Genomic DNA, 124985 nt, shown 5'->3' on the forward strand with positions numbered 1-124985 from the left:
GCTGAGATAAGAGGGCCGCATTGGGAGCTTCTTGGCAAGCATTAAGTTTGGGGACCGGGAGGCTCATGGAGGGTGTCTGGGACCAATAACTAGTGCTACAATGGATTTGTGCCATCGCTTTCCCCTGCCCCACCCCCCCTACCTGCCCTCTGGGGCGCTTCCCTCTGTTGGCGACCATGTCCGTCCTCCACACTGTTCCACATTGCCATGGGCACTGCCTCTTGACACTTCCCATGTGATCGAGCTGCATAGCACCACCCACAATTATCCCACCTGCACTGCCTGAGAGGGCCACCGGATCTGTCCTATCTAGGGAGAGAGTAAACCCCTAGTGAGATAGAGAAGCAGCCTGATGCCACAGCGCATCTGGCTACAGGTAGCCCTCAGAGTCATTTTTTAAATTTATTGATTTATTCATTTTATTTTAATGAGTCATTTTATTGGAGGCTCTTAAAGCTCTTATAGCAATCCATCAAAAATCATTCTAAAAATAGAAAAGAATCATTCTTACTAGCCTCCCAGAGAGGTAACAGGTGGCTCCTGACTCCCAGGGAAATGGCATCGAGCCCCTCCAAAACAACACGCAGACTGCAACCTCTACACGCAAGGGAAACAAAATGTATCATTGGAGGAAGACCTGAACCTAAAGTCACTCATAAAAGAAGCAGATGTTGAACCGCCACAGAAATGTGGTTATGAGGGACTCAGTTCAGAAAAAGGATGAAGCAATGGAAAAGATGGAGCCCACGTAATGAAGGGAGAAACAGTAGAACCCCGGCCCTCGATGTAATCCGTTCTAGAAGGAGGAGCATCACGGTGTGATGCAGTCGAGTTCCCAATCAATTTTTCCCGTAAGAAACAACTGAAAATGGACTAATCCATTCCCAACCACCAAGTTTTTACCCTAACCATGCCTTTTTATACAAAACATTAGACAGAAATTCGAAGTAAATAAGTTCAGAGTTAAGTAATATAATTTAAATAAGAAACACAACATTAAAAAAGTTTTTAACTACAGTATGGCACTTGCCTTGAGATTGATGAGGATCTGGCTCTGTGGACACGGATGTGGAGAGGAGGGCTGGAGAGAGTTGTCTGGAAGGGGAATCCCCTTCCATAAAATCAACTGGTAGCTACTTTTCAGTTTTTCCCTTCTTCCTTTTTTCACTAGCACCTGGCTGGTTTTCTCCTTAAAAAAAAAAATCTGTCTAATGTGATCTGCTGTTGATATTTGCTTAACTGTTTTCTAAAAGGGTTAACTAAATTATCAGCAATAGCGATAACACCAGTTCCTTATCTTAATGATTCTTTTCAAAACACTCTTAGGACCAGTGATTTTTGTCTAAGAACAGTACAAAAGGTCACAAAAACTAAGAAAATTAATAGCAGAATGCTTGGAACACAGCAGCAAAAGGTTCAAACAATGTGTACTAACCACGCCAACTAATGCCAAGTGACCAAAACACAAATTGCTGTTGTTTACAAAAGTCATGTGCATCGGGTTGGATTACAACGTTTTGTTTGAGTTCCGATGCAAAATTGTCTCGATATTTCACATCAAAATCCGGTTATGTCAAGTACTGACAGGGTCAAGTACCAGGGTTCTACTGTACAAGAGTTAAGGGACCAGGTAACAGAATCATTTTTGTAAGAAATAGAGGCCTCTGCTTAAATCTTAACCTCATTACAAGAGCGATTTGTTTTAATATTGTGGCAAAGTGTAAGATTCACCTGCCCAACATGGTCACTGAAGACAAAGGGGTGCATAAGTAAATGGTGAAGAAAGCTGATAGTGCCCAGCTATTAGAAGATATGAAAGAACTCACAAAAAAATTAAAGCCTCGAATTGCAATATTGAAAGATTCTATGCGCAAAGATATAATTCAGGAAGCATCCAAAGAGGTGGTAAGAATACACAGTCACTCCACCAAATAAAGCTAGTGAATATTTCACCTTTTCAGGATGTAGAGATGAGCAGAACCAATAGTGCTAAAGTAGGAGCCCAAGCTGCACTGAAAGCATTAGTCAAGAACAAAGTTCCAAGAATTGATGGAATACCACTTGGAATATTTCAGCAAATTGATGAAGCACTGGAATCACTTACTTCACTATTTACTATGTTTAAAAATGTGGAAGACAAGCTATTTGGCCAACTGACTGGAAGAGATCCTTATTTATACCCATTCCAAAGAAAGGTTATCCAATAGAATGTGCAAATTACAGATTGATTAATATTACATGCAAATAAATTTTTGCTGAAGATATTCAAGAGCAGTTATAACATTACATTGAGAGGGAGCTGCCAGAAATTTAGGCTGGATTCAGAAGACATGAAACAAAAACTATCATTGTTGGTGTCTGATAGATCTTGACTAAACACAGAGAATACCAGAAAGATGTCTATTGTGTTTAATAAACTATTTAAAGGTATTAATTGTGTTCATGTGTAACCTAGATTTAGATCAAGAAGCAGTTGTTTTAACAGAAAAGGGAAATAATGCAGGATTTAAAATAAGTGGTGTTCATCAAAAGTTCTCGTGTTCATTAACAATAAGAGAAATACAAATTAAAACAAAATAACACCGCACAGAGACATTCTTATCCATTTTTAAAAAATACATGCTATAGAATATATGGAAATTTTGGAATGTGCATTCTTTACTGGTAGGTCTGTAGACCTGTATGATCACTGTGGAAATCACTGGCACCTTCTTTAAATAATGCAAATAGTTACCTTATCCTGCAGTCCTTTTCCTAGGTATATACTTTAAAGAAGCAATGCAAAATGAAGAGACATTGTACACCTGAGTTTATTACAGCAATTTCCAGAATAACAAGAGGAAAGACACAACTAAAAACTCTTAATTATAGAGGAATTGATGCACAGACTCTGATACATTCATACAATGGAATATTATGCATCAGTAGAAAGCAATGACAACTCTTAAAACACCAACAGACATGGACAAACTAGAGAACATTATGTTTTGCAAAGTTAGTCAATCTTATAATTATTTAATGACACCATTATTATAGGCAAAAAAGTGGCTATCACATCAAAGGGTAAAAGTTTGAAAACTGACACCAGGGATGGGCATGGAGGCAGAGAGGAATATATATATCAAATTTATAGGGTGGATGAGACAGAATAGAAAAGAAAAACCAGGACATAGGAGTAGTTAAATTTATATGTGGAGGTGCCCCCCAAAATCCAGAAAACTTCTGGGTAGAGCTTTTGCAGTACACATTTTTCCCCACTAGGCAAGCTAGTTAACATTTTTAGAGGGATTGTGCATCACATTTGTCAGCTATCCAACATTTTGTGTTTTTTATTAGTTACTTTGTTATATTTTCTGGTCACAACATAAGAGGTAGGAAGAAAACGCTGGCAAGTTTTGGGTAAAAAAGAATAATTTTAGTTTTATAAATACATTAAATAAAATAAATGTTTAAATGAAAGCAATTATATCTTGTTTTAATTATCCTATATATAGTCCTAGATCCTCACTTCAAAATATAAATTTAACAAAATTTGTAAATGTAATGTAGCCAGTGTAAATCTTGTCTGGCACCAAATGGCCCGAGTTTTAATTGAGATTGACACTCTACTTTGACATAGGTCGGACAAATTGACGTACCCCTGGGAGAGAGTTATGAAAGTGTTATGTTGCTCCTGCCAGCTGAAGGCAAACTGCTTCCAATGATCCTTAGAAACTGGAATTGAGAAAAAGGCATTGGCCAGATCAGTAGTTACATATCTAGAAGTATTAATTTGTCCAAGCAATGAAGCCCTATTTGGAACAGCAGCTGCAGTTGGACTCATCACCTTAAGTTTACAATAATCCACTGTCATTCTCTAAGATCCACCTGGCTGTTTGCACGGGCCAAATAGGTCAGTTAACTCCTCTCAGAAGAATCTATTTCAAAGGATGGCACGGAATCTGCAGTTCCGGAGAGGGACATATCTGAACAGAGCACACGAGAGGGGATGAAGGGGGAGGAGGAGAGAGTGGAGCACATCAGCCCACCAGGCCTTGAAGACGATGTTCCCGATTAGAGCAGCCAGTCCACAGAGAGGACCACATGGCCGGCCCCACTATGAGACATGACGTCCCTCACTAACCCATAGCCCTACAGGCGACAACACCAGAGACACAGTGTGGGAATTGTGTCTGATCTGATCCCACCATAGCAAGGCAAAACACGAAGGGGGTGCAACAGAACAGCAAAGGAATGGAGCGGCGAGGTCCCCAAGGAGTGCTGAAGGTGGACTTTGGGGCCAGGTCTTGGTGCCCCAACAGACTGGAAAAATTCCTAAAGGCCAACAGTCTTTGAATTGTAAGCTTTTCTTTTTGTGTTTTATTTTTTTGTCATTGGTTTGTTGTATATTGTTGCTTGGTTGTGCTCTGTCTTGTTTTTCTGCATGTTATTTCTGCAGGTCTGTCTAAATAAGATAAGCTGTATGAACAATTGGAGGAGAAAACAATGGGACCGACAGTTCTGGGGGGACATTGGGGAGGGGGAGGTTGGGGGAAAAGTAGTGGTATTAACAAACCCAGGGACAAGGGAACAACAGTGATCCAAATTGGTGGTGAGGTGGGTGTAGGAGGCCTGGTAGGGCGTGATCAAGGGTAATGTAACAAAGAGGAATTACTGAAACCCAAATGAAGACAGCATGAGAGTGGGGCAGGAGGAAAGTTAAAAGGAAATAGAGGAAAGAGCTAGGAGGCAAAGGGCATTTATAGAGGTCTAAATGCATATACATAATGCAAATATATATGAGGATAGGGAGATCTATGTGCATGTATTTATAGGTTTAGTATTAAGAAAGCAGAAGGACACTGGACCTCTACTCAAGTACTCTCTCAATGCAAGAATACTTTTCTTCTATTAAATTGGCATTCTATGGTGCTCACCTTCCTGACACAACCACTGAAGGCAAAGGTAAGTAAGCAAATGTGAAGAAAGCTGATGGTGCCCGGCTATCAAAAGATATAGCATCTGGGGTCTTAAAGGCTTGAAGGTAAACAAGCAGCCATCTAGCTCAGAAGCAGCAAAACCCACATGGAAGAAGCACACCAGCCCATGCGATCAAGAGATGTTGAAGGACCAGGTATCCGGCATCATCAGAACAAAAAATTATAGTGAATGGGGGAGGGGGGAGTGCAGAGTGGAGACCCAAAGCCCATTTGTAGGCCACTGGACATCCCCTTACAGAAGGTTCTCAGGGAGGAGATGAGCCAGTCGGTGCAATGTAGCAACAATGAAACATACAATTTCCTCTTACTCCTAAATGCTTCCTCCTACCCCACTATCATGATCCCAATTCTACCTTGCAAATATGGCTAGACCAGAGGATGTACACTGGTACAGATAGGAACTGGAAACGCAGGTAATCTAAGGCGAATGATCCCTTCAGGAGCAGTGGTGTGAGTAGCAATACTGGGAGAGTGGGTTGGGAAGGGGGAACCGATTATGAGGATCTACATGTGACTTCCTCCCTGGGGGACTGACAACAGAGAAGTGGGTGAAGGGAGCCTTTGGACAGAGAAAGATATGACAAAATAATTTGTAAATTATCAAGGTTTCATGAGGGAGTGGGGAGGGAGGGGAAAAAGCTGATGCCCGGGGCTTGTTTGGAGAGCAAATGTTTTGAGAATGATGAGGGCAATGAATGTACAAATGTGCTTTACACAATTGATCTATTATGGATTATGTGTGATAAGAGTTGTATGAGCCCCTAATAAAGCGATTTTTAAAAATCTGTGAGTTAAACAGGATGTGGTAGAAACTAATCCTGTATCTTTCTATTTCTTGATGGTGGCACTAATCTCTGTAATCCTCCCCAGGAATATGCTATGGCTTTGGGTTAACTACTTTCCTAGGCAAGAGTAATAATGGTGTCTACTTGGACTTTCCTACCACAACAGCCCTTATTCCACATTTCAGGGATCCAGTATGGGGGTTCTGCCAGCTACTGAGTATGTCCATCCCAGTTATGCCATCTAGAACTGAGGAAATGGCAGCAGAATGTGTTCAGGCACCCACTAGACCCACTGGGTGTGATGTACCTGACCTCTGTTAATAACTTGACTTCCATATCCCCCACTATATCTGGTGGGCCTTGAAAATATTTTGGGTCTCCTGGAATTAGTGTCAGTTCAGAGCCAATGTCCAGGAATTCCAGAAAAGTCTGATTATTTCCTTTAAAGGCTTTAGATCCCTTTGGGAGAAGGCTGGAAGAAAGACTAACAGTATAGACTTTTGCAACATCCGGAGGTCCTTTCTCTTTTTAAAATCATTTTATCAGGGACTCATACAACTCCTATTACAATCCATACATATATCAATTGTGTAAAGCACATTTGTCCATTTGTTGCCCTCATCTTCAAAACGTTTGCTCTCCACTCAAGCCCCTGGCATCAGGTCCTCATTTTTTCCTCTCCCTCCCCCCTTCCCCCTCCCTCATGAACCCTTAATAATTTATAAATTACTGTTTTGTCATATCTTGCTCTGTCCCACGTCTCCCCCCACTTTTCTGTTGTATGTCCCCAGGGAGAAGGTCACAAGTAGATCCTTGAAATAGGCTCCCCCTTTCCAACCCACCCTCCCTATACCCTTCCAATATCGCCACACTCACACCATTGGTCCTGAGGATCATCCGCCCTGGCTTACCTCTGTTTCCAGTTCCCATCTGTACCAGTGTACATCCTCTGGTCTTGTCAGACTTGCAAGGTAGGATTCAGATCATGATAGTGGGAGGGGGTGAGGGGAGGAAGCATTTAGGAACTAGAGGAAAGTTGTACTTTTCATTGTTGCTACATCACACCCTGACTGTCTCGTCTCCTCCCCAAAACCCTTCTGTAAAGGGATGTCCAGTGGCCTACAAATGGACTTTGGGTCTCCACTCCACACTCCCCTGCTCATTCACTATGGTAAGATTTTTTGTTCTGATGATACCTGATCCCTTGATACCTTGTGATCGCACAGGCTGGTGTGCTTCTTCCATGTGGGCTTTGCTGCATCTGAGCTAGATGGCCGCTTGTTTACCTTCAAGGCTTTAAGACCCCAGATGCTATATCTTTTGATAGCCGGGCACCATCAGCTTTCTTCACCACATTTGCTTATGCACCCATTTGGCTTCAGTGATCATATGGAGATGAACTTGCAATGTAATGATTTTTTTGTACTTTGGTGCCTAATAACTGATCCCTTCAGCACCTCGTGGTCACACAGGCTGGTGTGCTTCTTTCATGTGGACTTTATTGCTTCCGAGCCAGATGGCCGCTTGTTTACCAACCTTTAAGACCTCAGACGCTATCTCTTGATACCCGGGCACCATCAGCTTTCTTCACCACATTTGGTTGTTTACCCACTCTGTCTTCAGCAGTTGTGTCGGAAAGGTGAGCATCATAGAATGCCAGTGTAATAGAAAAAAGTGTTTTTGCATTGAGGGAGTACTTGAGTGGAGGCCCAGTGTCCCTCTGCTACCTTAATACTAACCTTGTACATATATGCACATAGATCTATTTCCCCATCCTCGTGTATAAATATATTTGCATATGTACATGTCTTTATCTAGACCTCTATAAATGCCCTCTGCCTCCCAACTCTTTCCTCTATTTCCCTTGACTTCCCTCCTGTCCCACTATCATGCTCAGTCCCCACCAGGGTTTCAGCAATTCCTCTTAGTTACATTACCCTTGAACATGCCCAACCAGGCCTCCCACACCCTCCTCCTCACCGATTTGGATCGTTTATTGTTCCATTGTCCCTGGATTTATTAACACCACTACCTTCCCCCCCACGTCCCCATCTCCCATGTCCCCACGGAACTCTCGGTCCCATTGTTTTCTCCTCCAATTGTTCATCCAGCCTATCTTATTTAGACATACCTGCAGAGATAATAACATGCACAAAAACAAGACCGGAAAAAACAAAACAAAAAAACAAGACCGAGCACAACCAAGCAACAATATACAACAAAACAATGACAAAAATGAAACAAACAAGAAAGAAAAGCTTGTAGTTAGTTCAAGGACTGTTTGTTGGCCTTTAGGACTGTTTTCCAGTCCAGTCTGTTGGGGCATCATGCCCTGGCCCCAAAGTCCACCTTCAGCATTCCCTGGGGACCTTGCCACTCCATTCCCTTGCTGTTCTGTTTTACCCCCATAACGTTTTGCCTCGGTGTGGCAGGATCCCATTGGGTGCAATTCCCTCGCTGTGTCTCTGGTGTTGTCGCCTGTAGGGCTATGGGTCAGTGAGGAATGTCATGTCTCATAGTGGGGCCGGCCATGTGGTTTTCTCTGTTGACTGGCTGTTCTAATGGGGAACATCGACCTCCCGGCTCCACCCTCTCCTCCCCCTTCATCTGCTCCCGTGTGCTCCAATCAGATATGTCCCTCTTACGGAGCTGTAGATTCAGTGCCCTCCTTTGAAATAAATTCTTCTGAGGAGAGGGGCAGATGTCTCCTTAGTAGTTGGGGTTGGGGCCGACCCCCCAGACCGGAGGTCCTTTCTCAAAGGGACCTTGTCTCTCCGTTATTCAAGGGGGTATGGGTCTGCAAACTGGCTCAAGTGTAAGAGTGATTGGGAGGTTGTGACTCTATTTCTGGAGATTTGACTTGGATTGCTGTTTACCGGATACAGAATTCTTCCACTTGTACAGATCAAGAATATTGTGTATGTTTCCCTTGTATTTTGCTCCTTGGGACACTGGCTAAGTGGCCAATGCCATAAGTCAGCACAAGACAGGTTACTCTTCTTACAATTTAGATATTGCTGTCTGTTACAATAATCACGTACACTTTGTCTCTGTTGATTAAGTTCTGACACTTCTCCCCTACCACCACAGGGTGCAGTCAGCTCTATTGCAAGCAAGTGTCTTAATTAAGGCAATTCACACTGTCAAACCTAGGATACACAAAATAGCCATCCTAGGAGTCTTCAGAGATTCTTGAGCCCCCTCATAAATTTGTTCCTTGTGGTTTTGGGAAAGGTATGTCCTCAAAAAAAAAAAGAAAGATAAATGAAAGGTATGTCATGGAGAAGAACTCCTTTTGTGGGTCTATAGGATTACTCTGGTAAATCCATTCTAACACACCAGTTTCCCTAAGCCTTTAGATACCTTTTCCTACAGTGTACCAAGGTAGGTGAGGTACTTCAAGTTGGCTTAAGGTAGGCCATCTGGCAGCCTCCACTTCAGGGAACCAACCCAATCAGAGCATCTCAGACTGAGGTATTGAGTGAAAGTACTACGGCTTGGGTCTGGTGTAACTGCTCCTCACCATTTTAAAGAGGTTGTCCTGTGCAGCAAAACACAAAATCTTAGACAACCTCAATCTTTTCATTTGCTAGGTTACCAATTGGTTCAACTGTGAGAATTTCAGTCTTACTTAAATTGAATTGTAATCCTAATGAAAGCTGAAATCTTGATCTTCATCCATGAGTGCTTCAAGTCTTCACTTTTAGGAAGAAGGATTGTTATCTTTAGATCACGGGTTGTTAATAAGCTTTCCTCTAATACTGATGCTGCATTCTTCATAAAATCCAGCTTCTCTGATGGTTTGCTCAGCACACAGATTGAATAAGTATGGTGAGAGGATACAACCCTCATACACACCTTTCCAGATTCTAAATCATTCAGTATTCCCTCTTCTGTTCACACAACTGCCTTTTGATACATGCACAGGTTCTGTGTGAACACAATGAAGTGTTCTGGAATTCCCATTCTTCTGATTCACACAGTCTAATGCCTTGACAGAAATAATAAAACTCAAAGAAACATCTTTCTGGTAGTCTCTGGATTGGGCCAAGATCCATCTGACAGCAGTAATATCCCAGGCTCCATGTCCTCTTCTGAATCCGCCTGAACCTGTCAGTGGACTTCTGCAATTGTTGGATGGCCTCCAACAAAATTTTGCTTGCATGTGCTATCAATGATATTTTTCTATAATTTAAGCATTGCTTGGTCCTCTTTCTTTAAAATGGGTACAAATATGAAATAGATGACTGAGTGTTTCCTGTGCTTTATCAGCTTGAGACATTTCAGTTGGTATGCTCAATTCCTGGAGCCTTGTTTTTGGCTAATGTTCTGCTCAGCTCTTGACTCTGTTTCTTCCATTTGCCTCAGCTACTCTATGATTAATAGCATGTTTCAGTCATCCACTTTGATCTTTTCTTTTTTTCCTGTTTTTTTGATGACCAATGCTTTCTTCACGAGTGACGGCTCCACTCCCACAGGCTTTACTCCATAAAAGTCAGCATAGTCACCTCCACGCTGAGAAAGCAGCTCCCCTTCAGTCACGTTTCCAGTGCCCTGGGACCCGAGGGGACCGTCCTCTGACACATTCTCAAACCATGTTCGGCTTCCATTCATTAGGCCTTAGGTGTCTGACAATGTTTCTCCAAGCTATGCATACGATTTTCAGCAGTTATATCTTCCACTGTGGGCAGCCGATTCTGTCTCCGTTGTCCATTCTTAGTCTGGAAGCTCCGCTGAAACCTGTTCGCACTATGGACCCTGCTGGCATTGAAAGAACCGGCGATAGAGCTTCCAGCATCACTGAAACACAGAGTTGTGGAGGCAGTCACACCCCAAGTCTGTGGCTCAGATGTCAGTTTGGAGATTTTGCTCAACTTGTGGAACAGAAAGGGCGAATGGTCCCATGATTTGCAGGTCTTCAGGCAAACTTCTAGCTGCAGAGCTGAATGAGTCCAAGGGAGGCAGACTGCTGATACTGTCCAGGGTTAGTAGGGCCATATGGCAGACCACAGACTCAAGTACAAAGAGCTGGAGGTCCGAGGAGTAACCAGATACAGGAGGCAAACGCAACAAAATGCAAGCACTGGAATCAGACACAACCCAGAGGAAAGTTACATTCAATTGATTGGATCAGGTCTGTACTCATAGTAAGGGTGTTTATCCCACCCTAATCTTGTATTTGATAGGCTACTCAGCAGATCCTGTTATGGAAGTGATTACATTGTATTAGGTGACATCATGGGCGGTTGACAGATCTTAACTGTCAAATCATAGAGAATCCACAAAACCTGAACAACCACATCAGACATAGACAGAAACAGTCACAGCCATGCAGTGAGTCTTATTTGTTAATAAATAAATAAAACACTAATGTTATAAAAATAATTCCTACACACGGGAGAGAATGGCCAAAATATAAACAGCATGTAGGGCATAATAAAAAAATCCTCCTTGTCTCCTTAGAAGTAATGACTGCCAACTATTTCTTGTGAGTCATTCTGGAAAACATTGGTGCTTAGACATTAAAAATAGTAATAATAAACCCAGGAATTGAATCATAGTGTATACTGTACACCTTTCTTTTTCTCCTTTAATGACATATTTTATTGCATTTTCCAAGTCAACAGGTTGAGTACAGTGCTCATTCATTTTAACAGCTGCATAGTAACATTTTACTGATTGGATGTAACCTCTCTACTGATGGATGCTTAGTCTGTTTGCAGTTCTTGGATACTACAAGCAGTGAAAGATACACTTATTCAGAGAACTTTGTGTACATATGTAAGTATGCATCTAGGATAAATAACTACATTCTTTGTTCGAGGGCACATACATTGATAGTATAGATAGGGCACAAATTAACGTCCAAAGATTTTGCTCCACTTTATATCTCCATGCACAGGGACAGTCTTTTTTATGTTCTTCCAGCCCTGGTTATTACTATATTATTTAGTCTTTGTCAATCTGATACACACAAAAAGGATGCCTAGACTTAGAGATAAAGGTTGGGTTTTCCCCAAGCATTTCTGGGGACATTTAATGCATTTCCTTTTGATCCACCTGTGGAACCCTTTTTTGTGGTATTAGTTGAGAACTTGTCCAACTACACAGATGCATTTGAAGTAACTTTCTGGTTTTCTTTGCCTTCCCTTTGATTCTTTCAAGTCTCGGGTTGATATGGTGACTGCTACGAAACAATATCAAAGTAAGAGTTCATTCCTTTAAGCTCTCGTACACATAAGTAAAATACTTAAGCGATAGTGATAACATTAGCTATAGGTTATATGTTTTTATAAATAAGTTTCTAATCCACTGCAGTGAGCATTTTCCCAATGTTTGGTCACAATATGAAATAACTTTGAACTGTTTTAAGCAGATGTAGTTATTACCTCCCTATTAGGATTATTCAGGAAAAGGTTTTCATAAGAATGACGATGTCTCTAAAGTGAACCAAAGACATATATAAACCATGGATATAGGAACAGATCCTATGATTGCACCTAATTCTAGCCCAAATCTAAGAACAATTAGTTTTTAATGGCATGACCTTGCATAAAGCTCACCTCGTGAGAGCTCACTGAAGGTATGAGTGCTATAGCAACATTGGGGTGAAGAAACTAGATAGTGCCTGGCTATCAAAATGAATAGGCTTATCTTCAAACAAGCAGCTATCTATGTGAGGAATCTACCAAGTCTATAAGAAAGGAGCACACCAGCCTGTGTGATCCAAGGATTCTAAATAGTAAATCCAAACCTGGAGGAGGGAATGGTAACAGAACTTCAATTTTGAACACCTGGTTTGCAGAAGGCTAAGGATGACAGTGAAGCCCACATTCCATGTGCAGGGTCCGTACACAGATTAAATAAATCTCCAGTGAATCCCCTGTAACCATGGTCAAGGGATGTAAATAGCATTGCTATCAGACAGAGTATTGTAGAGCCAAGTACAAGATACAATAGTAGATACGATTAGGTTAAAATGTAACATCATATTTGATCCCCAAATTTTGACCCATTAAAAAGTTGTATCAGTTTTGTTTTAAAGTAAAGAAGAAATACATGTGGATTAAGCCTCTCATGAATATCTTCTGAACACAGACTAGGGATGTGCATAGCCTTGCTATGATGCAGAGTGCACGGGAAAGGAGATTATGGCAGATGTAGCTAGGTTAAAATGTAACACTGTATCATTTGATCTCTATTTTGACCCATTTAAAAGTGGTTATAGTTTATAATATTGTGTTTCCTTTTTGATTGAGGATTTTCTATATTTTATTTTGTTTTTATTGTTAGCTATTTTTCCTTCTTTGTTTTGTATGTTTTTCAGTGTATGAAATCCAGGATGGGTTGTCTATAGAGACAATCACTAGATTAATGACTTCTTGAGGGTATAACAAGGGAGGTTAAGGGGAAATGGGTAGCTAATTACAAGATACACAAGAAAGAATCAAGTGTTCTAAAATTGGTTATGGTAATGCTTGTATAACTTTTTTTTTAGTAAATCATTTTATTGGGGCTCATACAACTCTTATCACAATCCATACATACATCAATTGAGTAAAGCACCCTTATACATTCGTTGCCCTCATTCTCAAAATTCGCCTTCCACTTGGGTTCCTGGAATCAGCTCATTTTCCTTTTTCCCTTCTCCTCCCTCCCCACTTCTCCCTTCCTCTAGAACCCTTAATAACTTATAAATTGTTACTCTATCCATCTGCATCTCCCCTCACCCACTTTCCTGTTGCCCATCCCCCAGAGAGGAGGTTACATGTAAATCCCCGAGATCTGGTCCCCCTTTCTACACCCCCTTCCCTCCCGGTGTCACCACTCTCACCACTGGTCCTGAGGGGTTCATCCGTCCTAGATTCCCTGTGTTTCCAGATCCCTATTGCACCGCTGTGCATCCTCCGGCCTAACCAGGTACACAAGGTAGAATTGGGATCGTGATAATTGGGGGGGGGGGGAAGAAATGTTCAAGAACTAGAGGAAGGTTTTGAGTTTCATTGTTGCTACACTGAACCCTGAGTGAATCATCTCTTCCCCACTACCCCTCTGCAAGGGATGTCCAGCTGTCTACAGATGGGCATTGGGTCCCCATCACGCACTCCCCTCATTCACGGTGATAGATTTTTTTCCCCCTGCATTTGTTGTTTGAAACCTGGTCCCCTCTGCCCTTCATGATCACACATGTTGGTGTGCTGCTTCTGTGTGGGCTTTGTTACTTCTGGGCTACATGGCTGCTTGTTTACTTTCAAGCCTTTTTTGACCCCAGACGCTATATCTCTCAATTGCCAGGCACCATCAGCCTTCTTCACCACACTTGCTTATGCACACATTCGTCTTCAGCGATTATGTGGGGCAGGTGATCACAAAATGATGGTTTTTGTTCTTTGGTGTCTGCTACCTGGTCCCTTCAACAACTCGTGTTCACTTAGGCTTGTGTACTTCTTCTCTGTGGGCTTTGTTGCTTCCAAACTAGATGGCCACTTGTTTGTCTTCAAGCCTTTAAGCTTGTACAACTCTCAATACAATTGAATAATTGTATGATATGTAGATTATCACCCAATAAGCTTTAAGAAAAAAGATTTTCACATACAAAAGATATTTTTTTATCATTGCCAAAGGTGAGAAGGGGAGGGAGGGAAGAAGAGTTGTGGGCTAGAGGACAGACAGGGGTTATGTTCGGTGAGGGGAATGCCGTAGTCAATAAGAGGGAGATTAGCAAAAGGTATGATAGAAAGAAGAGAAGATACTGGAAAGTTTGCAAAAGTTAAAGGCAACTTATTCATAGAAGAAATGATACCAATTCTACTCAAACTATTCCAGATTATAAAAAAATGGAAAATTCTCAATTTCATTTTATGAAGCAAACATAACCCTGATATCAAAATCAGACAGATATATTCTTTAAAAAGTAAATTGTAGACCAATATCCCTCATAAACATAGATGCAAAAATTCTTAACAAAATCCTACCCAATAGAATCTAAGCATATATAGAAACATTATGGCCATGTGGGATTTATACCTGCTATGTAAGGATGGTTCAGCTTTCAAAAATCAATCATTGTAATCCATCACTTAAATGAAACAAAGGAAAAGAAGCACAGGATCATATCAATTTCCTCATAAAATGCACTGGAAAAAATGCAACACCCATTCCCGGGTGGAAAAAAATCAACAAAATAGGAATAGTAGGGGAAATTTCAACATACTAAAAGGCATAAATACAAAATCAATAGCCAACATTTCTCTCAACAAAGAAAAAGAAATCATTCCAACTATAAATAGAAACCAAACAAGGGTGTCTTTTATCACCACTCTTATTCAATATTCTGTTGGCAGTCTTAGCCAGAGACATTAGAAAAAATAGGAAAATTAAAAGACTCTCAATTAGCAAATAAGTAAAACTCTCCATGTATAGAATCTGTGATTCCATACATAGAAAATCCCAAAGACTTGTCAAGAAAATTGTTGGAACTAATCGAAAGATTCAGCAAAGTGACAGAGTACAATATTAGCATACAAAAAAATCCACTGGATTATTTATGTTAACAGAGTTCTGAAAAGGGAAAACAATACCATTTAAACCATCATCCAAAACAGGAAATATATAGGAATAAATATACCAGGGAATCACAAGATGTTTATGAAGAAAACTGCAAAGTACTACTACAGAAACCAATAGAGATCTATACGAATGTGAAAATACTATGCTCATGGACAGGAAGACTTAACATTGTGAAGATGTCAATACTACCAAAAGCAGTCTACCGATATAATGCAATTCCTATCCTGATTCCAACATCATCTTTTAAAGATATGTTAAAATTAATTGCCAACTTTGTATGGAAAGATAGAGACTACTCGTGAATAACAAAGAAAGGAGGCCTCCTACTTTATAATCTCAAAATGTATACAAAACCCTAGTAGTCAAAGTAACCTGGTATCAATACAAGGAAAAAGGAACCCAATGAGCTATGTATTAAGCTGTTAACCCCAAAGACAGAGGTTCACATCCACAGTTGCTTCATAGGAGATAGATGAGGCTGTGTGCGCCAGTAAAGATGTAAAAGTCTTAGAAACCCAAAGGGACATTTCTGCTCTAATAGTGTCACTTTGACTCAGAAATGGACACCATGGCAGTGAATTTAGTTTTCCGTTAGACCAATGAAATAGAATTGAGAACCTAGAAGTAAACCCAGCCACCTACAGACAAAGGATCTTTGGTGAAGAGCCCAAGCATTTCGTGGGGAAGAGAGAATCTCCTTCACAAATGGTGCTGGCAAAATTGTGTATCCATTTGCAGAAGAATGAAACCGGATCCGTATGTCACATCATCCATTAAAAAGAATGCAAGATTGATCGAAAACTTAAATGTAAAACCTAGAACTATATCATCAATGAAAAAAATGGCAAAGTTAGTAACCTTAATACATGATATGAATACGCTATCAAAGATAATAAAAAGCACATTAACAGCAGAAGACAAACTAGGCGACTAGGAACTCCTAAAATTTAAGACACTTAAGTACTACAAAAGATTTCACCAAGAGGGCAAAAAGAGGACCCGTAGACTGGAGTAAATTTATTGGAGATGACATATTGGGCAAGTTACAAATTTTAAAAATTTATAGAAATCTTTTAACACCTCAACAAGAAAAAGACAAAATTCAATGAAAAAAATGAGGCTAGGACATGAGCAGACACTTCATCAGAGAAAACATTCAAGTGGCCATATTATCATTAGCCATTGAGATATATAAATCTAAACAATGAGGTATTACTTCACCTCAGCATTAATAGCAGAGTTAATATTTTAAAAGTTATAATAAATGGTGCCAAGGATACAAAAAGACTGGAACCTTCACACAGTACTATTGAGATTATTTTTAAAAAGGTGCATCCATAGTAAAACGTGATTTAACATTTCCTCAAAAGGCTTGAAACAAAGCAACCTTGTTGTTAGGTGCCATCGAGTTGGTTCCGACCCATAGTGACCTTCTGCACAACATAAGGAAACACTGCCTGGTCCTGTGTCAACCTCACAGTAGTTCCTATATTTTAGCCCTTTGTGGAAGCCACGGTGTCAGATATCTTGACTGCCTTTCTTTTTTTGGCTCCCCCTCTACTTTACCAAAACTGATGTCCTTCTCCAGGGAATGATCTTTCCTGACAACATGTCCAAAGTATATAAGACAAAGGTTCACCATCCTTGCCTCTAAGGAACACTCAGGCCGTACTCTTTAAAAAAAACATTTTATTAGGGGCTCATACAACTCTTATTACAATCCATACATATACATACATCAATTGTATAAAGCACATCTGTACATTCCTTGCCCTAATCATTTTTTTCAAAGCATTTGCTCTCCACTTAAGCCCTTTGCATCAGGTCCTCTTTTTTTCCCCCCTCCCCGCTCCTCCCTCATGAGCCCTTGATAATTTATAGATAGTTATTTTGTCATATCTTTCCCTATCCGGCGTCTCCATTCACCCCCTTCTCTGTTGTCCATCCCCCAGGGAGGAGGTCACATGCGGATCCTTATAATCAGTTCCCCCTTTCCAATCCACTCACCCTCTACTCTCCCAGTATCGCCCCTCACACCCCTGGTCCTGAAGGTATCATCCACCCTGGATTCCCTGTGCCTCCAGCTCCTATATGCACCAGTGTACAACCTCTGCTCTCGGGCCATACGCTTCCAAGACAGATTTGCTTGTCGTTTCAGTATTCTTCGCCAGCACCACAATTCAAATGCATCAATTCTTCTTTGGTGTTCCTTATTCAATATCCAAATTTCACATGCATGTGAGGCAATTGAAAACACATGTCAGGTGCACCTTAGTCCTCAAGGTAATATTCTTGCTTTTCAATACTCTAAAAAGCTCTTGTGCAGTAGATTTACCTAATGCAAGTTGTCTTTTGATCTCTTGACTGCTGCTTCCATGAGCATTGATTGTGGATCCAGGTAAGACGAAATCCTTTTGAAAAGATAACTTCAATCTTTTCTCTATTTATCCTGAACAAAACTATTGAAGATTAATCCAGTTCTGAAGATGTTGGTCTACGCTACGATGAGTTGTCATCCATATGGATGGCTGCAAGCTTCGATCTTCAACAGTAAGTGTTTAAGTCCTTCTTGCCTTCAGCAAGCAAAGTTATATCTTCTGCATATTTCAGGTTGTTAGTAAGCCTCCAATCCTGATGCCATATTCTTCTTCATATCATCTAGCTTCTCTGATGATTTGCTCAGCATATAGATTGAACAAGTATGGTGAGAAGCTACAGCCCTGTTGCACCCCTTTCCTGATTTTAAACAATGCAGTATTTCCCTTGTTCTGTTCACACAACTGCCTCTTGATCCATCTACAAGTTACCTGTAAGCACAATGAAGTGTTCTGGAATTCCCATTCTTCTCCTATAGTTTGTTATGATCCACACAGTTGAATACTTTGGCATAGTCATTGAAACACAAGTAAAAACCTTTCTGGGGAAACAAACAAAACAAAAAACCCTTTCCGGTATTCTCTGCTTTGGGTCAAGTTCCATCTGACATCAGCAATGATAGCCATGTCTTCTGAATGTAGCTGGATTCTCTGGCAGTACCCTGTCAGTGTACAGCAGCTAAAGTTATTGCATGATCTTCAGCAAAATTTTACTTGCATATGATACTAATGATATTTTTCTATAATTTGAGCATGCTGTTCAGTCACCTTTATTTGGAATAGGCACAAATATGGATCTCTTCCAATCAGTTGGCAACATTTTCTGGAATAAATTGAGGAAGTGCTTCGGTGCTTCATCAGCTTATTGAAACATTTCAGTTGGTATTCCATCAATTCCTGGAGCTTTGTTTTTGGCTAATACTTTCACTGCAGCTTGAACTTCTTCCTTCAGTACTATTGGGTTTTGCTCAAATGCTACCTACCGAAATGGTGGAATATCAATTAGTTCTTCTTGGTACAATAACTCTGTGTATTCTTTCCATTTTTTATGCTTCCTGTAGCCTTCAATTTTTGCTCATAGAATAAATACCATATGCTTTCTTCACCACATTTGCTGTTCACCCGCTTTGGCTTCAGCAGTTGTGTCAGGAGGGTGAAAGCTGATGGTGCCCAGCTATCAAAAGAGATAGTGTCTTGGGTCTTAAAGGCGTGAAGATAAACAAGCGGCCATCTAGCTCAGAAGCAACAAAGCCCACATGGAAGAACACACCAGCCTGTGTGATCACGTGGCCCCAAAGGGATCAGTTATCAGGCATCAAGGAACAAAAAATCCTATCATTGGGTGCACACCTCCATGATACGATCGCTGAGGACAAACGGGTGCATAAGGAAATGTGGCGAAGAAAGCTGATGGTGCCCGGCTATCAAAAGAGATAGTGTCTAGGGTCTTAAAGGCTTGAAGGTGAACAAGTGGCCATCTAGCTCAGAAGTAACAAAGCCCACATGGCAGAAGCACAGCAGCCTGTGCGATCACGAGGTGTCGAAGGGATCAGGTATAAAGCATCATCAGAAAAAAACATTTTAACCATAGTGAATGAAGGGGGAAGTGCAGAGTGGAGACCCAAAGCCCATTTGTCAGCCGCTGGAGATCCCCTCGCAGAGGGGTCTAGGGGAGGAGATGAGTCAGTCAGGGTGTGATGTAGCACTGATGAAGAATACAGCTTTCCTCCAGTTCCTAAATGCTTCCTCCCTCCCCACCCCCAACTACCATGATCCGAATTCTTCCTTGCAAGTCTGATAGAGCAGAGGTTGTACACTGGTGCAAATAGGAGCTGGAGGCACAGGGAATCCGGGGCGGATGATACCTTCAGGACCAGGGGTGTGAGGGACAATACTAGGAGGGTAGAGGGTGAGTGCATTGGAAAGAGGGAACCGATTACAAGGATCTACATGTGACCTCCTCCCTGGGGGATGGATAACAGAGAAGGGGGTGAAGGGAGACACCGGACAGGGCAAGATATGACAAAATAATAATTTATAAATTATCAAGGGCTCATAAGGGAGGGGGAAGCGGGAAGGAAAGGGAAAAAAGAGGACTTGATGCAAAGGGCTTAAGTGGAGAGCAAATGCTTTGAAAATGACGAGGGCAAAGAATGTACAGATGTGCTTTATACAATTGATGTATGTTCAGATTGTGATAAGAGTTGTATGAGTCCCTAATAAAATGTTTATAAATAAATAAATACCATATGGTAGACAATGCCAAAGAACCCCCAAATTTGTCCATTTGGAATTTATCACAGAGAAATAAGAGCCATGTGAGTAATAGATATATATATACTCATTTTCATACCAGTAATATTCACAATAGCAAAAAGAGGAAAACAACCTAAATGTCTATTAGTGAAAGAATGAATATATAAAAACCTGGTACATCACACAATGGAATATGATACAAGACTACAGAACAGCAGTGGACCAGTAACACCTCACAACATGGATGAAACTTGAGGATATTCCAAACCAAACCAAACTCACTGCTATCGAGATAATGCTGACTATAGTAACCCACTGTGGGTTTCTGAAACTCTTAACTGTTTATGGGAGTAGAAAAGCCAGTCTTTCTCCCATGGATGCTGGCAGTTTTGAACTGCAAACTATGTAGATCACACCCAGTGAGTACCACTACACCAACAGTTTTCCCTCTGGAAGATATTGGCCTAAGTGAAATTAGTCACAGTTATAATATCACAGTTATAAAATTTTGAGAACCATTATTATAAAAAGTTTTCCACATTAAAAAACATTCCTTTGATGGTTACCCTGGTGGGAAGTGTATGCAAGTATTAATTTGGGGTAAGGGGAAGACAGTAAACAAAAATGATAGGCACAGAGGAAGACACTAGGAAGTTTGCAAAAATTGTTATATGCACAATCCTACAATAGAGGTTATCTATAAGTAGGTGCTTGGATAGACATGCAGGCTGAATATGTGGAAATGACAGGATGGGAGTATACTTAAAAATAAATATACATATAGGTTTGACAAGATATTGGTATATTTACTTTTGTTACAAAAATATCCGTGAATATGGTAGCGCATATAATGGACAAATTTATAAAAACTTTTAAGATATAACCAAACACTTTGAGGTAATAAACTGACGGGCTTTGGAATGCGGGACTATAGTGTTGAGGGATACGTAAGTCAATTGCCACAACAGTTTACAAAAGCAGTGTTCTGCGCCCTAACTGATGTAGATCTTAACTGACATATAAAAGCTCATGAGCAGCCACATATGGTGATCTCTACCTATCCAGAAGAAAGAAGACTGACAAAAATAAAAACACATATGGAAACTAAGAATCCATGGACCAATCAGCCCTCATTCTCCACAGCCTTGAAACCAGAAGAAATAGACGGTGCCTGGCTACCAGTACCAACTGTTCTAGTAAGGATTGTCCTGTATAGAGTGGGAGGAAAAATGTGGACCAGAACTACTAAAAATACTACACAACAAATACTACACAAACAAGTCTTACTGGTCAGACAGTACATATGTTGCAATCATCATATTCTTTTTTAAATCGTTTTATTAGGGGCTCATACAACTCTTATCACAATCCATACATACATCAGTTGTGTAAAGCACATTTGTACATTCATTGCCCTCATCATTCTCAAAACATATGCTCTCCACTTAAGCCCTTGGCATCAGCTCCTCATTTCCCCCTCCTTCCCTGATCCCCCATCCCCCATGGACCCTTGATAATTTATAAATTATTATTATTTTGTCATATCTTGCCCTGTCCAATGTCTCCCTTCACCCATTTTCTTTTGTCCGTCCCGCAGGGAAGAGGTCACATGTAGATCCTTGTAATCGGTTCCCCCTTTCCAACCCACCCTCCCTCCACTCTCCTGGTATCGCCATTCTCGCCACTAGTCCTGAGGGGTTCATGTATCCTATATTCCCTGTATTTCCAGTTCCTATTTGTACCAGTGTACATCCTCTGATCTGGCCAGATTAGTAAGGTAGAATTGGGATTATGATAGTGGGAGGGGGGGACAGGAAGCATTCAGGAACTAGAGGAAAGTTGTATGTTTCATTGTTGCTACATTGCACCCTGACTGGCTTGTTTCCTCCCCAAAACCCTTCTCTAAGTGGATGTCCAGAGGCCTACAAATGAGCTTTGGGTCTCCACTCTGCACTGCCCCCCTTATTCACAATGATATGATATTTTATTCTGATGATGCCTGATACCTGATCACTTTGGCACCTGTTATCGCACAGGCTGGTGTGCTTCTTCCATGTGGGCTTTGTTGCTTCTGAGCTAGATGGCCACCTGTTTACCTTCAAGCCTTTAAGACCCCAGATGCTATATCTTTTGATAACCGGGCACCGTCAGTTTTTTTCACCACATTTGCTTATGCACCCACTTTGTCTTCAGCGATTGTGTCAGGAAAGTGAGCATCATACAATGTCAGTTTAATAGAACAAAGTATTCTTGCATTGAGAGAGTACTTGAGTGGAGGCCCAATGTCCATCTGCTACCTTAATACTAAACCTATAAATATAGGTGCATAGATATATTTCCCCATTCTCATATAAATATATTTACATATGTACATGCCTTTATTTAGACCTTTATAAATGCCCTTTGTCTCCTAGATCTTTCCTCTATTTCCTTTTACTTTCTTCTTGTCCCACTATCATGCTCAGTCTTCACTTGTGTTTGAGTAATTCCTCTTGGTTACATTACCCTTGACCATGCCCTACCAGACCTACTATACCCTCCTCACCACAGATTTGGATCACTTGTTGTTCCCTTGTCCCTGGGTTTGTTAACACCAGTACCTTTTCCCAACCTCCCCATCTCCTATGTCTCCCCGGAACTGTTGGTCCCATTGTTTTCTCCTCCAGATTTTTCATCCAGCCTATCTTATTTAGACAGACCTGCGGAGATAGTAACATGCACAAAAACAAGACAGCAAAACCAAGCAACAAAATAAAACAAAACAACAACAACAACAAGCCAATGACAAAAACAAAACACAACAACAAGAAAGAAGAGCTTGTAGTTAGTTCAGGTACTGTTCATTGGCTTTTAGGAGTGTTTTCTAGTCTCATCTGTTGGGGCGCCAAGCACTGGCCCTAAAGTCTATGTTCGGTATTCCCTGGGGACTTCTTGCTCTATTCCCTTGGTATTCTGTTGTATACTCTTAGTGTTTTGCCTAGGTGTGGTGGGATCAGATCAGGCAGAATTCCCACAATGTGTCTCCAGTGTTGTCCCTTGCAGGACTATGGGTCAGTGCGGGATGTTTGTGTCTCATAGTGGGGCCGTCCATGTGGTCTTCTCTGTGGATTGGCTTCTCTGAGTGGGAATATCATCCTCAAGGCTTGGTGGGCCAGGATGTGCTCCACTCTCTCTTCCTCCCCCTTCATTTGCTCCCGTGTGCTCCAATCAGACATGTCCCTCTATCTGCAACTTCTAAAGATATTTAATTCGCGTGTATCCATTTTGATCATGGGTGCTCACAAAAATAAACATTGAGGGGATTAGAGTGGAAGTGAATCTGAAAATAGGGCATCGCAAGGATGAGGAAGGCAGAACATGTAGTAAAACTGAAGAAGTTATTTTACTCTGGAAATATTTATCATGTCAAGGCATTGAGGCTATTTTGCTTTGGTGAGTGCATGCTTGTCGGTAAGGCAATTGGGCCCTAAAGGGATAACTCAACAGGTCTGAGCTCTTCAAACCCCGTGTATTCATAAAATCCTTATCGCTCTTGGGCTGGATCCTAGAGAGGGGCCCTCTGCTCCCTTTGGAGAATCATTCCAAAAAGGAGCATCTTTGTGTACATTAAAGTTTGACTCTACCAAATACAAGGATACCGTGGATGTTGAACGGCTCCAAAACCAAACTTTCCAGTTTTCCAACAGCAATGTTAGGAAACAAGCCACGTAGTGTTCACAACTTTGCTACACAGTGGAACTAAAATCCTATTGGGAAGAACTTGTACGGGCCAAGGGTGAATCACGCATCTCCCGTTCGCATCTCTACTAGGACACAGAGGTAAGGCTTCAGCCTCACCACAGCTCTTGCCCAGACAATATGTGGTGCTTGTGGTAGTGCAGTAAAAACATTTGTCCTTGGGATTTTTTTGCACTTTATTTACATAAAATACTGTATTCACGGCTCCAAAGAAAGTTAGTGATATCAGCAAAAAAGGTAAGGAGAAAACTGTGAGAATCACAAGAGTTAAAGAAAGAAATAAATCATTGAGAAATTTGGTGGCTGAATACATTGCTAAGTCGACATTATCAACATCTAAAAAAGTGATTAAAGCAGCTAATGTAGGCAAGGTGTGATATTAAACACTCCAACCACTGAGGAGGTTGAAGTTATTGTTAATTTTGATAAATCAGACACAACTCAGTGGTGATAGGGCATCGGAGACAGAGATCTGTGAGAAAGCTACAAGGCTCTGTGGTGCTTTAATGAAAACTGTTGTGGGAGTGAGTGCTGAGTAGTCTGAAGCTGCAAAGGCAGCCATGGCTGGTCTGAAACATTCACGAGAGAGCAGGCATGCACAGTGTAGGGGAAGCATGGGGAAGGGGAGAGTGCAAATAAAGGTGACATCTGTGGCTGAGTTGTGCTGAATATGTGGAGGCTCAAGGTTTCATTCCCTGGCACATGTAGACCTGTGATGAAACTGGACTTTTTTGAGGGGAAAAAAAAAAGCCTAATAAGACCTTCATTAGTAAAGAGGAAAAGGTATTGCCAGGCAACAAGCCAATGAAAGGGAGGCTCACTCTGTTGGTGTGTGAGAATGCTCATGGGGATTTTAAAGTGAAGCCCATGTTAGTGTACCATTGTGAAAACACATCTTTAAACAAAACATAATGAAAAATAGGTTAATTTTATTTACTGTATTGTATTTTAATATTTAATGTACTGTGTTTATTCTGCTTAGATGTGTTAGGGGATATTACTATAACCCAGGGCTGTTAACTTTGTGTTAAAAATCCTGGAAAAAATGATTTTTTTAAGTGTGATTTGAGCCTCAGAACCCATTATTTGGTTTTCCATTATTTCTTATGGGAAAAATATGTTCAGTTCTTGAACTTTTTAGTGTTCAAACATAAATTTAGAATGATTGTCTACAAATGAGGTATCAGATGTTGGCCAACACAGGGATGAGGGAAAAGCGAGTGGTTCAAAACCAGTGCCAGGGAGGGGATGGGAGGACTGGTAGGGAGTGACGAAGCGCAAGGTAACTGAGAGGAATTACCGAAACCAGAATGAAGGCTGAACATGGTAGTGGGACAGGAGGAAAGCGTAAGGAAATCAAGGAAAGGAGTAGGAGGCAAAGGGCATACATAGAGGCCTAAATACAATCATGTACATATGTAAATATATTTATGATTATGGGGGAAATAGACCTATGTGCATATATTTATAGGCTCTGTAGTAGGGTAGCAGGTGGACATTGGGCCTCCTCGTGCACACTCCCTCAATGCAATAGCACCTTGTTCAGCTAAATGGTCATTCCATGATACTCACCTTCCCGACATGATCACTGAAGACAGACGTGTGCATAAGCAAACGTGGTGAAGAAAGCTGATGGTGCCCGGCTATCAAAATGATATAGCGTCTGGGGTCTTAAAGGCTTGAAGGTAAACAAGCGGCCATCTAGCTCGGAAGCAAGAAGCAACAAAGCCCACAGAGAAGAAGCACACAGCCTAAGTGAATACAAGGTGTTGAACAGATCAGGTAGCAGACACCAAGGAACAAAAACCATCATTGTGTGATCACCTTCCTCACATAAACGCTGAAGACAAATGTGTGCATAAGTGTGGTGAAGAAGGCTGGACATCCCTTGAAGAGGGGTAGTGGGGAGGAGATGAGTCACTCAGGGTTCAGTGTAGCAACAATGAAACTCAAAACCTTCTCTAGTTCTTGAACACTCCCCCCCCCCCTGCCAATTATCATGATCCCAATTCTACCTTGCGGACCTGATTAGACCGGAGGTTGCACAGCGGTGCAGTAGGGATCTGGAAACACAGGGAATCTAGCACGGATGAACTCCCTCAGGACCAGCGGTGAGAGTGGCGACAGGGAGGGAAGGGGATGTAGAAAGGGAGAACCGATCTCAGGGATCTACATGTAACCTCATCTCTGGGGGATGGGCAATGGGAAGGTGGGTGAGGGGAGACGCCGGGCAGTGTAAGATACAATAAAATAATAATTTATAAACTATTAAGGGTTCAGGGGGGAGAGGAAGCAGGGAGGGAGGGAGAGGGAAAAAGGAAAATGAGCTGATTCCAGAAACCCAAGTGGAAGGCAAATTTTGGGAATGATAAGGGCAACGAATGTTTAAGGGTGCTTTACTCAATTGATGTATGTATGGATTGTGATAAGAGTTGTATGAACCCCAATAAAATGATTTATTAAAAAAAATTAGAGCCATGTTACCATAAATTCACATAACTGTGAATCTACAAGTCTCACTCTCTGCAGTCAAAATTTAAAAGTCTCTTGACAACCTTATGATCAAGTGGCAAAAATGATATATTGCAATTATTAATTAAGGCCAAAAATAACCATGCTGTTATATCAAAATAAATATTACATTAGAATTACTATATTGAAAAAAATGAGGTATCATCACAGTTTATATTACCAAGCTGATTGATGGTGAGCATCTGTTTTTGGAATCCCTGGAGTGTTGAGCCTCAGTTTAGCAGTGATGCCTGGAGACTGAGGAGCTAATTCAATCATATGGGTACTGTTATGTCTTTTCGCTTATCTCTAATAAAGGCCTAGACACCAAGGCACAGATGAGCTTCCCTGGTCATCCGTACTTAACACGTATTGTCACAAATCCTGCTGGGAGATTTTAAGCCTGTCTATGTGACATCATTTGCTGATGAAGATCAAGGATTACAACCTTCATCATGGATTACAACTCAATGTAAAGAACACAAAAATCCTCACAACTGGACCAATAGGTAACTTCATGATAAATTGAGAAAAGATGGAAGTTGTTATGGATTTCATCTTACTTCTGTCCACAATCATTGCTTATGGAAACACCAGTGAAGGGACCAAAAGCCGAGTTGCATTAGGTAAATCTGCTGCACAAGACTTTAAAGTATTAACAGCAAGGAGACGGCTTTGAGAACTAAGATGCTCCTGGCCCAAACCATGGTACTTTCAATCACCTCATATGCATGTGAAAGTTGGATATAGAATAAGGAAGACTGAAGAAGAATTAATTAATTTGAATTATGGTGCCGGTGTAGAGTATTACAAGTACCATGGATTTCCAATAGAAGAGACAGATGTGTCTTGGAAGAAACAATGTTCCTTAGAAGCAAAGAAGGCAAGACTTTGTCTCATATACTGTGGCCTTATCAGGTGAGATTGGTCCCTGGAGAAGGACATCGTGTTTGGTAAAGTGGTGGGGCAGTGTAAAGGAGGATGACCCTCGATAAGATGGAGTGACAAAGGGTCTGTAACAGTGGGCTGAAACGTGGAAACAGCTCTGAGACTGGCACACTGTTCGGTTGTTGTGCATAGGTTCACTGAGAGTCGGAAAAGCCCGGCAGCACTGAACAGCCAGACACGTGGGCTCACCATGAGTCAGAGCCGATGCAGTAGTGACTAATTACATAGTATGTCTATAAAAACAATTTCTTCCCTCGATCTGTTGAAAAGCTCAGAAAAGCTGGGGTGAGCACCTTCTACGTTCCTTGGGTGCCTAGGACTTAAAAAAATTGTAACATGTACAGACTTACTTGAGTGTGGGATCTTTGCTGAGTTTCTGAGCTTTCTCATCAAAGATTGATTGTCCAGGTTCCTGCTTTGCATGGACCTGTGCTACTTTTCTCATGAATGGCAAAGGAAGTCAGAGAGGCTTTTAAGAGACATAAGAAACTTGCCTCTGAAAATATCTGGGCATCTTATGCAGTGTTCAAAAATTATGAGACATTTCACCCACTCTGGCAGTATTTTTCCACTTTCATTAGGTCGGGCAAGCAATGCTCTTCCAGGACTTTAGGTTCCACCATGGCGATGTTCTGTAAAGACACCAGTCAAAACAGATTATTCAAAAAGCCAAATCTTTTAAGATAGAATATAGATCAGTATTTGCCAAGGAAAAATGATTGATTACAAATGGGCCTTTTGATGATGATGGAAATGTTCTAAAATTGGATTGTCGTGATGGTGGCACAATTCACTAGGAGGCATTGAACTCGTGCACTTACAGGTGGTGACTTTTTCAAACATGCAAATTTTATCTCGATAAGCTCTGCACACACCTGTACACATCAAAGATCCCAGGATGACACACTACCTGAGTAATTTGTTTTCCGTGCTAGGAATGAAAGTTTTGGCTCTCTTGAAGAAGATGTAGGTTTCCATCATGCCTATTTTGAGGTCTCCTTGAAAAATACTACCCTACTTTGGATTCACTTTTTATTTATGCCGTTCGGTGCCTTACAGTTGGCTCTCACTCATAATGACATCTTCTACAACAGAACAAATGTTACCCAGTCCTGCACCATCCTCACAATCCTTGTTTGAACTCGTTGTTGGAGCCAGGGTCAGTTCACATCATTGAGCCTCCTTTTATGCTCTCTACTTTGTTAAACTTGATGTCCTTATTTAGAGGTGGGCTCTTCCTGTTAACATGCCCAAAGTATGTAAGATCATGATCTTGCCATCCTTGCTTCCAAGCATTCTGGCTGCACTTCTTCCAAGACCAGTTTATTCATTCTTCTGACAGTCTCTGGGGTATATTTTGTGTAAAGGGGGGAACATGTATAAATGAGGCTTACATTAAAGATTGTTAATACCTGGAACAAATGCTACCTAACCTAAACACTGAAGATACTTACCTGCCTTTTGTCCATGGGTCTTGTTGACTAGAGTGATTTAACCAAATACTAAGATTTAATTGACAATAATACGAACTTGTATGTGCAATTGTTCTTGTTTCACTCAAGCTAATAAATCAATGAAACATTTAGCTTTGCCTGATTCTTATTTTAATTATGTAACAACAGCTTTTTTGATCAAATTATTGAACATTTCATGAACTATGTGAAATATTGGAAGTGAAAGGGGGAACCAATAACAGGGATCTACACAGCCCTGTAGCCTCCTCCTTGGGGGATGGACAACAGAAAAGTGGGTGAAGGGAGATGTTGGACAGTGTAAGATATGACAAAATAATAATTTGTAAATTATCAAGGGTTCATGAGGGAGGGGAGAGCGGGGAAGAAGTGGGAAAAAATGAGGCGCTGATGCCATGGGCTTACGTGGAGAGCAAATGTTTTGAGAATGATGAGGGTAATGAATGTACAAATGTGCTTTATACAATTAATGTATGTATGGATTGTGATTTGTATGAGCCCCCCAATAAAATGATTTGAAAAGAAAGAAATATTGAAAGTGTCAGACTGAAGTTGTCCCATTCTTTTTCCATTTGTTCACTATATTTATAAACACTTTTATTTCATATATCCTATTTACTTAATATTTAGTACATTAGAAATTAAATAATTACAAATTACAAGCACACTGTGTTACCAGAAAAAGACATAACATAAAGAGGAATATGCGATGACGTGGATATAAATGAGAATAAAGAGAAGGTGTTGGAAACAATTATTTTTCTAATTTGATTCCACCTCTACTTTCCTATTTTCACTCTACAGTGAATGAGGGCGGTTGCTCATTTGTAGAAGGTCAATGACTATTAACATTTTATATTTGGAGTTCTTATGATAAATTCACTGAAAATTGACAATTTACTGGGTAATATTTTTATAGTTCAAACAAAGCAATAAGACAAAGTTTATTGGAATATTAGTGGATTTATCCTTAAGCCTGAGTATCACTAAGAGAGAGACTCCATGAGAGCACCAAAAGGTTGGCTCTCTTGATTGACGTGACCATCTCACAGGCTTTTTTTTTTAAAACCATTTTATTGGGGACTTGTACAACTCCTACCACAACCCATCCAATCATCCATTGTGTCAAGTACATTTGTTGCCATCATCATTCTACTTGAGCCCTTGGTATTAGCTCATTTTTCCCCTCCCTCCCTGCTCACCACTCATGAACCCTTGATAATTTATTAATTATTTTGTCATGTCTTACACTGTCCAACATCTCCCTTCACCCACTTTTTCTGTTATCCATCCCCCAGGGAGGAGGTTATATGTAGATTCTTGTAATTGGTCCCCCTTTCTAACCCACCTTCCCTCCACCCTCCTGGTATTGCCACTCTTACCCCTGGTCCTGAAAGGGTTCATCTGTCCTGGATAACCTGTGTTTCTAGTTCCTATCTATACCAGTGTACATCCTCTGGTCTAGCCAGATTTGTAAGGTAGAATTGGGATCATGATCGTGGGGGGTGAGGGGGGGGAGAGGAAGCATTAAAGAAATAAAGTTGTAAGTTTCATTGTTGCTACACTGAACCTTGACTGGCTCGTCTCCTCCTGTGACCCTTCTATAAGGGGATATCCAGTTACTTCCAGATGGGTCTTGGGTCCCCAATCTGCACTCCCCCTCATTCACAATGATATGATTTTTTGTTCTTTGATGCCTGATACCTGATCCTTTCGACACCTCGTGATCACACAGGCTGCGTGCTTTGTTGCTTCTGAGCTAGATGGCTGCTTGTTTATCTTCAAGCCTTTAAGACTCCATATGCTATATCTTTTGATAGCTGGGCACCATCAGCTTTCTTCTCATTTGCTTATGCACACATTTGTCTTCAGTGACCGTGTGGAGAAGGTATGCATCATGGAATGCCAGTTTAATAGAACAAAGTGTTCTTGCATTGAGTAAGTACCTGAGTGGAGGTCCACTGTCCATCTGCTGCCTTAATATTAAACCTATAAATATATGCATGTAGATCTATTTCCCCACCATCCTATATAAATATATTTACATATGTACATGCATGTATGTAGATTTCTATAAATGCTCTTTGCCTCCTAGTTCTTTTCTCTATTTCCTTTTACTTTCCTTTTGTCCATTATGCTCAGCCTTCATTTGGGTTTCAGTAATTTTTCTTGGTTACATTGCCCTTAATGAATCCCTACCAGGCCTCTCACACCTTCCTTGCTACTAGTTTTGGATCACATGTTGCTCCCTTGTCCCTGGGTTGATCAACACTTCTTTTCCCCCACCTCCCTCTCTCCCATATCCTCCCCCAAATCATTGGTCCCGTTGTTTTCTCCTCCAAGTTGTTCATCCAGCCTATCTTATCTAGATAGACCTGCAGGGATAATATGCACAAAAACAAAGCAACACAAGAAAAGAAAACAAAAAACCAATGACCAAAAAAGCCTGGAAATACTTCAAGGTCTGTTTGTTGACCTTTAGGAGTGTTTTCCTGTCCAGTGTGATGGGATGCCATGCCCTGGCCCCAAAGTCTATTTTTGATATTTCCTCGGGACTTCCTTGCTCTGCAACCCTTGCTGTTCTGTTGCATGCCCTTAGTGTTTTGTCTCGGTGTGATGGGGTCAGATTGGGCGAAATTCCCACACTATCTCTCTAGTGTTGTCCCCCTGTAGGGTTATGGGTCAGTGCGGGACGTCGTGTCTCATAGTGGGCCAACCATATGGTCCTGTCTGTGCATTGGCTGCTCTGAGGAGGATATCGTTCTCAAGGCTTGGTGGGCCAGGATGTGCTCCACTCTCTTTTCCTCCCCCTTCATTTGCTCCCAAGTGCTCTGATCAAACATGTCCCTCCCCCTGAGCTATAGCTTCTGTGCCATTCTCTGAATTCTTCTGCGGCAGGCTTTATTTTTTATTAGTCAGTTTACCATGATGCATTCTATAGCTTTATTTTGCAAATATACTAGAAGTCATTGAACATCAGGAGGTAGAATTATACTAATTACATCATAAGACTTTATTTTTATGCAAAGATAGCAAGACTCCATGGAGAAATGGTCAGTTGGGGCAGGGAAACTGTAAGATGAGCCTTGGAATCACGTTAGGTGCAGGATCTGAGGAAAAGTAGGGTGGCATTGTCAATACTCTTCAATGTCTTCCTTGAGTGAACTGTTTCAAGGAAATGAAGTCATACTGTAACCTTCAAAGAATGGTTTTGAGGCAGGAGAATCAGATTTTATTACTTCTTTGAAGGAGGGTGCAATTTAAGCAGGGTCACACTGGAAACGTTGAAGAGGAAAGATGAGTGCTATCTGTCTCTGTTGGGGGTTCTTTGAGAATAATCCTACTGGATTATAAATTATATAATCCACAGGATTATAAAACTGAAGCACCAGCTCTCTCTCATGAGCCCTGATTAGCTGAGAAATTTAAGATGGTGACCTTAAATTTGCCCATTTCTTAAGTAACTTTTTCTTCTCATTTTCCAACTCTCAATTTTTTTCTCTTCAGGATCTCGGATTTAGTAAATCTTGTAAGTAAGGGACCATCAACTTCATACTCTCTCACCCTCTATCAGCAAGAATCGATGCCTATGAATTACAGTGCTGGTGACATACTAAAAGAACCATTGTGTGAGGCTGTGTTGACTAGAGAAACCAATCCAGTGACACGCATACATAAGAAAGAACTTTATATGAAATAATTATATATCAAGAAAATATCCCAGCCAAGTGTAACTCAAATCCATTTAGTCTCATACTAGTCCACAAATCCATTTTCAGACTCATGCAGTCACATGCAATGATGGAGAATATCATATGACGGTAGATGTAAAGTTGTGTGGAGCCATGTCTGTGGAAACCTGGCAGGGCTTCAGCACTCTCAGGGTGGCCAGAAAGCAGGAGGGTGAAGAGAGAGATAGGAAGAGAGAGCCAGAGGTTCCCCAGGCCCACCTTATGAGAAGGCCATGCCCACAAGGAGGCACCATTGGCTGTGACCTGGCTGACAGGTTGGATATCACCCTTACACTTTTATATATCTTCAAGTTGACATAAAATTATCTAACTACCACAACCACGGATTGCTAATAGAACAGACAAACCTGTCTTGGAAGAAGTACAGCCAGGATGCTCCCTAGAGGAAAAGGATGATGAGACTTTGTTCTCACGTGTGCTGTGCATGTTGACAGAAGGGACCGATCCCTGGAGAAGGAAATCATGTTTGGTAAAATGGTGGGATATCAAAAAAGAGGAAGGCCTTTGACTAGAAGGATTGATACAGTCGCTGCAATGATGGGTTCAAACATAAGAACAGGACCATGAAGTCTCTCATTGCCCTGTACATGGCATTGTTGAATTAGGATTGACTTGATGGTACTGCATAACATTGTCAAGAATACTGAGGCTGTACAGGACACTAGATTTGGGGGGGAAGTGTCTGAGTCTGTGATAGCTGTGTTTGTTTGTTTTTGCTCATCAGTTTAATGCAGATAGACTTGGTGTGGGTGAAAAGATACTAAGCAAATTAGTTTATAATCCAACAATTTATATAATGCAGATAGTTTTGGAGATTATGATGTCTGTTCTTTTGCTCTAATAACAAAATGAAAAGGTTGAGTCATTTCTAAAATGGATCACTGGAACTACTGCAGTCTATAACACAAACACCCCAAATAAAAAGCCCCCAAATCTAGCACCCTTGAGTCAATTCTGACTCATAGTAATTTGTATAGCGTTTCTGAGGCTTCATCTATTTTCACAGGAGCAGACAGCCTCATCCTCCTTCTGAGAAGCAACTTGTGAGTCTGAACTGCTGACCTTGCAGTTAGCAGTCCAATGCTTACATGACAGCACCACCATGGCTGTTTCAGTATTAGATTACTATGAAATAAAACACTCCATTTTCTGGAGAGGGTAAATACAGTTTTACGCAGGTGACATTCTCAAATGCTTTACCCTGGACCTTTTTTAAAAAGGCATCTTCTAGAGATATGTTATGATTCTATACAACGGTCCCCTTCAGCATCCTGGACGCAGAGCCTTATCCTGGACACAGAGCCTATGTGTCTTTGCACCTACCATTTTTCTGCTTGGAAGATCTTTCACTAGGTGGGCATGAGCTCTGCACTTAATTTAGGTACCTGCTCAAATGACACCTCTTCAAAGCAGCCTTCTCTGATTGGTCCATGTAAATACATCATTTTCACACTATGATACTCTCTATCTTCAAAGCACTTCAAAGCACATACTGTCTGACTTTATGTGTATAACATCCACTTTATGTTAGGTCCATGACAACATGGATTTCATCAGTACTGTAATCCTGGCATCTGGCACGAAATAAGTGTTCGGGATGTATTTATTGAATTAATTGAATGAACTGCAATTTCACTTTATATATTTGTCTTTCTGCCTCCCAACCAGACAGTAATTTATGGAAGATAGTCAGAAGTGTTGGTTACTTATCTCCTCTATAGAAATTAACTCAGATCTGCATAGAGAAGTTCAACCAAGATTTATTGAAGGAATACCTTAAAATACGTTACAGGGCAAATTGGCCAGTGTTACCTGTCCATGACCTTGTAGTCTTTCAGCCATGCTTTATATGTAGATTAACTCATTTACATATTTTGTTCATGCTTAGTAGTTCTTAAAGTTTGAAGAAATGATCAATCAGATATAACAAATGTAATTACTGGAATGCACTATTACTAATTTTGAATATCTTTTTTTCTCTTTGGTCCTAGATTTTCTGTATTTGTTTTTGAACATATGAAGAAATCTTTTAACAGACTGAATATATATATATCTGTATGTGAGCACAGACAGATCTTTTAAAGGATGTTTAATAAAGCTCACAATGGGTATTTCTGTTTAATTTCTATCTGTAAATAGAAGTAATAAATTTATTTACTTTTAATTCATTAGTATGAACAGTATAACAACACTACTATTCATTTTTCCTGGTTCATCGTATTTGTTCACTGTTAGGTTTACAACAAATCTTTGTCAAAGTTTTCCCAAATACGATGAACCAAAATTCTTAAGGGTTTTTGTGTGTTTCCCATATTTATGGCCCTGCGACTCTCTAAGCAAGAAAAAAAGGTAGAGCAACGATTCCTTCGATAGTTTATCATTTGCCAAAACAACCTTTCCAAGATAGCGAGCTCGCAAAGTAGAAGGCCCAAACCAGGCTTTGTTGACTTGTTCAGGACTTTGGACTAACCTTAAAGTACACACATAAATGTGCCCAAGTTTTTTCCATTATTATTTAAATATTTAAATTACCTTTCTCTTAGTCTATTACCACAGGGAGTCGAAAGATGCAAATAACACCTTGGGGAAAAATCTCTACTGATGCCAACAAATGATATTCTCATTTTAGTTTTAGGAAGCTTTGAATATATTTAAATTCTTAAACTACATTGCAGGTGCACCTTAAGGCAAGCAAAGCTTCATCTTACGCAGAGCAGCTAGTGTGTGTCTGCATTTCTCTGTGTACACCTGTCTCTCAGAGGAATGAAGATGAAGTATCCAGCCAGCCAGACGGGCCCAGGTTTCTTTAGTCTTGGGGGGCACAGAGGGTTCCAAAGCCTATGGCTCTCTGGCCTGGAATCTGCAGGGTCCCCTAGACGCACACCCAACATCCACATGGCCCTGGTGGTGGTGGATCGTGCCCAGCCTGTGTCCAGCCAGGCAGAATTGGAGGGCACATGCCCAGGTGAGGTGGCTGCATTTTCTCCGGGGTCTTAGTGTTTTTAAAAAACGAGGCTGGAGCCGAGATTTCAGGAGAGGTTGGGAGAGTCGAAGAGGTCCCCTGAGAACTCAAGGTGGGGGAAAGGCAATGGGCAGGGAGGCGCCTCTTACAACGTGTCCCTGGCGGGGCTGGCGGCCAACTCCGTTCAGTCTTGCCCTCCAGGGCCATGTGCTCGGCCGCACCGGGCCGCCCAGGTGTGCGCGCCTCAGGCCCGCCTCAGGGACTGCCCCTTCCCGACGCCGGGGCGGTTGGGCTGGGCGGTTGCGGTGCCGCCGTGCTGCTCCGGGTCCTCTGTGACGCAAGCGGCGGCCGGAGGCCGTAGAGGAAGGACGCAGCGCGGAGGGCAGCGCGCAGGAGGGCGGGGCGGGGCAGGGAGGGGCGGGGCGAGCGGGGCGGAGCAGACACAGGCCCCGCCCCGGGGCCGGAGGAGCGAAGGCGCTACGGAGCAGGCGCGTCTAGCCGCCGCCGTCGCCGCCGCCGCCGCCGCTGCCGCTCCTCGTCCTTCTCCGGAGCAGCTGCCGCCGCCGCCATTTGCAAGGGAGCCCTGGTGGCAGGATTTGGGCATAGGGGCGGAGGGAAGGGGGGAGGGCCCGTGGAGCCCCCTAGGGCGGGAGCGACGCCGCTGGCCCCCGCCAGGCCCCCTGCGCGACCGGCCCCGAGCAGTCCGAGTAGGAGCAGCAGCCGCGGCAGCAGGAGGCGGCGGCGGCGGCGGAGGAGAAGGAGCGGCAGCAGCCTCAGCGGCAGCGGCAGCAGCAGCCACAGCAGGAGCAGCAGCCGCCGCCGAGGCCAGGCGTGCGCCCGAAGCGGCAGCGGCGGCGGCCCTGCAGGCAGCCGGCCGGGGCGGGGACAGCAGCCGCCGCCGTTTGATGGATCCGAGGATCGCCTGGTTCCAGCCAGAGCAGCTCGGACCATCCAACAGTCTGTGGATGCAGATCTGGGAGACCACCCAAGGCCTGAGGAACCTCTACTTCAACCACCACTGTCACAGTAGCGGCGGGGGGAGCGGCGGCGGCGGCAGCACGGCCCTCGGCGGCAGCGGCGGCAGCAGCAGCAGCAGCAGCAGCAGCAGCAGCAGCAGCAGCGGCGGCGGCGGCGGCGGCAGCTCGGGCGGCGCAGCCCCGGGCCAGACCGGCATGTTCCGCTCCGGAGAGCGCCTGCTGGGCGGCCACACGCTGCCCGTGGAGCAGCGAGACTTTTTGCCCCTCGAGACGACCAACAACAACAACAATCACCACCAGCCGGCGGCCTGGGCTCGCCGGGCTGCCGCAGGCCCCTCGGCATCCTTGTCCCCCGCTGCATCTTCTTCCCCGCACTCCTCGGTCCCGGTTTCCACGGCGGAAGCTACCGACTCGGCCTCCGGCAGCAGCAACAAGCGCAAACGTGACAATAAGGCCAGCACCTACGGACTCAACTACAGCCTGCTGCAGCCCAGTGGAGGGCGGGCCGGTGGGGGCAGCCGGGCCGACAGCAGCGGCGGTGTGTACAGCGGTACCCCGTGGAAGCGGAGGAACTACAACCAGGGAGTCATGGGGTGAGTGGTGACTTGCGGCCTGGCGGCCTGGCCCATGCACACGCCCAGCCAGGCACATGCCCAACAGAAAGGGGAATTAGGAGGAGACCGGGGTAGGGGACTCCCTGGCCTTTCAGAGCTGCTCCACAGGGGTTGCTGGCCCTCCCTGTGCCCCCTTTCCCAGCCACCCATACCATGTCCTCACTCTCCATAACTACTCATATCTCCTCCATTCCCTCTTAGCCATCCAGGCTGTCCCTGGCGATACCCCCCGGTGGTCATCACACCCACCTCTCTTTCCCTAGTCATCCACACCTTCCCCTTTCCTTGGCTAACCAAGGTGGGTATCCACACCTTGTCTGGACCCTGCCTTCTCCATCCGAACTTGTCTCCCATGCTCTTAGTCATTTAACCATCCACGCCGTCCTCGCCCCCCAAGATAAGATCGCATAGTGCAGGCACAGCATTCCTTCCCGGAAGACATTTGCGTTTTAGTGTCTTTTGATGGTACAAGACCTGGAGGTGTTTCCTTCGCCAAGAACAGGAGCATCTAGAATGTTCTTTCCCCCACCTCCAAGTTCAAACAGGAGCTATAGCAGCACTGTAAGGCATTGCCTTTTGTTGACCCTTTGACCCGTCTTTTTTTTTTTTTAAACCCACCTCCTGGTGTTAGATGGCTTGTCTGTAGTGAGTGAAGAATACTAGCTAACTTTAGGCTGGTGGAGGTGGTGAACTGTCTTCTGAGGCCCGTGATAGAACTTTCCAGGAGTTCATGGTCTATTGCTCCAGTGTCCCCCAGTGAAGTTGTTCATCTTGGCAGGGACAGCCAATGCTTTTCATTCTAGGGGGTAACTTTATGCTAATGAGTGAATATTGCACCATTAATGACTTTCTGTTTAAAGTTCAGCTCTTACAAAATGGAATCTTACCTGACCCTCAGTGAATTATGTACAGAAGCAGGGAATGCTTCCAGCTAGATTTCCCTTCTGGAAGAGTCTCTATGCTCTGAATCTTTTTCTTTTGTAGAATAAACCTTTGGGACCATGTCCTTCCTGTCTCTCTCACTCTGTCAGTCTCTCTGTATCTCTCTCTCTCTCTCTCTCTCTCTCTCTCTCTCTCTCTCTCTCTCTCTCTCTCTGTTACTCACTTTCTGTATGTGTGTGTGTTGCTTGAGTATGTGAATAGGACTTTCATTTGGCTTTCCCCTCCCCAGAAACCCCCAAGGGTGTTTTGCCTTGAGGCTATAGTAAGCAAATGAAATCACAGAGAGTAGTTCCATGTGAAGCCTTTTCTTACTGTGACCCATTTATACCTGCCCTGCTTGGGGTTGAAGAGAGAGTTTTGTGGACATTTTAAAAGGTTTGTGTAAAATGAGTAGGAGGTCCATCTGCTTCAGTAAGCTGATGTCTCCTCTAAGCTACCACTACAACTTCCATGCTGTGGAGAAAATGCAGTTGATCATTTTAGGACTGGAACCGGGGTACACGTTTAACTTGCCCTCACTTTTCAGAGGGGAGCCTAGCCTATAGGTTTATTCTTCTGTTGCTAAATAAATTTCAAGGGCGCTCTCCATGGTCATCATGGCTTAATAAAAGACAAGTGGTTCCATCCTGTTAGCATTTTCAAAGTCAAGTTTGTTGATATTAAGGACTTCTGATAGTTTCATCTCACAGCATCTGTTCTTGTTAAGTTATCACTGTCAACTAAAACCTTGAAGTTCTCAAGTTGAACCCTACTGAAGCCCTCTTTGCATAAATGTCTGGAAAAGAGATTGGTATAGATCCAAAATGCTGCTGCCTCTTTGGTGAATAGGTTAGATATTGTCCTCTGCTAGTCTTTATTTAATGTAGAAGGTACTGTACAAATAAAAGGTTCACATTTGAGTGTATGAGGAAACAAAATGTGCTTGTTCCTGATTCCAACATTATATTACCCTTTAAAGGGATTGAGGAGGGGAATTTTCATTTCTCGGGGGTGCTGTGTAAAAACTGATTGTACACTTTTAAAACTGTCACTCCATGGGACTTTCTATTATTCTACCTCGTCCTTTCAATGATCTCGACAACTCAAAATCTGAAGAATTTTTCAATTTTGAAGACCTTCAACTTTGAAAACTATACTTTAAAATACCTTAAACTTGTGGTATGCTTTTGTAAAAATCTTTGTTTCCTTAAAATTATGTTTTGGTTTATGGATCCTAATTTAATATTTTAAAAATCTGAATTAAAAATTTACTCCGAATTCAAAATGGCTTTGCTATTCTGAAAAACACAGAAAACATGTTACCAGTATTCTGAGATTTTAGCATATGGCTGACCCTTAACTAGTAAGTTAGCAAATTAATATGGTCCCTGACTTCTTACCTGACCACCTAGATAGGTAGACAAGACAAAAGCACATGAAAAGCGATGAGGACGAAAGAACAATATTTATTCTTTCTTACCTTCCTTATCTCTTGGAGTTCTCTGCTTTGGCCACATGGGTTGCCAATTTATTTCTTGAACAGTCCTTCAAGATTCCGTGAAAAAGCCTGACTTTTCAGGATGCCTGAGTTCTCAGTGTTTTTGTGTTTCCTCTGAACTCTTGAAACACTTGCCTTAGTGTGCTTAGAATAGCTAGCTTATGCCTAATTTTCCTTGTATATCTGTGCTGCTTCTAATCTCATGGATGGAAATTTTGTTAATGTAGAGTAAGACCTTGGCCTTCCTTGAAGTCTTCAGAGACCTTTCCCAAAATTAAAATTTGGATTGGGCAAATAATAAGAAAAGTTTAGGCAGAAACATCTAAAGGGAAGGTAAAATTTGGGGGCAGTGATTTGTTCTTTACCATCAAGGACAGGTTCCTTCTTTTTGTCCTTTTACCTTGTGCATATTGTTCTTTAGAGCCAAGATGCTGATGTTTTTCTTCAGTCCTAATATTATGACTGATATCACCTTATTTCTGTGCAATAGAATCAGTGGGATTGGTGTCATAGTTTGGCTATGAACTGATTGATCAGATAAACATAGGTTGAGTTTAAAAGAATTGAGAGGTCTATTACAAGCCTTTGCCTAAAGTTTTTGTGCATTTGCAAATGTATAATTCTTTATTGAACTTAGACCTTTAGGTTATTGAATAGTCTGAATTTGTGTTTTGAAATACCACTTAAGTAGACATTAAAATGTTATCTTAACACGTGTTCAACAGTTACTTTCATGGCACAACTTCCATCTTTCATGCAAAATCTGTAACGTGAATGTTGTTGCTGTCAGATTCAGTTTGTGGAAAGCTCAACTTCTGTTATGTTTGTAGGTGTACTTTTTGCAATATATTGTATTCACACAAAATCTTAGTTTATTGAAGGAAAGGAAGGTGGGGAAATAAGTACTCGAAAAGTCTAAGCAGAAAAGGGATGCATGTGATAGAAAAATGTGAGTCCTTGTGTGCCGTATCTAACTTCTCCCATGAGACTGACATCTTAACTCTTGCCACGGGAGTGCTGCCAGTAGTCCTGGTGTTTGGCGTCCAAGAGCTCATAGGAGGAGAACTCCGGTGTTGGGTCTGATCAGGTACTTGTTTCACTTTCTAGTTCCCAGACAACCTGTCAACCTGTCTTTCGCAAGTCTGGGGCAGATACAAGGAAAATGACTAAGTATTCTTTTACTGGCTAAAGCTGGTGTGGGGGTGTGGGTGTGGGTGTGGAAATGAAGCCACTTTTTTTGTGGAAAAGTAGAAAAGTTGTTATATTGTTTCACTTAACTTTTTATTCTCTCCATTTAAATTGGTTTGAGGAACATTTAGTAGCGGGAACTATTTCAGGATCACACTCATCACACTCAGACCTGTGTTAATCTCGTTTGTATGACCTGTGGAAGTACGAAATAAACTTGAAGTGAATAGGCCTTAAAGGACACTTTTGAAGAATTAGGGTCCAGTTTGCAGCAGCTGGTCTGAGACGCCTCTCTTTGCTCTTTCCTGCAGAGCTGGCTGGACAGCTCAGAGCCTGCTTGAGGAATTCAGAGGACGGCAAGTAGAATGTTCTCTCCACCACTCAGAATATTGTCTAGGGATTCAGTCACTGCAGAACACCATAAAGGCTTCACATTCATCTTTAAGATTACATGGAATTATTATTTTTTAAATAAGAGAATGCTGGCTGAAATTGAGAGTGGTCTCAAGCTAGACTTTTCATTAACTTGGAACCAAACAACAGATGAGACTTTTCTTTTCATCTGGCAAGTTGCTTAATGATATGAGACTGTTGTACATTTTCATGAGGCGTGGACCACTCGGAAAGTTGAATGAAAGATTTTGGAAGAAACCCTGAATTTAGAACCCTTTATGATGTAGCCTGGTTCCTTATGCACGTGAGAACTTTACATCTCAAAAAATGTGGCCATGGACACAAATATAATGTTGTGCCTAGAAACTAAACTGAGGTATTCTATCTTATCTTGTTTTCTGCTGGAATGGTTGTGTATATAATTTGAAGAAACCTACATTTTCAAATGAGTTGACATAATAAAAGTGTTCAGTAAAATTATAGCCTTTATTATCATGTCCTAAGTACTATACTAAACCCTTAGGTAGGTTCCTAGCTTCATTTAATTGTACTTAACTTTTTACTTTGAAATAATTATGGACTCAGGAAGCTGCAAAAAAAAAAAGTACAGAGTTCCATGTAGCCTTCACCCAGTTTCACGCAATGATATTACCTTACGTTATGATAGTTTATAATACCAAACCAAGAAATTGATAGCTTCAATCTATAACCTTATTCACATTCCACTAGTTTCATATGCATTTGTGTATTATGTACATGTATGTATAGTTGTCTGTTTATAGACTCATAACTGCAGTTACTACAATCAAGGTTTGAAACTATTTCATCACCGTAAAGATCTCTCATACTCTGCCTTTACTGCATCGCATCACACACACACACACACACACACACACACACACACACACACACACCGACCACTCTGTTCGCCATCTCTATAATTTTTTCATGTTGAGAATGTTATATAATAGAATCAGAAGTATGTCACTTTTGACGCTAACTTTTTTCTTATCCCGTAATTCCTTTGAGATTCATTCACAGTGTTGCACGGGCCAGTAGTGCATGAATTTTGACTATTGAAGAGTATTCCCGGTGTGGATGTAGTACAGGGTAACCGTGCACCCTTAAATGACATTGGGTTGTTTTCAGTTTTGGACTATTACAAAATAGAATATATATAAACACGTGAATGTTAGTTTTCTAGGGTAAATTTCTAAAGGGCTGTATCACATGGTAAATTCATGTTTAGTTTGAAAAGAAAACAAGCATTTTCCAGAGTGGCTGTACTATATATTCCTATCAGCAATGTACAAGCGATCTAGTTTCTCAGCATCTTGCCATCCCTTTGGGGCTAGCACAGTTTCTTTATGTTAGCCGTTCTAGAGTGGAGTTATAGCGCCCTGTTCTTTTATTGCATTTCCTCTCACAGATAATGCTACCTAATTTTAATCATTTAATTAAAAAACTTCTTGCCAGTATTGAAAATATTCTAGATGAAAAATCTCTAAACAAAATAATGACTTTAAAAGGCCTTAGATTTTCAATTTTCACATTGGTTTTCTCTCCTCAAACCCACTGCCGTCAATCAGTATTGACTTTTGACTCTATAGGGTTTCTGATTCTACATCTTTATGGAAACGGACAGTTTCATTTTTCTCTTAACGAGCGTCCATCGGGTCGAATTGAACCTCTGACTTTTGTGTTAGTAATCTAAGGCTAATCCACAGTGCCACTAGCATGTCTTTTGGTTTTATGTTAAAGGTATCGTTTTAATTTTGAAGTGCTTTGTAGTGTTTTCTTTACACACATTGCTTTTTCTAAGAAACTAGCCATTTATATCAAGTAGAGATTTAATCTCATTTTCTAGACTTTATAAAAGTATTCTCCTGGCTTGATTTTTAAATGGAGAGGTCTGTATACTTAGTATACTTTTGTATACACAATATACATTGTATCCATAGTCTACTTTTGTAGACTATGAATACATTTTCTTTTCTGTTGGCTAGGTTATATTTTGTGAAGTCATATTTTGGTTAGTTGGTAGGGGTAATGGTTAAGTTTTTTTTTTTTTAAAATGTTACTTTTATACCATATTTTTCACAGGGGTCTTTAAAAAGTTCATGGAAAAATTCCATTATCAAAAAAAAAAAGAAAAAAAATTCCATTATCTCTTAATTTCATTTTTCCGTGAACTTTCTTAAGCCCTCACATGAATAATGCCTTCAGATTGTGTACAGTAAATTCTTCATTTTCACATCCTGGCACAATCTGTTTCTAGACCAAGAATTGAAACTTGTTTTTCATTTTTTGCTTACTGGCTCCTTAAAGTTACTGTTTTAACTCTATCAAAATATCATTACACAATCAAGTATGTAAACCTCTTGCCAAATTAATTTCCAGTAACTTGGATTTAGTAAAGTGTTACGTCTGTGATAAGGTTTGCTATTTTGCTATCTTTATTCCTTGAAATATCCACCAGTGATTTTTTTTGTTTGTGTTGGTAGAGGTGAAGGCACCTTGGTGGCACAACAGGTTAAGCATTGGGTTAGTAACCACAAGGTCAGCAGTTTGAAACCACTAGAGCAGTGGTTCTCTACCTTCCCAATGATGCCACCCTTTAATACAGTTCATGTTGTGGTGACCCCCTCCACCAGCCATAAAATTATTTTCATTGCTATTTCTTAACTGTAATTTTGCTACTGTTATGAATCGGGCGACTCTGGTGAAAGGGTCGTTCGAACCCCAGAGGGGTTGCGACCCCCCGGGCTGAGAACTGCTGCTCTAGCTGCTCCACGGGAGAAAGACGAGCCTTTCTGTTTCCCTGAGGATTTATAGCCTCAGAACCCAACCGGAAAATTCTATCTGCCCTGTAGAGTAAGAATCTAGTTGCAATAGACTAGATGGCAGTCAGTTTTGGAGAATTTAGTATTAACTTCATTGTTCATTAAGAATACTTACTAGTTTAAGAAAATCTATGTATTTATATAATACTGCTAATAAATATCAATTGTCAACACAAAACACAATACCTTATAAAATATAGCTAAACCAAAGAAAAGAAAAAATACTGCATGTAATAATAGGATATAACTGCTGTTAATGCTTGTATAAATATTTTAGATATATCAATGCATATATAACTGCATAATTATCTAATTGCATAATTTCTGTGATCATTATTGGCTCTTACTAGTGTGATATACTTTTAAATTATTATATTTTCAATATAAAGATGTTATTTTCATGCTAAGATCTTTTTTTTTCTTTGGCAGAGGAACATCAGAATATTGTGGATATATCTTTTTTAAAAAGAAATTGATTATAATATCAAATATTTTCTATTATATGTATTTCTATAGCCATTACTTTTATTTTTAATAGTTTATTGGCATATGATTCATATATGCCAATATGGGAATTAAATACATTAAATGCATTATTACATTAAAAACAGTTGTGCAGTCATCACCACCATAAATTTTGGAATATTTTCTTCATCCTTGTATCCATTATTATTTACTCCTCATTGCTCCCCAACTTCTTTCCCTGCTACAACCCTCCCTGAGGAACTATTAATTTAGGTACTGTCCCATACATTTACCTATCCTGGATTTCATATAAAGAAAAACTCCGAAAAACCTCAATCCAAAAGAAAGCAGAGATCATAGAAAGTAGAACAAATTTAAAATGAGTCAAAGGGGAAAACACACGAGGTTCAATTTTAACCTAATGATACCTGCAATAGTGTACTTTCCAATGTACTCTCTGAGGGCAAGACAATTCACATCCCTAGTCAATGATCCGAGAGAGTCCACGTGGGGACTCTGCGAATGGATTTTGCGGTTTTGCCGGCATCCACAACCTTCTGCAAGCCAGGTGGTCAGATTTTAAGTTCTAATACAAACTCATGATCATGGACTTTATTATTAATAATCCTTTGATCACATGAGTTGGTGTACTTGTGCAGACTTAGAGCTGGACACTGTAGAATTCAATAACACTCATTCACTAAGGCAAAACTCAGTCTGCAGGACTAAGAAATGTCATAAAAAGTAAAGAGACTGTGAGGGAAAGTAACAAGCATATGGTAATCTGAAGCTGCCAGTTATTGAGTAACCTCAAAAGCAAGAGATTTAAGCCAAGTCCGATGGTTCCAGTGTCTTCCAAGTTACCTTGAGAGCAGTCATCTGCTTCTTACACCGTGGCATTTCAGCTTTAAGTCCAAATGTGTATTCTGTTCCTTTAATCTACAAGAGTTATACGTAAGGTAAAGTGCGGTTCACTTAAATGGGGTTTCCAAATTGGATTCTTCTGATTTGGCCTATGAAGAATGCTGTGCAGCTTATAAAAACAAAACAAAACAAAACCGAAATCCAGGCAGCCTATTCTAACACATGGCCTGGATAGAAATTTGGTAAAAAAAAAATTCATGCTTAGGATCATACCGTATATACTCTCCTATAAGCTGACCCGAATATCAGCTGAGACACCTAATTTTATCACAAAAACTGCATTAAAAATGTGCTGGACAAACTCGGCTTATACACGAGTATAGACGGTAATACAAATCAGACAGTCCCGCATAGCAGGATCTATTTGGTCCTTTCCCTCTCCTCTTAAACGAAAAACTGAGCGCAGCTGTGGTACAGCCTCCTCTGAAGAAGTGGTTTTTAAGATGTACTAATAAGGGAGTGATAAGTAGATCATACACATTAGACAGACACGTCACCATAGTGGTTGGTGGGGAGACTGAATTCAAAGATGATCTGACTTGAGAACAGATGCCTGTCTCTATAGGTCGTGATGTTGTACAACATTTGTCCTGTTCTGATTGCCTCACTTCTTTTCCTCATGTGTTCCCCAGGTCCCTTCATGTTGGGAAGTGTTTGGTGGTTTCATCAATGCTTTTTGGCAATACATAGTATTCCATTGTGTGCATGGACCTAAGTTTCTTTAGCAATCCTACTGATAGGCTTTGAGCTGTTTGCAACCTTTTGATATGAAGAAGCAGCGCCCTGATTAACATGGGGACTGCGTGTTCCCGAGCAGTGGCACATGGTCACAGACTCACTAGAAATATGAGCGTTCTAATCTCTCTGCACCTTCTCAAATATTTTTTTGTTTTCTATTTTTTCGAGTTGGGTTGTCATTTTTGCTACACGGTGATATCTCATTGTTATTTTGATTTGTATTTCCCGAATGGCTAGTGATTCTATGAGCATATTTCATGTGTTTGTTAGCCATTTGAATATCTTTTTTGGTGAACTGCCTGTTCATGCCTTTGGTGCACTTTTAAAATTAGATTATTTGATTTTTTTCTTAGGGAGGTATTGCAGAATTCTAAAGATCTTCGAAACTAGTCACTTCACTGTGTCATTGCTGAAGATTTTCCCTAGTGTGTGGGCTCTATTTTTACTCTTCTGATGGAGTTTTTGATGCACATAGTGTCTTATTTTTAGTAAGTCCCAGTGATCTCTGATTTTGTGATCTCATATTTTGTTTCTGACGGTGTGCTTCATTTGTTATATTTGATAGTATGTCTGTGCCCTGCAATAGGGCCCTGAAGTTTGTCCCTGTTTTATCATCTATGAGCTTTATAACTCTGGAATTTACTTTGATCCTTTTTGAGGTTTGTTTTTTTTTTTAACATGGTGAGGTATGGGCCCTATTTCATTCTTCTGCAGGTGGAGATCCAATATTGCCAGCAACATTTGTTGAAGATACCATTTCTTTACCATTTGATGTTTTTTGGCCCTTTGTTGAAGATCAGTTGCCTTTATGTGGATGAATTTATTCTTGGGGTTTCTATTCTGTCCATTGGTCTACATGCCTGTGTCAGTGCCAGGTTGTTTTGAATATTGTGGCTATATAATAGGTTTTGAGGTTGGAGTATTATCCTATCTTCTACTTTGTTATTTTTAAGGAGTTATTTGCTTATCCTGGATCTCTACCTTCTCCATATGATGTTAGTAATTAATTAGCTTTTCAATTTCTTTAAAGAATGAAGTTGGAATTTGGATCAGAATTGCTTCATATTTATAGATTGTTTTGACTATTATTGGCTTTTTCCTAATATTAAGTCTTTTTATCTATAAACAGGAGTCCAGGTGGCATAGTGACTTATTCATGGGGTTGCTAACTACGGAGCCAGCAGTTCAAAATCATCAGGTACTCCACAGGAGAAGGATGAGGCTTTCTACTCACGTAAAGAGTTATAGTCTCAGAAACCCACAGGGGGCAGTTTTACCCTGCCCCCTGTGAATTATCCTCACTGCATGGCAGTGAGTTCCTTCCTTTCTTCCCCCCCCACCCAATCCTTTTATTGGGAGCTCTTACAGCTCTTATAACAATGCATACATCAATTTATCAATTTATCAAGCACCTTGTGCATATGTTGCCATCATCATTTTTTTAAATTTTAACAATTTATTAGGGGCTCATACAATTCTTATCACAGTTCATACATATACATACATCAATTGTATAAAGCACATCTGCACAGTCCCTGCCCCAATCATTTTTTTTTCCTCTTTTCTTTTTCTACACCCTACCAGGGACCCATACAACTCCCATCACCATCCACACATACACATACATCAACCGCATAAAGCACATCCATACATTCCCTGCCCCAATCATTCTCAAAGCATTTGCTCTCCACCTAAGCCCCCCGCATCAGGTCCTCCTTTTTTTTTCCCCTCCCTCCCCCCTCCCTCCTCCCATGCGCCCTTGGTAATTTATACCTCGTTATTTTGTCATACCTTGCCCTGTCCGGAGTCTCCCTTCCCCCCATTCTCCGCCGTCCCTCTCCCAGGGAAGAGGTCACATGTAGATCCTTGCAATCAGTTCCCCCCTTCCAGCCCACCCACCCTCCACTCTCCCAGCATCGCCCCCCACACCTCTGGTCCTGAAGGCATCATCCACCCTGGATTCCCTGCACCCCCAGCCCTCATATGCACCAGTGTACAGCCTCTGTCCTATCCAGTCCTGCAAGGTAGAATTCGGATCATGGTAGTTGGGGGGAGGAAGCATCCAGGATCTGGGGGAAAGCTGTGTTCTTCATCGGTACTACCTCGCACCCTAATTAACCCATCTCCTCTCCTAAACCCCTCTATGAGGGGATCTCCATTGGCCGACACTTGGGCCTTGGGTCTCCACTCTACACTTCCCCCTTCATTTAATATGGTATATATATACATATACATATACACATATATACACACACTTATATCGTTGTTGTTTTTTTTGCATGATGCCTTATACCCGGTCCCTTGGCACCTCGTGATCGCACTGGCCGGTGTGCTTCTTCCATGTGGGCTTTTTTGCTTCTGAGCTAGATGGCCGCTTGTTCACCTTCAAGCCTTTAAGACCCCAGACACTATCTCTTTTGATAGCCGGGCACCATCAGCTTTCTTCACCACATTTGCTTATGCACCCATTTGTCTTCAGCGATCCTATCATGGAGGTGTGTAGTCAATGATATGATTTTTTGTTCTTTGATGCCATCATCATTTTCTAAACATTTTCTTTCTGCTTGAGCCCTTGCGGGGGGTGGGTTGAGGGGGTGTTATCCGTTGCCCATTGCATTCGCTTCCTCCTTTTCTCCTCCTCTTCCTCCCATCTTCCCCTTACTCTCTTGGTATCGCTACTCCCATTTCAGTTCCTGAGGGGTTTATCTGTCCTGAATTCCATGTGTCTAGAGCTCTTGTCTGTACCAGTATCCATGCCCTGGTTGAGCCGGATTTGTAAGGTAGAGCTAGGGTCATGATATTGTGAGTGAGGAAGTTTCAGGGAACCAGGGGAATAGTCTATGTTTTGTCAGTGTTGTACCGCATTCCTTCCTTTTGATCCTTCTGTGAGAGGCTGTCCAGTTGTCTACAGATGGGTTTGGGGTCTCCACTTCAACCTCCTTTGTTCTCAATAATATGATTATTTGTTTTGGGTCTTCTGATACCTGTTACTTGATTCCACTGACACCTCGTGATCACACAGGCTGGCGTGCTTCTTTAATGTACGCATTTTGCTTCCCTGCTAGATGACCATTTGTTTAACTTCCAAGCATTTAAGATCCTAGATGCTATATCGTTTAATAGCCTGGCACCATCAGCGTTCTTCACCACATTTGCTTATGCACCCATTTTGTCTTTAGGGATCATGTCAGGAGGGTGAGCATCACAGAATGCTAGGGTAATAGAACAAAGTGTTCTTGCATTGAGGACGGCTTCAGTAGAGGCCCAAAGTCTGTCCAGTTCCTCAATATAATGCCATATAAATATATGTACCGTATATACTCAAGTATACACTGACTTGATTATCAGTTGAGGCACCTAATTTTACCACAAAACTGCATTAAAAATGGGCTGAAAAACTCGGCTTATACACGAGTATATACAGTATGTGGGCCAATACCTCTATTATTATGAATGAACATATTTACATATGTAGACAACTATATTTCTTCTTGAACGTTTTCGCTTCCTAGATTGTTCCTCTGTTTCCTTTTACCTTCCTCCTGCCCCACCAACATGCTCACCCTTCATGTGTCAGTAATTCCTCTCAGCTAGCATTCTGTTCCTCCAGCACCACCAGGGTTCGCCACCCCCCTCGCAGTGAGTTTCTTGATGCATGAATATGAGATAGTCTTCTATTTGTGTTGGCCTCTTTTGATTTCTTGCCTTAGTGTTCTTTGTACAGGTCTTTCCCCCTCTGATTAGTTGATTCCGACTAGTTTATCTCCCGTGTGGCTATTGTAAACGACATTGTTTTCTTGATGTCTTTTTCCAGAGCATTCTTTGCGTTAGCTTAATGGGAATCTGAATGATTTGTATTTCTTAATCTTGTATCCTGCCATGCTTGATCCTATGACTGTTTCCAACAATCTTCTTGCTTTGTCTTTGGGGCTTTCTGCATATAAATTCATAGCATTCGCAAAGACTCAGACTTTCACTTGTTCCTTGTCCAGTTGTATTCCTCTGATTTCTTTTTGTTGTCTAATGGTTCTGGCTAAGACTTCCAACATATTTTTGAATAAGAGTGGTAATGGGGGATCCTTTTTTTCCCTTGTTCCCATTTGCAGAGGAAATGTTTTTGGTAAGGCGTTGGCCATTGGTTTTTCAGATACGGCTTTTTGTGTGTTGAGAAATTTCTCATTTATCTTTATTTTGTTGATGGATGTTGGATATTGTAAAATGCCTTTTCTGTATCGATTCACATGATCCTGTGGTTCTTATTTTTGTTGCTGTTGTTAATATGGTGGGTTACAGTGATTTGTTTTTCTAATGTTGGATTATCTTTGTGTAAATTGTATAAATCTTACTTGATCATAGTGTTTTAAAAATTTTTGTTTTAAGTATATAAATTATTGGATTCTTTTTGCCAGGATTTTGTTGAGACTTTTTACATCTGTGTTTATAGGGCTATTGCTTTCTATCCTAGTACCGTTCCCTGGTTTGGGCTTTAGCAGGCTTGTGCTTTCTTAGAATGAGCTTGGAAGATTGCTGTCCTTTTTATTTTCTGGAAAAGTCTGGGTAGAATTGGTGACAGCTCTTCTCTGAATTCTTGGTAGAATTCCCTGTGAAGCCATTTTTTTTCCTCCTCAACTTTTTAATTATACAATCCTCATTCTCCAGGCACAGTATTCATATTCAATTACTATTTAATATCATATTCTTTTAAAATAAATTTGCTTCTGATCAGAAATATCGTACTCAGACTTAATTTTTGTATTATTTTCATCTTTTTTGGAAAGAATGGTTATTACTGTTCAGTAATAACAAGATCAGTCTGAAAAGTATCTGATTATACTTTTATTCTGTCTAATCTTTCCAATATGAGAAAGTGAAGCCATTTTTATTTCATTTGCTTGTTTTGTGATTTTACCCTTTCTTTTCTAGATATTTCCACCTTCTCTTTCTAATCTTTTGTTAAGTTGCCAATATTTTGAATCCATTCAAAGAACCAACTTTTTGCCTTGTTGGTTTTTTCCCATTGTTTTTCAGTATTCCAATTCATTTATTACTATTTTAATTTTTATAATTTCTTTTGGTTGAGGGTTTATGATGTTGCTCTTGTTCTAGTTGATGAAGATATTGTGCTAAGGGGTGAATTTTGGTTTGCTCCTCCTTTTTCATGTGTGTGTAGGTTGTTATAAATTATATTGCCCTCAGGTAACTGCGTTTGCTGTGAACCAGAGGTTTTACTGTGTCCCAAAGTTTTGTTATGTTTTTGTTCTGTGTGTTTCAAGGAATTTTTATATTTTACTCTTATTTGATCTATGACTATAATTTTTAAGTAGTGTGCTGTTCAGTTTCCACAGTTGGTTGTTTAGCCGCTGTTTTTTATTAAAATAGTTTATTTCTAGTATTACAGCACTGTGGTCTGAGAAAATGGATTGGGCAACCTGGATGTTTCAAATTTTATTTAGTCTTGCTGAGTGGCTTCACACCTCTGTTTTAGAAAATGTTCCGTGGACACTGGAGAAGAATGGGAACTTGTTATTTTTGGGTGGCGTGCTATGTATATGTCTAAAAAGTTGAATTGACTGATTGTGTCGTTTAGTTCTTTGTGTTTATTGAGCTTCTTCTGTCTTTGCTTGAGAGTGGTGTATTGAAATCTCCAACTATTATTGCTTGTACTGTCTAATTCTCTCTCTTAAAAAATCATTTTATTAGAGGCTCATACAACTCTTATCACAATCCATACACACATCAATTGTGTAAAGCACATTTGTACATTCGTTACCCTAATCATTCTCAAAGCATTTTCTCTCCACTTAAGCCCCTGGCATTATGTCCTCATTTTTCCCTCCCTCCCCACTCCCCCTTCTTCATGGACCCTTAATAATTTATAAATTATTATTTTGTCATATCTTGCTCTGTCCCACGTCTCCCTTCACCTACTTTTCTTCTGTCTGTCCCCCAGGGTGGGGGTCACATGTAGATCCTTGAAATCTGTTCCCCCTTTCCAACCCACCCTCCCTATTCCCTCCCAGCATCTCCACTCACACCACTGGTTTTGAGGGAATCATCCGTCCTGGATTCCCTGTGTTTCCAGTTCCCACCTGTACCAATGTACATCCTCTGGTCTAGCCAGACTTACAAGGTAGGATTTGCATCATGACAAGTGGGGGGGAGGGCAGGAAGCATTTAGGAACTAGAGGAAAGTTGTATTTTTCATTGTTGCTACATCGCACCCTGACTGGTTCGGATGTTCAGTGGCCTACAAATGGGCTTTGAGTCTCCACTCTGAACTTCCCCCCTCATGTACGAAGGTAGGATTTTTTTGTTCTGATGATGCCTGATAACTGATCCCTTCAACACCTCGTGATCACACAGGCTGGTGTGCTTCTTCTATGCGGGCTTTGTTGCTTCTGAGCTAGATGGCCGCTTGTTTACCTTCAAGCCTTTAAGACCCCAGACACTATATCTTTTGATAGCTGGGCACCATCAGCTTTCTTGACCACATTTGGTGGTTCACCCTTTTTGTCTTCATCTGTTGCGTCGGGAGGGTGAGCATCACAGAATGTCAATTTAATAGAAGAAAGTATTCTTGCATTGAGGGAGTACATGAGTGGAGGCGCAATGTCCTTCTGCTACCTTAATACTAACCCTATAAATATATGCACATAGATCTATTTCCCCATCCTCATGTATAAATATATTTGCATATGTACATGTCTTTATCTAGACCTGTATAAATGCCCTTTGCCTCCCAGCTCTTTCCTCTATTTCCTTTGATATTCTTCCTGTCTTACTATCATGCTCAATCCCTACCAGGGTTTCAGCAATTCCTCTTGGTTACATTACCTTTGATCATGCCCAACTAGACCTACCACACCCTCCTCACCACCTATTTGATTCGCTTGTTGTTCCCTTGTCCCAGGGTTTATAAATACCACTACCTTTCCCGCCACCTCCACCTCCCCCATGTCCCCGCAGAACCTGTCGGTCCTGTTGTTTTCTCCCCCAGTTGTTCATGCAGCCTGTCTTATTTAGACAGACCTGAGGAGATAATAACATGCATAAAAACAAGATAGAGCAAAAGCAAGCAACAATATACAACAAAACAACAACAACAAACCAATGAAAAAGCACAAAACACAACAAGAACGAAAAGCTTGTAGTTTGTTCAAGGATTTTTTTGTTGGCCTTTAGGAGTGTTTCCAGGCCAGTCTGTTGGGGCACCACACCCTGGCCCCAAAGTCCACCTTCAGCATTCTCTGGGGACCTTGCCGCTCCATTCTCTTGCTGTTCTGTTGCACCCCCTTAATATTTTGCCTCAGTGTTGCGGGATCCAATCGGGTGCAATTCCCACACTGTGTCTCTGGTGTTGTCCCCTATAGGGCTACGGGTCAGTGAGGGGCGTCACGTCTCATAGTGGGGCCGACCATGTGGTTGGTCCTCTCTGTCGACTGATTGCTCTAATTGGGAACATCGTCCTCAGGCCCTGGTGGGCCAGGATATTCTCCAGTCTCTCCTCCTCAATTCATCTCCTCCTGTGTGCTCCGATCAGGTATGTCCCTCTCCCGGAGTTGTAGATTCAGTGCCGTCCTTTGAAATAAATTCTTCTGACGGGAGGGACAGGTGTCCACTTAGTAGTTGGGGTTGGGGCCGGGCCCCCAGAAATTTCCACTGATCCCTACTCCAAACCAGCCTGTTGCATTTATATCTTGGAGCACTGGGTGAAGTCTGGTCCCTCTTTCCTTGTGGAGATATAAACAATACCCTCCCCTTGGGTGGGTTAATGCCCTGTGCCCCTGATACCCTTTTATTTATTATTATTAATTATTATTATTTTCCTTTCCGCACTTCCTTTTTAGTTGTCTACCACGTGTATCCCTGTATTTGGTCTGGCCCCTGCCATATTACCTGGTCCTCACCCCAAGGATGTTTGTATACTGTAGCTTTTCCCCTATTGCCCTTTTGCCTTTTTTTTTTTTTTAAAGCTTACCTCAGCAACCTTTCAAGTCTTTCTATATTTAAGTCAATACTATCTTGAGTTCTGTTTTCTCTTTATTGCCCTCTGGGTCAGGTTGTTCTATGTGGTGTGGTCTCTTATTTATGTTTGGTGAGTGTTGTTCTTCTGCCCATACTGGTTTGGCAAGGAGCTTTTATAGGGCTGGGTGTCTCCTAATGTATTCTTTGAGTTTTTTCTTGTCTGGGAAGACTTCTCCATCTATCTTGATTGATAATTTGGCTGGGTAGAGTGTTCTTGGGTTAGCATTGTTTTCCTTCAATTTTTGGAATATGTTACTCTACTCTCTCCTCTTCTTCATAGTTTCTGCTGATAGGTCTGAGCATATTCTTATTTCTGAACCTTTCTATGTGATTACTTGTTTTTCCCTAGCCGTTCTCATGATTTTCTCCTTTTCCTCAAAGTTGGATAATTTAACTATTATATGCCTTGGTGACTTCTTGGGATCCACTGTAGCTGGTGTTCTTTCAGCCTCCTGAATGGTTTCCTGGTTTTCATTCATTAAGCTGGGGAAGCTTTCCTCCAAGAATTCTCTCACTATTGTTACAGATGACTTCTTTGTTGTGTCTTCCTCCGGTAAGCCAATAATTCTAATGTTGTTCCGCTTCATAGCTTCAGACATAGCTCTTAGGTTTTCTTCAGCTTCTCTGATGATCTTATTAGATTTTTGTTTGCGTTTGTTAAAGTCTCCTTAGCTGTCCTCCAAGTCACTCATGCGGTTCTCTGCTTCCTGCAGTCGATTCTCTAGGACTGTGTTTCTGCTACTAATTTTTGTTTTCTCCTCCCTAAACTCCTCTATTTTCCTTTGCTTTATGGCTTTTATCTCCTCTATCATTTCATCCTTTTTTCTGTATTGTTTCCCTCATATCCTGTATGACTCACAGTAGCATTCTGAAAATTTCTTTCTGTGGCAGCTCAATGTCTGCTTCTTCTATTCATGTTATTATGTTCAGGACATCTTCTGCCAATGCTTTTTGTTTCTCCAAGTTTTTCATTGAGGTAGTTTGGGCTGGTGGCTGTTTGCATTGCGTTGCTTTAGAGGAGCCAGGTGCCATTTTCCAGAGAGTCAGACTTTCTCTGGGAGACTTGTAGGAATGCTTCTTTGAACTGCCTACAGCTTATTTCACTATGGTATTAATCTACCACTTTATCCTGTGTCTTCCCTCTCAGGGGAGTGGCCCAGAAGGCTGGTGGGTTGCGGAGGTTCTTGCAGCAGCTTAGAATGTTGAGGAGTGTTGGCCGAGCTACCTTAGGAACCCAGGCACACAGGCAGGAATTCCCCTGTAAGAAGTTGAGCAGAGTATCCCCTGGTGGAGGTCAGCAGGGCTTTCACCAACCTATGGCTAGCTACACTGGTGGAGCTCACCTAGTTGGGTGTGGCACAGGTTTAAATGTACTAGGCTAAGGGGAGAGTGGTCTGGAATTTAGCAGTAGTGTGTGAGAGACCAAGAAAGAGACAAAGAGGAGAAAAATAATTTAGAAATCAAGCCAAGCTGAGCCTGTTGGGTGTGTGGGATGGGTGTGTCGGGGAGGGAAATGATATAGTGAAGAGATGGAAACAAAGGCAATAATGTAACTGTGTCCTGATCCCCACCAGGGGAGCCGCAAGGGTTTAGTCCCTGCTCTGAGGCAGCAGAGGCAAGCTGTGGCTGTGTTGAGAAAAAGCCCCTGCACAGCCCTCTGAGACTGAGTGAGTGGACAGAGAGGAGATGGAAACAAGAGCAACAATGTAGCTGACACCAATCCCTGCCTGTGGAGTTGCAAGGGTCCAATCTCTGCCCTGAGGTAGGTGATGGCAAACTCTGGTTGTGTTGAGACCAAGCCTCCCTACAGACTCCAAATGGTCCTGGCTCTGGCAGAGACAGTGGCGGGGCTAAGGTCAACCCCCAGCCGGCCTCCACTGACGTAAGCCAAAAGTCCCTAGCTCCTCAAAACCCCATGGGTCTGTGCCTTCCTTCATATCTTTATGGTGCTCCTCCTGTATTTCAGCAGTGTTGAATTTTCTTCTACCAACTCTCCTGGCCTGAATTCTGCGGAGTCTCCGGTACATTGTACAGTGTTACTCCGTCGCCATCTTCCCGGAAGTCCTTGTCTAATTCTCTCTTCTGTGAGAATTTGATTAATGTATTTAGAAAGTCTCTCATTGGGAGAATATATGTTTATCACTTCTTGTTCTATTGTTCCTATAATCATTATGTAGTGTCAGTTTTTTATCTCTCCTGACATTTTTTGCCTTGAAGTGTATTTCATCAGAGATTAATATTGCCACTCTTGCACCTTTTTGTTTCTATTAGCTTGTAACTTATTTTCCATCCTTGATATTTAGTCTATTTTTGTCTTTGTTTTTAAAATGTGTCTCTTGTAGAGAACATAATGATGGTCTGTTTTTCTAACCCAATCTGCCACCCTTTGTTCCTTCACTGGTGCGTTTAATCCATTGACATTCAGTGTCCTTATTGATACATGTGGTTTTTTTGCTGTCATTTTGCCACTTCATTTTGCCACTTCATTTTTGTTTTTGTGGTTTTATTGGTTTCTTTGTTCTTCCTCTGTTTCTGTTTTGAGAACCTTCTTCAGGCTCTTGACCTGCACGTTGCACTCGTTTATCTGTTGTTATTTATTCTCTGTGTGTTTACATTAGTGTTTTTTGTAATGCTGTTATGTTTTGTTTTTCACAAAGTCCTTTTATTTCTACTCAAATTATTCTGGAATTACACTTATTTCACTCTCATATCAAGGGGTAGTTTTACTGGGTACAGGATTTTTGGTTGGCAGTTTCTCTGTCTGGATTTTATATGTCACTCCATTATGTTCTTGCCCACATGGTTTCAGCTGAGACACCCAAATGTATTCTTAATGGTTTTGTTTGTAGGTGACTGTTCATTTTCTCCGAGCTGCTCTCAGGATTCTGTTATTTTCTTTGATGTTGGAAGTTGGAGTGGGTTATGTTGTAGTTTTACTTTGGGAGCCAATTTGTTGTGGTTCTCGTAGCTTCTTGAATTGCTATTTTTTTCTCCTTATAATAACTATTTTTCCTCCTTTACAGTGCTAGAGAAGTTTTCTGTCATGGCTTCTTGTACTATTTTTTTCTGTAGATTTTTTTTCTTGCTCCAGGATTTCAATGAGAGGTTGTTTTATTTGATGGTGCTTCACATCATCCATAGACGATTTTCACATTCTTTTGATTTTTTATTGTTTCTTCTACTATAATCTAAAGAATTATATTCAAGCTCATAATTTGTGTTCTGATTTTCTTTAACTTTATCACTGTGCTCTTTCCCCATGTTTTCCAACATTGCTATCATATTATTTATCTTCTGGAGTTCTATTTGGCACGGTTTTTTAATTATTCCCTCAATCCATTGAAAGTTTCTTAACACCATTCTCCTGGGTTCTGTTTCTGGTAGTTCCTTGGTTGTTTCTTTAGAGTAATCCTTTGGATGTGGTTGTTTAGTTGTTTGTGCCTTGATTTTTTTGTGTGGATGGTGTATCCTGCAATTGCTGTTTCTGCATGTAGCTATTATTTCTGAGTGGACTTCTAGGCCGTGTGGGGATAGCTAACTCTGTTGAATGCTGCAGGGGAGGATTAGTAGGAATGGAACCAGACAACAACAACCACAACAAAAATGACAGAAAAGAAAATCAAGGATAGAAAGAAGCAAAGGAACTGGGTGGGCGGCATTAAAGAAGGACCATAAGTTTCATAACAATAATGAAAAAATATGTTTTAAGGATGGTAATAAAATTAATAGATACAGAAATAAGTTTCAGAGGAAAAGAGATAGTGGGGAATGGAAAAGGTCGAATAAAAATTAAAATGTATACTTAGATTTTTAAAAAATAAGTTGAATTAAAGATATTAAAAAGGAGAAAAAAGAAGAGATAGTGTTCTTTGGTTTAGGACTTAACTGCAGCTCAAGAATCTTGCTGCTGTTGTAGGTTTGAGTGGGCTTGGGGCACTAGGATGGGCATGTGGTGTCAAAAGTTGTTGGTGCTAGGTCAGGGGCCTAGGAAGTGCCTGTGTTCGGGTGGTGGAGCTGGTGTTTGCATAGTGTGTCTTCAGTTAGCGAGGGTCTCTAGGGATGAGTTCTACAGCTGGAACTCCCTTTGCAATGGCCATGGTAGCAGCTCTCTCTGGGGAGGGGAACCTTGATTACGGTCCTACACTGCAGGTTATCTTCTCCCTGGGAGGAACTGCAGATGGGTACAGTGGGATGTTGAAGCACCAGCATCAGTTGCCATGCCCAGCTGGTGCTCAAGTCACTTCGGCTGCTGTAGCTGAAACTACAGAGGCAGGCTATGGAGGGACCTGGGAGCAGCAATAAATGTTATGCTACGGGATCTCTCATGGGAGCTCCTATTTCTCATAAGTTGTGGGGTTGGGAGTGGCAGCTGCTTCAGTGGCAACATTGTGTGGCAGTGCCACTGGTTAGTCTGTGCAGCATCAGCAGTGGTGTATTTGTGTGGCTGGCTATGTGGAAGAGGGGCCAGCAGTGGTGGCAGGGGTGCTGACTGGATGGTGGAGTCCTCCTTGCTGAGTGACTGACATGGTATGGTATCCCTGATGGGTCCCCAAAGAAAACAGTGGCAAGAAGCAGAGGAGAAAGAGCAGAAGAGGTGCTCCATGATGGGCGTCGTCAGTAAGGACCCATAGTTTGTATGAGTAGTTGTAGGGGCGAGCATGTAGCACTGGCCCCACCTGCTGGTCAATGGTGAAGAGGCAACAGGAGCAGTGACAGCTCTAAATGAGAAAGCACATAAAGGCTGCCAGTAGGAGCCAGCAGAAGTTGCCCAACTCTCCGTGTGAGCTTATGTTCCTTCTTCCCCTCCCCTACGTGTTCCACAAACTGTGAACTGCAGAAAATTGGTCAACTAAACTTTAAGTGGTTCTCTGGTTTCAAAGGAGCCTGAGTATCCTTCTCATCGAGTTTTTCTCTGTTGTTAAAAGAGGTCCTTCTATGTGTCTTTTTAAAAAAAAACCATTTTATTAGGGGCTCATATGACTCATCACAATCCATACATATATCAATTGTGTAAAGCACATCTGTGCATTCATTTTCAAAGCATTTGCTCTTCACTTAAGCCCTTGGCATTAGGTCCTCTCCCCCCCCCCCACTCTCCTCACTTCCCCCTCTCTCATGAGCCCTTGGTAATTTATAAATTGTTATTTCGTCATATCTTGCCCTGTCTGACATCTCCCTTCCTTCTATGCGTCTTAACTGGTGGCCATCATCCCAGAAAAACCCGCCTTTTGTTTTTATATAAAAGACTTAAGTTTAAGTGAGCCATTGCCTCAGCCAAGATTAATGCCTTTTTCCTATTATCATAAAATTCACACCACAAAATTCATAAAAATACAATTCATTGCTTTTAGTATGGTCACAAAGTTGTGCAGTCATCACAGGTATCTAATTTTCGAATATATTCATCAGCCCAAAAAGAAACTTCATACCCATTAGTACTTACTGCCTCCTTTCCCCTTCTTCCAGTTCTGTAGGCAACTGGACAAACCCTCACAGAAGAGGTCGCGGGGAGGAGATGAGCCAGTCAGGGTGCAGGGTAGCAACAATGAAACATACAACTTTCCTCTAGTTCTTAAATGCAACAAATGTACAAATGTGCTTGACACAATGGATGTTTGTATGGAGTGTGATAAGAGTTATGAAGGGTTCATGAAGAATTGGGGAGTGAGGAGGGAGGGGGGAAATGAGCAGCAGATATTAAGGGCTCAAGTAGAAGGCAAATGTTTCGAGAATGGAGATGGCAACAATGTACATATGTTCTTGACACAATTTTATGGATGTATGGATTGTGATAAGAATTGTACAAGCCCCAAATAAAATGATTTTTTTTAAAAGGGAAAAAAATAAAGGTGAGGCAAGAAAAAAAAGAGTTTTACGAGCCCTCAATAAAGTGATTTAAAAAAAAGTTGACGGAAAGTCAAGGGAGATGGAGGAAGGAGCTGGGAGTCAAGGGGCATTTATGGAGGTCTAGGCAAAGACATGTACATGCAAATATATATATGAGGATGGGGAAATAGATCTATGTGTCTATATTTATAGGTTTAGTATTAAGGTGACGTAAGGACCTTGGGCCTCTACTCAAGCACTCCCTCAATGCATGAATACTTTCTTTTATTAAATTTGCACTCTATGATGCTCACTCTCCCGACACAATTGCTGAAGCCAAAGTGGGAGAACAAGTAAATGTGGTGAAGAAATCTGATAGTGCCCAGATATCAAAAGAGATAGTGACTGGGGTCTTAAAGGCTTGAAGATAAACAAGCAGCCATCTAGCTCAGAAGCAACAAAGCCCACATGGAAGAACACACCAACCTGTGTGATCGCGTGGTCCTAAAGGTATCGGTTATCAGGCATCAGAGAACAAAAAATCATATCACGGGCTACACACCTCCATGATAGGATCGCCGAAAACAAACGGGTGCATAAGCAAATGTGGCAAAGAAAGCTGATGGTGCCCGGCTATTGAAAGAGATAGTGTCTGGGGTCTTAAAGGCTTGAAGGTGAACAAGAGGCCATCTAGCTCAGAAGCAATAAAGCCCACATGGAAGAAGCACACCAGCCAGTGCGATCACGAGGTGCCAAAGGGACCAGGTATAAGGCATCATGCAAAAAAAAAAAAAGGACCAGGGGTGTGAGAGGCGATGCTGGGAGAGTGGAGGGTGTGTGGGTTGGAAAGGGGGAACTGATTACAAGGATCCACATGTGACCTCCTCCCTGGGAAATGGACGGCAGAGAAGGGGGGAAGGGAGACTCTGGATAGGGCAAGATATGACAAAATAACAATCTGTGGATTATCAAGGGCTCATGAGGGAGGGGGGAGCGGGGAGGGAGGGGAAAAAAAGAGGACCTGATGCAGAGGGCTTAAGTGGAGAGCAGATGCTTTGAAAGTGATTAGGGAAAAGTATGGATGTGCTTTATACAATTGATGTATGTATATGTGTGGATTGTGATAAGAGTTGTATGAGCCCCTAATAAAATGTAAAAAAAAAATTTGACGGGAAAATGGAATTAAAAGATAATGTGTTTTTTTCCCCCATGAACTTTTTGAAGCCCCCAGTGGATAATTTTTTTTTCAAAGTTGAATTTCCTTTTATTTGTCCTAAAATGTTTGGTTTCAAACTTGAAAGGACTTCAATTATTCCATGTAGTTTTCATTAACATTCTTTTATTTTCCCAGAGCAGAGTCAAAATATTCACACAGTGTGCATACTGCAGCACCTTCCGCCCACTCTGGTCGCTTGAACTGCCCTTCCTTGGTTCTTTTGCCGCTTTCTCAGATCTTTCTTGAAGTGTAGTGAGCGGGACTGTGCTGGGTATTCCAGCTGCAGTTTGGCCTGTCATTGTTGGAATGGCTTCTGCTACGTTGTGGTCTTCCAGCCGGTCTACTGTTTCGAGGACTATACGGTCTTCTGTAGTTGTAATCAAAAGACCGACTTCTTGATTTCCTCCTTTCATACCTTCGGCTTCGAGAATGCCTGTATCTGTCATAACTATCATAGCAAGAAGAATTGTATACATTCCTTCCTTCCTTGACCTTCATCTGATTTGGTGTCTTACGATCTCCCTGTGCAAACTGGATTTCAATTTGACGACCACAAGTCAATTTTCTGTCCAAATTATGTAAAGCATCTTCGGCATCACGAACATCCTCAAATTGAACATAAGCAAATCCTCTTGGATGTCGCATGTAGAATCAAGTGGAACATACACATCCACTGTAGGACTATAGCAACCAAATTCTCGACGTAAATCTTCAGACGTGTTGGGGGGCAAAGATAGTGGACATGTCGTCAGGGTGACTCTCAGCCAGGGGCACTAACAGGCTCCACAAACCGTCTGCATGTCCTGTGGCGGCTCCTCACACATGCAGCCCCCTCAGTGGATAATTTATAGGTGTCTTCCCATCCTATAGATTACCTTTTGCTTTCTTGATTGTGCTTTTTGAAATAGGAAAGACTTTTTATTTTTATAAAGTTTAATTTGTCCATTTATTCTTTTGTTGCTTGTGATTTGGTTGCCATATCTAAAAAATAATTGCCTCATCTAAGATCATGCTTTACACCTATCTTTTCACTATGAGTCAAAATTGGCTTGGTATCAGAGGTTTTCTTTTAAAAGTTTTATTGTTTTGATTCTTATACTTAGGTCTTTGATCCACTTTGAGCTAATTGTCCTTTATGGTATAAGGTAGATGTCCAACTTGATTTTTTTGTATGTGGATATCCAATTGTCTCAGCACCATTATTGAGTAAACTATTCTCTCTTTTTAGAAATACTTTCTTTGTTTTCCTTAAACATTTTTTTTTATCAATCATTTTATTGGGGCGGGGCTCTTACAAATCTTATGATAATTCATCATTCACTGTTATTAAGCTCACTGTATATATGTTACCTTCAACATTTCCCAAACATTTTCTTTCTACTTGAGCCCTTGGTATGAGCTCCTCTTTTTTCCCCTCCCTCCATCTTCCCACCCTCGTGAATCCTTGACCAATGATATATTGTTGTTGCTATTTTTTGTCTTATACTGTCTGTTGTCTCCCTCCACCCACATTTCTGTTATTCGTTCCCTTGGGTGGGCTATATATACAACCTTGTGATGGGTTACCTTTTCTACTCCCCTGTCCTCACTATCCCCCTACCCTCATGATATTGCTACTCCCAATATTGTTCCTGAAGGTTTTATCTGCCCTGAATCCCATGTGTTGAAAGGTCTTATCTGTACCAATGTGTCTGGTCTGGCCAGATTTGTAAGGTAGAACCTGGGTCATGGTAGTGCCAGGGAGGAAGTATTCTGGAACTAGAGGATTGATGTGCATTTTGTCAGTGCTATACAGCACCTTAGTTGAATTGTCCCTTCCTTGTAACCCTTCAGTGGGGGGATGTCTATTTGTCTACAGGTGGACTTTGGGTCTCCACTCCAACCACCCTCTTTCACATTTATGTAATTGTTTTGGATCTTTTGATACTCGATACTTGATTCTGTTGACACCTAATGATTCTTCCATGTGGACTTATTTGCTTCCTTGCTAGATGGTTGCTTGTTTAACTTCAAGCCTTTAAGTTGCCAGACACTATCAGTAGAACCCTGGACCTTGAAGACGCTAGAATTCGATGCAGTGGAGTCCCGAATCAATTTTTCCCATAAGAAATAACTGATTAATCTTTCTCAATCACTAAGTTTTTACCCCAACCATTGCACAGAAATTTCAAAGTAAATAAGTTTAGAGTTAAATAATATAATTTAATTAAGAAAAGCAACATTAAAAAAGTTTTTAACAATTACGGTATAGCCCATACCTTGAACTTGCTGAGGATCTGTATCTGTGGACACAGATGTGGAGAGGATGTATGGGGATGTTTGGAAGGGGAATCCCCTTCCATAAAAATCAACTGGTCGCTGCTTTTTGAGTATTGATGCAGTTGAGTACTGGGGTTCTACTGTATCTTTTGATAGCTGGCCAATAGCCGGCACCATCCACTTTCTTCATCATATTTGCTTATGCACCCATTTTGTCTTCAGCAATCATGACCGGTAGGTGAATATCAAAGAGTACCAGGTTATTAAAACACAGTGTTCTTATGTTTAGGGAGGCCTGAAGTAGAGGCCCAAAGTTTGTCTGCTATCTTAGTACTTAACATATAATTATATGTACATTGGCCTCTATCCTTTTCATTATAATTGAATATATATATGTCTATAGCTATGCCTTTATAAATAACTTTTGCCTCCTACTTCTTTCCTGTATTTTCTTTCACCTTCCTCCTGTTCCACTATCATCCTCACCCTCTGGACCCTTATGAGTGATTTCCAATCGGGTTTGATGAGGCGCCAAGCCCTGTCCCCTGAGTCAGAAGTCTATTTTTAGGATTCCTCAGGGACTTTGTTACTTTGCTCCCCTTGCTGCCCTGTTGCACTCCCTTCACGTTTCACTGCTGTGTGCAGGGCAGACCAGGCACACTTTCTGCACAGTCTCCAGTGCTGTCCGCCGGAGGGCTATGTGTCAGTGAGGGAATGTCGTGTCTCATCATTGTCATCGTGGGGCTGGCTCTACAGCTGCTCCAAGTGGGGATACCATCTCTAGGGCATGGTGGGCCATGATGAGGTTCTCGTTCTCTCTCTCTCTCTCTCTCTCGATTAGCTTTAACATGAAAGGGGTTTTTTTTTGAACATTTTAAAGCTTTTGTCAAGTTATTCTGTAGAAAAATTAGGTTACGCTGTCCTTACAATCAACAGTATATGTGAGTCCCAGTTTTCCCTAAATCTTTCCTAATAATATGTATTATTACGAACAACAAAACTAATATAAAATAAGATTTGATCATTCTTATTAGTGAAAATAATATTTCATGGGTTCACATTCATTGACTTTTATTTTTCAATTGCTTGTTGTTTTCCTAATACATTTAAAAAAAAGATATTTTTGTCTTTTGCTTGCTAAGATTTAAGAACTCTTTATTTATACTAAGCCTTGATCTATTCTGTTGTATGTGTTCGTATACATATGTATTTTGTTTTCGATTTTAAAAAGTTTTATTAGAGTACTTTTGGCAGGATGTTAGACCAAGCAGATATATACTACACAGATCCTCTGCAGCAAATACATAAAAATCCAAATGAAACAGATGCCGATGATAATCCTAGACACCTGAACTTCAGAGGAAAGGACAGAGAAGTGAATTGAATACTAACTAGAAGAAGCTGAGCAAAGTAGTGAGAGAAGAGACAAACCCATGAATTGTCTACTGTCCCGCTTTAGTTTTGTAAAGTGACATTTGATTGAAACAGTGAACTGACAATACAAATGCATACTCGTGAGCGAGTATGAAAAAGCAATGTGCCCATGGCCTAGCCGCATTTATACTTCTTACAACCCCACCAACTCAGTAACCACTCCTGTGCCCGCTGGTCATCAAGAGACAGCAGTCAAAACCAGTGTGCCTGTCCTCAGTTGTGCCGCATGAACCGAACAGAGAACTCTGTGCACTCTCACATTCTTTAACAGACCTGCGAGGAGCTAGATGGTGCTATAGTTTATTGTGCCAGCCTGGCCGATAAACACAAGTAGGATTAACTGAAGGGCAGAGGGATAAATGGCTCGGTGAGCCTCGCCTTGGTTGTTCTGTGCCTCAGTTTAAAGGGGGTACACTACCTGTGGGATGCCTAGCCTGTGGACTGTGTCGCTGTAAGTTGAGGTCCCTTTTAGCCCACACGATTGGAATGTTCATCTTTGGAGCTGGGGACTGACAGTTGATGACAGTTGGGGACCTGCCTTGCTGTTTGCTGCCTGGGTATATATATCCCAGCTCTCTCTACAGAAGGGGACTGGTAACTGGCAGCTCTCAAGCCTTAAAGGACTGCTAGTGTATCACTGCTTTATAATTTAACTGTTAATTTCATGTATTATCTATCTGTATATAATTTAACAGTTCATTTCTTGAACTATATATCTATATTTATAAATATATTTATATATAATTACTAGCAATCTGGTTTGTCTCTCTAGAGAACCCGGTCCAATACAGATGGTGAATGTCTAAGAACACCAACATATAATCATCAATTAAATACAAATACAAAAACAGAACAACAATTTCAGTTCACATAAAGAAATAAGACAAAGTGGCTCAAGCATGTGACCAAAATACAGAGCCAGAAGACCTTCTTAAAAAATGTCATAAAAACTACTTGATAAGTAGTTAAAAATAATATTTACGTCCTTTGAAATAAAATTGACAAATCCCTGGCAAATATAAAAAAGAAAAGATGAAGTAGACTGCAGTAAAGAAAGAGAAATCCAGGCTATCAGAAAAAAATAGCATATGGATTCTTACAGATCATAAAACAAGAACCATCAAAATGAGGCATCAGCTAATTCCGTATGGAAGCACACCAGCATTCATGATCCAAGGATTGCATATAATAAAATCCAAACCTGAGGAGTGAGTGGTATAAGAGCTTAAATTCTGAACCCTTGGTTTCAGAAGGCTGCAGATGACAGTGAAAATCCAAAACCCTTTGCGGAGTCTCCCATGAAGATTAAGCTTCTGGTGAATCCCCTCTGATTATGAACCAGACATAGAAAAGGCTTTGTTACATTGTAGGATGGATTACTGCAATTGTATCTACTACAATATGACAGCATAGTCTTTGATATTGCCCTTGACCCAATCAATTGAGGGTTTTCTTAGTTTCATTTCATTGTTGTTGGATTGTATTCTGTCTTGGTGTATGATTTTCTGTATATGAAACCCAGATTAGGTAAACCTATAGAGAAAACAACTGGATCAATAGGTTCAAAGGGATAAGACAAAGCAAGCTGGCAGGAAGTGGGGAGCTAATAACAAGGAGTGCAAGAAAGAAGAGAATTGATTGTATTGATGGCTGCACCACTCTTATGAATGTAATTGAACTATTGAAGTGTATGAGATATAAAGTGTATAATGGTTGAAAATGTTAAAAATAAACTAGAAAAAAGGAGCAGATGCAAAACAAAAAATGAAGTAGATATAATGATAGAACTAATGGAAATAAAAAGGATGATAACAGAATACCATGAATAACTGTATACCAGGAAATTTGAAAACTTAGAAGAAATGGGCAAATTTTCAGAAACATGATAAAAAGTCTACAAAGCAAATTGACAACAATAAATTCATAGCTATTGATCACAACACCACATGTAAATGGATTAAATACACCAGTCAGGAGGAAAGAGTAACAGAATGGATAAGAAAGTAGTACACATTAGTCTACTGGTTATAAGAAACACATCTTGGACACAAAGACAAAACGAGAATAAAAGTGAAAGGATGGAAGGAAATATTTCAAACTTGGACCAATTTTTTTTAAGTAGGCATGCCAAGACTAATATCTTTTAATAAAATAGACTTCAAGGCTAAATTCTTCATTCGAGACAAAACAAACAGAATTCCCAAACTCACTGTCATTGAGTCAGTTCCAACTCATAACAACCCTGTACACAGCGGTTCTCAACCTGTGTGTTAGGACCCCTTTGAGGGTCGAATGACCCTTTCACATGAGTCACCTGATTCATAACAATAGCAAATTACAGTTATGAAGTAGCAACAAAAATAATTTTATGGTTTGGGGTCACCACACATGAGGAATTGTATGAAAGGGTTGCGGCATTAGGAAGGTTGAGAACCGCTGCTATAGAACAAGGTACAACTGCCTGGGTTTCTGAGACTGTAACTCTTTATGGGACTAAAAACCTCATTTTTCTCCCATGAGGTGGTGCTGACCTTCTGGTTAGCAGCTCAACACATAACCATATATGCCACCAAGGCTTTGAGACATAGAATAAACATAATGATTAAAGGACAATTTGAGCAATAAGATATTATAATCATAATAAATATTTGTGTACCCAACAAAAAACCTTCAAAATAAAATAACTCTATTTTTTAAATAAAATAACTCTTATAGCTAAGTTGACAAGAGAAGTAGATACACTGCAATAGACTAGTAAGAGACTTCAATATACCACTTTCAAGGAAGGACAGGACAACTGGAAAGACTCTAAGAAAGACACAGAAGAACGAAATCAGACTTGTACAGAACATTCCTTCCCATAACAGCTCATTGTACATTCTTTTCCAGTGCACATGGAACATTATCCAGAATATACCATTTATTCAGCCACAAGCAAGTTTTTACAGATTTAAAAACCATTTCTTGAGATCAGAATAGGAAGATTAAGGGAAAAAATACATTGAAATTGCACAGTACCTTAATGTGATGAAGAAAGCTGATGGTGCCCGGCTATCACAAGATATAGTGTCTGGGGTCCTAAAAGCTTGAGGGTAAACAAGCGGCCATCTAGCTCAGAAGCAACAAAGGCCATGTAGAACACACCAGCCTGTGTGATCACAAGGTGCTGAATGGATCAGTTATCAGGCATCAAAGAACAAAAAAATCATCTCATTGGGAGCACACCTCCATGATACGATCACTGAAGACAAATGGGTGCATAAGCAAATGTGGCGAAGAAAGCTGATGGTGCCTGGCTATCAAAAGGTAGTATCTGGGGTCTTAAAGGCTTGAAGGTAAACAAGTGGCCTTCTAGCTCAGAAGCAACAAAGCCCACATGGAAGAAGCACACCAGCCTGTGCAATCACGAGGTGTTGAAAGGATCGGGTATAAGGCATCATCAGAATAAAAAAATCTTACCATAGTGAATGATGGGGGGAGTGCAGAGTGGAGACCCAAAGCCCATTTATAGGCCACTGGACATCCCCTTGCAGAGGGGTCTCTGGGAGAAGACGAGCCAGACAGGGTGCGATGTAACAGCGATGAAAAATACAACTTTCCTCTAGTTCCTAAATGCTTCCTCTCCCCACCCCCACCCCCACTATCATGATCCATATTCTTCCTTGAAAGTCTTACTAGACCAGAGGATGTACACTGGTACAGATAGGAATTGGAAACACAGGGAATCCTGGGTGGATGATCCCCTCAGGATCAGTGGTGTGAGTGGCAATACTGAGAGGGTAGAGGGAGAGTGAGTTGGAAAGGCGGAACCAATTTCAAGGATCTACATGTGACCTCCTCCCTGGGGGACGGACAACAGAAAAGTGGGCAAAGGGAGATGTCAGACAGGGCAAGATATGACAAAATAATTTATAAATTATCAAGGGCTCATGAGGGAATGGGGAGCGGGGAGGAAGGGGAAAAATGAGGACCTGATGCCAGGGGCTTAAGTGGAGAGCAAATGTATGAGCCCCTAAGAAAATGATTAAAAAAACAAACAAAAACAAATAAAGAAATTGCAGAATACCTTAAAACTACTAGGTAACTGTAGAAATAAGGAATGAAATTTGTAAAATTCCTGAAACGAACTAGAACAAAATTACAACAAACCAAAATCTTTGCAACGCTGCAAAAGCAGTACTCAGAGGGCAATTTATAGCAGCTAAATCACACATCAAAAAAGAATGAACAAAGATCATTACCTTAACATCTTCAATAATTGAACAAGAGCAGCAAAATAAACCTTCAGCTACCAGAAGACAATAAATAATAAAGCAGAAGTAAGTGAATCAGGAAACAAAATAATAGAAAAAATTAACAAGACAACAATGTAGAGGAAAAGCATATCAAATAAGAAAATGAAAGAGTGACATCACAACAAAACCAACTGAAATGGAAAAGACAATAACAGTGCCATGAAGTACTGTACCTCAACAAGTTTGAAAACCTAGAAGAACTGGACACATTTCTGGAAACATACTGTCAAATCAGCACAGACTGATGTAGAAAACCTCAATAAACTCCTAACAGAAGAAGAAATAGATCAAGCCATTAAAAAACTCTCCTCTACCAAAAATAAGTCCAATACCTAATGATCTCCCCAGGGAGTTCTGCAAAGCATTCAGGGAAGAGTTGACACCAATTCTACACAAAGTTCCAGAATAGAGAAAAGGGTATCAAACTCTAAATTCATTTTATGAAGCAAGCATAACCCCGATATGCAAATCAAGCAAAGATATTACCAGTATAAAAATTATAGACTGATAACTTGTGAACATAGAAGCAAAAATTCTCAACAAAACCTTAGCCAATAGAATCCAACAAAATATACACAAATATATTAAAATTCAAGTGGGATCCATGCCAGGTATACAAGGATGGGTCAACATTAGAAAAGCAATTTAGCAGCCAATTAAGCCGACCGTCCTCCTCCTTGTGGGGGCCGGTGTGCAATGGCTGCAAACAGCAAGCCTCCTCGGTAGTGTATGCAGCCTGTTGGTGTGTACAGACTGCCCTAAGGGACCTTGGAGACAATTCTTTGCTGCTTTTCGATGCCTCTGGCCTGACTAATATCTGCTCTTCCTAAATTAGACTCCAAACTGGGATGCGAGGTGCTTTGGGGAAACCTCAAGGCCTGGTGGCTAGAGTCCACATTGGCCAGCTTATCATGTCTGTGACACCAAGCTCCAAAACAAGGAACATGTGATTGAGGCCTTACGCAGGGCCAAGTTCAAGTTCCCTGGGCGCCAGAAGATCCTCATCTCCAAGAAGTGGGGCTTCACCAAGTTTAATACTGATGAGTTTGAGGATATGGTGACTGAGAAGTGCCTCATCCCCGGTGGCTGTGGAGTTAAACACATCCCTAACCATGGCCCACTGGATAAGTGGCGGCCGTGCATCCATGAAGACCTTGGGAGTCCTGTGCTGCCTCACTTGTACCCACCAAATAAAAATTGAACTTCCTGATTTAAAAAAAAATTCACCATATACATAAAACAATGGAAAGGAGCTACTTGGTCATATCACTTGATGCCGAAAAGAGCATGACAAAATCCATCACCTAGTGCTGATAAACCTCCCAGCAAAATAGGAGAAGAGACATTCCTTAGCGCAATAAAAGAATTACATAATAAAAAGGTGAGTGTCCAACATATCACTCAAAGGGGAGAAACTGGAAGCATTAACCTTGCAAATGGGAACCAGACAAGAATGCCCTTTATCACCAGTCTTACTCATTATCGTGCTGGAAGTTTTACAGATATTAGGAGATCAAGAAGATATCAAAGGCATTTAAATTGGCAAAGAAGAAGTAAAACTCTGTAGATGATATCTATATGTAGAAAGCTCCAAGATTTGGACAAGAAAAATAGAAATAATTGAAAGTTTTGGCAGAATGACAGGATGGTCATTCATGAGGGTGGGAAGGTGGGGTGGGGGAGGCGAAAAAAAGAAGAGCTGATATGAAGGGGTCAAGTAGAAAGAAAAGGTTTTGGAAGTGTTGATGGCAACATATGTACAAATGTGCTTAATGCAATTGAATGATGGATTGTTATAAGATTTGCAAGAGTCCCCCAATAAAATAATTAATAAAAATATACAAATAAACTTAATATACAAAATTCCATTGGATTCCTGTCTACACATTGAGAGCTCTGAAAAGAGAATCAGGAAAGCAATACCATTTACAATAGCCATGCACAAAGCTGAAATGCTTAGGAACAAGCCTAGATGCAGAGAAACACTTGTATAAAGGAATCTATAACACTACTACATGATCCCAAAAGAGATCTACATAAATAAAAGACTATCTCATGTTTATCCAGAGTAAGATTTAACAATTTGAAAATGTCAATCCTACCCAAAGCAAAGCTTAAATATAACACATTTTTGATCCAGATCCTAGCATTATTCTTTATAGAAAAAAAACAAACAAAGAGCCTTGTAATAGTAGAGTGGTAGATACAGAGGCCAGTGGAACAAAACAGAATAGAAAGCACAGAATAAATCCATCCACCTGATTCGACAGAGGCGACTGATTTTGACAGAGGGCTGAATATATTAAATAGGGAAAAGATAATCTCTTCAACAAATGGTGCTGGCAGAATTGGATTTCCATTTGCAAAAGATTGAAGCAGGACCATATACAAATCATATACATAACCTTCCATATGCAAAAAAAAAAACAAGGCGGATCAAAGACTTAAATGTAAACACCAGAATTAGAAAGTTGATTGAAACAGGGACAAATTTAAGTCCCCAAATGCATGGCATAAACACAGTCAGATATAATGAAACACACACAACAACAGCAAAATGCAAAATAGATTTCTGGGACCTCCTGTAAGTAATACAGTTATGGGCATTAAAAGATCTCATCAGACAAGTAAAAGAGAGCCTACCGACTGGGAAACAATTCTGACATTGATAAACCAGACAAGGGACTAATCTCTAAAATCTATAGAAAGTTTCAACATCTCTAATCCAGTTAAAAGGCAGAGGACATGAACAGATACTTCACCAAATAATACATGCAAGCAGCCAACAAACATGAAGAAATACAATCACGAGCCGCCTGAGAGATATATATCAAGACCGTGAGCTCCCACCTCCCACTGGCACTGGTAGCAAAGTTAAACGACAACAGCCATGACACAGAAACTGACAAGTGCTGGAGAGGTTGTCGAGCGATGGCAACCCCCCGACACTGCTGTGGGGACAAAAGAACTGCACAACCACCTCCTCAAATAACTGGGTTTACAGATACCACGTGACCTAGCAATCCCTCCGCTTGGCATATGCCCCAAATAAACAAGGACCATAGGTGTAGAAGCATACATGTTCATCATGAAACTAGTCACTGTTAATAGCAAGAACATGAAAGCAATGTAAATGCCCATCAGTTAAAGAATGGATAAACTGGTACATACGCACAATGGAAATACGATGTATCACTAAGAATAATGACGACACTGTGAAGCACCTCATGACATGGATGGATTTGGAGCACATTGTGCTGAATGAAGTTAGCCAGCCCCAAAAGGATGGATAATTCCATTAAACCTTGCTATGAAAGAAAAAACACAAGACAAAGCTTTTTTATACCAAAAGAAATAGATTGATGATTGCCAGGGTCGGGAGGGAGGGGAGGCAATAGACAAGAGGGAAAACTAGGGTAAAGGGGGAGATAATATTCTACACACGTGAGAAAATGGGGGAGGAAGAAGGGGCGGGGCAAGCTATTGGGAAGTTTGATAAGTTGTTTAAATTGTTGAATAAAGAAAAATGATGAACTGTAAACCCCTACCTAAATCACAATAAAAAGGAAGAATAAAGAAGGGAAGGGAAGGAAGAAGGAAGATAGATTTTACTAAAAGACTAGAAAGCAAATGCCCAGAGTGCATAAAATTTTGGGCAATGACATGTTGGACAAAGGACATATAAAAAGTTTAGCACTTCAAGAAGAAAAAGGCAAATAATCAAATTTTTAAAAGGTGGAGCACATGACTGAAGAAGACATCCAAGGCACTAACAAACATGAAGAAATGAGTTGCACTCAAACTAAAAATGAGGTATCATTTTATCCCAGCATTAATAGCAAAGTTCAAAAAGATAAAACATAACCAATGCAGTAAGTATGTGGAGATATTGGAACCCTCATACACTGGTAGAGGATTGTAAATGGGTAATTTCTGTGGAAAAGGGGTATGGAGCTTTCTCAAAAAACTGGAAATTGAAACATATGAGTCAGCAATCTGTCTCCTTGGTATATGTGCTAGAGAACTAAGAGCCATTACATAGATATATGCACACCCATGTTCATCTGAAAACTATTCACAATACCAGAAGATGGACACTATATGCTATTTAGTGCGAGGATGAATACACTTTTGTACATACATACAATGGCATACTACAGAACTTTAAAGAATAATTATGAATCTACAAAACCCCTTTGTGTTAGGTAGGGTTGACTAGAGAAAAAATCCAGAGACACTCATATATTTATGAGAGAGACATTTATATCAAGAAAACATCTCAAGCCAGTGCATCTCAACTCCATAGCTCCTAGACTCACACAGCCGCATGCAATGATGCAGAACACAGGATGATCACAGGCTGGTAGGGGCAAAGTCCCGTGGATCCAATGGTGGTGGGCACATCTCCAGAGTTCTGGGAGGTACCAGCATGGCTTGCCAGCAGGAAAGTGAAGGCAGAGAGAGCGAGAGAGGGGAGGGGTTCTTAAGATCCTCCTTATGAGAAGGTCACACCCAGAAGGAGGCACAATCAGGATGTGACTTGATTGACAGGATAGACTCCACCCCTACACTTTGTATCTTCAAGTTGACACGAGATTATGTCTGTACCACATCCTTATAATATGAATGATCCTGGAAGATATGATGACTGAAATTAGTCACAAAAGGACAAATATGAGGAGGCACTCTTCAAAAAAATGGGATTTTTTTCAAAGCTATGAATTTAATTTTTTTTTTTAACAAAAAAACCTCATCACCTTCTAAGGGCTCTTCATTACACTTAATACATTTGTCAAATCTGTGATTCTATTTTTGGAAGCATTTTTCAAACTCACCTGTTTGAATGGCTGACCACCTCCCTCATTTTGTCTTTTTTTTTTTTTTAAGCAAAAGGGAATAAATTTATTGGAGCCCATACAGGAAACCCTAGAGGGGCCCAGTGTACCCTACTGTTTAGGCATGCCCAGCAAAGGGTCACCCCACACACTGTACCCCCATGTCCCAGAGGGACTCCCCTTGAGCTGAGCCCCAAAGCCCCAGTACTGGCTGGGGTGGGGATGCCTCATTTTATCTTTACTCTTCACTGCTCTGCATTTGAGGAACAAAAAGAAGTTGCACAGAGAGAAGTCAGGTAAGTGAGGTGCGTGGGGCAAGAGAGGCATGCTGTTATTTTGCCAAAACTGGTGTACTCATATGGCTGTGTGAGCAGGTGCTTTCTCCTGGTGGGAAAACCAATTCCCCATCTAACCATAAATCAGGCCTTTTTTGGTCACACACTGTTATGCAATCTTTTCACAAATTCTAAAATAGTAAGCTTAACAGTCTGACTTGGAATGAACTCCAAATTCACCGAGTCAACATTTTCATCTGTTCAGGAAGTTGATGGACGTCCAAAACAAGGCTTACCATCAATCAACATTTCACCTTTTTTGAAACAAGAAAACCAACCATACACTTGAGTTTTTCCCATAGCGCTGTCCTTGTAAGCTGTACTCAACACCACAACAGTTTCTGTGGCATTTTTCCTGAACAGGAAGCAAAATTTCACAGCTGCATTACCAAAAACGAGGTTTGGGTGAAACTACTTTTACCAAAAAATTCACTATGACCAGCATGAACCTTCCCTAGTAGCGTCCTGGGTGCACTAACTCAGAGAGAGTTGCTCAGGTGCTCGCCTAGTGGAGAAGATGTGTATTATGAAAGCCCCACGTGGTTCCAGTTTTTTGGGTACTCCTTAATGTAATATAAAACAAGCACTAAAAGCAGGCACAGAACAGCAATAAAACATAATTTAATTTCTTAAAAGTAAGGGAAAGTAAAATTAAGGTTAAAAACACGCAAAGGACAAGAAATAAACAAAACCAGTAAAGGGAAAACTGAAAAAGAAAAGAGAATATTAAACATAATTAAGAGAAATGAAGAAAAATGAGAAAGAAGGAGGGAAAAGGAGAAATAGGAAATGAAAGTAAAAGAAAACAGAAAGTAAGGATAGAAGTTGAGATGGGGAAAAGTATAGAAAAGAAAGGAGAAAACTGGGGCGGAGGCAGAATCCAGAGAGAAGAATAGTATGGAGGGCCGGACTGTTGTGGATGTGACATTCTGCCAGACGGAACGAGGAAGGAGTAAGGAGGTGAGAAGCGTCTCGCCCCTGATAGACTAGCTGGTTAGGTTAGGGGCTTCATCGGGAAGTTGTATAGGTTCTAGGTGGCCATGGCACTTGTTCCTGGAAAAGAACCTCTTTCGGGCCCAGAGGATAACTGGGAGTGAGGTGGTTATGAAAGAGGCTCTTGCCCACCCAGGGTTGCTTGTCTGACATCATGCTCTCTCCTGGTCTGATTAGGTTAGTATTCTAACTACTTTTCTATCCTTTCTTCTAAAGCTCAAGGATCCAGGATTATCATCTGTATCTGTTTTTCTGTGATTCCAGTGTCTTTGTTGTAGAGCAGCAGTTCTCAACCTGTGGGTCACGACTCCTTTGGGAGTCAAATGACCCTTCACAGGGGTCACCTAAGACCTTTGGAAAACACATTTCTGATGGTCTTGGGAACTGAAACACTGTTCCTCTGTCTGTCTCCAGGCAGCCTGTTCGCCAACATGTAGATATGCTCACAGGAGTACCCAGCATAATACATCATCGCGCCAACCTCATCACATGCACCCCATACAAATACAGGTGTGTATGACAGGGTTGGTGCCATAATGTACTTATGTGGACCAGTCATACGTGTAGAGATCAGCTACTGTGTAGAAAGCAACTGCTGTGTTGAAAGCAACTACTCTGTTAAAAGCAGCTACTGTGTTGAAAGCAGCAATATTGGAGGTAAAATGATACTTCATGAATTATAATTACTGGGTAAATATAAAATCATGTACTGTAAAATCATCAACTGCAAAAAACAATGTATACCATGGGAACTTAATCTGCATGCTCATAAGTCTTTTTATAGTAATGCTTTGGTTGATGTGAATACTGCGCCCTTGTGATAGTAACAGGTATGTAAAAAGAACAACACAGAATGGTAAATCATAGGAAACTTTAATGAACTGTATTGACTGCACTATGTCATGCATCATCTTTTGTATTATTAAAGCTATTGTTATATATTATTTTCATTAGCAAACCATCCCATGACAATGGATCATGTAGAGAAGAATGTTAAGAAAAGAAAATATAATGAGGATTTTTTTACAGTATGGTTTTACCTCAATAATTACAGCAGAAATTGAGAAGCTTCAATGTGTTATTGTTGTGAAGTTCTATCAGCCGGATCTATGAAGCCGAACAAACTAAAATACCATTTTGATAGCAAGCATCTGAGTTTTGCCGGCAAGCATACCAACTATTTTAGAAGCGTGCAGATGGACTCAAGAAAGTCAGACTTGACACTGGTGGCAAGTACTACAAACAAAATGTAGCAGCTGGTGAAGCTTCATATTTGGTGGCACTCAGAATCACCAGAGCTATGAGACCTCACTCCATTGCTGAGGATTTACTGTTGCCAGCGGCCAAAGACATTGTTCGAGTTGTGATCGGAGATGAATTTGTTACGAAATTGAGTGCAATTTCCTTATCTAGTGACACTCTCCGCCGAAGAAGAGATGGCATGTCTGCGATATTCTTGAGCAGGTCATCCAGGAAATCAAATCTGCTTCACTTCCAGTATTTAGCATCCAGCTTGATGAATCTACAGACTTTGCAAATTGTTCACAGGTACTGGTTTTTGTGAGGTATATTGATGATGGTGACTTTAAAGATGAGTTTCTTTTTTGCAACCCTCTTGAAACGACAACTACTGCACGTGATGTATTTGACACAGTTGGCTCATTTCTGAAAGAGCATAAGATCTCTTGGGAAAAGGTTTGTAGTGTTTGCACAAATGGTGCTCCAGCTGTGCTAGGATGTCGATCTGGATTTCAACGTTTGGTACTGAATGAGTCACCAAAAGTCATTGGAACTCACTGTATGATTTATCGGCAAATATTAGCAATGAAGACACTGCCACAGAGTTACAAGAAGTAATGGAAAGCGTCCTAAGTTGTGTCAGTTTTGTAGAGGTGAGCACTTTAAAGCATCGACTGATTTTGCAACTGTGCAGCGATACTCTGCTGTTTCACACGGAAGTGAGATGGTTGTCGAGAGGAAAAGTTTTAAAACATGTTTTTGAGCTTTGTGATGAACTGTAAAAGTTTTTTCACAGAAAGCAAGACCGCAGGTCGAAGCACTTTCCAGCGATAGAAGTGAACTGCAGAAAATAGCTTACTTGGTTGACATCTTTGTCATCTTGAATGAGTTAAACTTATCACTGCAAGGATCAAATGCAACATGCCTCGATTTTTCTGCAAAGATCCGATCATTCCAAATGAAACTTCAGCTTTGGCAAAAAAAAAAATTGGATGAAAAATAACTTACAGGTTGCTTACCTCATCGGCTTTCTTTGAGGAGCATGACATTGAACCAGACAAAAGAATTATGATGATAATTTTTGTGAAAGAACACTTGCACATGCTTGCAGACGAAATTTCATTGTACTTTACAAATCTACCTGACACCCCATTTGCACTTGCCAGCAGCCTGTTCCCAGTCAAAGTTGAAGATGTTCCTGAGACAGCACAAGAGGAGTTCATTGAACTTATTAACAGCGATGCAGCGGGAACTGATTTCTCTACAAGGCCAGTTAGAAGTGTTTGCGGTCATCCTGTTCTGTCTGAAACTGTGTTGCTCCGCCTCCTTCCATTTCCAGCAACATATCTTTGTGAAACAGGGTTTTCCAGCTTGTTGGTTATCAAGTCAAATACAGAAGTCGACTTGCTGTGGAAGATGATCTTCATTGTGCTCTTGCAAAGACGGCCCCGAGAATTTCTGATCTGGTGAGAAAGAGGCTATCTCAACCTTTGTACTGATGTTGGCTTTTTATACATACTGTCGCAAAATGTGGCAATGTCGTTTACTGTTGTTACATTAAGACTGTTACCCATGCTACACCATGCTTCAAGACAAAATTTCATTTATTTGTAATTAGAAATAAATATTTCACTATATATAATTACATATTGTTTTTGTAATTAATCACTATGCTTTAATTATGTTCAATTGATAACAATATCAGATATTTACATGACAATTCATACAGTAGCAAAGTTACAGTTATGAAGTAGCAATGAAATTCATTTTATGGTTGGGTCCCCACAACATGAGGACCTGTATGGAAGGGTTGAGAACTACTGTTGTAGAGAGTGTATGCAGCACATCGATCTTGCTGGAAGTACAGCTCATATGCTTTAATGGTAAATTCTATCATAAGGCTATGGAACTGAATAGAAAAAGACTACAATGTTCAATAAACATGGAGCATATTCTCTACGTTACTAGGAATCAAATAATAAAATCAAAGCATGCTAGTATAATGGTAATTAAAATATATATTCACAAGCCATACTACATAGGTGTATGAATATCTATGTATGCATATATAGTTATAAAGTTAGCCTTCCTGTTAAAGTTATTTTAATCTCTAGATTTAATCATTGTTAACAATGTAGTATATAAACCTTTTATATGGGGGAAAATATATACATGTACACAGATTTTTATAGAATAGATTGTCCTGAAAATGTAAACAATACAAATGGCCAGTAACCTCCCCAAGTATTTAATAAAACGGACAAATCCATGGTAGTGGTTTAAAGATCATTATAGTACAGAAAGATAGAGAGTGAAAAGTCCTCCCAACTCTGCAGTCATACCCTGCATGGAGACAAAGCCCTTCTCACGGTACTGTTGTTACAGCTTATTGCCTCCTTCCAGATCATTTGTTCTAGAATCAGAACCAACTGTTATTACCCATTAATACACACAAAGTGAATTATGTTAAACACATATACTTTTTCTTTTAAACTGAGCACTATATTAGTTCACATAGCTTTGCCTCAGCTATTAAATGAGCCATATTATTCTGTGGAGTGAGTAGACCATTATCTAATTGGATCCCACTGATGGATATTGAGGCCGTTTCTACATTTCTCAGTATAATACTTGGGTTGTTGAAGGATGCCAAGCTCAAACTTTTCCAATAAGCAAACAGCAAAATCAGAAAAAGATGTGCTTGGTTTTTGGAACTTTACTTGAGAAACAAACAATGAGACTTGGGAAAACCTGTATGAATCATGTTTGCATCTCACATCGGATACAAAGCACTGCTTTCCCTCAGATAACATGCTCCTGTGTTAGTGCATTACAACATTTGCCTTTTTACTTTTTTTGTGCTTTATTTGCATAAAATAGCATAACCATGCTCCAAAGAAAGTTAGTGATACCAGCAGTAATGCTAAGAGGAAATGTATGACAACTATGGCAGAATTAAAGAAAGAAATCATTGCAAAATTTGAATCAGGTTGCCATTTGTCTGATTTGGTGGCTGGATACAACATGGCTAAGTCTGTATGGGTGTGTGATTGAAGTAGCTAATCTTTTAAAAAGTGGGAAACGTTAACCACAAAAAAAGAACCCAAACCATCGAAGAGATTGAACAATTACTGTTCATTTAGATGAACCAGGAAGAACTTGATGGCGATGGCTTATCAAAAACAGTGACATGCAGGAAGGCTAAAAGGCTCCATAACGATTTAAGCGAGTGCTGAGAGAACAGGTGTACAGAGTGCGGTGAGGCACGAGGAAGGAGTGAGTGCAAATAAAGGCAACACTGGTAACTTGGTGTCTGAATTTGCTGAATACTTAGAGGGTGAGGATTTCGCTCCCCAGTAAGTGTTCAACTGCTATGAAACTAGCCTTCTTTTGGAAAGAAATGCCCACTAGGACCTTCATTACGAAAGAGGACAAGGCCTTGCCAGGCCACAAGACTATGAAAGATAGGCTCACTCTGGTTGTATGGAAACGCGAGTGGGGGGTTTTAAAGTGGAACCCCTTGTTAAGTGTACCATGTTGAAAAGCCAGTTTTGGGTTGTTGTTTTTTAAATCACTTTAGTGGGAGCTCCTACAGATATTATAACAATTCATAATTCAGTTAAATCAAGCATAATTGTACAATTGAAGCCACCATCAGTTTCAAAACATTCTTCTTGGACTCTTTGATAGCAGCTCCTCTTTATTCCCCCCACCCCCAAGAATCCTTGTTGTTTTATATTACTATTTTGCTGTATCTTACATCATCCAATGTATCCATTCACCTACAATTCTGTTATTCATTCCCCTTTAGTGGGGTTATATAGTCATCCTTGCTATCAGCCCTTCCCCTCCCCTCCATCCCCTGTTCCATCCTCTGTTTCTCATACCTTCAGGGAATCATTACTCCTGTTACTGTTTCTGAAGGGTTATCTATCTTGGCTTTCATACAGCCAACCTACTTAATTATGCAAATGAACATATGCAGGTCTAAGATGATTAATGAGGTGAAACAAAGTCTGTGATAGTAAGGGGAGGAAATATTAAAACTAGAAGATGGTTATGTGTTTCATCAGTGCTATACCGCATCCTGGATATGTCATCACTTCCATGTGGCCCTCTGTAAGGGACTGTCCAATTATCTTGTAGGTGGGTTTTTGGTGTCCACTTTGTCCATGCTCCTTCATGTCAATTTGATTGCTTGTTTTTGAACTTCTGATACTTATACCCAAAGATTTACGTAGAGGGCCAAAGTCCATAAGTTTCCTTGTATTTCTATCTATCTATCTATCTATCTATCTATCTATCTATCTATCTATCTATCTATCTACACACATACATGTATATACACATTCACACACCAATACACCTATCTATATATTTATATATATAATTTTTACTTTCCTCTTTTTCTTTTTTCTTTCCTCCTGACCCACTATCATGTTTACCCATCTTCACCTCTCAGTAATTTCTCTTGAATATATTTCAGCTGATCAAACACATCAATTTTAGAACCCTTGCTAATCCTCTGTCCCTGTTGTTGTTGGCTCACTGCTCCCCTCCCATGCGCCCCTTCCCCAACCGCTGGTCCAGTCACTGCCTCCTTGGAATTGCTTATCCTGCCTATCTTGTATAGACACCAAAAGAAGGGGGCGGGGGTGGGGAGAGACTATACAAAAAAATCATGGATGCTTAAACAACAGAACATAATGAAATAAGTTAATTTTTACTGTATTGTGCTTTGATGTTTTAGGGGGTATTTTCACTACCTAGGGCTGTTAACTTTGTGTCCTGGAAGTGAATTTATAAGTGTAATTTTTAGACCTCAGTCCCAATTATTTGGTTTTCCATTATTTCTCACGGGAAAAATATGTTCTATCCTTGAATGTTTCGGTGTTCAAACATGAATTTGGAACAAATTGAATACAACAACTGAAGTATCACTGTATTCCAAAAAATACTGCTGTGAACACCCTTGTGCTGTAGTCTTGTTCCTGCATGGAAATATTTCTGGAGGATGGAAAGAAGCAGGGTGGTTTAAATTATTTATAAAATATTTATTATTTACTAGTGTAACTTCCAGAGAGGCTGTGCTAATTTATACTTTCTCACCATTGTATTACTATTAATAAGGGTGTATATGCTGGAGCAGCACAGCCAACTCACCAACTCCAAGTTAGGGGGGAAAAAGTTTATTAGAATGTGTCATCAACTATAGGGGATCAACAATAAAACACGCTGTCTTGACGGCATCCTGTTAGAAATAAGAATTCATAGAAAAATATATTTTCTTTTGGAATTTATACTTTGGAGAGTCATGTACAGCTGTTTTATATTAACTCAGGTTTCAGGATAGCCACAGTAAACAGTTGTTGACCATGAGCAAGCAAACCAGGACAATAAGCTTCATTAGGACTTAGCTCAGTCTCAGGATATCTCTGTTGACTTACTGGACAGTAGGACCTAGCTTTTCACTCCCTAACAGTCAGGCAAATAAGAAAAGACTGTTACAGTTCTGTGGCTTTTCCACCAACATCCAACCAGTTTGCTTTTGAGTATTGTAGCAAGTTATAAAAATTCCATAGAGACAACTACATTGAGTAAAATCCCTTAGGCTACCTGTGGGCTACAGTTATCAAAACTGGATATAGTTAAATCATTTAAAAATGTTTTTGGGGTAATATTGACAGTAATTTGAATAGAACTTTGACAGTGCCTTCATAGAAGTATGAAATTGGTAACTAAAAAGATGGCATGGTTTGCTCTGAGTTCCCGTTATAAAAACTGGAATGTAGATGTTGGAGTTGGTCTCAGGCGTATCGTAGGCTGGGACAGGTATCCTTCAGGCAGCAGTTCTAACTCCTGAACAGATGCTTACCTGGCCTGTAGGGGACAGTGCTGAGCTGAGGTGTCAGCAGTGGGTCATTGCTTACCCTGACTTGAAGCTTCCATGTTGCCTCTTGTTTTGAGGGTGTGGAAGTCCTGCATGACCCCCATTTGGCCCAGCTGATAGGTGGGAAGTGGAGGTTCTTTTTCATTGCCAAGGGCCATATTTTTGCCGTTTTTCTCCATGATGAATATTATAAAATTAATGTAAATCTTGAAAGGGTCACATTTCCTTTGCTAGTGTAGATCTTCTCTTAAAGGCCAAAAATTATTTTTTAAAACCTGAATTATTTCGGTGGTGTACTTTTTTTTTAAATTAGGGGCTCATACAACTCTTATCACAATCCATACATATACATACATCAATTGTATAAAGCACATCCGTTCATTCTTTTTTTGGGGCGGGGGGTATTCTGTATATTTTATTTTTGACTTTGGCTCTAAGCTTTCTGCAAAGAGGAAAAGCAAAGCTGGTTAAACACTTCACACTGTGCAAAGATAAAAATCAATCTAGGAAAATTCAGGCAGGTACTTGGATGAGCCTGACAGAGGGGGAGACATGCATGCCTGTCAGTGAAATCTCAACTTCTGTGCACATATTGCTGTTTCATGGCTTTAATCTCATACAATCCTTTAGTATTGGGTAAAGTCATCATACAAAAATGTGAAAACAATCCTCTAATCAATAAAATATACTACAAATGCATAGTTCCTTGCTGATCTGGCTTGCTTTAGAAATAATTTACAGTACCTGAAGGAATTATCTTCACACCAGAATTTGATCAGAAAGGTGGTTCTTTTTTTTTTTTTTACATTTTATTAGGGGCTCATACAACTCTTATCACAATCCATAAATATACATACATCAATTGAATAAAGCATATCCGTGCATTCTTTGCCCTAATCGTTTTCAAAGCATTTGCTTTCCACTTAAGCCCTTTGCATCAGGTCCTCTTTTTTTCCCCCCTCCCTCCCCGCTCCCTCCTCCCTCATGAGCCCTTGATAATTTATAGATTGTTATTTAGTCATATCTTGCCCTATCTGGAGTCTCCCTTCCCCGCCTCCTCTGCCATCCATCTCCCAGGGAGGAGGTCACATGTGGATCCTTGTAATCAGTTCCCCTTTTCCAACCCACTCACCCTCCACTTTCCCAGTATCGCCCCTCACACCCCTGGTCCTAAAGGTATCATCCACCCTGGATTCCCTGTGCCTCCAGCTCCCATATGCACCAGTGTACAACCTCTGCCCTATCCAGCCCTGCAAGGTAGAATTCGGATCATGGTAGTTGGGGGGAGGAAGCATCCAGGATCTGGGGGAAAGCTGTGTTCTTCATCGGTACTACCTCGCACACTGACTGACCCATCTCCTCTCCTAAAAAGTTTTATACTTTTTTTATACAGAAATTTGTTGTTACTGTCTGCTCCCTGTTATATTAAACTTTTATGTATCATGACCTTTGAAATTAATGTAACTTTTACTCCGTTGAATATACTATTCTCATCTCTCTCTGTGTGTGTGTGTGTGTGTGTGTGTGTGTCCGTGTCCATCTGTCCTCTCCAAATTATGTGCTACTACCAATGCTGTGGAGTTGATTCCAGCTCATGGCGATCCCATCCATGTGTGTCAGAGTAGAACTGCATTCCAGAGGAGTTTCGCTGGAAGATACGGGGTTTTGGGGGAAGTACATCGCCAGGCCCTTCTACCTCTACTCTCTTAGTTCTCAGTGGAGTGCATTAATCATTTGCACCACCCAGGACTCCTCTTAGTTACACAAAACCTCAAAAATTGACCCGTTACTACCAAGTTGATTCTGACTCACAGTGACCCTGTAGCACAAAACAAACTTGCGGTTTTCATTTATCTCAGGAATTGTGTTATTTACCACTTTATTTGTTTTATGACCCAATCATTTTCTAATGTTCAATCTCCATGTGTTTATGTTTCTGTTGCTTTTATTCTTGATTTCTCATTTTAAAGCATTGTTGTCCCAGAACAAATGTTGTAGCATTTCCATTTTAAAAACACTTGTTGAGACACGCTTTGTGGCCTAGTGTGTGGTCTGTACTTGAGAATGTTCCATATGTGTCGGGGACACATACTGGGGTTTTGTTGGGCGAAGCATTCGGTGTACAGCTACGATTTCGATTTTGTTGATTGTGGTGTTGAGGTTTTTTTGTGTCTTTAAGGAGTTTTTTTTTTCTTTTCACGATATTCTGTCTTTCCTTGAGAGTGGCATATTGAAATCTCTTATTCTGGAAGTGTCTATGTTCTTTTTCAATTCTTTAAGGTTTTGATTGATGTATTTCAAAGAGCTTTCATTGGATGCAAATATATTTATTATAGTTATGCCTTCTTAGGCTATTGGTCCTTTGTCACTATGTATAGTGTCTGCTCTCTTCTCTTATTATGTTGTTTGCCTTGAAATCTATTTTCTTAGAGATTAGTATTGCTACCCCTACTTTTTTCTGTGGCTGTTTGCTTGGCACACTTTTGATCAGCCTCAGATTTTTAATCTGTTCTTGTCTGTGTTTCTGAGGGGGTATTTCTCGTAGGAAGCATTTTTATTTTCTCCTTGTTCCTGAATATTTTTATTTCTCCATCATATGTGAGTGATATTTATTTTGGGCACAAGATTCTAGGTTGGCAGTTTTTTCCCCTCCAAGACTTTTTATACATCACTCCACTGTGTCTCCTGGCCTGCATGCTTTGTGCTGAGAGATCTGAATTTATTCTAATTGCTTACACTTTGTATATAATTTTCCTTTTTCTCTGCTTGCTCTTACAATTTTTTCTTTGTTGATGTTAGACATCTTGACTGAATTATGCTTGGGAGTATTCTTTCTTGGGATTTCCTTTGATTGTTCCCCCCCAGCTTTGTGAATAACATCTCCTCATACTTTAAGTGCTGGGCAAGCTTTCTTGCGGGAGTTCTTGAACTATTCTCTGTGGATTTTTTGTTTCTTCCTCTTTTGGAATCCCTATAAGACATTGGTTGTTCCTCTTGATTGTGTCCGGATTGTCTTCAAGCTTTTTTGGTATCCTTTGCATATTTTGTTATTTGTTTTCTTTTACATTATAGCCTATTGGGAGTCCATCTATTCAATTCTGTTTCTCTGTTTTCGGATTTTGTCATGTTTGACGTTTGTGTTTATATCTGTTAGGCATGTAGTGAGGTGTCTAGCTTTTCTGTTTTCACTTTCTGTCTCTTCCTTCGTCCGTTGTATGAGTGCAGTTATCATCGTAAGTTTTATGTGGTAATTCCTTAGCCTCTTCAATTTCAGCCATTTCATTTAGCTCTTGTTGGTGTTGGTTATATGTGTATATCTCTCTTGACCTTTTTGTGTGAACCGATATCTTGTCTTGTTTCCTTCACCTCTTGGGGTAGCTATTAGGTATTTTAGGGAGGTGGGATTATGTGGGAGTAGTTAATTCTGTTAGGTAGTACAGTAGAGGCACGGTAGATAAATTAAAGTCTTGGGGGAGAGTGTGAGAGGACGGAGAAAGAAAGGAAGAAGTACACAAAAAGGAAGGGATCATTGATGTTAATTGATAGGTTAAAAGAAAGGAAATTAGACCCCAAAAATGTCAGTTTTCCAATGAGGAATGAATGGGTAATAATATTTGATCGAAAAAAGATATGAGTAATGTAAGCTTTCATTTTATGTAAATGAGAAAGAGAAGGATCAATGAGAAGAAAGAAAAGAAAAAATATATTAAACAGAGCTATGAAATAAAAGTTTAGTAATTAAAATTAAGTAAGGAAAGGGCAAGAAACAAAAGGTACCAAAATTGATGATAATAATAATAGTAATTGGGATAGTAATATATAGTAAGAAGCAAGAGAGCTGTTAATGTAGGTTTGTTTTGCCTCTAATCTTTACCCAGGAGTTTTGTCTCTGATGTGAGTGCTAATTTATGGATTGACGATGTGCTAAGGGATTAGAAGATAAGCAAATTAAATTGAAAGTGAAAAAGTAATATAATTGTAATTTGCCGCGCTGCCCTGATGTATATCAACAGATGGGAAACAATGGGAGTCCCATATCCATCTGCATAGTGTGTGGTCAGTTTGGGCCTCTGGCAGATCCCCTTTAGTCACAGACAGGGGACTCAACAGCATTACTTCTAGACAGAGGTTATTGTAAACTTGATTATGGTGGATTGAACCATGGTATAATATGGTACTTGGTCTGTTGACCTTTCTCTAGACCCAACTTGAATTTGCTCTGTGCTCAAGTATTTCTCACTTGTTTCATGACAAAAATTTATTCTCTAGTTTTTAACATTGTTGGGGGGTCTTTTCTTTCTTACTCTTTATTTTTATCTTTATAGCATTTTGTTTTCTTTTTTCTGTTTTGTTTTTTTATTGTTTCTCTTAGGTCTCCTTGTTTGATAGAGACAATAATCGATGCGATGTTTTATCATGAACATGGTAGGGGGTCATTTGGGGAATGGTCAGTGGATGCAGGAGAGGGGAGGAGAATTAGATCTCATTGTGGTATACATTCAACTATTTTTAGAAGCATTTTTACTATGGAAGTATATGGCATGCGAATATTATATCAAGAATCCTAAAAATAGATATTAAACTTAACCTATGGTTACTATGGGTGAAGGAGGAAGAATTTTGCTTAGGGGGCATTGAGTTGATTTTAATGGTGGTAGAACAGTTTGGAGAGGAATATCAATAATGGTATACAATACAAAGAGTATAACAAATGGCATTGAATTATATGTGTAGATGTTCTTGAATGGGAGAATGTTTTGGTGTGTATATTTTTGCCAAAATTGGGAAAAAATACATGAATAACAATGAGCTCCAGAGAAAAAGATAATATTTTAAAATTGATTGTGGTAATGATTGTATATCTCTTCTTGGAAAAACAACAAAATCCCAAATCCTCACAACTGAACTAATAGGTAACATCATGATTAATGGAGAAAAGAAAAGATTAAAGTTGTCAAGGATTTCATCTTTCTTAGATTAAAATCAGTGCGCATGGAAGCAGCAGTCAGATCAAAGGACGATCGTATTGGGTAAATCTGCATAAATCCTCTGTAGGATGTTGAAAAACAACTGAGCTGCTTTGAAGATGAAGGTGAGCCTTGCACAAGCCATGTTACTTTCAGTTACCTCATATGCAGTGTAAGTTGGACACTGCATCAGGAGCATTGACGAAGAATCGATGCAAGTGAATTCTGGTGCTGGTGAAGCATATTGAAAGCACCGTGGACTGCCAAAAGGACAAACAAACCTGTCTGAGAAGTACAGCCCAACCAGCTTGCGCCTTAGAGACCAGGATGGCGAGACTTCATTTCACATACTTTGGGCATATTGTCCAGAGAGACCAGTGCCGGAAGAAGATAAAGGGGAGGGACACTGGAAAGAAGACCTTCAACAACAAGATGAACTGATTGTTAGTAACTGCAACAGTGGGCTCAAGCATAGGAACAGTTGTGAGGATGGAGCGGTGTTGGCTGTGTTGTGCATAGGGTCACCATGGTTACGAAGGGCCTCGATGGCTCCTGACGACAGCAGCACCCAGCACAGTTAAGAAATGCTACAAAGGCTACTATTGTACTTCCAATGGGATTTCTTGGATTTTCTTATTTCATTTAATTATTTTCATTTTTCATATTAAATTCTAGACGTAACCATTTCAGTTACACATGAAATGTAACATTAACATTAAGGTAACAATGTATAAAGTCATCTTTTGAAATTGTAAGACTTAATGAGACTATTTAAGATGGTGATTCTCATTACATCAATGTTAATTATTTATCCTCTGTTTTTCTTCAGCCTGCATGAAGAGATCAGTGATTTTTATGAGTATATGTCACCCAGACCGGAGGAAGAGAAGATGCGGATGGAGGTGGTAAAGAGGATTGAGAGTGTAATAAAGGAACTCTGGCCCAATGCCGATGTGAGTACCTGCTTGGGAACTGGGTGCTCAGTCACATCCTTGTTAATGGGGTGGGAGAGGAGTAATGTTAGTATCTTGTTTAGAGTCATAACATGCAGGTCCTTATGCATCTGGAGACTTACTTTTTAAAAATTAATAAATTCTTTTATTGGGAGCTTTTAACAGCTCTTATAACAACATGTACATCAATTATATCAAACACATTTGTACATAAGTTGCTATTATTGTTTTCAAAACGTTTTCTTTCTGCTTGAACCATTGGTATCAACTCCTTTTTTTCCCTCCCTGCTCCACCCTCCCACCCTTGTGAACCCCTGATAAATTATAAATCATTATTTTCATATCTTACACCATCTACTCTCTCCCTTCACCCACTTTTCTGTTGTTTGTTCCCTGGGGGACAGGGCTGGGTGTTATACATTGATCATTGTAGCCGGTTTCCTGTTTCTTCCCTTCTCCCCCGCCTTCCCTTTTCCCCCATGGCATCACTACTCCCATTATTGTTCCTGAGGGGTTTATCTGTTGTGTCAAGAGCTCTTATCTGTACCAGGTACATACTTCAGTCTAGCCTGATTTGTAAGGTTGGCTGGGGTCATGATAGTGGAAGGAGAAGAATGTTGTATGTTCCATCAGTCCTGTGCTGCACCCTGTGACCCTTCTCTGAGGGAATGTCCAATTGTGTACAGATGGGCTTTGGGTCTCTACTCTGACCCCCCTCATTTGCATTGATATATTTGTTTGTTTTGGGTCTTCTCATTCCTAATCCTATCAACACCTTGTGATCCCACAGGCTGGTGTGCTTCTTCCAAGTGGGCTTTGTTGCTTCCCTGCTAGATGGTCACTTGTTTGACTTCAAGCCTTTAGGACTCCAGACACTATATCTTTTAATAGCTAGGCACCCCCAGCTTTCTTCACCACTTTTTGCTTATGTACCCATTTTGACTTAAGTGATTGTGTCAGGAAGGTGAGCATCATAGAATGCAGGTTACTAGAACAAAGTGTTCTTGCATTGAGGGAGGACTTGAGTAGAAGCCCAGTGACCATCTGCTACCTTATTACTTAACAAATATATATACTGAGACCTATATCCTTATCATTATATATTAATATATTTACATATGAGCATGCGTATGTTTATACCTCTATAAATGTCTTTTGCCTCCTAGTTGTTTCCTTGGTTTCTTTTTTACTTTCCTCCTGTCCCACTATACTGTTTGACTCATTCAGCTCTCAGTATTTTCTCTTGACTACATTGCACTTGATCAAATCCCACCAGGCATTCTACTCTCTCCTTGCCATCAATTTTAGATCTCATATTGTTCCCTTGTCCCTGGGTTTGTTGCCTCCCCGCCTCCCTTTCTCCCATCTCCTCCTCTACCAAGTCCACCTGGAGCCTTTGGCCCTGTTATTTTCTCCTTGGGATTGTTTATTCTGCCTATCTTATATGGAGAGATATGAAAAAAAGAAGAAAAGACTATAAATAGTTCCAGGTCTGTCTGCTGATGCTTATGAATGTTTTCCAATTGGGACTGTTGAAGTGCCAAGCCCTGCCCACCGATCCAGTCTATTTTCAGTATTCCATGGCTTCCCATGCAGTTCTGTGCGCTCCCTTTGTGTTTTGCTCCAGTTTGTGTGTGTGGGGTCAGACCGGGTACAATTCCTGCACTGTGTATCCAGTGCTGTTCCCCATAACACCGCGGGTTGTTGAGGGAGCGTCATGTCTCATGGTGGGACAGCCCTATGGTCCTCTCTGTGCATAGGCTGCTCTGAGCAGGAATGTTGTCCTTGGGGTTGGGTGGGCCAGGATGTAGTTATCTTTCTTTCTCTCTTCTCCCCTTCACTCCTCTCTCCCTCCCTCTTAGTTTGCCCCCATGTTGTCTGGGCAGACCTGCCACTCTCCCCGGGCTGTTTCCTCAGTGTTGCCCTCCGTGGTGCATTCTTCTGAGGAGCAAATCAATCGATGGGGCTGGGACTGGGGCCATCCCTGCAGACTTCTCTGTTAGTTCACTGCTTCATGCTGGTTTGTTGTCCTTGAGGTTTGGTGCCCAAGGTTGAGAACTGATCCCTAACTCACTTTCCTGTGGAGACATGAACAATACCCTCCCCATGTGTGGGTCAGTGCCTTGTTCCTTTACTATCCATGTCCTCTTTTGCTTTTCTTTCCTTTCTCCCCTCCTTTCTAGTTGGCTGCCATATTCCTCCCTGGATTGAATCTGACCCCTGCCAGAGAGCTTGAGCCTCACCTCAGGAATTTATGTACTTGGTGGCTTTTCCCCTATGCCCCTTGTGGGTTTTTTTTTTCTTTTCAAATCATGGTATTAGGGGCTCATACGATTCCTATCACAATCCATATATACATCAATTGTGTAAAGCACATTTGTACATTCGTTGCCCTCATATTCTCAAACCATTTGCTCTCCACCCAAGCCCCTGGCATCAGGTCCTCATTTTTTTCCCCTCCCTCCTCTCTCCCCCCTCCCTCATGAACCCTTGAGAATGTATAAATTATTATTTTGTCATATCTTGCTCTGTGCCACATAGCCCTTCCCCCACGTTTCTGTTGTCTGTCCCCCAGGGAGGAGGTCACATGTAGATCCTTGAAATCGTTTCCTCCTTTCCAACCCATCCTCCTATGCCCTCACAGTATCACCACTAGCAACACTGGTCGTGAAGGGATCATCCGCCCTGGATTCTCTTTGTTTCCAGTTCCCATCTGTACTAGTGTACATCCTCTGGTCTAGTAAGACTTGCAAGGTAGGACTTGGATCATGACAGTGGGAGGGGAGGTGGAGGAAGCATTTAGGAACTAGAGAAAGTGTATTTTTCATTGTTGCTACTTCGCACCCTGACTGTCTTATCTCCTCCCCAAAGACGCTTCTGTAAGGGGATATACAGTGGCCTATAAATGGGCTTTGGATCTCCACTCCACACTCCCTCGCTCATTCACTATGGTAAGATTTTTTTGTTCTGATGATGCCTGATACCTGATCCCTTGACACCTCCTGATCGCACAGGCTGGTGTTCTTCCATGTGGGCTTTGTTGCTTCTGAGCTAGATGGCCGCTTGTTTACCTTCACACCTTTAAGACCCCAGATACTATATCTTGTGATAGCCGGGCACCATCAGCTTTCTTCACCACATTTAGTTGTTCACCCACTTTGTCTTCAGTGGTTGTGTCGGGAAGGTGAGCATCATATAATGCCAGTTTAATAGAAGAAAGTATTCTTGTATTGTGGGAGTACTTGAGTGGAGGTTCAATGTCCCTCTGCTACCTTAATACTGACCCTATAAATATATGCAAATAGATCTATTTACCCATCCTCATGTATAAATATATTTGCATATGCACATGTCTTTATCTAGATCTTTATTAATGCCCTCTGCCTCCCAGCTCTTTCCTCTATTTCCTTTGACTTCCTTTATGTCCCACTATCATGCTTAGTCCCCACCAGGGTTTCAGCAATTCCTGTTAGTTACATTACCCTTGATCATGCCCAACCAGGCCTCTCACGCCCTCCTCACCACTGATTTGGATTGCTTGTTGTTCCCTTGTCCCTGGGTTTATTAACACCACTTCCTTTCCCCCCACCTCCCCGTCTCCCATGTCCCCATGGAACTATTGGTCCCGTTGTTTTCTCCTCCAATTGTTCATCCAGCCTATCTTATTTAGACAGACCTGCTGAGATAATAACACGCACAAAAACAAGACAGAGTACAACCAAGTAACAATATACAACAAAACAACAACAAACCAATGACAAAAACAAAACAAAAGAAAACACGACAAGAAAGAAAAGCTTGTAGTTAGTTCAAGGATTGTTTGTTGGCCTTTAGCACTGTTTTCCAGTCCAGTCTGTTGGGGCACCACGCCCTGGCCCCAAAGTTCACCTTCAGGATTCTCTGGGGACCTCGCCACTCCATTCCCTTGCTGTTCTGTTGCACCCCCTTAATGTATTGCCTCAGTGTGGTGGGATCTGATTGGGTGCAGTTCCCACGCTGTGTCTCTTGTGTTGTCCCCTATAGGGCTATGTGTCAGTGAGGGACGTTGTGTCTCATAGTGGGGCCGGCTATGTGGTCCTCTCTGTCGACTGGCTGCTCTAATAGGGAACATCATCCTCACGGCCTGGTGGGCCATGATGTGCTCCACTCTCTCCTCCTCCTCCTTCATCTGCTCCTGTGTGCTCCGATCAGATCTGTCCCTCTTCCAGGGCTGTAGATTCAGTGCGGTCCTTTGAAATAAATTCTTCTGACGGGAGGGGCAGGTGTCCACTTAGTAGTTGGTGTTGAGACCGGCCCCCCCAGACCTCTCCACTGGTTCCCTACTCCACGCTGGCATGTTGCATTCACATCTTGGAGCACCGAGTTGAAGTCTGGTCCCTCTTTCCCTGTGGAGACACAAACAGTACCCTCCCCTTGGGTGGGTTAGAGCCCTGTGCCCCTGCTACCCTTTTCTTTTTTATTGTTATTATTTTTTTCTGTTGCCCACCTCCTTTTTAGTTGTCTACCATGTATTTGGTCTGGTCCCTGCCATATTACCTGGTCCTCACCCAAGGAATGTTTGTATACCATAACTTTTTCCCTCTGCCCCTTTTGCCTTTTTTTTTAAAAGCTTGCCTCAGCAGCCTTTCGAGTCTTTCTATATTTAAGTCAATACTATCTTGAGGTCTGTTTTCTCTTTATTGCCCTCTGGGTGAGGTTGTTCTATGTGGTGATCCCTTTTTTATGCTTGGTGAGTAATTCTGCTAATACTGGTTCAGCAAGGAGCTTTTATAGGGCTGAGTTTCTTCTAACATATTCTTTGAGTTTTTCCTTGTCTGGGAAGAGTCTTACTTTTCCATCTATCTTGATTGATAATTTGGCTGGGTAGAGTATTCTTGGGTTTGCATTGCTTTCCTTCAATTTTTGTAATATGTAACTCTACTCTCTCCTCTTCTTCATAGTTTCTGCTGCTAGGTCTGAGTATATTCTTATTTGGGAACCTTTGTATGTGATTGCTTATTTTTCCCTAGCTGCTCTCATGATTTTCTCCTTTTCCTCAAAGTTGGATAATTTAACTATTATGTGCCTTGCTGACTTCTTCTTGGGATCCACTGTAGCTAGTGTTCTTTCAGCCTCCTGAATGGTTTCCTGGTTTTTATTCATTAAGCTGTGGAAGCTTTCCTCCAAGAATTCTCTCACTATTGTTTCAGATGATTTCTTTGTTGTGTCTTCCTCCGGTAAGCCAATAATTCTAATGTTGTTCCATTTCATAGCATCAGACATAGCTCTTAAGTTTTCTTCAACTTCTCTGATGATATTATTAGATTTTTGTTCGTGTTTGTTAAAGTCTGCTTTGCTGTCCTCCAAGTCACTGATGTGGTTCTCTGATTCCTCCAGTCGCTTCCTGAAGTCCGTGAATCTGCTACTGGTTTTTATTATCTCCTCCCTAAGCCCCCCTATTTCTCTTTGGTTTATGGCTTTTACCTCTTCTATCATTTCATCCTTTTTACTGTATTGTTTCTCTCGTATCCTGTGTGACTCCAAGTAGCATTCGGAAAATTTCTTTCTGTGGCAGCTCAATGTCTGCTTCCTCTATTTATGTCATTATGTTCAGGACATCTTCTTTTTTTTTTTTTTTTAAATTTTAACAATTTATTGGGGCTCATACAATTCTTTTCACCGTTCATATATATACATACATCAATTGTATAAAGCACATCTGTACAGTCTTTGCCCTAATCATTTTTTTTCTCTTTTCTTCTTTTACATTTTATTAGGGACTCATACAACTCTTACCACAATCCATACATATACATACATCAATTGTATAAAGCACATACATACATTCCCTGCCCCAATCATTCTCAAGGCATTTGCTCTCCACTTAAGCCCCTTGCATCTGGCATTGCCTTTTGTTTCTCCCATTTTTTCCTTGAGGTCAGTGGGGCTGATGACTGTTTGCGTTGTGTTGCTTTAGAGGAGCCATGTGCCGTTTTCCAGAGAGTCAAAGAGTCAGACTTTCTCTGTGAGACTTGTAGGAGTGCTTGTTCGAACTGCCTATAGCTTATTTCACTGTGGAATTAACCTAGCACTTTATCCTCCTGTGGCTTCTGTCCCAGTGGAGTGACCCAGAAGGGTTGCCTACTTTCGTGTTGCAGAGGTTGGGCAGAGGTTCCTGCAGCAACTTGGAGTGTTGAGGAGTGTTTGCCGAGTTGCCTTAGAACCCCAGCACACAGGCAGAGAATTTCCCAGTAAGAAGTTGATCAGAGTATCCACTGGTGGAGGTCAGCAGGGCTTTTCCCAGGGTGGAGCTCACCTAGCTGGGTTTGGCACAGGTGTTAATGCTCTAGGCTAAGGGGAATGGTCTGGAGGTTAGCGGTAGTGTGTGAGAGACCAAGAAAGAGACAAAGATGAAAAAAAAAAAAGTTAAAAAGCAAGCCAGCTGAGCCTGTGGGGGGCGGTGGAGGAGGTGATATAGTGAAGAGATGGAACCAAAGCAACAATGTAGCTGAGTTGAGATCCCCGCCAGTGGAGCTTCAAGGGTTTAGTCCCTGCTCCCAGGAGGCAATGCCAAGCTATGGCTGTGTTGAGAAAAGGCCTCTGCGCAGCCCTCCAAGACCGAGGAGGGGACAGAGAGGAGCTTCAAGGTTCTAGTCCCTGCCCTGAGGCGGGTGGTGGCAAACCGTGACTATGTTGAGACCAAGCTGCCTTACAGGCGCCAAAGAGTCCCTGCTCCGGCAGAGACAGTGGTGGGGCCAAGGTCGAGCCCCAGCCGGCCTCCACTGAGGTAATCCTAAAGCCCTCAGCCCCTCAAAATCTCATATGTCTGTGTCTACTTATCTGTATGATGCTCCTCCTGCCTTCCAGCAGTGTTGAATTTCCCTCTAAGCAACTCTCCTGGGCTGAATTCTGTGGAGTCTCTCTGGTACCTGTTACAGTGTTACTCCGTCGCCATCTTCTCGGAAGTCCCCCGCCCCTTGTGTTTTGTAAGCTTACCTCAGTAGACTCATGTTGTACTTGTCCTTTTTTGTTCTTGGCTTATTTCGCTTAGCATAATTTCCTCCAACTCTTCCCATGCAACGATGTGCTTCCTGCATCCATCATGGTGTTTTAAGGATGTGTAGTACTCCATTGTATGTACATACCAGCTAATTTTAATCTTATTTGTCAGTTGATGGAAATTTTGGTTGCTTTCTAATTCTTTGCGATTGTGAACTTTGCTGTGATGAACATTGGCGCACAGATGTGTGGTCGTGATCTGTTTTTTACTTCTTCTCGGTGTGTGCCCCGTAGGGGGATTACAGGGTCATATGATAGCTCGAATTCCATTTGTTTTAGGTATTGCCAAATCAATTTCCTTTTTGGCTGCATATACCTAAACATCCACTAGCAGTAGATTAGAGTTCCTCTCTTACCACACCCTCTTCAACACTTGTTGTTTCCATTTTTTTTGTAAATTGGGCTATCTTTGAGGGCATTAGGTGGTATCTCATAGTTTTATTTTGAATTTCCCTTGTGGCTAATGATCGGGAACATTTTCTCTTATGTGTGTTGGCCATTTGGATTTCCACCCTCTATCACATCCAGCACTACTCTTGTGGAGCTTTTGGGTTTTTCCATATGTAAGATCATATCATCTGCGAATAACGATAATTTCATCTCTTCTTCCTCCAGACAAATACCTTTGATATCTTTCCTTTGCTTTAGGTTGTTAGCTAGCACCTCCAGTACGATGTTAAATAGAAGTGGGGATAAGGTATATCTTTGTCTGGTCTCGTTTTTTCAGTGGGATTGTTTTTGTCTTTTCCCCATTGACGAACACTTTGACTATTCATATATATAGCTTGTATTATTTTGAAGAAATTTCCTTCCATTTCTATCTTCTTAAGTGTCATAAACACGAATGTGTGTTGGATGTTGTCAAATGTTTTCTCTGCATCTATTGATCCTTTTTCTTGTCAATGTGACAAATAATGCTGATGGACTTTCACATGGAACCATCCCTGCATTCCTGTAATGAATTCCACTTGGTCATGGTGAATTATTCGTTTTATAAACTTTTGTATTCTATTGGCCAGTATTTTCTTAAGGGTTTTTGCATTGATGTTTATTAGTTATAGATCTGTAGTTTTCAATTCTTGTGGGACCCTTGCCCATGTTAGGTATCATTGTTATGCCAGCTTCATAGAAAAAGTTTGGGAATTTGCCATCTTTTTCTAAGATCTAGAAAAGTTTGTGTAGGATTGCTGTAATATTTTCCCTGGATGCTTGGTAGAATTCTCCTGTGAAGCCTTCTTGCTTGAGGGATTTTTTGGTTGGTATTTCCTTGGTAACCTTGCCTATTTCCTCTATTGCTATGGGTCTGTTGAGGTTTTTGACATCCATCTTGGATAGTCTAGGGATGGATTGTTTTTCCAAGTATTTGTCTATGTCTTCCAAGTTGCTGAATTCATTAGTGTACAAGCCTTCGTATTACTGTGTAATTAGCCTTTTCATTTCATTAGACTCCATTTTAATTTCCCCTGTTTCATTCCTCATTCAGACTATTGATATTTGTTCCTTCCTTTCTTTGGTTAGGTTTGACAGCAGCCTGTCGATTTTGTTAACCTTTTCAAAGAACTAACTATTTTGCTGCATTGATTTTTTTGCATTGTTTTCTTGTTTTTCTACTTGTTTACTTCTGCCCTGAATTTTACTACCATATATACTTGAGTATAAGCCGACCCAAATATCAGCTGAGGCACCTAATTTTACCACAAAAACTGCATTAATAATGTGCTGAAAAAACTCGGCTGATACACAAGTATATATGGTTTTTCTTTTGCTATTAGTAGGACTGTTCGGTTGACTCTGCTCTATATGCTGGAGGTTTTGTGCCAGCATATCAATCATAAGCCTCTCTTCCTTTTTCATGGGTGTATTTATCGCTATCAAACCTCTGATAACTGGTTTTCCTGGGTTCCAGAGGTTTTGGTACACCGTCCTCTCATTTCTCATTGGTTTCTAAAAACTTCCAGATTTTGTCTCTGAACTTTGGTCAATACCCACTCGTTTTCCAGTAGAGATTTATTCATTCTCCAGTTGTTTGCCCTTTTTTTTCTTAATCATCCTTTTGTTGATTTCCAGCTTTATGGCATAGTAATCCGGGAGGGAAGTATTGAGTGACCTCTGTGTGCTTGAATTTGCATAGGCTTGATTGTGTCCCAGCATGATTTATCTTAAAGTATGTATGTGCACTGTGAGCTTGAAAAGAATGTAATTTTTTTTTTTAATTTGGGTGGAGAGCTTTGAAAATGTCTTATCAGCTCAAGTCTCTTAATTGTAGAGTTTAGGTCTGTAGCCTGTAACTTCCTTGTTAAGCTTCTTTCCCTGTGATCTGCCTTTCTTGGAGAACAGTGTATTAAAGTCACCTACTATGATTTCTTTTGTCATCTTTTGGAACATTTGATTGACGAATTTTGCGGATCTGTCATGGGTGTGTAAATGTTTATTATGCTCACTGGTTCTTGGTGTACTGATCCCTTGAGCATTATATAGTGCCGCTCCTTGTCTCTTGTTATGGCTTGCACCTTGAGATCAATTTTGTCAGAGATTAGAATCGCAGCCCCTGCTGTTTTTGAATTGCCACTTTTATGGTATATTTTCCTCCAGCCTTCCCAGCCTATTTTGGTCTGCTAGCTTGAGATGTGAGACTTACATTTTAAAGATGAACCATTTTTTTGCAACTTGTAATATTTGGGTTTCCTAATGATTTTTGCGTAAAAGCTTTAGCAGCATAGTGGATTACTCATTGGGCTATTAGCAGTTTGAAACCCCCAACTGTTCCTCAGGAGAAAGATGAGAGTTTCTACTCCTGTAAAGATTTACAGTCGTGGAATCCACAGAAGCACTTCTAAGCTGTCCTATAAGCTCCTTGTGAGTTGGAATTGACTTGATGGCAGTGAGTTAGGACAGTATTCATATACTATAAAGTTCGCCATACCAATGCCTTCCAGTTAGTTGGCCAAAGAACTGTCTTCCCAATGTTTTGACATAGATAAATACGTGCTTCTAGGGTTTCATCAGCTGGTTGAAACATTTCTATTGGTATTCCATCAATTTGTGGAGCCTTGCATTGGGCTAATGCTTTCAGCGTAGTTTATTTCTTCCTTCATACCATTATTTCTTGTTATAGCTCTTGAAATGATGAACTGTCAACTAGTTCTGTTTGGTACCGTGACTGTGTATTCTTTCCATTTTGGGGGACGCTTCTTGCATTATTCAATATCTTGAATTCTATGGAATCTTTCAGTATTTCAACTTGAGGCTTGAATTTAAATGCATCCCCCAACATTTGTATTGCCACATCATTCACATATCACACAGTCGAACAGTTCAGTCGTTCAATCCCCAGCACGTCTACAAACTGAGCTGTGCATTCACTGTCCGTTCTGGTGCTCGCTCCCCACTGCTGCCCTCACTGTTCGCTCTCGAAATCCCCTCTCCTGTCCATCGCTCACCCCCACCCCCGATTCCCTACACACCTTGTAACAGTTATTACCATCATGCATCCATTCTTCCCGTGCTTCACAGCTGAGAAACCCCACAGAAAACAATGCCAGACAAGTCACACTAAAGTGGTATGGGTACAGTCTTATTCGTATAAAAGGAAAAATACAGATGATGCATAAGACAGAGAAGACCCCATCAACATTCAGTAAGCCAGGGAAGAAATTTCTGTCATGAACATCTAAGAGATATTTGCACCCAGTACTAATTCAGGTCGTGTCTATAGGGAGGACAGTTGGCCTGGTCCCGAGTTCAATCCTGCATAATCAGATTACAATGTTTCCGCCTCATAGTAAGGCTGTTCTGGGCTCTTGCCTTGGCTACAGAGGATCTGTTAGCAGATCGGTCTATCTAGATACTCTGCAGATGGGTTCTGGGTTCCCACTGTCCTCCATAGCCTTCTACAAATTGGGTGTTCATAATTTTAGCTCTCATACTTTTCTCTTCACCATACCAAATTTTGTAATTGTTATCCTGGATCACACAATCTGGTATGCTTCTGTGTGGATTTATTTGGCTCCTCACATTGATGGCTGCTTGTTTGAATAAAGCCTTTAAGACTCCAGACACTATTCCAATTGCTTGCCAGGCACCATCTACTTTCTTCACCACACTTTGCTGTAGCACCCTTGTCTTCAGTCATCATTTCATGAAGGTGAGTAGTGAGCAGGGCCATGATGAAAGAACACAATGTTCTTAAGTATGATTTATTGTGAGCCCAGAACTCATTGAATTCTTTCAGTTTGCGATAAGCTGATGGTGTTCTTTTTGGTTTCCTAACTCTAGGTCTTTGTACATTTAATTATAATATTTTACTCTGTCTTCTTGAGCTGCCCTTAGAAATATTCTGTTCAGTTCTTTGACTTCATAATTTCTTCCACCACATGTCTGTCAGACATACTGAAGTAGCTTGTGTGTTGCTGTGATGCTGGAAGCTATGTCATTGATATTTCAATGGCAGTGAGAGAGAGTGGATGGTTTTTATTGAATTGAGTGATCAACTCTTTTTGGAGCGCTAAGTAGCAACTACTAAACACGAACTCTACAGCTTTCTACTGTCTTTTACCATTTTGGTGAGCTGGCTGACTACACCAAGGAGAGAAGGCCTGGTTCTTCAGCAACCAGAACAGAAGAGGCATGTAAACACCTGCATGACATCTACTGTAGCACCCCTCTAAATGTCAAGTGGATTTGCATTTGGACATTCTGAAAATCGAGGTTCAATGGCTGAGAGCATGATAAAGAGATGAAGTTCAACATGATTCCTAGATAAAAGCTGGATATCTGATGGCAAGAAATCAAATTTTAAGAGTTGAAACTACATCAGAATCTCTCTTTTCCAATTTGAAACTGTGCATTCTCTAAGTCCTGGACATGCAGATGATGACTTACCCTCTACCCCCTTTTTATGCATGAAAATAGATTATTCTTCATATTCAGGATGGAAGCTGACTTCTCATCAGAAATGATCCAATAGAATCAATCACCTTGAAAGCATGTAAGAGGGAGCAAAGGAAAACATAAAATATGTTTTTTCCTCTCATTTTTGAGGTTGCTAGGTTATAAATTCCTTGAAAGCAGGATACCCTTTTGTATTCCCTAACACCTAGCCAAAATTGAAATTAAATAATATTTGAAGTCGAAAAAAAAGAATTAGTCATTTTCACAAGTGTAACAGAAAGAAAAGCAAATCACATCTCCTTGTAGTAGTTTATTATGGTATGTGATTTATCAAACCTATTTATTGTCATTCCCAAACTCCTCAGTGTAAGATAATAGTAATTATTTATAGCTGAAGTAGGTTAGTTTGAATCCACCAGCCATTAAAAACCTCCCAATCTGCTATCAATTGGAATAGTGTCTGGGGTCTTAAAGGCTTGTATTCAAACAAGCAGCCATCTAAGCAAGGAGTCAACTAAGTCCACATGGAAGAAGCACACCAGCTTATGTGATCCAAAGATAACAATGACAATGAAAACCGTAAGACCAACTAAAGGGTCATTGTTAATCAAGATCAACTTGATAGATGACTTTTGATTTCTTTGGGGAGGCATTTTTAGTTGTCACTACTGGGGAGGTGCTTCTGGCATATCATGGGTAAAAGCTAGGGATCTTGCTAACTAGGCACTGGGCAGCCGTCATAACACATAATTATCTGGCTCAAGTGTCGGTAGTATTAGCGTAGAAAACCCTAGATTTAAGTAATCTGCATGGTTCTGAGATGGAACATTTTTAAAAATTTTATCTTCATTTTATTGTATTTTTGGTGAACATTTTCACAGCCAGTTAGGCTCTCATTTAATGATTTTTATTCATATTGTTCAGTGACATTGGTTACATTTCTACACAATGTGTCAGCATCATCATTATTTCCATTCTGGTCTATTTATTTCTTTTTTTGTTATTGTTAGAATTAATTGTGGTAATGATTATACAATTCTTTTTTTTAATAGTTTTTTTTTAAAAACATTTTATTAGGGACTCATACAACTCTTATCACGACCCATACATACATCAATTGTGTAAAGCACATCTGTACATTCTTTGCCGTCATCATTTTCAAAGCATTTGCTCTCCACTTAAGCCCTTTGCATCAGGTTCTCTTTTTTATCCCCTCGCTCCCCGCTCCCCCTGAGATGGAACATTTTATCCCTATGTTCTTAGAGATAAGAAACACAAGGTTGTGATTCCAGTCTAGGTCCATCTCATGTCAGAAGCTGAACTTGTTTTCATTGCTTATTCATTGTTGCACAATCCCCACTCCTAATCTCTTGTGCGTTTTCACATCTACCAGCCTTAGTCTTTTACTGTTTTAAATGGAGTGAGATTGGCTTAGGTTTTATGTCACAACGTGATGGTAAAATGACAATATTTAGTGTCTTCTGTGGGCCAGCATTTGTCTGTAATTGAGGTCAACTAACCTTAACTTAATTTTAAGTTAAAAATCCATGCACATGCTATCGACCGTCAGGAAATTAAATTTATGTGTTTCATTGGCCAAATCTGTTGCACAAGACCTTTAAAAGCATTAAAGACTAAATAAGTTACTGTAAGAAATAGAGTGTGCCTGACACTGGGCATTTTTATTGCCTCATATGCATGTGAGAGCTGGGCCATAAATACGAGAGACTGGAGAAAACTGATGCCTTTGAATTACTCTATGGGTAAAGAATATTGACTATAACATAGACTGCAAAAAAAGAGAGAAAGAAACACATCTGTCATGGTGGGAGTCCAGCTACAATACTCCTGAGAAGTGGGCATGGCAACACTTCATCTTACTTTGGGCCCATTGTCAGGAGAGAGCAGTCCCTGAAAAAGGACATCATGCTTGGTAGAGTAGAGGGTCAGTGAAAGGAGGAAGACCCTAAGGAGACGGACTGACACAGCGGCTGTAACAATGGGCACAGTCAATACTGTGAGACGGTGCAGGACCCAGCAGTGTGCACATGATCACTGTGAGTCTGCTTCCTTAATGGCACCTAGTGGCATTCAAACCCCTCAGCAACTGCAGGAGAAAGACGTGGCTGTGTGCTCCAATAAAAATGTACAGTGGGGAAAGGGAGTGAGGAGCCAACAAACCCAGGGAGAAGGAAACAACAAGAGATCTAAAATCGATGGCGGGAGGGCATAGAATTCCTGGTGGGGTTCAGTCAAGTGCAGTATAGCTGAGAGGAAATAGGAGAGCCAGATGAAGATCGAACACAATAGTGGGACAGGAGGAATATAAAAGGAAATAGAGGAAAGAACTAGTAGGCAGAAGATAGAGGTATAAACATAGGCATGTACAGATGTTGTTACTGTATTAATGTATAACAATAGGAATATAGGTCCATGTATGTATATTTAGAGGTTAACGATTAGGTAGCAGACAGACATTGGGCCTCTACTCAAGTACTCCCTCAATGCAAGAACATCTTGTTCTAATAACCTGGCATTCTGTGATACTCACTTTCCCTACACGATCATTGAAGACAAAATGGATGCAGAAGCTAATGTGGTGAAGAAAGCTGATGATGCCCAGCTGTTAAAGGATATGTCTGGGGTCTTAAAGGCTTGTAATTAAACAGCCATCTAACAGGGAAGCAACAAAGCCCACATGGAAGCACACATAGTGAATACAAGGTATTGACGGGATCAGGTGTCAGAAGACCCAAAACAACCATTTTGATGGGAACAAGGGGCGTTGGAATGAGAGCCAAAACCCATCTGTAGACAATTGGACATCCCCTCACAGAAGGGTCACAAGGAAGGGCCAAACCAGCCAGGGTGCAGTATAGCACTGACAAAACACACAACATTCCTCTAGTTCTTTAATGGTTCTTCACCCCTGCCTCCCTCTCCCCCCACTATCATGACTCCAATTCTACCTTACAAATATGGCTAGACTAGAGCATGAACACTGGTACAGATAAGAGCTCTCGACACACAGATAACCCTCAGGACTACTACTGAGAGAAGCGGTGCCATGAGGGTAGGGGAAAGAAAGGTGGGGGGAGAAGGCGGAGAATGGAACTGATCACAATGATCTATGTACACCTCCCCCTCCCCACCCGCTGGGGGACAAACAACAGAAACAGGGGTGAAGGGACACAGTGGATGATATAAAATATGAAAATAAAAATAATTTATTAATTATCAAGGGTTCATGAGGGTGAGGGAGGGAGGGGGAAAAGGAGCTGATACAAAGGGGTCAAGTAGAAAGAAAATGTTTTGGAAATGATCATGGCAACCTATGTACAAATGTGCTTGACACGATTGATGTATGCTTTTTATAGGAACCCAAATTAAAATGATTTTTTAATTTACAGTATCCTAAACCTTATGTAGGGTCACTGTGAGTTTGAATGTATTTGAGGACAATGGGTTTGGTTAACCTTCACTTAGTTATGAGATGAATCTTGCTTAGAGGACAAAGATTAAGGATTTGTATCATAATGTGACAAGAATTTCACATTATTTTATGAATGAAGGTTTTACATGACAAGTCCACGGTAAGATCCGTGTGAAAGGCATGTTTCTGTGTTGTAAAGTAGCATTAGTGCGTTGAATCTTTTAAGAAGTTTCCTGTGTAGTCTATTTTCTATTTGAACCTGAAAGTTTATACTATATGATGCTCATAGGTATATTTATATGTTGTCTTTGTCTATGCCCATACCTATGAGACAGGATTTCAATTCTGTGAAAACATGGTGTCGGAAATAAAATATGTTGTAGTACTGGAAATGACCACTAGAGGATAGCAAACTCCCACATTTGGGTGACTTTCGTCAAATACCCTTAATATAATCATTTCTTTTTCAGGTCCAGATATTTGGAAGCTTTAAAACGGGCCTGTATTTACCTACAAGGTTAGTACATTTGTGAATCTCTCAAAGGATTTAACATTTGTAGAGTGTATTCACTTTGATTAAACAATATGTAATTACAGAAACAAAAACAACCAGACTCTTGAAAAAAAAAATTATTAACCTGTGTTTTATTCGGATTACCTTGAGACAGATCATCTTATCAAGTCCTGGGTGATACAGATTAATATAAAAGCGAATATGTACATAACCATAGACTCTGTTAGTCACTAATTTTAGCACTTAACTACCCTGCAGAGAACCTCTGTATTCCATCATTTGCCCCATTAGCACAATGTTAAGTACTTGGGCAGGAGACCTGTAGAGGTTCGTGGGTGTACTGTGGAACATAAGGTCTCATTTTAAAATAAAAAATGCACACTTCTGGATACTATTCTCTCATCCAGACCCAGAAATGCAAGGTACAAAATGCTGCCCTAAGGAAAGGCGTGGTCTTTTAAGATAGGAAGCCTGGTGGTACAGTGGTTACATGGTTGACTGCTAACCAAAAGGCTGATGGCTTGAGCCCACTGGCCACTCCAAGGAAGAAAGCTGTGGCAATCTGCTTGTGTGCAGAGTTTGAAATCCCTACGGGGCAATTTCACTCTGTCCTTTGGGTCACTGTGAGTTGAACTTGCGTTTAGGCTTATCCATGCTTGGAGCCTTTTCAAACGAGGACTACCTTGAGTCACTTCCGGGGAGAATTCCCTCGTAAGAATGGTGATATTTCTCGTGGGTGAAAACTTTGAGAAGGAAAAACATTCCATTGCATGACCTGATTTGCTTCCTTTCACTCTAACTTATTATTCTTACTATTTTAAGTGTATTGAAGCGGCTAGTTCTTAGAACTTTCCATTCCCCTAAAGCCCCATCCCAGCTAGGAGTCCATTAATTTTCTTTGTTTACATTCTGAGCTTCAGCAAAACCCTGAATCTCTTTTCCAAAAATATTTAATTAAATTTTAGGAATAGAAATAAATTCACATAGATCAGATTTGAGAAAGCACAAAAAATAATTAACAGTGAACAATTGTCATCGTACCTGTGTTTCTCAATTCCCCTCTGTGAAGGCAATCACTTATCAATTTTTGGAACATTATTCTAGATAGATTCTATGAATGTAAAAGGAAGTATGTATGTGTTCTTCCTGTTGTACACAAATGGTAGCATATTAGAAATGCATCTTGCTTTTCAGACCTAACATTATTTTTAACTTGCAATCTCATTTATATAGGAAAATCCTTTAAGCTTAGTATCAGAAACCATGCCCCAAAGGAAGCATTATTAATTTTTGAGGATCTCCTTTTTTCAAAATCACCCTATTAATTCCCGGAGGCCTGAATTCTGAGAACTGGTGAACAGCAAAAGGTAGTTAATTAAGATCAGTGCCTCCCATTTCCCCACTGAAGAATCCAGATCACCAATAAAACACCCTTCGTCTCCATTGGGCATGGTGAAATGCAGGTTTTAATTTCACTGATTTGAAATCCGTAATCTTGGATGTAAGCTAAAGCAAATGCACTTACCTGCTTCTTCAAACAGCTTATTTTTGTGTTTGTTCAGCGACATAGATCTTGTGGTATTTGGGAAGTGGGAGAACCTGCCCCTGTGGACCCTTGAAGAAGCTCTTCGGAAACATAAAGTTGCAGATGAGGATTCTGTGAAAGTTCTTGACAAAGCAACTGTATGCCCTTTACATTCTATCTTAAAATCTTTAGTTGTTTACCTATGAAACTTACAAAATTAAAATCTGATTTTGTGAGCACAGTTGTGTTATTTTTGGTTTTGTTGATATCACAGTGCTTATGAATCTAAAAATTTAGCTGTGAAATGAATTCACTTATCCTGGTGAAGCGCTTCTTTAGAAAATGTATCCATGATTTTATCACACTCAGTATTCATTGCAGATAGTATAAAAATATGAAACACTATAAGCCAAATAGGTATTTCTATTATAGTTTATAGTGAGTCTATTTTATTTTGTATTTATGAAAAAATTAAGAGTTTGAAAATAAAGCAGGTTTTAATTATTAAAGCATATTTTTAGGTTAAATGCTAATATAATGTAAATTGCCTATAGACATCCCAGTTAACTGGAATGAATTGTATACAGAAGGCTGCATTTCTAAGCCTTCTAATAGAGGTCTAGACTCTAAATCTAGTGATCTTTTATCCTGTTTTTGTCACTTACTTTAAATTGTTTAATGCTATTGTTCTCTTTCTAGGTACCTATTATTAAATTAACAGATTCTTTTACTGAAGTGAAAGTTGATATCAGCTTTAATGTACAGAATGGTGTGAGAGCGGCTGACCTCATCAAAGATTTTACAAAGGTCAGAGAACTTGTAGTGTTTGCAGGATGGAACTTTTGGAATGTAATTTGGCTCGAAGATTCTGTTGGTTAATGGTGTTCAAAGAGTTTGTTAAACCTTTGCATTTGCCTGTTGCTGACCAATGCTGCTTACTTTACCATACCGCCATTTACTAGAACCTGCTTGTAATTACCAATGATTTGTAATGTGATCTCAGGTGAGACTTGAGGGCTACAAAGTTCTTAAAGAAGTTCTCTCAACCAGTGCAGCACAATTGATGCCTGTCTGTTTTCAATCTCGAGGTGTCAGATGTAAGAACCGCCTTAGGGAAGCGTTTTGGCTTTTCATCCCAACATCATATACATGTCTATTAGTTGGTTCCTGCTGGCGTCCTGATTTTTATCTTGGTATGATTTGATGTCTATTGTTATTTGTTTTGTCTTCTTCCAAGATAGAGGAAAATTTACCAATATCATTTTCAGAACATTTCACATCTTTTAAACACAGGTGACAGCCTTTTCTCGCTAAACTAAAAACTTTAACTGGTTTATGTCGAATATCTTTTCTACCCAGTCACAATCTTTTTTTTTTTTCTTTAGCAGTGCTACAATTTCTCTTTGGCTCAAAAAATTTACTCTATCATATTGTATAAATGCACAGAGTACAGAAAAGCAGGCAAAGAAATATTATCCATAATCCAATTCTCTTTGTGGGGTTAAATGTATGTATAAGCATCTTTTCCCAGAAAAGAAATATTTTAAAATTGAAAATAATATGCTTGATAAGAAATTTGACAATATAATGGAATATTGAAAAGCTAGTCATTTTCAACACCTTAGATGCTTAGAACAACTCTTTTTTCTTTTTGCTTAGATCAACTTTCAAAATGTACTACCACCAACATTTTTTTTCTTTGACTTGTCTATCCTATTTTGAAAATTTTAAATACATAAGAGAGTAACATATTGGGGGAAGAAGGGGGGAATCTATTACAATGATTGATGTAGAAACCCTCATGCCCCGCAACCCGAGGCAACCGTGGGTGATATAGAAAAATAATCTATACCTTATCAAGGGCTTGTGAGAAGGTGGGCGGGGGAGGGAGGGGAAGAAATGGGGAGCTGATTTCAGGGGCTCAAGTGGGAAGAGAGAGCTTTGAAAATGGTGATGGCGGCACATGTGCGAATGTGCTTGACACATTGGAGGAATGTACGGATTGTGATAACAAAAGTAAGAGCCCCCAATAAAGGTATTTAGAAAGGAAGGAAGGAAGGAAGGAAGGAAGGAAGGAAGGAAGGAAGGAAGGAAGGAAGGAAGGAAGGAAGGAAGAAACGTGGGTGAAGGGAGACAGCGCATGGTGTAAGATATGAAAATAATAATAATTAATGATTTATCAGGGGTTCACTAGGGTGAGGGGAAAAAAAGAGGAGCTGATACCAAGGGCTCAAGTAGAAAGAAAATGTTTTGAAAATGATGATGGCAACATATGTACAAATGCACTTGATACAATTGATATGTGGATTTTTAGAGCCCTCAACAAAATGATTTTTATATATATAAAAGAATAACATAAAAGACGTATGTTTTCTGCATAGTAGAACTGAGCTACAGAGGGTTTTTAAAGCTGACCTTGTGGAGTCAAACCTGCGGGCTTGTCTTTCAGGGCGCCCTTGGGTAGTTTGAATTCCTAACCGTTTAGCTATAGTCAAGCACTTGACTATCTTCCCACCCAGACTCCTACACATTACTTTTTTAACTTGATACTTATACAGGTTACTTTATTCTTTTTACCGGCTACTCCCTAGCCCTTTCTGCAGATGTATCGATTTGTTTAGCAGCCCTGGTATGTAAATAGGGCGGTGTTACCACCGTGGGCTACACAGAATGAGCTGCCGGCCTCCAGGTGGGGCTTCAAACTCAACAGCGGCTCCTCGGGAAAGAAACGAGGCTTTCTGCTGCCGTGAAGATTTACAGTTCCAGAAACCCTGAAGAGAATTTCTCTTCTTTTCCAGTGTTTCCGCTGTTATAAAAAAAACGGCTGTGGTGAACATCCTGCCAGAGCTGCATCTTTATTTACGCTTGCAAAAAATGTTTTTAGGAAATTTCCAGGAAGTGAAATTGACGGGTCAAAGGGTATATGCACATTAATCTGTTGAACATTTGTTTAGCTGACCTTTAAAGAGACTATTTCTAACTTCAACTATAATATTTAAAAATACTTATTTCTTCAGACGTGATTTTTCCTTCCCATGCTTGCTTGCTTTGACATGACATGCAAAAATATAGTCCTTTTACCTTTTAATGGAAGGAGTAGGCAGAAAGCATACTAAGTATAAAGAAGCAAATAGAAATCATTAGCAATGTCACCATTAGAGGTAATGGCTGTAGGGTTTCGCTTGCCTCGAGCTGGAAAGAACCCATGCGTACTTGCCCGCTCTGCCTCCTCTGTGAAACACGGAAGGCGTGTCTCTGTGAAGACCAGGAAGACAAGCAGCAGGGCCGCCCCTGTTCGTGGACAAAGTAGAATAAAGAACCCTCGTCTGTAACCCCTAAAAACAGCCATTCTTTAAATTCCACTGCTGTAGTTAGTGCGTTAGCACGCTAGGAACCTTTGTTCTTGTACTATTTCTACTACCTGTTTCGAAATGATTACTGCATAGTGATGTTCACAATGAATGTCATCAAGGAAATATCCAGTGTTTCCATTCCTTAGTGAGGGCTCGGGTTGTACTAGTCATGCATATATGGCAGGAGACGTAAATACTAGGGAGAAAACCTTCACATAATTATAGCTTAATTTTGTATAGTGCTCTGGAATCATTGCATCCCATTGGGCTGCTAACCGAAAGGTTACCAGTCTTTGTAGTGAAAAAGGTGACGCTTCTGCTCCTGGAAAGATCTGGAGCCTCAGAAACCCAAGGGGTTAATGCTGCTCTGCCCTGTGCGGCTGCTCAGACTTGGAATAGACTCACTGACAATGGCTTTGTTTGGTTCTTACTTTTTAATAACTTACTCTTAAAATAGAAATGTAAGCATATTGCATATCTCCACTAAATTTATTTTAGAATACAGAAATAAATCAATGCCCCTGTTTATGCCTAGAGTTATTACTCACAGGAGAATTTACCAAAAATACATTTTTATTTCTTTTTCAGAAATATCCTGTATTACCCTACTTGGTTTTAGTACTGAAACAATTCTTATTACAGAGGGACCTTAATGAAGTTTTTACAGGTGGAATTGGTTCTTATAGTCTCTTTTTAATGGCAGTCAGTTTCCTTCAGGTAAGTTATAATAGTATATATTATGGTAGGTATACTAGAAAAAACGTTGAGAAGCGTTTAACCCAAAATCTTAAGTGGAATGCTTTTCTTGATCACTTAATGGCTTTTCACCTTAACCTCAATAATTGAAAAAATAATAAATCATTTTAAATAAATTATTATTGAATAATGTTTTTAAATGATTAAGAATTTTGCTTTTAATCCTCTTATGTTCTGATACTTTTGAGACTTTTCACTGCAGACTTTAACATGCAAAGGTACGGTTTGCTTTTTTGTAAATTTAAGTAATAGTATAAAGGCCCCAAAATTAAAAGAGCAAGAAAGCTTTCTAAGCAACTAACCTTGTACTTAACCACCTGAACTAGAATGCTTAGTATAAAAGCATATTTATGTGGTACTGTGTTGTCCGCTGCCTGACTCACCCGTGACTTCTCTTTGGTGTGTGGGGCTAAGAGCATGTCAGCGTCCTGAGCAGCCATCAAATTCATCTGTAAAAATCCTCTCTACCAACTTCATACCTCCCCTGGAGCTTTCATATTGTCTATGAAAACAGTCCAGCCCTATTATCCCATTATCTGTTGAGAAACTATTACCCCTTTCCTTTTGGCTGCTAGACTTTGCAGAGCTGAAACAATATTGACTTAGGATGTTATTTATATCCCTCCCTCTATAATAATTTAGAAAAAAAGTTAACATGATTTCTTCCTTTTATTTATTTTTTTTTTTCCTTTTCTGTTTTAGTTACATCCCAGGGAAGATGCTTGCATTCCAAATACAAATTATGGTGTTCTCTTAATAGAATTTTTTGAATTATATGGACGACACTTCAATTATTTAAAGACTGGCATTCGGATAAAAGATGGTGGTTCGTATGTAGCCAAAGATGAAGTACAGAAAAATATGCTCGATGGCTACAGACCATCCATGCTTTATATTGAAGATCCTTTACAACCAGGTATTAAAATTAGGTAAATTGGTGGGCATGGAATGAGAGGGTGTTTTAGTATTTCACTTTACTTTGAACGGAAATGCCTTACTCCCGATAGAAGTAGAAGCCACTCAACTCTTAGAAACAAAGGGGAATAGGCCTGAGTGGGTTTGTGTGCATCTTCAGTGTAAAGATTTCTTCTCCCTATATTATTATTGCTCATTAGCCTAACCAGTTGTCAGTGGGACGTTAGTATGATCACTGGAAAACTCTCAGAAGTAATGAGCATTGTGACATATTCCTGGATTCATAAGCAAAAGGGTTCAAGGAGATGTTTTTTTCTTTTGAATCCTTTCTTTGCTTTTTATTTTTGTAAAGTCTCCCTGCGCCTTTTCCAAATTGATGTTGTCTCGGAAGTGAAGAGAAAAGGAAAAAGAAAAATTCCTTTCTGTATTTCCCTTCAGCAGCAATATGGGCTCAAGCCCAGCCATCACCGTGAGGGCGGTGGAGGGCCAGGCAGTGTTTCTGTCTGTTGTACATTGGGTCTCTCAAGTCACCTCAACAGCACCCAGCAACTGCACCTTTTTGCTTGCTCGTATCTCAGTTTTTCTGGACATATTTTTAATTCTGATATAATTGTAAAAATTTTAGACTTTGCATTATTAGACTCCAATGTAAATGCTTTTTAATCATTTCCTTTAATGTATGAACTCAGAAAGGGAGAAATGCTGGTTGTCTAGGGGTTCTTTTCTGGTTTATTGAGCGATCTTATCACATTAACAGTTTTGTGTGTTTGTTCGTCCAGGAAATATCCACTAAGTGCCTGCTCTATGCAGAGGCAGTGTACATAGGACAGTCACCATTTTTCAGATGGGACTTCCTTGTTTTCTGTTAGGTGTTGTCGAGTCGATTCTAACTCATAGTGACCTGTGTACAGCAGAACAGAAGGCTGCCTGATCCTGTGCCATCCTCCCGGTTCTTCTTGTACTTGAACCTCTCATTGCAGCTTATTATTGTTATATTAAACCTATTGTCAATCTATCTCTTCCAGAGCCCTCTTTTCACTGCCCCTCCACTTCTCCAAATATGATGACCTTCTTCAGGTACTGGACTCTTCTGACAGCATGTCCAAAGTACTTGAGATGAAGTCTTACCATCCTTGTCTCTAAGGAGCATTCTGGCTGTACTTCTTCCAAGACAGACTGATTTGGGGGGGGGGGGCGGGGGGCAACCCGTGATACTTTTGAAGTTTCTCCGGTGTTCTTTATTCAGTGTCCAGCTTTCACATGCATGTGAGGAAATTGACACCACCATGGCCAGGGTCGGCCTCACATTAGTCCTCAATAGAACCTCCCTGCTTTTCAACAGTCTTGTACAGCACATGCACCCAATACAATGTGTCCTTTGATCTCTTGACTGCTGCTTCCATGAGCATTGGATATAGATCCAAGAAAGATGAAATCCTTGGCAACTTCAATCTCTTTTCCATGTATTATGATGTTACCCAGTGGTACCGTTGTGAGGATTTTGGTCTTCTGTATGTCATGTGGTAGTCTATACGAAAGACTGCACTCCTTGATTTTCATCAGCAAGTACTTCAAGTTCTCCTGACTTTCAGCACGCAAGGTTGTGTGACTGGTTGTTAGTGAGCCTTCGTCCAGCCTCAATGCCTCAATAATCTTCATTGAATTCAGCTTCTCTCACGTTATTTGTTCAGCACGCAGATATAGTTAGAGGAGGCAACCCTACACACACCTGTCCCGATTTAAAACCATGCCGTAGTCCCTTGTTCTCCTTACACAACTGCCTCTCGGCTCGCGTGCAGTTTCTCCATGAGCATGATGGCGTGTTTTGGAATTCCCCTTCTTCTCCAGGCTATCCATAGTTTGTTATGATCCACACAGTCAAATACCTTGGTATAGTGAATCGAACACAAGGATCCATTTTTCTGGTATTCTCTGCTTTCAGCCACGAGCCGGCTGACGAAGCAGTGCTATCCGTTGCTCCACTTCCTTTTATAAATCTGCCGTGAACCACGGGCTGCTCCCTATCAATGTACTGTTGTAACTGCTGCTGGTTGATCTTCAGAATTTTGTGACATTAATCATTTTGTTCTATGATTTGAACATTTTGTTGAGTCACCTTTCTTTGGAATGGGTACAAATATGGATCTCTTCCAGTCAGTTGGCCAAGTAGCTATCTTTAAAGTTTCCTGCCAGAGCTACGTAAGTGCTTCCCTGGCTTCGTCAACTTGTTGAAACACTTCTCTTGGTATTCCCTCAGAGCCATATTCTACCTCCTGAAGTGATGGAAGATGGAATGCCGGCTGGTTCTTTTTGGTACAGTGACTGTGTATTTTCTCCAGCTAGGATCTTTTAATGTTGCCACTTGAGACTTGAACTTTTTCTTGAGTTCTTTCAGTTCTTTCGGGTGTGCAGATTGTGTGCTTCCTTTTGGTTTTTTTAACTCTAGGTCTTTGCACCCTTCATTATAATATTTTAGTTTGCCTTTGAGCTGCCCTTTGAATTGTTGTCTTCGGCCCTCATACTTCATTTCTTCCACTTGCCTTACATATTCTAAGATGCAGAGCAAGTTCACGAGTCTCTTCTGACACCCACTTTGATCTTTTCATGCTTTCCCGCCTTTTTACTGACCTTTTGCTTCTTCCAGGAATGATGGTCTTGATGTCCTCCCACAGCTCAGCAAGTCTTCCGCCATTAGTATGCAATGTAGCAAATCTGTTCTTGAGATCTTTTCTGAAGTCAGGTGTGATACTCAAGGTTGTATTTGGGCTCTCATGGACTTATTTTAATTTTCTCCAACTTCAACCTGAACTTTCACGTGAGCAATTGATAGCCTGGTCCACAGTTGGCTCCTGACCTTGCTTTAGCCTCTGATATTGAGCTTCTCTAGGTTTTCATCCTAGAGATGTAGTGAATTTGATTTCTGTGTAGTCTGTCAGAAGTCTACTTGTATAGCAGGCCATTGTTTCTATTGCTGATAAAACAGTATTCGCAGTAGAGGAGTCATTGGTCTTACAAAATTACATCATGCGATCTCCAGCTTCATTTCTGTCACCAGGACCAGATTATCTGACTACTGTACCTTCTCCTTTGTTTCCAGCTCTTACATTCCCATAGCTGGGGATTATCAATAAATATCAATGCATCTTGATTGCCTGTTTGATCAATTTAAGACTGAAGACGTTGCTAGAATTCTTTAATTTCTACATTACTACCTTTCATGATTGATGCATGAATTTGAATAATAGTTGTATTGATTAGATTTCATTGTATGCGAATAGATATTGTCCTATCACAGACAGCATTGTGCTTCAAGATAGCTCCTGAAATGTCTTGTTTTTTAGGACCTCTTAATCTGGTGGAAACAATATCTATGTAGTTAATAGTAACACAAAAAGAAAAAAGATTTTTGCAATTTATATTGGTTTTACTCTTAGGAGAGAACAGGCAGGTATTTGTTTATATATACGATCATTCCTACTGGGTCAAAGTACATTTTAGGCAATTTTTATGCCATAATAAAATATTGCATGATAGAAACTCAGAGACTGAAGAACGATGGGCACAACCGAAAGTCTAGTCTTCAGATGCAGCTCTTACAGGAATATTTATCACCTCTGCTGAAGGCTGAATTTTCATTTTATAACTGAAGACAGTTCATGCACATTTAGTCCACGTTAGGCACTTGGTCAAGCTTACTTAAAAAAAGAAAATTAATGAATTTTGTTTGTTGGAATACCATTTTATATGTACGTTTCTTTTAAGGTAATGATGTTGGAAGGAGTTCATATGGGGCCATGCAAGTAAAACAGGCTTTTGATTATGCCTACGTTGTGTTGAGTCATGCCGTATCACCAATCGCAAAGTACTATCCCAACAATGAAACGGAGAGGTAAACTTTTAGCTAAAATCAGTCTGTTGTGTCAAGATTGGTTGTGGCTTTTGATCGTCAAATTAATGTTGCCCCTCCCCCTTTTGTTTTAAACATGCAGCATATTAGGTAGAATAATTAGAGTAACGGATGAAGTTGCCACATACAGAGATTGGATATCAAAGCAGTGGGGTTTGCAGAATAGGCCTGCCCCTTCGTGCAATGGTAAGATTTTAAACATTTAATTGATTGACCGAGTATTAGAGGCTTTCTATATTGTATGCGTTTAATGGGAAGAAACGTTTTCCAATCTTTTGCCACTCTTTCAGGAAATGGTGTTACCTTGATAGTAGATACTCAGCAGTTAGATAAATGTAATAATAATCTGTCTGAAGAAAATGAAGCCCTTGGAAAATGTAGAAGTAAAACTTCGGAATCTCTTAGTAAACACTCTTCAAACTCTTCATCAGGTCCAGTGTCTTCCTCTTCTGCCACGCAGTCCAGCTCTAGTGATGTAGTAAGTATTAACAGCACAACTTTCTAAACCTTTAAGTCCAGGAGTTCTGTTGCTGGGTTACCTCTGCCTAGAGGTACAAGCCTAACTTATTTTCTCTTGTGTTCTTGGGCTTTCTGTTTTTTGCTAAACTGTATTAATTTTGTTATTTTTAAGACTGTACTTGTCAAACTGTGTACCAATTTAATAGTTTTTAATATGTGTAGCTTTTTTTTCTTATATAAATTTCTTTAGTTTTAATCTTTTTTTAGTTTTATTGAGATAAAATTCACATATCATATACTTCCATAGTTCAGTTGTTTTTTAAAAGAAAGTTGTACATGTACATCACCACAATCAGTTCTAGTACATCCTTCCCCTCCTGTATTCATTGTTTGCTCCCCAGTTACCCTCTAACGCCTCCCCTGCCCTGTCTCCAATAAGCTGCCATGCCAATTATTGTCTGTATACATACATACATACATGCACCTCTTCTGTGCTTCATAAACCGTGTGTGTGTATTTGAAGGAAGAAAGAAAAGACCACAGGTAATACTGAAATAAGCTAGAGAGTAAACCTCTGTGGAGAAACAAGCAAGGAATATTTAAACCTAGAACAAATCCAGTATGGGTCATGAGGAGATGAAATGACCATGTCATTATATTGTAGTACCAGCCACCATAAGCAAGCTTACAATACATAACCTGGTTCCTAAGGCTGGTCACATCCCTCGGCTGTGGCCAGAAGAGATCTGCCAGAGGCTTAATCTGACTTGATCCTCTGCAGGTGGATTTTGGGATCCCACTGTCTTCCACAGCCTTCTATAAACTGGGTGTTCCCAATTTACATTTTGCCATCTTTCCCTCTATAGTATTTTGATTTTGTTATTTGTCATTTTTGGAGATCACACAGGCTGGTGTGCTTCTTTCATGTGGACTTAGTTGATGCCTTATGACCTTTTAAGACCACAGGTGCTATTCTTTTTGGTAGCTGGGCACCATCTACTCTCTTCCCCACAATTTGCTGTAGACTGATATCTTCAGTGATCTGTTCATGAGGGTGAATATCAAGCAGGTCCATCTCATAAGAAATAAATGTTCTTGAATTGGGGCTAGAAATAAGTAGGAGCTCCTGGGGAGATTTTAATAAGCATTACTTTCCCCTGATGTTTTATTTTGAAAATATTCAAACATACAGCAAAGGCAAAAGAATTTTAATGAACATCCATCTACCCATCACTTGATTCCACCATTAATGTTTAAGTTGCTTCTCTGTTCATCTCTTCTTAATTTTATTCATTGACACATTTTAAAGTAAATCACACACATCAGTACATCTCTGAAATACCACAACTTGCTTTAACTAGAGCTTAATAACTGAAGTTTTACTTTTGATATAAAATTGACATATGAGGAAGAAATAGATACATCTTTACATTCACCGAATTTTATCAGCTGTCTATATATGTGTGATTGAAAGCCCTAACAAGAGACAAAGTATTGCTACAGAAAACTCTTTGACGATCCTTCCTAGTGAAGCCCAATCTCATTCTTAGGGACATGTATTGTTAATATGTTCTAATGCTATAGATTCATTTGGTCTGTTCCAAAATTTTATATAAATGGAATCATGTAGTATGTGTGTTTTTTAATTATGTGTGCTTTTGTGGAAACCTTTTAAAACTCAAAGTAGTGAGCTTTCTGATTGAACTTTTTAAAATTGATATAATTCATATAAAATTTACTATTTTTTAAGTATACAATTTATTTACTTTTAATATGTTCACAATGCAGCCACCACCACTATTGAATCTCAGAGCATTTCTGCTGCCACCCCCACCAAAAAACCTTATGCCTGTTAGCAGTCTCTCTCAACTCGACTTCCTCCCATCCCGGGTAACCAATAATCTAATTCCTATCTTTGTCCTGAATGGATTATAACTGGCCATTGCATCTACAGAAACATTTATTTATCAACCTAATTTGAGTTGATTTAATTGAGATCTCAAATGAATTTTGACATCAGTAAAGTGTATGACAAGAAGCAATCCAAATACATAAGCAGCACTATTACATGTTGTTCAAAATGATCACGAGTCATTACGAACTCATATGTCCTCAGCTGCAGGTTCTTTGTGTGCCTTTTTGTTCCCAGAGCAGTGCTGCAGAGAATAGACTGCTGCGCTGGATGTTACCAACACGGGGCCAGAAGCAGATCTGGCCTCCGAGGAGGATGAGGGGCTGAGAGTTTGTGATTCCAAAATGCAAAGTAGGGTAGGAGGGCAAATGTAGACACCTGAGAAGTAGCATCGTCCACGCCCTCAGCAGTGTAAAACAGATGGGGGCGCGGCCATTTTCCCGGGGACACCATATCCCCACACTGGTTTGCAATCACAAGTTCTCAGAGAGTGAGCCTCTTAGACCACTGATTTTGTGTTCGACTGAAGGCATTTAACCCGGAACTAGGACGTCATTCTTGACCAAGTCCCGTGCATTAAACCACGGTTCAATTTATGGCACTGGAAATGGAAATACCCCTGCACATCTGCACACTCCTTCAAGATTGGTAAACAAGCTCCGATAAGGGCAGTGGGTTTGACAATGAACCGGTGCACTCTGACAAAATACGTCACTTTAAATGTTTAGGGGAACATTTTTATTCAGCAGTTGCCTCAGTGTGCTTCCTTTAACTTCCAGATGTTTGAAATGTAATCCAGAGAGTGCTTAGCTGAAATTGTCGTCCGTTCTTAATATTGAATATCTAGAGTATTAATATGCTACTTTATAACTCGTGTCACTTGTGTCAGGATTCTGATGCGACACCATGCAAAACCCCGAAACAGCTGCTCTGCCGTCCATCCACTGGGAACCGCGTGGGGTCACAAGACGTGCCCTCGGAGTCCTCTCAGGCAGTGGGGAGAGTGCAGAGCACCCAACCCAGTAACACAGCCAACAGCACCAACAAATCTCAGGTGCGTGCATTTTGTATTTTTAACTGTCAGCAGTGAATGCAAAATATGTAGACTTTCTCATGTAAATAATTTAAACGATGTCTTTGAAGAAAACTAGCGTAAAAAGCAAACCTATTTTACTTTAAGAGATTCCCAAGCATAACAGTATTTTCAGTGAGGATCATCTAAAACACTATTGTAACGTAGCCGAAGCCCCAACCAGCAGGCCTTTTTACAGATTCAGAAGCAAACCATAAGCAGCTATAGAAAGGCTTCAGTCATTCATGAAGTAGACTCACACGATGCTTTTGCAGGAGCTCATGACACTCGTGCATCCCCGGAGATAGCATGTCCTTTTTCTGTTTCAATATTCAGTCCTTTTTAATATTCAGTACTTAATAATCTGTGAGGAAGTGCTCAGGTCAGTCTTGGTCACTTGATTAGCATTAGCTTTGATGTTGGAAAGCTACAGAGATCGTGTAGTCTACGTTTTTCAGGTATCTGAGATTACTGTATCACCAGGAGAAGTACATGGGAATGGGAGGAAGAAGCCAGTTTGCTAGAAGGCTCTGGCCTCAGGTCATCCCACCCTCTCAGAGCACAGCGCGGAACATCGGCAAAGGCCTCTTTCTTGGCAGTAGAGATAAAGCTCATGTCTGATTTGACTTGGAGAATCCACTTTACCTATATAACCTTAGCTGTATACACCAAACCCAAACTCATTTAGAAATAGCGTTGAAGGTGACAGGGCTAATAGGAGACAGGCCGAAAGAGAAAGCTCCACGAACAGCCATCAGCTGATGACACACCTGCACACGCCACCCACTAGCTGTGCCTTCCAAAAGGGCCTTTATTGTGTGGCACATGGGCTGATAGATTCCTTAAGAAAATGTTCACATATTAGGCTTTTCAAGATTTCCATGAAAACATACTGTGGAAGTATTAGAGCTCAAAAGAATGAACCTCATCTGTCTCAGAAGCTGTATTTGATAACTCATGGGTCAGTAGCTTAACGTCCTATTCAGCATCTTGCCAGTTGGAAAGTTCCCCTGAGTTCTTCTGAGTGTTTGCTTCATCTGCCACCCCGGTGTCTGTCTCTTTGACTGTTTTTCTTTCCTGCAGCATGGAGCAGCAAGACTCTTTCGTTCTTCCAGCAAAGGCTTCCAGGGTTCAACGCAAACAAGCCATGGTTCCTTAATGACAAACAAGCCACATCAAGGCAAATCGAATAATCAGCCCTACCATGGCAAGAAGAGGAAACACAAGCGGGATGCGCCCCTCTCACACCTTTGTAGATAGTCAGCATTCTGTAAAGGACTGTGTTCGTGTACAACGACCTCCTGCTCAGGACACTCGGGTAGGGACCCCTGGGAGACATGCAGGAGCCTTACACTGTTCAGATGTTGATTTAGCAACTGTGTTTTTTCCCAGCTCGCCACAGAATGGATCATGAAGACTGACAACTGCAAAAGTGAAAAGCAAGCAGAAAAAGGGGGTGGGTGGGTAGGGAAAGGCTGCTCATGTGAAAAATCATATGCTACAACAGGGTCATTTTAAGATTTTAAGCTTGAATGTAAAATAAATATATTTCTCATTGGCTATGTGCAGAGCTCTAGGGACTAGTGTTCAGTGTGGGTAGAGTGATAGAAACAACAGTTTCAGAAAACGGGATGGGGAAGAAAAAACAAAAGTATATAATAGGAAGTCCAGAGTCCAAAGAAGAACGTGATCTGTGCATGTTTTATTTTGTTTTAATATTTTGCATAAATTTACCATTTTATTGTGTGTGTGAGTGTATATATATATAAAGTGTGTGAGAGAGAGAAAACCATATAGGAAATTGATATTTGTAATAGTGGATTTGTTAATACTTTTTACATAACATTACTGTTTAAACTGTCAACAGATTTTTCTCAGGATTAGTTTGAAAAATAATCTGAAATTCCATCTTAATATCTATATATGAGAAAATGATTGGCATTGGGATGATTTGCTAGAACCCTTGTGAACTGCTGCAAAATTTTTTTCTCTCTCTAAAGAAAGGGTTTATGGTGGCAAATGACATTTATTTTATTTTGTAAAATGAAAAGTACTTGTACTTTTGTGCAGACACTGAAAACCCCTCCCGTCATCTCTGAGAATTAACTTACAACTGTTTTCTATAGTGCTGTTGTCTCGAGCAATTGGGCAAGTACAAGACTTTGTGTTTGTTTACTTTGCAGTCTTTCTCCCCCCCCCCCAATATTTAAAAAAGAAAAAAAGAAACCCTAGAGAAAATACCCCAAGTCTTGTCCCATTCTTGTTGCAGTGAAATCTCGACTTTCCCGGATGTTTGCATGCTGGCTCCTCTGAACCTGTGTGCTGAGTGTGCTTGTTTGACTCCTCTTTCATTCATTTTACAATTCATGCTTAACTACTGTGGGAGAGAATGACTGTAAACAGCTTTAATTAAATCATACTTAGAAAAGATATTTTCTTATACTTTTGTTTTTGGTATTGTTTATCTTTAAAAATTAAATGGTCTTTGATAATGGATCTATTTTGTATTGCCTTATTAAGACCAAATACTACTTGTCATCTCATTCTTTATCCTCTCCTTTCATGGAATTATCACCTTGAATTAAAACTTTTTTAAAACATTGGCTTGTTGCAATCATACTGGTAAATTTTGGTCATGGCCAGCTTTGAGTGCAAATGAGATATATAATTGTTATTCATCACAGGTTGAGTTTGAAATTCAGGTGGAAATACTTGATATAGTAGAATGTAAGTGACATTTAAAAATGCTTCCTTTTCAAGGTGAAAGCTCATGTGTAGTACTAGCATTTGTGGCTCTGTTAAATACAGCCATTTTTAGATGAAATTAATATATACAGACAGCCACACATATATATTTCTTTATTTTACTATTAGCTTTTAGGAATTTCTTTTATATACATTGATGAAATAAGACCAATCAGACCATTAATGGACACTTAGTGCAATTTTTTTTACAAAGAAAATAATGATAACGTAAGACCAAAACTGATGTCATCACTGAAACTAACATTTTAAGTATGTTCGTATTTTAATTCATTGAAAAATGTGTTCTAAACCCGGAAACTCATAATACTTGTGTAAACTGTGGAGTATTTTAAATGTGATGTTATTTTGACAGTGTTTTAAATTTTAGAGTCACGTTTTATTCAGATCACAATTTTTATCAAGATGTCAAGCTTTTGTTTTTTGAAACTGGTTTGTCAAGACATGTTATGCATAATCACAGTATTTATTTTGTAGTACTATTGTGAATGTGTAGACTGATGTTTACTGCTAAGGGAACAATTATTTATGAAATAATATTAAATCCAGTATTAGCTGCCTATTTCAGATACTCAATCCTTGCAGAAATCCATGTTACATGGGCCACACTGAAGTTCTTTTTAAGGGTCGCCCTCATTGTCGAAAGGCACCATACTCTTAGGGTGTGGTGTTAGTGTCCCAATAAGCATGTGATTTATATTAAGGTGGTGGTAGCGGGAAGATAATCTTGATTCCATTCGGAATCTTAGGTTTCGTAAATTTATTGGGAAAATAATTTTTCCTGTACCGTTGATGTTTCTTTTTGGTAAACAGTATCTTTCTAAAAGAAAAAGCATGAAGGATAAATTGAGGTGTGTACATTTCCTCAAATGACCAGCATTGTATTCGTGAATACTGTGTATCTTGCTATGAACAGTGGACGCTGTTCATTTTTCAATTTGAAGTAAAATACTTTCAAGAACTTTTAGTTTGCCTGCTCATTTGTTTTGTACATTTCATCTCTATATTTAACTTGTCTTATTTCTTTTTTGAGTTTCAATACTTTTTATAAAGCTTTGGTGATTCTATCCGAAATGTGTCATGGAACCGTAGCCCACCCATATCCATAAATCATAACTTTCCTTTGCTAGAACTTATAGAGTAGGATTTTGTAAATGCAGCCTCCCTGGTGGCATTTCTTTGGCAGTAATGTATGGATTCCTGGTCATTGTCAAGCAAAATAAAATTTATTTTTTAATTACTAGTTTTTGGAGGTACTGGTGGATCAGAGAAGTGTCAGTACAAAATTTGATTATATTTTCATGATGAGAATAATTGAATTTCCCCCCTCTAATTTTAAGGCTCTGATTAAGGTGCCTGTTTTTCGTATCTTTTTTTTCTTTTATTTAGAGATGCTGCATTTAGACTTTAAATCTAGCTTTGACTCACAAGATTTACTGTTTTTCATGTGTTTGCCCTCCAATCTAGTCAACAGTTGATCATCCATTTTAAATGTTTTACTTTTGCTTGGATTTTTAATCTCAATGGTTAGTTATTTAAATTGGCTCTAGATATTCTGAATGACGTCTTCACAGAGTAAAAGTCATTAGTGAGGAAATTTTTTCCAGGTCTGTTCTTGAAGGCGTCTTTTCGTTCCGTATGATTTCTTCCTTCCTCCCCATGGACTCGTAAGTTTGAGGTGTGTTTGCCTACCTGGTGGACTGGTGTTTGGTGTGTCCAGCCCGGCAGCAGGGTCACGAGAGAGTGCTGCCATGGGAACGGACTGACTCCGTTGATGTGCATTTCAAAGACCTCCGCAGTGATTAGGACGTCATTTTAGAGGTTACTCATTATGAATCACTCTTCTCAGGTATTATTGATGCTTTGCTGATATTTTAATTGTTCATTAATACACTTCTATTTTATCTTGATATTGATCTATAATTAGAAACTGATCAATTCCTTCAATTATACCATGCCATTAAAAATTTTTTGTTGTTGTTGTATTTCAGTTACTAAGTGGGAATGACTATAAGAATTGGTTGTTTCTCAATTAATTTCTTAAAACTCCATGGTGAAAAAATTTCCATAGGGGGAAAAATTGTCATTCCTAATGCTGCTGTGATATAAATATTGAAATGTTAAAATTAATGATCAAAAGATTTATTTTTATATTTATTTTTATTCATCTTACTCTCCTAGCTTGTTAAGTTGTTTTAGTTACTGAAAAGCAATATTTCAAAGTACTCTGTGAGCATACTACTCCATAAGTGGCTTCATTACATTTAATTGATAAAAATATCTTTTTAAAAAAATTTTATTTTAATGCTTGTTCAAGTCTATATAATGGCTAGTCTCACTGAGGAGAGAACACCAGAATAGGTTAGACTTCTTTTGCTGTAGCAAGCGCAAATTGTGACAGATGGATAAAAATTTCTTTATTAGCATCACTCTAGAGTAATTATTATCAAAGGTTTATGTAAGTAATTCCATGGTGGTGTTTTCTCCATCTTGCCTCAGCTTCTAAAACTTCAGGATGTCAGCTAGCCTGCCATTTTGTCCCAGCACGTATGAACAAAGTCAGTGCATTTTCACTAGAGAACCAATTTTAACTTACTGCTTTATATATAACATAACTGTGAACCAAACCAGATAGGACTGGGAATTATTGGTATGGCGCACAACCATGACATAGCCCAGCAGCCCATTTTAAAAGCAAACAAGTTTTCTTTCTCCTTTTTTAAGTTCTGTTGGTGTCTATCTTACATATCTCTCTACAGACCTCACAGGTGAAGAGCTCAGTCATATTAAAAAGAGTTGTGTCATCATTACAACATCAATTTTAGGACGTTTTCTCTTTTCTCAAAGAAATATTTAAAATATTTTTCTCGACAATCTTCTTGTGAGCTTTCTGGACATCACATCTTAAAGCAGCAAGTTTTTTCATCAAAGAGAATAAGCTAAAAGATATGTAAAAATTGAAAATTACTTAGAGATTCTGGATAAATCTGATTTCTTTGGTATCCAGAATTAAATATTTAAGAATAACTTTGAGCTAATAAAGTGATAAATGTTTGTTTTACTCTATGCCAGTTTTTAGAAAGCATATGCCTTTTATAATTTCCTTGTGTATGTCTTATTAAGTTTAACCTGGCTTCTGGCCTAATAGCCTAAGGGAGATGCAATGGCATGAACCCTTATGTCACCGCTGCTTCAAGAATCTCCTGAATTTACTGAGACATTTCTGCCACATTCCTAAGAGTAGATGACGTGTGCAAATCAGACTCTTAATTTGCATATGTCAGTGAAAGCTTTTATGCTATTTGTATATCAGCTTTATTTTTCACATTTTAACTTAAGTCCTTTCGGTTCTCTGGCCTGGATACTTTTCATTTGTCAGCTTTCACTTGGCCCGATAACAGGGAAGGTCTCTACTAAGTATAGAGTTACAGTGTTTAAGGGTGTTGTTCTAGCTTAAAGGTGCTACATAAACATAGTACCTATAGCACAAATGCTAGATCATAAAGTAAGACAAGCCAGTCTTTTCCGGAAGGGTGGAATGGTGGAATAAGGGAGAGGAGCGGGAAGCCAAGCGCAGTCTTGAAAGCTGAGTGATGTAATCAGTACCTGTCGTCTGGGGCCCGGCCAGTTCAACTTTCAAAGAGCCTGAAATTACATATTACCAGCCACAAGCTTTGGGTTTAAACTTATTTTTATATTTAAATTGGGTGTAGTAATTGACGATTATTCCTTAAAATAATATTATTATTGTATTTTGGACTTGTTAAAAGTGTCTGAATCTTCACACTTTTCTGACTAAAAACACCCGATGTTACAGGCAAAAACTGAGGTGTGATGAGTGTAGTTTCTTCTGAAAGCATTTAAATGAAATATACTAGAGATTCATGTCTAGGAAGTTTGATGAAACCCATGCCAATTTTAAATAAGCCTTTCATTGATTTCTCTCCGATTAGCACTCTCTTCTGTACTAAGAAATGTGGACTTCTGTGAGGTGCTGGAAGTTTGACTGATTCTGAAAGCTTTCCACTCTTGTCTAGTTACTTTTTTCAGGGATTATAAGGCATTTAATAGGACAAAAGATTTAATGCAAATGATTTATGAGATCTTGACAGTTTCTGAGGGCCTATAAGTTAAGAATATGTTACGGGCACAAGTTATGAATATGATGGATGAATTGCTCATCTAGAAGTGTTTTAAAGCTAACAACTATTTCTTCAATTGCAATCTCCAGTTCACCACAGGCTTTGTGCTTTATCATCAAAACCTTGATAT

At 40.3% G+C, this 124985-nt stretch overlaps 1 protein-coding gene, 1 non-coding gene and 2 pseudogenes across 3 annotated transcripts; 2 read left to right on the forward strand and 2 right to left on the reverse strand.

The window, feature by feature from the left end:
* The first annotated feature begins 35918 nt into the window (after nucleotides 1–35918).
* On the forward strand, nucleotides 35919–121677 carry TENT4B (terminal nucleotidyltransferase 4B). Of its 2 annotated transcripts, none has more exons than XM_075536844.1 (12): nucleotides 35919–36918; nucleotides 88053–88176; nucleotides 104008–104054; nucleotides 105614–105734; nucleotides 106276–106383; nucleotides 109518–109646; nucleotides 110388–110601; nucleotides 114363–114489; nucleotides 114590–114693; nucleotides 114939–114985; nucleotides 117768–117932; nucleotides 119034–121677. In XM_075536844.1, the coding sequence occupies exons 1-12, from the start codon at nucleotides 36254–36256 to the stop codon at nucleotides 119208–119210; spliced, it is 2028 nt and encodes a 675-aa protein (XP_075392959.1). In that variant the 5' UTR covers nucleotides 35919–36253; the 3' UTR covers nucleotides 119211–121677. The 2 variants fall into 2 exon arrangements, with proteins under 2 accessions (XP_075392959.1, XP_075392958.1); XM_075536843.1 differs by having other exon boundaries at nucleotides 35920–36918; nucleotides 114798–114985.
* Nucleotides 61208–82435, reverse strand: LOC142432529 (uncharacterized; annotated as a pseudogene).
* LOC142432899 (small nucleolar RNA SNORA70) lies at nucleotides 69611–69744 on the forward strand. The gene has a single exon (XR_012780993.1). It is a non-coding gene; the product is annotated as a small nucleolar RNA SNORA70 (small nucleolar RNA).
* A 1343-nt stretch (nucleotides 121678–123020) lies between the features above and the next one.
* Nucleotides 123021–123158, reverse strand: LOC142432924 (small nucleolar RNA SNORA28; annotated as a pseudogene).
* Nucleotides 123159–124985: the final 1827 nt, after the last annotated feature.

Source organism: Tenrec ecaudatus, chromosome 18 (assembly GCF_050624435.1).
Source record: "Tenrec ecaudatus isolate mTenEca1 chromosome 18, mTenEca1.hap1, whole genome shotgun sequence".
In the NCBI taxonomy this organism is placed as follows: Eukaryota; Metazoa; Chordata; class Mammalia; order Afrosoricida; family Tenrecidae; genus Tenrec; species Tenrec ecaudatus.

Excerpts from the sequence above, each read along its gene's own strand:
- TENT4B (XM_075536843.1), top strand. The coding sequence starts at position 36,254 with ATGGATCCGAGGATCGCCTGGTTCCAGCCAGAGCAGCTCGGACCATCC. Across the intron at positions 110,602-114,362 it reads TGAAGATCCTTTACAACCAG|GTAATGATGTTGGAAGGAGT; the intron begins GTATTAAAATTA and ends GTTTCTTTTAAG. Across the intron at positions 114,694-114,797 it reads GCCTGCCCCTTCGTGCAATG|GAAATGGTGTTACCTTGATA; the intron begins GTAAGATTTTAA and ends CCACTCTTTCAG.